Below are 144,179 nucleotides of genomic sequence, written 5' to 3'. Positions count from 1 at the left end.
TGGTTTGATGAAACTCTCCATGCTACTCTATCCTGTGCAAGCTTCTTCATCTCCCAGTACCTACTGCAACCTACATCCTTTTGAATCTGCTTAGTGTATTCAGCTCTTGGTCTCCCTCTACGATTTTTACCCTCTACGCTGCCATCCAATGCTAAATTTGTGATCCCTTGATGCCTCAAAACATGTCCTACCAACCGATCACTTCTTCTAGTCAAGTTGTGCCACAAACTTCTCTTCTCCCCACTCCTATTCGTACCTCCTCATTAGTTACGTGATCTATCCACCTTATCTTCAGCATTCTTCTGTAGCATCACATTTCGAAAGCTTCTATTCTCTTCTTGTTCAGACTAGTTATCGTCAATGTTTCACTTCCATACATGGCTACACTCCAAACAAATACTTTCAGAAACGACTTCCTGATACATAAATCTATATTCGATGTTAACAAATTTTTCTTCTTCAGAAACGCTTTACTTGCCATTGCCAGTCTACATTTTATATCCTCTCTATTTCGACCATCATCAGTTATTTTACTTCCTAAATAGCAAAACTCCTTTACTACTTTAAGTGTCTCATTTCTTAAACTAATTCCCTTAGCGTCACCAGATTTAATTTGACTGCATTACATTATCCTCGTTTTGCTTTTGTTAATGTTCATCTTATATCCTCCTTTCAAGACACTGTCCATTCCGTTCAACTGCTCTTCCAAGTCCTTTGCCGTCTCTGACAGAATTACAAAGTCATCGGCGAACCTCAAAGTTTTTACTTCTTCTCCATGAATTTTAATACCTACTCCGAATTTTTCTTTTGTTTCCTTTACTGCTTGATCAATATACAGGTTGAATAACATCAGGGAGAGGCTACAACCCTGTCTCACTCCTTTCCCAACCACTGCTTCCCTTTCATGCCCCTGGACAATTCCAGTATTGATCACAAAATAGAAACACGTTAAGACAGAACTTACTCCGTGCTACCTTTAGTACAGCTCCTCTGACATCACTGTCCTTGTGTCATTAGGGAGGGGGTGCCACCAACAGGCACCACATCTTTCCCTCCACCGTCTGGTCCCTGGGGAAGGATTCTCGTTTCACTTTCACTCATGTGCACACTTTCTGAGTTACTGCTGACACAGGTAGGCGCCGTGCTGTCAGGTGTGGGTACCGTTGTTGTTGGGGTGAGGAGGCTCCTCTGACAGGTGGCGAAGTGACCCTGGCACTCAGCTGGACCAATTCACTGAAGGCCTCTCAAAAGTGACATTGCATCAAGATATATAGATCAATCAATAGGTAAGTCAAACTTACTTTAATCCTTAGATTTACATTGTATATGAGCCACAGAAAATATAAGCCCCTATATATTATTAAAAATGAAGATGAAACTTTCTTTTCCTTGATACTTTTGAATAAAGACTTTATATCTCTATTATCTTTAATGTTTGAGAATATTGATAACGAAATTAAAACAGTGTTTAAGTATCTTGTGTTGCTATGTGATGTGGAGTGTAAGCTGCATGTTAGTTGTTAGACTCAATTACCATATTAGTGTCGGAGCCCTGTGCATAGACATGCAAACGAGATCAATACTATTTGCATTTTAGGTTAATATTCCCATTAATTATAGCATGTAATTAATCATGCTTCTTGGTCCATAACGACAATAACAACATCCACATCAGAAATGTGTTTCATGTAGATTAAATGCAAAGGCAGACACAAGTATAATAAAACTGATATGAAATTAAACAATGATACTCTAGTGATAGACCCACTCAGCAACATACAAAGTCGATGTGGAACTGGTTGCTCCTCCTTCTCATACAACCCAGCTCTCCCACTTACCCTTAAGTTTTCCTCTTCTATCATCTATCATATAGGCTCTAAATATAAATGCCAATGTCCTGACCGACTGACTGACTGACTTACGATCGCCCAGACAAAACCGCTACGGATAGAAACATGAAATTTGGCGAAGGTGTGGATTCAATTTTGTGTGCGTCATTTAAGAAGGGACTTTTCGAAATTCCATCCTTAACAGGCTGGAATACGAGATTAATAGTTTTTTAAAAGTCGCTGTTAAGGCAATTTTGATGCTAGATCTATGAAATTTGCTATTTGTTTTCTCAGTCAGAAATAAAGAAACACGTGTTTCAGCACTTTTCGAAATTTAACATTATGAGTGTGAAACAATGGGGCAAAACGTTTTTGGAAGTATGTCATAATTAAAGAACTACTAAATTATTTTTGAAGCTTCATCTATGAACACTTGTATTTGACTTCTCAGTTACAAATAAAGAATATTTGTTTCATTATTTTTGGAAATTGAGTCCCTAATGGGGTCTGAAAGATGTTGAGATTTTTATGAAAATATTTTATTGCGAAAGTATTTTAAAGCTAAATATATGAAAAATTAATTTGGATTCTCAGTAAGAAATAAATTAATATATGTTTCACTGTTTTTGAAAATTCAAGCCCTATGGGGGTGACGTGGGGAAGAAGGTTCTTAGGGAAACATTTCATCGTGCAATCATTTTTGAAGCTACATGTACGAAAATTTGTGTTTGGCTTCTCTGTTAGAAATAAAACATACGCATGCTGTTTTAGGAAATTCAACCCCTAAAGAGGTGAAATGGGGGTGTAAAGTTTTATGAAAATATTTAGTTGCAAAAGGCGTTTCAAAGCTAAATCTTTGGAAATTGGTGTTTGGTTTCTCTGTCAGAGATGAAAGAATTTGTGTTTCACTGTTTTTGGAAAATTAACCCATAAGGGGGTGAAATAATGTGTAACTGATTCTCTGACTCATCACCACTCAGCCCAAACCGCTAAGTACATAACTTGAAGTTTGAAGGGTGTGTGGAGCTTATAATGTAGACATAGTATAAGAAAAGATTGTCTGAAATTCCTCTTCAAAGGGGTGAAATAGGGGATGAAAGGCTTTTTGACAGTAGGTCCCTATTAAACGAATTTAGAAGCTACGACTACGATAACTGATATTTGGTTTCTCAGTCAGGAAATAAAAAGTACGTGTTTCAACATTTTTGGAAATTCAGCAACTAAGGAGTTAAATAGTGGGTGAAAAAAGTTTTGAAAATAACACATTCTGAAGCACAACTAAAGGATTTTTAACTCTACATCTGTGGCAAGGTGGTGGTTGACACCTCAATTAGAAATTTAAAAAAAATTATGTTTCAGTGTTTCTGGAAATTCAACCCCTAAGGAAGTGTAATAGGGGATGAAAATTTTAAAGAAAATATTTCCTTACATTAAAAAGAAGTTTTAAAGCTAAATTTATAAAAATTGGTATTTCACTCCTCGTTTAGATATAAAGGAATATTTGTTGGAAATCAAAGTTGCTATGGAAATATCTACACAAGTACGCAAAAGGCATTATGAGCAAAAAGTTTGGAGTTCAGGCACCGGAATAACTCTTTGGGCAGAAGAACATTTGGAAAAGACAATGCTTATATAATGTTAATTAGCGTGAAAAGCATTGAAAATGTAGCAATTTTTGAACAACATTAACATCTCTGCAGGCCATACAGTCAACGTGAGGGACGCAGTAGCCGCTAAGTGGTCCTAGTCTTATTCTGATTCCACAGTCTCTGTAACTTCAGAAATTTTCATTTCGTCAAGTAACAAGTTTCCCCAATGCAAAATTATCAGTCCCTGCAAAGAACGTTATTGGTAATCTGTTATGCATACTTGTTTTCCATGTACAGCAACTGGGGTGGGCTACTCATGATCGTTCAATGTCGTTTAGGTTCTTCATTTGAAACAACAACAAATTCGTCATTCGCCAACGACTGGCACCGTACGTGCTAATACCAATGACGACCTATGGGTGCAGAGAACTTCACGAGTCAGAGGGTGCCCTATCGCCTTGGCGATGGGCCCATATACAACCAATCGTCCACCGCTCAAAGCCGTGGACAATAAATACAACACAGCGAAAACAGACAGTAGAGGGCCCAAACGTAACATGGCGTGGCCAAACTCTCGAAATACAAAGAACCGAAACACTTTCGCTATTTCGGCTAGAAGATACTAACACAATAGTTGTAAGTATACTCACCAAATTGAGAAACAAAAATAAGCAGGATGTCCCCTCCAAAATAGACCAAGCAAAAATGAAACATAAAAAAATCTTTACACACATAATGAAAACGGTGTGACAAAGTTACAACAGGTAAAATCCTCATACCAAAAATATTTCATGAGGGATAAATCATACAATATAGAGTATTCTAGCTGAAAAAGAAGTATGTGAGTTAGGCAAAGCTAAACATATCAGACACATAGCACAATCTAAATTGATATGTATATATTCCAATAAGTTTATTGGGCTCCGTCCGATAGGTTGGGCGGGCCAATTCTGAATCGCGCTCCCGGCAGTGTACCACTGCTGTTGCTGTGATTTGGCCCTTTCTTTTCTATCGTGTGGTGAGGTCCAAGAACTTCTACTATTTCCACTTGATCGCTATCCGGTCCGCGTTCTCCATAATTTGAGTTTTACTGCCAGCGTTCGTTGTTATGCCTGTTCTTATTGTCATTTCCGAGACTGTTCCGGCTCTCATACTGCGCCACATTAAAGTGGCGCCAGTCGGTTCCACAGCCGCTGCCACCGTTATTACTTCCAATATTTTCACGTCTTTCAGAACTTCTGTTGTTTTGCGGTGGATACGCGTTGCTTGATTGCAATTCGTCTCGATTTTTAACTGTGGCACCTCGAAGGCGAAATCTAATTTTCTCAATATGCTTTTAAAAGCTTACGTATCGTTGCCACAATGCCAACCGAGACCTGTTGTTAACGACGTGGCAGTTTCATGAAGCAAAAATGGATAGTTTCCAGTGCATTACATTTTTCCCTAGAAACCGATTATTTTTTAATAAGAATTCAAATGGTTTCAAAGGGCTTCTGAAACCAGATGATTCTAAATCCTGACACAGCAGGATTTCCTGTTTGGTCCAGTCCTGCGTGTCTAATAGTTGCTCAAAAATACCTTCCTGAATTCTTTGTAGGCACGATAAGAAGATGCTATGCCAACTAAATTCAAGTTTATACCCTAGTGGCCAATCTGGAGGCAATGGCCAGTCAAATTGGGCGATGAAACTTTTGGAATGTAAAGAACTGTCAGAATCTTCATATTATGAAAGTTATGAACTTAAAGGAAGTGCTTGTGATAAAAGGATGACGTTGGTCCCCCTCCATACTCAAAATTCCGCACTTCTTCTCTTCTCTCCAGATCTGCGCTGCACCGTGTACTTGTCCTGCCTGTACTGCTAACTTCCCCTTCAATAGAAGACTCTGCACGACGCAGAGATGCAACAATTGTCTGTCACTTCTGCTTCAGTGCTTCAGCTAACGTGTTCTGCGTGTCGCACTTTAGCAGCAAGTAGAGCGTCGACCCTCGATACAGGTGATGCAATTTTTATCTTGTTCACTGAAGCCTCTGGCCCATGTCTGCGGTTACAGTGTACGTTGCCATAAACTCTTCATACAATAACGGCTACTTGATTGTGCATTCCCGTTACGTCATGGAGTATGTGCTTTTGTTGCACACTGATATCTTCCTGAACATCAGCTATCTGTTTCAAATCTGTTCTGTCCAGTTCCAAAGTTACTATTTTTCGCGAATTGTTCGCTATTTTGAGTTCGGTTTCCCTAGAGATGTGACGTCCCTGTTCTTCAGGACCTTCAGTATATATTCGGTACCTTTTTGCCATGCCGCTGTGCTTTGAGCGACTTTGACATATATCTACGCTACGGAAAGACGCTTTGGTGCCAGTATCGCATATAACATTGCCACACGAGCGTCTTTCTTCGCTTCTATGGCGATAGTTTTCGGTTCGGCCGTTACGCCTATCACTTCGTTCATATCTTCAGTCACCTTATTTATCATCTCTGGAATTGTCATTGTAAGTTTTTCCATTTCTTTCCTATCCATCTCCTTTTCCAATGCGTTTCCCATTCTTTTGTCGAGCCTCATATAAGCCGCAAAACATTTTTTAAAAACATGTCTTTTTGGGACTAAGGTCCCGTGTTGCGTTTAGGTGACGACCGTCGTTAATTACGCTCAGTAGAAACAGGAGGTGGTGAGACTGATCTATCTCCTACACGACGTGAAAATATTGTGTATGTACAAACGCGTTAACTTGCCTATGAAAAATGATACCGTCGTGAAAACTATTATCTACAGAACCGGCCTGCGGATTTCTGCGCGGAACTGTTTCACTGTGGATATTTCCACAAGTGCTGTGTCACTCCGGACAGAGATTAATCTCGTCCTGCAGTGTATCAAGTCTGCTTTCCCTCTGTGATTCCATCTTTTCCACAGGATTCTGGACGCACCTGCTCGTAGTTAACATAAAGAGAAAATCATAACCACTGATGTCTACCATGAATGCACACGCACACAAAATAATATCAGAACAGCCCTCCAAAATACATACCGCGCTGTAGGCAACGCAGTTGTGGCAATCACAGAGTGGTACAGAAACCAAAAACCACGTACTGGTAAAATAAGCTGGAATAAATCACAGTGTTGGTATATTTCCACCATCGATACATACTAATTATTCTAACTTTTGCTACAACAAAGTCCCTTGAAAACAAAGTCTGTCTATAATAAGAAAGGCTAGAAAAATGATTCATGACAATTCTCACATTACCAACACTGACTTTATCACCAAATTGGAATAAATTGTACACTGCTTGACTGTGGAACAGACAACACCAGTTCACAGTGCAAATAAGTGTCCATAACATAGAAGTTTAGGACACAATGCTTTCTGACAGCATCACAGACGAACCGACAGTTCGTGATCCTTGTTAAAGGTCGCCAGAAATTACAGAGGTCGGTCGTATTGTCAAATATTAGGTTACAGCAGCAGATAAATTAAACAAAGCCCTGCCACAAAGCGAACCAGTTAGCTGGCTCAAGATCGACATCTTCGATTGTTTCTGCATAGCAAGGTGCGATCTTGCCAACGGCTCCTCTGGTGGAAAGTGCAGTGCAGTGTCACAAATGACCTTGGTTGCTAGGCAAAAAGGAAAAAAGATCGAAAATGACTTCGAAGGGGATATTTTAGAATTAATACGCCAACCTAGTGTGTAACGAATTTACATTTCTTTTCCATAAAGGGGATATATCAGATAAAACACTGATTAAAAATAAGTAATAAACTAGATTGACAAAAATGTATATGAAGTTGGCAAGTCAGAGAAAAACGACTAGAAACGTCTAATCTTACCCACCAATAATTACAAACAGATAAAGCGAATAATAAATGTAACTACTATGACGCTAACGTAAACACCATCTGACACAAACGAGAGGCTGGAGTAAAACGACCAATCTGATGAAACGGAATCCTACAGAAAACCTGCAGCAAGTTAGTACTCCAGAGCTCCTATGTGCAAAAACGTCAACTTATCTCACCAAAAACTGTAGTCTGTTGCTGGCAGGCAACAGAAGCACAGCAGCGTCGGGTCACTGCGTGAGCGCCGGGAGATGAATCGGCACCAGTAGGCTCGGCTGCCACACAGCAAGAAGACACTCGGCGATTCGAACACGTGGAAGCCCTCACTAAGGCTGTCACCGCGTGAATTAAACTCCTGAGCACGACGGTCGCAGCTCGAATGTCCTGTTGGCGCAATACTTCTGTGTTGCCGGCAGGAGTGGCCGAGCGGTTCTAGGCGCTACAGTCTGGAACCTTGCGACCGCTACGGTCGCAGGTTCGAATGCTGCCTCGGGCATGCGTGTGTGCGATGTCCTTAGGTTAGCTGGGTTTAAGTCGTTCTAAGTTCTAGGGGACTGATGACCTCAAAAGTAAGTCCCATAGTGCTCAGAGCCACTTCTGTGTTCGCGCCAAAACCATAAAACTGTCCACTGCTCAAAGAGCGCGCTAAAGGCGACAGCAATGGCAAAATTTCTCCTCAAGACGCAAACACCTGCAAAACGTGCTGAGTGACGCTGACGTTAGTATGAGTCCATCCACTCGAAAATTACACTCCACGGAAACTAGCCCGAAACCTCACCCGATCAAGATGAAGTAAAAAGGTGGGTACTAGGCGTCTATACTCGGAGCCTCAGAGTCATGGGACGGTAAACAATGAAAGCCTCCAGCACCGTAGTTTCCCTAGCCACAGCAACAGCTGTTTAGCTGGTAAGTTCCAGGTAATGGCTTGCGACCAGAGCATCCGTTAGAAATCAGCCGGCCTCTACTGCGTTGGCTTGGCACCAGCCCTGACGAGTCCGTAGCTCGGCTGTTGTCCACAGTCTCCGAAGAGTCCAGAATTCTTCGAAAGCCGTCTGCACCTCCTCCCACTCCGGGTTTCACAACATGAACGCAGCCCGCAAACACCAACAGTGTGAGGGTCCGGCAACCGCCTCCCATCGTGGCTGGAAGCCACTTCTAGACATAGAATGAAGCCTCCAATGGCTGATCCATAGAATGTTTCCAAATATTGCTAACCTTGTGAGACCACTGTTGATTCAAATCACAGCAATGACCGATTGTCAGTAACTGTTACCAAGGTACATAAAGCTAAATGAGACAAAAGTAATATCGAACTCTCAATAAAGTTAATCAGATTGAAAGGAAGACTGTTAAATAATACGGAACCGTTTCAGACATGTGAAATAATATTCATTGGAAAAAAAACATTAACGTAAGACATCAAATATATTTATATGCAAACCCTAAAATATTGTATATCGTTCTGTGGTAAAACAAGTATCTTATAATTTCGTGCGTCCCTAAAAATCCTGCCCTCGTGGCACTAGCCCCATTCGACCCAACCACGGTATAACGAAGACAGATGAAATCTGACTTTGATCTCTAGCTAGCAAAATGAATTACACGGTTGTGCCACCATATAACAGAGAACAGCAGTCCCACTTTATCAGCAGCCGAATGTTTACGTGTGGCATTATCCACTGGTTGGCCACCGAGTGGCGTCATCTAAAGACCACTACCGGAAGCGACGCTCTGCCAGCGGTGGCCCTGTTGCACTTCTGCGCCACTGCTGGCTGTTGCCCGCCACTGAGCGCCACACAACTGCAGTGACGCTGGACGCCTGAATGCGCCCATTTAAACCAATGCTTTGCCAGGAAGCGCCACTCATGAGCGCTTCTCGCGTGTCAGTTGTTCCGTGTGAGATGGCCGTAGTCAACAGCTCACCGTGGAATAGTGATGGGATTGTACAATCTGCGTGTAGTCTTCGTCATATAAAAAGAAGTATTAGTACCAAAACGCAATGTCGGAGCGACAAATTTTAGTTCCTTCTACTCTAATTCAAGACGTCATATTGCAGAAGGAGTGGATGAGTGTGAATCTATTAAAATAAATGGTAGTGATTGCGATGGTGAATTGCTTATTCAATTGTCATTTAACCTCCGTCAGTCTTCAAACGAAAATTTATCATTTTCCCTCGATCCTTATGTCGTCATCCAAAACGAAGTGCTGAATGTGAGATTAAGGGCCAGCAAAAATGGGGGTGTAGATGTAATAGGTCGCATCTTGACTGTGGTCGTGGCAGAGCTTTTTGCAAATTATGTGGGATGCATTTAATAAATGATACCGTAGCTCCTCAAAAAATAGAGGAAATGTTCATTTCTGTAACTTTCAATGAATTTAGAAAAGCTACTGGAAGCAGGGGAAAGCTTGAAAAGCACGACAAGTCATAAAAGCATACAAGTGCGATTACACTTAGAAAAAAAGGAATGTAAAGGAATTAAATGCGCCAGTTCATACATAGATAATTAAAGAAAAAGAAAATGGAGAAAGTGTTAGATCACCAACAAGTGTCTTCTTTAATTCGAAGCTTTAAAACTTGTGTGTATAACAGCATATGAGGGGGTGCAATACTTAAAATTGCTCTCGACGTGCACATCCCACCGGACACCACTGCCGGGTGTTGGAGGTAAATGTTCTTCGGGGATGAAGAAGATTGGTGAGCGTCACACTCATTTCTTCTAGTTGATGACTGGTCTCTGGACATGTTGTGTAACGTACATGTACTCAAAGTGTCTTCACGTCTGTATCTGCCCCTACTGCGAACAAAATTACGTAACACACAGCACGTTTTTACAATATCTTCAGCAAATTGTACAGATTCGTTTGAGGGCCGATAAAAAATTATGCACTCCTCTATTTGCTCCAACGTCAATAAACAAAAGTCTGTGGTGGAACCTTCCTTAGTATGGAAGAAATCCTCCACACAACAACATGGAACCTCCAATTTGCAATATATCTTGAAAAGTGGGTTACATTGTAAAGTGAAGGTTTCACATAGGTAAACACATGTGCAGAGTCGTTGCATTGTAGTGATACTAGACAAACGTCATGAAACAATTTTCCGTGGTGCATTTTTTTTTTAATGGCAGACGAATGTAAAAGTGTTTCTAACCAAATGAACTGTCCTTCCTAGTTCATTATGTTACGCTGCCTTCGTCTTCTGATGTGAAGGAAGGATTTTATGTTTGGTTGAACTGAAGAATACTGTAGGTCATTTTATATACACAGCAATTGGTAGTGAACTAAACAAACGAAAACTTTAATAAGGCAAACTAGTAACATGATGTTTCGATGGTGCTGCTAATTTTAGTGGTTCTCTTACTGAGTCCCGCTCTCGGTTACCAGAGAAGAGGAAGCAGGAGTTGTCGTACCTTCACTGCAGAGCACATGTTTTGTGAATTGTTGCCATGAACTGTAGCAATAAATACCTTATAATAAAACGCATGTTACGTATTGTTAAAAATTTCATAAACTTTTTCATGCTCTTCCTAAACGAGAAAATTCAGTGGATGAACTTCAGTGTGCTGTAGAACAGTCTGTATTAAAAATACCCGAAGCTGTTGAGATCGACTGGCTGAGTACCTATCGCACAGTTAACGCTATCCGTGCGTGAACGACAGCGTATGGTACCAGTATCTTCCAGAAAGCCGTGCACAACAATTCGACTGTTCAGGGAGTCATATCTCGTATGGTGTCCCTCACAAATATAGGTCAAGTATTTTGGAAAACGCTTGACCTACCGACCATTCCTGTATATACAGGAAGAACGAACGTTTTATAGTTGTACTACAGAACAGTGCCAAATTTTAAACGTTACATACTACCTCTAGCCGAGGCAAATTCAGCAAATCGGTTGGATCCTTTGCATTAAGTGTGACGTAATGTGGGTTTCAGACGTCTTATGAAAGTACCATTCGTTAATGGATGGTTCCTGAGCAGGCCGCAACAGCAGTTTTAGCCTTTTTTGCACTTTGCTTCGCAATTACCTAAGTAACTAACCAGATCAAAAGGGCCAAAAATTTTTATCTTATATTCCTTTGTCATTTATCTAGGAATGTCACTTTCTGATTTTTAAAAACTTTTATCCGTTCTCAAGATATATCCGAATAGCCATAATTTTTGGGCATCTGAATTAACAGTTGTGTGGATGACCAGTTCTATAACTTCAATTCATGACAAACAGAGGAAATTTTTGCCATAAAGTCTTAAAATGAAGTTCTCGGAGAATTTTGAAACTTGTTTCGATTTCAATTCCTGTAAATGAAATGGTTCTGATTTACCGTATTTATGCATATAACATATGCACGTAATATTCAATCTGGGGTATAACTGCAGCATTAAGTGACAAGGGTTCTCGGGTCACGACAAAGATGCTGAAGTCAGTGAACTGTGTTCCTAGGCAGTATTTCTTCACGAATAAAGCTTTATGATGCGCCGTCTCTGTATAAACTGTCTTCACTGGAAACTATTCGATGGTGTGTCCTTGCGGCGTAAGCACCTTACAAAGAACTATTTTGTATTACTAAATTCTATATACTTGTAAATTAAAACCGTAATTTTGGTGTACTTCAGGTGTTGAGTACAATGTTATGCATTTTTATATAAAGTTGTGTAAAGTGAACTTGCGTTGGATGGGAGTCCTGCGCTCCCATTAAACTACAGGACGCATCTATTCTGTGGTGTGGCCATGATACACCGTACGTTTGTAGGATAGCTTTAAAACCTTTTGACTTTATTCCTGAAGTGGTGGTTTCAAATTTTTATTTTATTTTAACGCAGAACCCAGTTTTTTGTGTTTGGACGAAACGAACGGCGATTCCCATCTGCTTTTTGTTCAAAAATGGTTCAAATGGCTCTGAGCACTATGGGACTCAACTGCTGTGGTCATTAGTCCCCTAGAACTTAGAACTACTTAAACCTAACTAACCTAAAGACATCACTCACATCTATGCACGAGGCAGAATTCGAACCTGCGACCGTAGCAGTCGCACGGTTCCGGACTGCGCGCCTAGAACCGCGAGACCACCGCGGCCGGCTCTGCTTTTTGTGTTAATCTAGTATTACGTGTACTTATTTGTTGTTTATAAGTGTTAGCGTAAATAAATGTACAGAAATAAATTATCAAAATTGTACTTACTCATGGAATTGTTTTTATAAAAGCAGCACATTCTGCTATTGCAGGGAAAACAAGGGAATTAGAGGAAAAATTCTGCAGTCACAGCATAAACACACCGAATATGTTCCTCTGTAAAAGATTTAGGCACAAGATTGGGAGACCAGTTGTTCCGTCCTCATTTCGCCTTCCTCATCAAAACTTTTGGCATGTGAACATATTCGCGCTGTTTTGTGGTGAAAAATAGTACCAAACAAACTGAGATGGTGGCAGAGAGAGGAGATAGCGCCAGGGGAGAGATGGGGAGACAGTGACAGTCAGTGAGAGACAGTGCTGTAAAAGGGAATATCCACGCATTAAGGATTCCCTGTCTAGGGCCTGAAACCCCGAACAAACCCTCAACAAGAGCATGTGTGGAGAGGAGACATTGGTCGTTGAAGAGAAAGGCAGCCGACTGTAAGCGAGAAATAAAGACACAGCAGCAATGAGAGAGATAAAGAGTGGGACAAAGTCAATGACAACGAAGCAGAGAGTCAGTGAAAGTGACAGAGAAGCAGACAACTGCAAAGAAGAGCGAGAGCGTGTTGAAGACACTGATAGTCGGAGAAACAGACAGGACTAAGTGGCAGTGGGAGAAAAGAAAACGAGGAAGTGGGAGAAAGAGATACATAGACTGTGGCAAAGACAGGGAGATGCTGTCCATGATGGCTTAGCTACAAAGAGAGACTGGATAAAAGATTTTCGCATGGCAAAACTTTAAGGACTGAGGCAGCTCATTCCCCACTTTTCTGTCAGAGTCTTTTAAAGAGGAAGATATTCTCCTGTTTCGTGCTCTTTTCCGCTGGTATTCGTACACTCGAAGTCCATTATGATCCCATGTAAATCCGGCCGCTGTGGCCGAGCGGTTCTATGCGCTTCAGTTCGGAACCGCGCTGCTACTGCGGTCACAGGTTCGAATCCTGCCTCGGGCATGGATGTGTGCGATGTCCTGTGGTTAGTTAGGTTTAAGTAGTTCTAAGAATAGAGGACTGATGACCTCAGATGTTAAGTCCCATATTGTTTTTTTTTATCCCATGCAAACATGCACACAAGGACGGTGCAGATTTAGCAGGTTTGGCAGAAGGAATCTTATTAGAAATGATAACTTACAATTTGACTGTACATTTAGTAACTTTGGACGATACGTAAACGCCCACTCAAACTTGAGTACAGTTTGGGAAAAACAATCACTCAAAATTCCACAAATAGCTGTATTTAATTCTAGGCCTACGGAGCACTAATGAGTTTGTGAAGTGGCTCAATGAAAAGGCTGTGGAAGTGATAGAACTTAATGCAAAGTCTGAAAGTTTTTAAACACATCCTGTATTTAGAGATAATTGTTGCAAGGAACTGTGCTTGATATTCTGCGTTCTTTTAAGTCTCTTGCTCGTAATAAATCAGAAGATTGGTCTTCTGATGTAGTTTCTTCTATCATAAGTGCCAACACCGGCAATGAAGCACTGAGGACACTCAATGAACGTATGCTGTGCATTCCCATTTCCGCTACTATTGTAGAAAGGTCATTCATCTCAGTGTATAAGGTGATAGCAAAATTAAGAAATTGAATGAGTCAGGATATGCTTCAAGGTTGTGGGAAGGTGTCAACAGAAGGGACGAGGAACCCACATAAACTGTAATTAATGACATAGTCAACGGATACGCTGTAAAAAAAGCTGTTTGTTTTAAATGTAAATATTGCATACAACGATGTTGTTTTGTTGGTTCTCATAATTTTATTTTCTAAGACAAATAACAAAAGCTACACCTACTTCGAATTTATACAGGATTTTTTAATCAGAGATTAAGCGACGTTTTTGAACTTTAGTACAATTGCATTTTTTGAGTATGGTGCGACTAAAATTTAAGCCTATAATATTTTCGCCCTACCCTATCAAGCCTACTACCCCCTCCTCCCCCTCTCCTCCCCCTCCCGGAGGGAATCGGCTGTGTTCATCCCTGGCCGCCAGATACAGGTGTGTCAATTCAGCATTTCAGGAAATCCAGAACGTGAAATGTTTATTGACTAACAACAAGTGTAGACATTCCACGGAGGCATTACTCATGGAATCTCAGAACTGTTACGTTATTGACGCCCATAGGCGTCCACAAGAGGTGGTTATGTGCCCCTACTTGAAAACTAGGTAAAACCTATTTTATTCAATACAGAATTTTATCGAATTTCTGGCACAAATTTTCTGCGACTTTACAAAACTGCATATTTACCATTGCCGACCTTGACGCCAAAAACTGAAGCTTTATCAACAACTGTATTCGAGGCACGTTCGGAAAGTAAGTGTACTGTGACCATAACGGGCTGAGGTTTCTTGTTTCTTGAGAATTATCAACACTGAGTGGTAAGGGAGATTCCCTGAATAGAACGAGCATCGTATCGCAGCAACAAGGTAGTATGTAAACTCATGTTGTAGTGACCAGTTGTTTGAATGAGGTCGGTTAAGAAATCAGGCCAAGTACGAGCCACGTGGTTTGGTCCGCTTCGTTCATGCAGAAGTAACGACACCTACCAGAACTCTCTCATACAAGCCACTCACAGAAACAGTGGAACCCCGGAAACTGTGGGCAACATGGATTCAAAAACAGCTGACAGAGCATTACAAGAAAAACAGGGTGAATAGTTCTCACAAGTTTGTTGATCGACTGAGTTCTGTTGTGACTGGAGGTGAAATGTGGGTAGCTCATTACACTCCTGAGACGAAAATAATGCCTTCATAGTGGCACCACGCCAGTTCCACATCTGCCAAAATATTGAAAAGCACAGTTTCAACCAAACAAATCATGGCTTCAATATTTGCGGACTGGAAAGGCACGATTTTGGTTGAATTTCTGCCTCGGGGAGACCATCAACGCACAACCGCATTGTGAGACCCTAAAAGACTCAAACGTAGCGTACGATACAAACGACTGGTGGGGGGAGGGGGGGGGGGGAGGGATGCTGACGAGAGGAGTGTGCCTGCTGCACGACGACGTACGTCACCGCACACCCTCAGCCACCAAGGGGCTCTCGAACTAATTTGGTTCGGATGTTTGGTATCGTCCCCATATTCGCCTGTCTTGACGCCTTCATCTCTATGGAGGCACACATGAGTGGAATAAAATTTTCGCCTGATTAGCAGGTGCAGGAAGAGGTGCTGAAGCGCGGAAAGGAGGTGGCGGGAGAGTTCTTGAAGCAGGGCACGAAGAAATTTGTGTCACAGCTCACTCGCTACATGCGCTGAACGAGATGGCGAAAACAGTCAACAAGTGTATCAACAACAATCTACACTTCTATTGGCTTATATTGGATGTCATTTATGTTCATGGGAAATTTGCCCGATTCCACAATGCGGCTGCGGTTTCGCCGCTTTTCTGCAGTCACGATGGATGCGAACCTTTACAGAAGTGCCGATATAATGTGTCCAGTACTTCTCTGTTGCCTCCCCGTTCAGCCCTTTACCGTGCTGCAGAAACGAGCCGCTCCAACGGCCTGGCGCGTGGATCCTGTCCCCGGTTTCCAACATGTCGTAAACATGGTAGCAGTATACATGCCAGTCAGGAACCGATTACTGCACAGCGGAATCACAACAGTAATTTACCATTAGTCTGTGGGCAAGGACAACCCATTGAAGCTTGTTGATTCTACATCCAGATTTACACGTCAGAGGCACATATCTACAGTCGGGAGAAGGCAGTGAATGGACCCAGACAGATCTGCACAAAAAACAAGTACCATACCTGTGTTGGAAGAGGGGAAAAGGTTTTAAAGATCAGAAAAGAGTTATCCAAGATTGGGACTTTCTCGAAGTTAATGAGTGCATCGTAGCACCATTCCCAGTTACAGATACACGAATTTTGCATTGCATTTTGCATGGTAACACAATAATGTCAAAAGCCGGAGAGATGAGTCCTAAGCTGTTAACAGCTGAGTCAATATGAAGATGGTTTGGGAGGTTTCGCAAATTCATCTGGTCGTATATTGGCCTTAGGCTACATTTTACGTAACGAACTTTAAAATGTATCTTTCAACATGTATTTGTTCACTTAGGCTGCCTCCAAGTGGAGTCACTGAGAAATGCTTCCGCTGGCAAAGCATTCGTTTAAATGGAACGCGCAGCGCCAGCGCGCTTCTGTCGCGCCAAATGACGAACCACCGCTGCCTCTGGCGCAGAGGCGCCGTTGGGCGACCGGTGCCGGAACCCTGCTTCCAACAGCGGCCTTCACGTGACGCCACCAAGCGGCGCTGCTGACCTAGCAAGTAGCAGGGAACGCCGCATGTTAACTGATGGCTCGTGACGTATTGTCATTGCCTAATACGCTATCTGGTGAAACGATTGTGTGTGTCAAACAGTTGCCTACAGGTGAAAGTCAGTACAAAATATTTCATCTTTGAAAGTGAGAAACATCTATCGATATGCAGCATTGGATAGTGAGGGATATTCAGATAAAACTCAAAAACTGAAGTGTTCACCGGAAGTTGGAGGCTAATGTTCTTCAGAGAAGGAGAAGACTGCCGAGCATTAGATTTCTTCCCGTTTGAATTGGGTGTGTCGACATGTCTTCTAACACACAAGCACTTTAAATCTCTTGAGATTTTCATCTGTCTCAATCACGAACAAAACTCTGCAACACTGAACAAATTTTTATAATGTTTTCAGCAAATTCTGCAGATACGTTCGAAATCCGATCAACAATTCTGCACCCTTTAACAACAATGCTATATATAAATTCAACATACCTTCCAGCCGTACTTAGGCTGTATCTGAAAACTCTTTGGAAAGAAATTGGCAGTCCAAAGTGGCCGTGCGGTCCTAGGCGCTACAGCCCGGAGCCGAGTGACCGCTATGGTCGCAGGTTCGAATCTTGCCTCGGGCAAGGATGTGTGTGATGTCCTTAGCTTAGTTCCGTTTCATTAGTTCTAAGTTCTAGGCGACTGATGACCTCAGAAGTTAAGTCGCATAGTGCTCAGAGCCATTTGAACCATTTGAAAGAAATTGTTTCCGTGTTAACGCAGTAAGAAAAATGGCATACTATAAACTTAATCACCCGCAATTACAAGAGGAAACTTCACACATCTGCCTGCGTCGAGAAAATTTAGTTTCATTATTAGTTAACTTCTTATGAAGCAATGAACTCTCAAAGACAAATCAATCTGATAATCTTCTATTTGCTCTAACGTCACTGAACATAGGTCTGTAGTGGGAATTACACACGACTGGTAACAGCGTCGAGTAAATATTTTTCTTGTATTTGTAAATGGACCTCACGGTCAGCTGACTTTATGACACATTGTATTCCAGAATTCGAATCGAGAACAGCTGCCAACATGAGTAACGTACAAGCAAATATCCTCGTAGTAGTGAAACAACTTAAATCACTTAATAAAAGCAAGGCTTCTGGTCCAGACTGTACACCAATTAGTTTCCTTTCGGAGTATGCTGATACATTAGCTCCATACATAACAATCATATACAACTGTTCGCTCGACCACAGATCCGTACCTAAAGACTGGAAAGTGGCACAGGTCACACCAATATTCAAGAAAGGTAGTAGGAGTAATCCACTAATTACAGACCCATATCGTTAACGTCGATATGCAGCAGCATTTTAGAACATATATTGTGTTCCAACATTATAAATTACCCCGAAGAAAACGGTCTATTGACGCACAGTCAAAATGGGTTCAGAAAACATCGTTCCTGTGAAACACAGCTATCTCTTTATTCACATGAAGTGTTGAGTGCTATTGACAAGGGATGTCAGATCGATTCCGCATTTCTCGATTTCCGGAAGGCTTTTGACACTGCAGCACACAAGCGGCTCGTAGTGAAATTTCGTGCTTATGGAATATCGTCTCAGTTATGTGACTCGATTAGTGATTTCCCGTCAGAAAGATCACATTTCGTAGTAATTGATGGAAAGTGATCGAGTAAAACAGAAATGATATCTGGCGTTCTCCAAGGGAGTGTTATAGGCCCTTTGCTGTTCCTTATGTATATAAACGATTTTGGAAACAATCTGAGCTGCTTTCTTCGGTTGTTTACAGATAACGCTGTCGTTTATCGACCAACAAAGTCATCAGAAGATCAAAACAAACTGCAAAACGATTTAGAAAAAATATCTGAATGTTGCGAAAAGTGGCAGTTGACGGTAAATAACGAAAAATTTGAGGTCATCCACATGAGTGTTAAAACGAACTGGTTAATCTTTGGTTACACGATAAATCAGTCTAATCTAAAAGCTGTAAATTCAACTAAATACTTAGGTATTACAATTACGAAGAACTTAAATTGGAAGGAAAAAAACGGTTCAAATGGCTCTGAGCACTATGGGACTTAACATCTGTGGTCATCAGTCCCCTAGAACTTAGAACTACTTAAACCTAACTATCCTAAGGACATCACACACTTCCATGCCCGAGGCAGGATTGGAACCTGCGGTTCCGGACTGAGCGCCTTAACCGCGAGACCACTGCGTCCGGCTAAATTGGAAGGAACACAAAGAAAATGTTGTGGGGAAGGCTAATCAAAGACTGCGTTTTATTGGCTGGATACTTAGAAAATGTAACAGACCTACAAGGGGACTGCGTACACGACGATTGTCCGCCTTTTTTTAGAATACTGCTGCGCGGTGTGGGATCCTTACCTGATAGGACTGCAGGAGTACATGGAAAAAGTTCAAAGAAAGGCAGCACGTTTTGTATTTTCGCGAAATATGGGAGAGAGTGTCTCAGAAATGACACTGGATGTGGGCTGGACATCATTAAAAGAAAGGCGTTTTTCTTTGCCACGGAATCTTCTCACGAAATTCGTCACCAACTTCCTCCTCCGAATGCGAAAATATTTTGTTGACTCCGACCTACATAGGGAGGAACGATCACCACGATAAAATAAGAGAAATCAAGAGCTCCTGTGTAAAGATATAGGTGTTCATTTTAACCCGCACACTATACGAGATTGCAATAATGTACAGTTGTGAAGGTAGTTCGAAGAACCCTCTGGCAGGCAATTAAATGTGATTTGCAGAGTATTCATGTAGATGTAGATGTAGAGGTTTACCATTTGTAGCCGCCACACAGTTGGGTGAATTGGTTGCCTCTTTAGTAAAACTTTAACTGCACTTGCTTCAAGAAATAGTGACACAACGAGTTACTTTTAAATTACCTCTTTCTGATTTTCTCACTCGGTAAGAGGAGTAGAAGAGACGCATCCTGCTCACCAAACTCCATGACAGAACCGACATACGGCCGCGCGACTGCAGCGCCAGACGCTTCTGTTTCCAGTGGTGCCATATTAAGGATCGGAGCGCTTCTCGGTGGGTCCATGTGGAGGTGACCTTAGTTATGCCGGATGACATACAAGCAGAATGTAATTTCAGATCGTTGAGCAAGAAATACGGGATTCATATTTATAAAAAAAAGGTGTACTTTGCATTTACTATTGAAATATACTTAGCAACTAGGATTCAAAGTAATCTACATTAAAAATTCAAAGCGGATAAGTAATTATCTTCTGAGACAAAATAAGTTTTGTGTAGGCCTACGCCAGCCGGAGTGGCCGAGCGGTTCTAGGCGCTACACTCAGGAACCGCGCGACCGCTACGGTCTCAGGTTCGAATCCTGCCTCGGGCAGGTTGAAGCAGTTCTAAGTTCTAGGGGACTGATGACCTCAGAAGTTAAGACCCATAGTGCTAAGAGCCATTTGAACCTTTTTTTTTGTAGGCAACAATGCTATATATACATTTACTTCTTGGGGCCCGAAACTTTTCAACACTTTTCAATCAGTTGGATAAAAAATGACTTGAATTTTGCGTCCTCATGTAAAAATTTCCAAGGACGAACATGTCCACGGAAAAACTGTCATTAGTTACCTGTCCTCTAGCTCAGTTCCTGGATAAACTTTTGCATGAGGGAATGAAGGAGAGGAAGAGAGCCCTTTAAACATCCTTATCGGAGAAACATATACCGTAGGCAGTCATGACAGCCTGTTAAATTATCTGCCTTAAATTGTCTACAATTCCGAAATGAGCTACAGAACGATGTCAAGATGTAGTGGTGTCGCTTTGGCCAAGCTGGTAATATTTAGCAAACCAGTTAACTCCAGGCAATCATCGATATACTTCGCACGTAAAATTTTTAGTCCTATATCAGTTCTGATTTCGGCAGACTTAAACTGCCCTTGACTAATAAAACCTGGAAGTTTCAAGTGACGTAGATGTAACGTCGATCGGACATGCGGCGCTCCGGGTAGGAACGACAGGTAAAACGGCGAGGTTTTTAAAGTAACTATCGAACGGGAAAACTACAGGCACAGCAGTTTAATAATGTGTGATGCCACAACTAAACAGCAGGAAGACAGAAAACAACTGGTACACAGATAATGTGAAATTTTTCACAGAGCGTAAGAAGAAGTGGTTCTCGCCAAACTCACCCGCTTGGAAGGTTACGGCGTCCAGTGGGGCAGGTGTGCAGAGCTCGCTGCCGCGCCTGTCACGAGCCGTGGAAGCCTCACGGAGACTGCTGCCGGGCAACGGCCCCATTGTCGCAGTCTTTTGTGACAGGCGTGGGATTCGAAACAGATTCCTTTTGCTTTTCGCGTGAGTCCGCTCACACCATCATATTGACTGGTGTTGCTTTGTCTTCACTGATGAGTCTTTCTTTCAATTAAGCCTCGATGAACAGCGAAGACGGGTCTGGAGACGCGACACGGCCTGACAAGCTAGAATGAGGTCAGAGGTGGCATTTCTTTCCACGGCATGACCCCTTTGGTTGTCCTTCGCGGCATTCGTACAGCACTGCTTTACGCCGACGATATTCTACGCCTCGTTTTGTGGCCCTTCATGGCAAGTCCTCCTGGGATTTTATTTCATCAAGATAATGCCTACCTGCACATGGCGGGAGTTCCTACTGCTTGCCTTCGTGCTTCCCAACCTCTACCTTGGCAAGCAAGCCCTTCGAATTTCTCTTCAATTCAGAACATTTGGAGCATAATGGACAGGGCCCTCCAAGCAGTCTGGGATTTCGAGGATCTAACGCACTCAATGGCCAGAATCTGGCACGATATCCGTTAGGAGAACTTCCAACAACTCTTTCAATCAATGGCAAACCGAATAACAGGTTACACAGGGGCAAGAGGCGACCAATGCTATACTCATTTGCACAATTTGCAAAATCTTGTCTTGAATAAATCATCCAATTTCTTTTTTGATATTGTAGTCATCTAATTGTTCAAACATGTACATAACATCTACCGATTTTCCGATTTATGTTCCATTCGGATAATTCTTTTCGTGGTGTGTTTTTTCTCTTCTACTTCTTCTCCTTCGAGTGTATTTCTCCGTATTAGTGCTCTAATTTAGACATGTTTTTCTGTATTCATCCTTTGTGTTTAATGTGTAACACTGGAGGAAACGTTTATTTCGCCCATTAATGTCTAGAATATTACTAGTAACTGCTTGAAAATTACACTGTGACTGACCAGCAAATCCGAACTGAAAGAGCCTGGCGTCGAATAGAGACAGCAGTTGCTGCCCCGTTCTCATAGTCTTGGTAAGTTACTACACGGCCGCCTCAGCAGGTTTACAGTCTTCTGATTGGAAAAGGCCACAAAACACAGAGGTGAGAGTTCACTTCTTACTTGTCTTAACAGTGGCTTCTTCTTACCGTTTGAATGGAGATAAAAAAAAGTCAACTATAGGAGGCAGTTTTAGTGTCTTTTTTACGTTGGTCAGACAATGGTTCAAGAATCAAAATGCCTAGCGTCTGTAACTGCTGAAATTAGTTAAATGAAATTATATGAGATATAACATTCGCGTATTAATGGGAATATAACAATAATTTATAAATCTGAGTACATACTGCCGAAGAGGGACTTCGAAGTTCTTCAGCGCTACGAGCCCTGAGCGTCCTTATAGTGGCTCTGATCATTGCCAGATGTTTTCAGTGAGCGAGAGAACTCGAAAACGTGCTGATCGGCACTGCAGTCCAAGACCCTCTATATCGAAGTCAGGACAGTACAAGCAATATCTGCTTTTCATTATCCTGTTAGAGATTACTGCATGAAGACCTCGAACGTAGGGCACAGACACCAACCTTAATGCGTCATAAAAGCAACGCCTGCTGTCTGAATAACAAGTTATGTTAACTAGAAGTGATCGTGATGTATACCAGGTTGCATCCCATCCTATCACCCTAGATACTGATCCCACACGACGGTGACGAATACAGTTTAGCAATGTTCGTTCTTCTCGGAGACTCTACAAGGATTCTGCCCACCGTGATGGCGTACGCAAAATGATGACTCATCTGAAAAGACGAGGTGGTGCCTCTCCAGTATTCGGTGCTGTCTGTGGCGCACCTGTGTGGCGCTCCTTTCTCAGCTATTGCACCAAGCGAAGTCTACATCTACACCTACATTTATACTCCGAAAGCCACACAACGGTGTGTGGCGGAGTGCACTTTACGTGCCACTGTCATTACCTCCCTTTCCTGTTCCAGTCGCGCACGGTTCGCGGCGAGAACAACTGCCCAAAAGCCTCCGTGCGCGTTCGAATCTCTCTAATTTTACATTCGTGATCTCCTCGGGAGGTGTAAGTACGGGGAAGCAATATATTCGATACCTCATCCAGAAACGCACACTCTCGCAAACAGGACAGCAAGCTACACCGCAATGCAGAGCGCCTCTCTTGCAGAGTCTACCACATGAGTTTGCTAAACATCTCCGTAACGCTATCACGCTTACCAAATAACCCTGTGACCAAACGCGCTGCTCTTCTTTGGATCTTCTCTATCCCCTCTGTCAACCCGACCTGGTACGGATCCCACACTGATGAGCAATACTCAAGTATAGGTCGAACGAGTGTTTTGTAAGCCACCTCCTTTGTAGATGGACTACATTTTCTAAGGACTCTCCGAATGAATCTCAATCTGGCACCTGCCTTACCAACAATTAATTTTATATATTCATTCCACTTCAAATCGTTCCGCACGCATACTCCCAGATATTTTACAGAAATAACTGCTACCAGTATTTGTTCTGCTATCATATAATCAACCATAAAGGAACTTTCTTTTTATGTATTGGCAATACATTACATTTGTCCATGTTATGGGTCATTTGCCACTCCCTGCACCAAGTGCCTATCCATTGCAGATCTTCCTGCATTTCGCTGCAGTTTTCTAATGCTGCAACTTCTCTGTATACTATAGCATCATCCGCGAAAGGCACATGGAGCTTCCGACGCTATCTACTAGGTCATTTATATTTATTGTGAAAACCAATGGTTCCATAACACTCCCCTGTGGCACGCCAGAGGTTACTTTAACGTCTGTAGACGTCTCTTCATTAACAACAACATGCTGTGTTCTGTTTGCTAAAGACTCTTCAATCCAGCCACACAGCTGGTCTGATATTCCGTAGGCTCTTACTTTGTTTATCAGGCGACAGTGCGGAGCTGTATTGAACGCCTTCCGGAAGTCAAGGAAAATGGCATCTACGTGGGAGCCTGTATCTAATATTTTCTGGGTCTCATGAACAAATAAAGCGAGTTGGGTCTCACACGATCGCTGTCTCCGGAATCAATGTAGATTCCTACAGAGTAGATTCTGGGTTTCCAGAAATGACATGATACGAGAGCAAAAACATGTTCTAAAATTCTACAACAGATCGATGTCAGAGATATGGGTCTATAATTTTGCGCATCTGCTCAATGATCCTTCTTGAAGATTGGGACTACCTGTGCTCTTTTGCAACCATTTTGAACCTTTCGTTCATCTAGAGACTTGCGGTACACTGTTGTTAGAAGGCGGGCAAGCTCTTTTGCGTACTCTGTGTAGAATCGAATTACTCTCCGGTCAGGTGCAGTGTACTTTCCTCTGTTCAGTGATTGCAGTTGCTTTTCCATTCCTTGGACACTTATTTCGATGTCAGCCATTTGTTTCCGTTCGTGCGAGGATTTAGAGAAGGAACTGCGGCGCGGTCTTCCTCTGTGAAACAGCTTCAGAAAAAGGTGTTTAGTATTTCAGCTTTACGCGTGTCATCCTCTGTTTCAATGCCATCATCATCCCAGAGTGTTTGGATATGCTGTTTCGAGCCACTTACTGATTTAACTTGAGACTAGAACTTCCTAGGATTTTCTGTCAAGTCGGGACGACAGTGGTAGCCCTGCTGACAGGCCGTGACGCGCTAGACATCGTGTGCATACCTGTGTTGCTACAGTGAAACCCTTTTCCTGAATCAAGCTACTAGACATGGCTGTAGAATTCTGCATGACGGAGACAGCTCTGTCTGTCCTCTTGGGCACTAGTCGTGAACCCACAGATTTCATTTTCGCGTGATAGTCGTGGGATCCCCGCCAGCGTGAGCAGCAATACCGCAAAACGATGAACTGCAGTCGCGATGATCCACCATCTTCGAGCTGTTGAATTCCGTCAAGTGCTGGTAAACGTTTCTTCTTTCTACACTAGCATAAGCCAGTCTTCTCACAAACTACGGCGATTAATGATGATAAACACTCGGCATAATTTTTCTTTATGTAAGTAATGTATACCTTCCATGTCTGCCTGTGCTGAAATACTAATATTTGCGCTTCAATATGCGTAGCACACACCATGTTAGTTTGACGTATGTTGAATGCTGTCTTCAGGGGGTGCTATAATTTTTTAGTCCATCATTGAAATTGACACAGATAACTGTCACAGGCACAACGGCACTTTCCTTTCAGCAGCGTTTGACCTTTGCATTAATAGCGTATGTTCAAATGGTTCAAATGGCTCTGAGCGCTATGGGACTCAACATCTTAGGTCACAAGTCCCCTAGAACTTAGAACTACTTAAACCTAACTAACCTAAGGACATCACACACACCCATGCCCGAGGCAGGATTCGAACCTGCGACCGTAGCAGCATCGCGGTTCCGGACTGCAGCGGCAGAACCGCACGGCCATCATGGCCGGTAATAGCGTATGTATCTCAGACAGTAACTGTTGTATCTTGAAGTTTAATGCAGGCAGTGCGGTAACTGTTCGTTGTGTATTTGATATAGCCTTTCAATACATTTTACATTTTCGTATAATTTACAAGTTTACAGTAATATCCTTTAAGTGGAGTTAAAATAATTCTGTTGGTCGTATGATTTTTTTCTTCGTTTGTATCATTTAGAGGAGAAATGTGAACGTTCCGAAGGGATCCTTCAGTAAAAAAATTACTGGTTGTAATCAATTTTTTAAAATAATTATAAATATTATTTTTAGATAGTAAATCGAGTTTTTAGATAATTGTGTGCATGGTTTGGTACACTTTCTGTTCGCGGAAAAATATCAAGATATCGTAAGCAAATGTCTCCTATTTACTTGTGAATGAATCTTGGTGACTAAGCGACGTTGCATTTCTAATGAAATCTGTGTAGATTGGTTTTCCAACAGCGAAGATGTGATTCAAGCACCAGCTTGTAGTTAATCATTTATTTGGATGCGAAAGGCTGGATAAATGTTTGAATGAGTGCTCATAACAGGGAAATTGAGGTCTCAAGGCTGGATAAATCTTTTAATCAGTGCTCTCAACAGAGAAATTGAGGTCTCGAGCAGGCTTACCTTTGAAAGGAACCACTGCATTAAAAAGATTCATTCAATTTCCTCTAAAAACACCACAACCTAATCTTGCGTAACTGCTTTAGCTTGGTATGTGTACTCTTTATTTCGAATCCGGTGGTGTAAGTAATGTTTTACATCCGTTCATTAATAGTTTTAGGTATGAATCAGTGTGTGTCATTTAGCCGATACATAATTCGCAGCAACAAGTATCATCATCGAATATGTTACTACAAAAATCATATCCAGTTCCGATTCCACAAAACAAACACTCGTTAAGTCGACGTGTCACTTCTGCTTTAAGAGACGCTCGCTGTAGAGAACGCAGTAGAGCTATGGTTCGTGCACTTTGTCAGAGAAGCGGCACTTCCAGACAGTTTCCTTCTCCGTGCCACTCTGAATGCTCGGCGCAAGCTGTTCCTTGAACTACAAACGAAATCAGTGACGTACGCACTCAGCAGTTTTACGGCGTGCGGCGAGTGCCAGGCAGCCGGGCCGGTGATAAAAGTTCTACGAAACAATCGTTCTGCGTGTGCGAAGCTGAGGAGGTGCTCCTTTATGCGGTGCATTTATCACGTGTGAAACGACTTGACTCTAGGTTTGCCTTATCAGTGCAACTGCCACCTCTTTTCAGTATGGGTTAAGCCAGCGGTATTGCACAACCACCGCTTGAAAAGGAAAGAAATAACATCTTTCATAACTCTTTCGGTGTAAGTATTTTAATACGGCAGTAGATTCCTAGAAACTTCCTCTGGAAGTCGTTATTACTGTGTCAGTTGAGAGACGAGGTCACTTTCATGCAGCACTCTTAGATACCACACAGTTCATGGAGGATGAAATCGAATTCCGGACACCGTTCTTCGCTATTATGTTTACATGTCAGACCTGAATGTAATTGACTAACCCGATCAAATATAAGTTTCCGAGCGTCCATTATTTCACATGAATGGTGTCTGTATTCATTACAGATTTCGCTCTGCACGAAAAAGTGACGTGGTGGAAAATTCTGTAACATTTTTAATAAAAAAGAGAACGATTTCTTGATATCGTAATAAGAAGAGATATTTAAAGGCCTTTCCCACAACAGTTAATTAATTGGAACCCGTTTTATTAACTCTCCGAAGTTACGAACTTCGCGGAAAAAATGTGATGGAGATAGTTCTGATCCAATCTAGTGAAAACTTAGAATCGCTACAAAACTTACAAATGAGTAGAGACTCATTGCCTTTCTAGTGCACAGAAATAACGAAGGTTTTGCCACTAGCCATTGTGTGAGACCCTTTGCCAATAAAAATAGAGCTGATGTAGCAGCTTACAAACTAACCATCTACGCCGCATATTTGGTTGTTGCCAGTCAGTTGTAATTTTTCTTCGTAGCAAATATACCATTATTTATGTATCTTCTTCCGTCTAGTAAAGATGTGCTGTTCTTCAGTTAAATAAAAGAAGTGATTAGGCCTCTCATAAATCAATTACGGCCTCTTTCTCCCTCACTCCTTACGAAGTAACTTCGTTTCAGTCACCAACATTTTTAAATGCACCTGTGTTGCTAATGACTCAGGTGTTTAAGAAACAGTTATTCGTTCATACTAAAAAAAAACTTTTGGCTTAAAAGGAAATCCGGCAGCTAAAACCACATTTCTATAATCGGTATTGGAATGTTTACATGACCAGGCAGAATCGTTATACGAGAATCGGTTACAGGAATCATATTTGGGAATACGTAGTGATGGACAGTTCTGGAAACGGCCCGAATAACTACGAGAAACACACCGCATCAAGGATTTTTTTTTAAATTTTTATTACAGTACACATACTGCTGCTGTATCAGTGGGCGATTCACAGTTGATCTGAGCCGGCCGAAGTGACCGAGCGGTTCTAGGCGCTACAGTCTGGAACCGCGCGACCGCTTTGGTCGCAGGTTCGAATCATGCCTCGGGCATGAATGTGTGTGATGTCCTTAGGTTAGTTAGGTTTAAGTAGTTCTAAGTTCTAGGGGACTGATGACCTCAGAAGTTAATTCCCATAGTGCTCAGAGCCATTTGAACAGTTGATCTGATGATGACCTTACTCTATAGAAAAAATTATATTTTTGAGAATGTGACGGTTAAAAAATAAGTGTATTCTGTTGGACGTGCATTAGAAGGGTCACAGTATCGATGTAACAAAAAAAACTTGAAACTTGGAGGACTTGTTCGCCCTGAATAGTTTGTCGAACTTACCTTAGTCAGTAGCAGAAGCCTGTGTGGTGAGAACAAGCTCTGTCTTCCTTAAGCATAACATACAGTATGTACTTCGTACGCAGTAACCTGAAAGTAATAATGACCCAGCCGCAAAAGGTACGTGAGTGTGATAGGTCGAATCTGGAATAGCTTCACCACACACTTCCAAACAAACAAAAAAACAAACACTCTGGTAATTCAAACTGATATTAACTACGTAAATGTACCAAAATGTTACACGCGATGCTTTTTTGCTAAGTCAGTAAGATTAACGGTTCCCGTAGTCACTAGGTAAATTTTTCCGTTCATTACAAGTCATTCTGTATCTGTTTCAAGGATTTGTATCTACTATTGCGGTATCAGAGACTGAGGAGTCAAGATGAGGAAGTTACCACTGTGTTCACATTCATCATTATTTCCTCAAATCTGGCAGTTATGAGATTGCATTACAGACAGGGGTTTATCATGTTAAAAAAGGAAACAAATTCTCACAATGCGTAACAATGAATTTTTTATATTACCTTATAAATTTTCAGTTCCAGTATTGACCAGTGACGATGTTTGACAAAATGAAGAGATTGTACTAGTTGCCACAAATTTTACAGCCGAGACAACCTTCGGTCAATCATTAGCCAAGCTGGCTAAATTGGCTGCCTTTTCAGTGAACCTTAATTTAGTCTTCCTTCGCGAAATAGTGGCACCCAAGAATTGCTGTCATGTAACATCTTTTTGATTTTCTTCTTGAGTAAAGGACGTAAACGAGAGACATGCCGCCCAACAGACTCCATGACGGACCGAAACACTGAGGTACTGCAGCAGCGGGGGATTAAAGCGGCGACAAAGCAGCCGCTTCTCTTTCCAGTAGCGCCGCGTGAAGGCTCGATGTGCCGCTGAGAAGCGCTTCTCAGTGGTTCCTTGTGAAGGCGGCCTAAGGCATTCAATGAGCTCACGTGAGGGAACCAAGAAAACTGGTGGCACAGTTTCACCAAGGATTATGTCAAATCTCGAGGTACTAATACAAGTAACGCAAATGAAAGCATTACGAGAAAAGATATGAAATTATGAGATATCAGGTGTACAAACAACCCTCTTATTGTAAGATGGCAGCTGACGGAAAATGCAATACCTAGACTTCTACTCCTTGAGGATAAGCTTTGCCGGCCGTTGCGGCCGAGCGGTTCTAGGCGCTTCAGTCCGGAACCGCGCTGGTGCTAAGGTCGCAGGTTCGAATCCTGCCTCGGGCATGGATGTATACGATATCCTCAGGTTAGGTTTGATTCAAATTGCTCTGAGGACTATGGGACTTAACATCTGAAGTCATCAGTCCCCTAGAACCTAGAACTACTTAAACCTAACTAACCTAAGACATCACACACATCCATGCCCCAAGCAGGATTCGAACGTGCGACCGTAGCGGTCGCGCGGTTCCAGACTGAAGTGGCTAGTTATGCTCGGCCACATCGGCCGGCTTAATTAGGTTTAATTAGTTCTAAGTCTAGTGTACTGATGACCTCAGATGTTAAGTCACATAGTGCTCAGGGTCATTTGAACTTTCTGTTAAAATAAATAAAACAAAAACGCTGCCTCTCCAACATCAAAAGAAATTCTTCACCAGGGGTGTGACATGTCGTTTATTTCTCTGAGATACAGTCGGGATAATGAAAAATATGCTGCACTCTACCATCTTTAGCTGTACGTTTTTAGTGGACTCTGATTGTAGAAAAGAGGGAAGTCGGTTAGAAATGCATCTAGGCCTCGGATCTCTAATTTTTCTGCCTTAGGCGCGGTATATATTTCCTTATATCTTAAAATACTGTAATAGTTTGGATTGTCACCATATTAATTTTCTTCTCTTTCAGCATATGGTGGTTTTGTATTACTTAATGACTTAACAAACAGCTGATGTTGAGTATATAATTACTACAGATTTGCAGAAACTGAACATAGTTCCTTGAATCCTATGTAACGTAAATGTAGTAGGAAGTTCGTTAGGTTACAATTCTTTATTTTGTTATAGAGTCATGACTTGATAAAAGTTCGTGGGTTAGTAATGCCATCTGGCAGTTACCGATGACACTACGCCGTGGCAGAATAGTTAGTAATTTCAGTTGGAATAGCTGTGCACAGTGTATATAACAAGACGTGAACGATTCAGATGGTATAGGGTGGAACTCGATATAAAGGCGGTCGATTTTGTGCGGTATTAGTGTGTGCGTACATTCCTTTACTGCAAATTGGAAACTGACACTATTAGTGACAGTGGATGTTGTGTATATGAACCACAACTGTGACTCTGCCATACGGAAAAAAGTTAAAATGTGATGAAAAAGCAAAAATCGGTTCGTACACGGAAATGAGGCTCCCTAAACGTCAAATTACCAGCAAGATGAGCTATCGAAGTACAATGATTGATAGTTTCGTTAGATTTGACAGAACGGAAAATTTGGTGATAGTAGAAAATCATCTGAGGTATAGAACGAGCTACAATATCGCAAAGTTAGGGCCACAAAGCGTTATTCTTCTGAAATTGTCTCTGATTTACCGTTACCAGTAACTATCAGACGCGAATGGCAAACTTTGTGAGATGATAGACAACTTGCTTTCAAAAAACGACTCCAGAAAGCAACATTAACACCCAGACAGGAACGGGCTAGATTGGAGAAACATGTGTCGTCGACTTCAGAATGCGGTAAAGTGATCTTCTGTGGTAAGAAGAGGTTCGATTTAGATGGACAGGACGTATTTCAGTTATGCTGGGATAATATAAAGACAGGGCAGCAGGTAAGGACGAGGCGATATTTTGATGGTGCAAGTTTTATGATTTGGGCAGCCTTTTGTGCTACAGGTAAATCACGCATTCCTTCGCTGAACACTAAAATGAAACCTAACAATGATATGCAGGAAATAAAATCGGTTAGAGTGTATGAATACCTAGGTAACGAAAGTAGTATGTTTCTACAAGATGATGTATTTGCATATGATTCTCCTAGAACCAAAAGATGGTTAAAAAGATGAAGATATCGACGTTGCCCGGATTTGAACTCTGTGGAAAAACTTTGTAGAATACTCACAAGGCGTGCTTATCGCAATGGAACAAAAATTAAGGCTAAATGTGAGCTGAAAAGAGCGATAAGAGAGAAATGGGTGGTAATTTCACTGCAAGTACTACAAACTCTAAACAGGTCAGTGAAGAAGAGAATTTATGAAGTAATTAAATTGAACGGATGTTGGTCAAGTTATTAACAATGCAACAGCACACAAGGCAGTTTGTGTCTTCATTCCAATTTCGTTCTAGGAAATGCAAATGTTTTGTCGCTCGTGTTATGAAAGAAACTTTGTAGTCCAATCATGGACTGTTTACATATTATTTGCATCTATTACTGTCATAGAAAATTCGATACATGCATGCTATAAATATTGTATTATTACCTTCGTGGAACCTTGCCTTTACAGTGATTTTCTCTACTGTACTAAAACACAAGTTTGGCACACATGATCACTGGATACATATGATATATGAACAACGGAAATTATGTAAGCATGATGACCTTCCTCTTTGTGTAGTATTATAGCTTTATACCATTTACCAAGTATACTGTTGTATGTATTCATTTTTGTCACGATCTCTTATATTTTTCATCGTCTATATGACAACAATAGCGATGCAGCTCAACAGGGTGTGACGATGTATAGCGCCTTGTGGCTGACGCACTGAATTAAGTAACAATTTCTATTCGTATGTATCCTATTATGGAAATTTAAATGTCAACTGTATTTTGTTATTGTTCACCTCTTATTTGTAACTTACTGATTTTAGATCTGATGATGGCTCACCAGTGTGGTGAAACTACTTATCAATAATGAAATTTTTGTGATGTTTTATCCAAAAAATTTAATTCAGATGTTGCTTCAATTACTGCCTATAAATGGTTCTTGAAAGTAGTGGCTGTTCACGCAAGAGCGCAGAGGAGCCATTAACTGCCACAAAAGTTTTCGCGTTTGAAGTATTCTCGACCTCACAAAGAGTTTAAATTTAAATTCGCTACGGTATATTCATAATTTTTACTTATGGACCGTCTGACAGCAACTGAATAAAACACAATTTTAGTGCCACACGCGTTTCGCCTTTATTTTCTGCAAGGCATCATCAGTGGCCTGAAATATGTACATATGTTAGCTACTTTATTTACATTTTTGTCGTTGTGCCTATAGGTTATAAACAGTTCTGCTGGTTGGTATTTCCTATTAGGTTGTAATGTTTTGAACTGTACTTACAGGTTGCGTGGACAATTTCTTACATATTACGCTCTTGTTGCATTTTTGGTGTTGTTCTTCTTCTTATGAACGCCAATTTTCGGTTTTTTCCACATTCCACAGCAACATGCACTGAACGCTTGTTGTAATGCAATGTTTTGGTTTCTGTTGCCGAATGTCAAATGTTTTTGCCAAAGATCGAATGTTATTGCCAAACTTATGAGTCTAACTATTGAGGTATCTGTGGTCTGTTCGTGTATGCATTTGTGTGTGTGTGTGTGTGTGTGTGTGTGTGTGTGTGTGTGTGTGTGTGTGTGTGAGTGTTTTTTGGTGTGATATATCTTTTTTTGTGCTGTGTGTGTATGTGTGTATTTTGGTGTTATTATTTTTTTTACTGTGTGTGCGTGTGTGTGTGTGTGTGTGTGTGTGTGTGTGTGTGTGTGTGTGTCTCCCCAGATGGTGTGGGGAAGAGTATTTTTTATGTTATCATTTCCTTTATTAAGTGTAGTAGGGATCCTGTGCTGATGTGTGTTTGTTCATTTACCACATGTTTGTTTTCTGCTATGGCTTTCTGGATGTGGAAGTTTTCTTGCATTTGTATAAGATGTTTGTCATGGTTGTTTATTCTCATTATTTTCATTTCTTGTTCCATGTTTGTAGGATGATGTTTGTAGTGTTTTAAATGCTCTGCAAATGTGGAATAGTTTGTTTCATACTTCCAACAACTGATATGTTCTTTGTATCTCGTTTCAAAATTCCTGCATGTCATGCCTATGTATACTGCAACACAATTTTGACATTCAAGTTTACATATTCCTTATTGTTGGAATTTGTCCCTCTTGGTACCTGGCTGGCTTAGGTGTGGTTGAAGGGTTTGCCCAGGCTTATATGCTATTTTGAAGACATATCTCTTTAGGATGTGTGCAACTCTGTGTGATAGTTTATGTGTGTAGGTCATGGTGTACCATCTGGTTCTTTTCTGTGTGGTGTTGTCATTGTATGTGTTTGTTGAGTGTGTTTGTAAGTTTTCTGGTTGTGAGTTCTTTTGTATTGTGGAACTGTTGTGCTTGTTTTTTATTTGTGTTTTTATTTTTTGATTTAGCTTGTGTACCACGTGTGTGTCATACCCGTTGTTCATAGCTATTTGTATGATTGTACTCATTTTTTGTTCGTAGTTTCTCTTGCTGAGTGGGATTCTATTTAATCTATGTAACACGTGTCTTAGTACTGCAAGTTTCTGGCTGTGGGGGTGGTTGGATGTGGAATGTATTATTGTGTGTGTGGCTGCTGGTTTTCTAAAGATGTTAAATGTATGTTTACCATTTTCATTTTAATTGTAATGCCAAGAAAATTTATTTGATTTTCTTTTTCTTTTTCAAGTGTGAATTTTATATTCTGATGAACATTGTTTATTTCTGAATGGAGTTCATCTATTTTTTTCACTTGGCTCATCTACCAGACAAATAATGTCATCCATGTATCTGTACCAATATATGATTTTGAAACCTTCATTTGTGGTTATCTTATCAGATATCAGATTTTCTAGGTGACTGATGAAAATGTTTGCTAGTGTTCCTGATATTGGCGATCCCATGGGCAGTCCATCAGTTTGTAGATAATATTCTTTCTCATACTGAAAGTAGTTTTGTTCAGTTATCAGTAAGAGCATATCTGTTATTTCTTTTATTGTGTCTGTGGTGAGGTTGCTGTGGGATGAGAGATTTTGTTCTATGATTTCTATTGTTTCTGTGATAGGGATGGAGGTATGAAACAAACCACAAACCGTTACACATTTGCAGAACATTTAAGACACTACAACCATCATCCTACAAACATGGAACAAGAAATGAAAATAATGAGAATAAGCAACCATGACAAACATCTTATACAAATGCAAGAAAACTTCCACATCCAGAAAGCCATAGCAGAAAACAGACATGTGATAAATGAACAAACACACACCAGCACAGGCTCCCTGCTACACTTAATAAAGAAAATGATAACATAAAAAAAACTCTTCCCCACACTATCTGGAGACACACACATACACACCCACATACATAGTAAAAAAAATGAATAACACCAAAATACACACACACACACACACACACACACACACACAGCACCAAAAAATATATATCACACCAAAAATCACTCACACACACACACACACACACACACACACACACACACAAATGCATACACGAAAGACCACAGATACTTCAATAGTTACACTCATAAGTTTGGCAATAACATTCGACCTTTGGCTAAAACATTTGACAGTCGGCAACAGAAACCAAAACGTTGCATTACAACAAGCGTTCAGTGCATAGTAATGTGGAATATGGAAAAAAAGGCAAGTTGCCGTTCATAAGAAGAAGAAGAACACAAAATATGCAACAGGAGCGTAATATGCAAGGAATTGTCCACGCAACCTGTAAGTACAGTTCAAAACATTACAACCTAATACGAAATACCAACCACAAGGACTGTTTATAACCTATAGGCACAATGACATAAATGTAAATAAAATAGCTAACATATGTACATATTCCAGGCCACTGATGATGCCTTACAGAAAATAAAGGCGAAACGCGTATGGCACTAAAATTGTGTATTATTCAGTTGCTGTCAGACGGTCCATAAGTAAAAATTATCAATATACCGTAATATTATACGCAACTGAGGAAGACAGGACTATAAAAGTTAAATTCGCTAGTTCGTCTGCCCCTGTGACGGATAATTCAGTACGGTAGTTTATTTGAGTCAGCACACCGATTCCACAATCATTCGGAACCACATGTCACATAAATAGCAAGTTTCAACATTAATTAATATCAATAATATTCAGCAACCTAAATCTGTAACGTCACTGGTCCCTACAAGTAATAGGACTGTCGCATAGAGACAGTCAATTAAAAGATATCATTATCTGATTCGCAAAAATCGTTACATACTTCCTGTAATTGTCAGTTGCCTTACATTTTGTCGAATGATGGAGGTTGCACTTCGTGAACATGACGAATGCAGTGATCCTCCAGTCTGTATGGCCTATACATCTTTCTACACTGAAGAGCCAAAGAAACTGGTACGTCTGCCTTATATCGTGTAGGGCCCCGCGAACACTCAGAAGGGCCGCAACAGGACGTGGTATGGACTGAAATAATATCGGAAATAGTGTTGGAGGGAAAGGACACCATAAATCTGGCAGGGCTGTCCATAAATGTGTAAGAACAGCTCGTTGCAAGGCATCCCACATATGCTCAATAATGTTCATCTCTGGGACGTTCAGACTCAGAAGAGTGTTTCTGGAGCCACCCTGTAGCAATTCTGGACGTGTGATGTGTCGAATTGTCCTGCTGAAATTGCTCCGTCGGAATGCACAATGCACATGAATGGCTGCTGGTGATCAGACAGGGTACTTATGTACGTTTCATCTGTCACAGTCGTATCTAGACGTATCATGGATCCCATATCAATCGAACTGCACAAGCCCCACACCATTACAGACCCTCCACAGCTAGAACAGTCCCCTGCTTATATGCATGGTCCATGGATTCATGTTGTCTCCATACCCATATACGTCTATACAACAAATCGTTGAAGAAATTACTGTTACCATGGCTGAGAATTCTGGACCCGAAGTGCAGTCATCAAGCACTGCATGATCTGTGTCGCGAAAGATAAAGATTCCATTCGAAAAGTGGTGCGAACAATTGCGGAATGGGAGCCAGGCTGTCGTGGATGCAGATTGTCGTCATATTGCGCATAGCTTGTAACCCGAAACGTAAACGTAGTAGGCAGTTAACAAATTTTACCTCCCCACATGGAACTTAAAATGTGCTTCTTCCTATGGTGTATTCGTTATTTCTCTTCTGTATGTCCTTATAAATGTTTACACAAAGCTCCATCGTCCTACGATGACTCGTTTTTCTTGAGATCCTTCACAAGTAGCGAAGGTTCCATTACAACAACGATGCATTATACATGTTTTAGAAGCAATGTTAGATGAAATAAGTAATGTGGGATGTTTGTAAGGGAGAGTAATCGCATACATAATATTACTAACGACCTTCTGCATCTCCCTTTATAATACAGTGTTTTAAATCACTATATAAATTAAAATTTCTAACAAAATTACATACCGTACCCATAATTATTTTAAGAAAGGCACAGGAGCTTCATAAAGCTATTTTCTGGGAGAGACATGCCATATAACGGTACCAGTGATTAGAAACTGTATGTCATATAAGAATATTCGATGGAGACTGTGATCACGTAGGCTAAAAAGGACAATAAAGGTAGTCTACAGCGTACCACACTCACCACAAGGTAATGACAATTATCCCCAATTGCAATCTTAAATACTTTTAGTTTATAACTTTTTCCTACAGATTACTTTAAAATCAAACTCTAGCTTCCCGAGATAATTGGCAGAAGAACTATCCACAAATATTCGTGGACAACAGTCAACTACTAATAACACACTTTTCACTGAAGGTCGTTGGGAGCCTCCACACATACCTACAAAATGTTCGTGAGTTGCAGTAATAGGAATGGACCTTTCATGAGAGATGCCTGAACAATGCTTGTATGATGTCTCTAGAATTTATTATTTCATCTGTGCTATTTATAGTAAATTTGGGATACAAAATGTAATTAAAACAGCAGGTAATTTTGCAAACGAAACCTCTGTTAGACACAATGCTATCCAGGAACTATCTATGCCTTCAATGTGTGTTGGATGTCAAACCATCGAGATTTCTTAGTATCTGTGGCCAGAATATTTAATTTGGTATCTGACTGATGTACTTGTGCAAAATATTGAGAACTGTTTGCATCCGCATTCCAACCCACGATGCAGTACATAAAACATGAACACGAAATTGAAGACTGAGCCGCGATTACAGTAGCGCAAAACTGGACGCTATTGCAATCCATAACAAGGTAGTAGCATATTATGGAGTGACGTATCACTTAAAATTACAAGTTGTGAAGACAGCGAGCAATAGGATTCACAGTACTTGACGGAATCCACCAGTATACAGCAGCGATCTGATGCCCCAAGAAGAAATTATCTGCACTTATCGCCATAATTGGTTATCAGTTCATCTGGATGTATTTAATTCAAATCTCTATTGGCTATTAATCTGCTAAGACAAGCCTCGTGAAACGTGCTACGGGGGAATACAATAATTAATTTTTAACATTCAGAACATAGGGTCGATAAATAAAAAAACTTATAACAACAATATCTTCTTTTTTTTGTTCTATGTAGTGACAGTATATAATTAAGAAAAAGAGAGCAAGGTTTCGAAAACTGTAAACAAATAAAATATATATGTAATTAAATACCAGTGTAGTTGGCTAACCATCTGCGCCTCTGAAGGCCAAATACATACAAATTGGAAAGACAAAGTAGACTTGCTATATACACTATGCACAGCTATTCCAACTGAAATTACTAATTATTCTGCCACGGCTTAGTGTCATCGGTAACTGCCAGATGGCATTACTAACCCACGAACTTTTATCAAGTCATGACTCTATAACAAAATAAAGAATTGTAACCTAACGAACTTTCTACTACATTTACGTTACATAGGATTCAAGGAACTATGTACAGTTTCTGCAAATCTGTAGTAATTATATACTCAACATCAGCTGTTTGTTAAGTCATTAAGTAATACAAAACCACCATATGCTGAAAGAGAAGAAAATTAATATGGTGACAATCCAAACTATTACAGTATTTTAAGATATAAGGAAATATATACAGCGCCAAAGGCAGAAAAATCAGAAATCCGAGGCCTAGATGCATTTCTAACCGATTTCCCTCTTTTCTACGATCAGAGTCCTCTAAAAACTTACAGCTAAAGTTGGTAGAGTGCAGCATATTTTTCATTATCGTGTATTGACCTCCATTTCTATCCAACAGTGTGACTCACACGGACGTGCTAACGATTAACTGTTAGCAGGAGCCCCAGTACTTAACGGCAGTCACGAAGAATAGCGGTCGAGTTTACACTTGAACTGTGACGTATCACGTATTGTACGACAGCCAGTGAATATGCAGTAGTGTTTTGAGTGCTCTGCTGTGAATGTCGTAGCCAAGGGAACATTAAACCTTATCGTAGCGAGCTATTTAGTGAGCTTTTATTCCATCGCTGATGGTAGTGGTAAACGACACATTCTACATAGGCAAGCAGAAATAATTTTCAGGACGTATGCTTTCTTCGGTCACATAGCACGTGTAGCACCTTACCGCAACTGTCGCTTGGAACCGGCAACTCAGTTCCTCTGTGTGCCTCTGGGGGGCAGCCAGGACTTTGTCAAAGGGGGACGGGAGGTTCGATGTGTTAACGAGGAACCTGAAAAGTCTCAAGTTTCACATACATTCTGAAAACACATTGATCTTCTTTTTATTTTGCATACACAATTCGCTTTCGGAAGGCATTCACACAAATTGCATTAGGTCTATAAAATTTAAGGAAGAGAAGCTTTTATTTAAAAAGTATAGCACATATTCTCAACAATAAGATCCCAAATGAATAATTTAAATCTGTTTACTTGGCAATACGATAAATTCACTTTAAGAATCAAAATTCTCATATAATGTGTTGCCTCTGCTAGCGAAACACTGCTGTTTCATCGCAGAGCAGACGAATCTTAACGTTTGATTGAAAACTTATGAAATGAAATGGGTTCAAACCTCTCTCGCCGGTAGCTGTCCTTCTCGTTCAACGGTCTTGCATTTAAATTTACGGCCTATCTGAAACAAAAATCCCTCAGCACATCAAAGTATCCCAAGGTGCTATATTCTGCCTCAGATTTTATTAGAGTATCTTCCGTTTCATTAAAAGTCTTAAATTTCTTTAAGGGACCAAGAACTTCTTTTTAAATTACTATTTCAACAGTCACCTTGAAAAGACAGAAACCAAATTTAATGACGAACAAAACGTAATATAGAAATACCTTGAGCTACAGTTCTGGAATATTAACAGTAATTTGTACATTGATTGACATCTAATGTGTGCGATCTCATAAAAAAGAGTTTGTATTTATCCATGATAATATGAGGTACAGTCCATGACACTTATAAATATATGTACGATGCACAGCATACGTTGTCGTTCATATGACATTCACTTACAAATACGTTGGTGTTGTGGCAGTTGGATTCACTGTTCCAAGGACATTACGGATAAGAAATTTCATAATAGAATACCACTCTTCGAGTAAATCTTTAAGACAAAATATATCGCTGTTTTGTAAGTGAGCAATCTTTGTGCACATATCACAGTACAAAATGTCGATCGCTAGGCGCCTTCCAATATAAATATCGCTCGCCTACGCATACTGTGGACTTCTTACGCAAACCAGCATCAAAATAAAATACCATCTGCCCGATAAATAACTAGTTATCCCTAATTAAGATAATTACTGTTACAAAAACAATGAAATCATTTTTATATCGTTATTTCTACAATTTAAAAAAATTACAGTTTGAAGGTAATCGTACAACATTTCATTTATTATAGTATTAGACGATCGTAAATAGATTATGGTCGAAATGGGAGGATACGCAGGCCGCCGTAAGTTCGAACGAATTCAAACAGCCCACTGAAAAAAATATCTTCTAAACGACGAACAACAGAATTCACTGTTATCACATGTCATTTACACTCTCCATAAATCCCTTCTCACAGTGCCGTATAAGAAATTGTTATCATAAGTGAGTATGACTCCAGTGTCTTACTTAAATTCAAATACCACAATAACTATAGTCATTAACGAAATGATTGGCACGACAAACATGAAGCTGAAATACAATGCTACAAGTAATGGAAAACCATTTCTTATTCGAAATCTGTAAAACCGCCTGCGAAAAGTTGCAGGGCATAAGCCTCGATTCTGTCTCGAAGCACGTCGCTGACCGGCAGAAAGCGATCAAACGAATGAACTCTCCCAGCGCTTTGACGAAGACCAGGCCACCGTACCGCTGCTTATCCGGTAAGCAGCGTCCCAGAATGGCGTCGTGTGAAGGTCGGTATTGGAAACAATGTTCCGCCGACAGTAGTCCGTCACTGAGCACCAAAGAAGCGCTATGGCGCTGAACCTCTGAAGACGCCCGTTTAAGCCAATGCTTTGCCGACGGAAGTGTGACTGGAAATAGCTTATCAGTGGCTCCGTGTGAAGGCGGCCTTACGCTACTAGCTCTTGCATTACAGAAAGTCAGTGAACTCTCCTCCCTACATTTCTTCCAGAGCTGGATGCTGACAAAGGCTGGTTGTGTTTCACAATAAGGATTTGTTCTATTTATCTGTACCCTTGAACTGTGTTGGAAACGCGTGAGACTTTTTTTTTTTTTTTGCAGATACGTAAAGCAAAATGCTTTTTGTCAGCTACCTTAAATACGCTTCGACGACACAAGTCTAACTTCCTCTATCCATGTGAAGTAAATGGATTGTCTCATACTTTCAATTGGAGCTACCTCTGTTGTTTGCTACCATTTTTCCATTAGAGTACTTCACCTCTCAGTTACAATATTATTCAAATGTACAGAAAGTGAAACACGTTGATATTTAATAAGTAAAAATACCCAAACCATGCAGTCAATCTTCTATCAATTTTGTTAGAAATACTGAACAAATGAATAGTGAGTGAATGTTTCTTATGTAACCTGTAACAGACATGTCCTCATTCTTGTATATTTTCCATAGAATAATAATATTCCTACAGGTACCTACTATTTATCTGACACATACCAAAATATTACTGCAGAACACAATTTTTCGACTTTCAAATCAGGATGTTGCTGTGTTCTCATTTACTAATCTGACATGCCAAATACACACCAAATACACATCGATATCTGTGAATAATACAGTCAAGTGGTCTGTAGAAACAAATCATTAACCCGAAAGAGAACAACGTCTTTCTTTCAAGGAGGCACATTGATGTACTTTTCAACGAATTAACATTGGAATAGGAATTTCGATTTACGTTTTTAGGTTTTGCTGTAGACAGTTAGTTGAAATAGAAAAAAAAACATTGCCTTTATGCCCAGAAAGTTACGCTTATTGGTATTTTTTATGAAACAGCTGGTCTAGTATGTATATCAAGAGCTCTTGTGCCCAGTGTATTACGGTCTTCTAGAATCAGGAATGTAAGATGGAGTTACAGTAAGCGGAAATTCTAATAACACAGTAATGAAAAGAACGTTAATAGAACAACAAAATCAAATCATTTGGATCATAATGAAATACAGACACTAAGAATTTTGTAGAAATTGCTTCAAGTATGTTGATATTTTAACATTTCCATCAATACAAATATTAAGGAGCATTTTAACTGCACTGCGAGATCCTAAAGAACTGGAGGCCAATGAGACAGATCCTATTCATAAAGCCAGTCAGAAAAAAAGTGGTGTGCTTTCGACACATGTCGCCAAAGGGATGTCAATATTCTGGTATCAAATTGACAATAACCGCCAAGAAAATACAAAGTATCAACACTGATGCTTTCCATGGCCCTCTGAAAAATACATTTGATACAAAGGAATTCCGAACTGTGGCATAGTATACGAGTAAACAGTAAGCATCCCTGATGAATTCTTCTTGTGTTATCAGCCAAGTGGTGGCGTCGTCTTGTCGCAACGTTTCAATGAGTTTGGTACCCATCATCTTCTGGCGAAGACGATGGGTATGAAACTCATCGCAACTTTGCGACAAGACAACGCCACCACGGGGCTGATAACCCGAGAAGAATTCATCACTGGAACACGCCGAGAAAGACTGCACTGGCATAGTTAGCATGCTATGACCATCGAACCTTGTGCACCACTTTATGAGAAATTCGACTATTATTCTTGTATTACAACATTTATGTAAAACTAAGATTAATAATGTACGTTGCAGCTTTGTATTTTTAAACTGTTCGGTAGTTCTCTCATCATAGCTTACATTAACTACGTGAATATCATAATGTAAATCATTGTGTGTCGTAAACCTTTGTGTGACACAGATAAAATCATGAGCATACTTTGTAAGCTACTCCATAGCTTGCAGACAAAATCACTTGTCACACTTTGTGATTACAAAAATGTGTACAATGTAATTTATGGGACCAATAAACTCTCAATCACAGACAAACAAACATATCAGCGTCTTAACATCTTTATTGTTTTATATATTAAGTAACTGCCATTACTGCAGTTGGTTAATATGCCTCAACTTATAGTATTAGAGTTTAAAAATTATCATGTTATCATCTCTAGAAGTTACAATGAAAATATAAAATTCAGCTCTTTGAGAAGTCTTTTGTTCATTGTCCTTTAATGAAGTGTGTTCTTACACACATTATGCTCTTGTGTAGAAAAAACAGATTTTTCTGCCTACATCTGACCTGATTTAAAGTCACAGTGTATAATATCAGCTCTAACACAGGCATATTTATCTATACTTATGTGTTGTCATCCTTAGGGTAACGTTTTTTTTCTACTGCCACATGTCATTTATTATGTTACAGCTGCTTTACAAATGCTGCAATCGTTTTTGGTATGTGACTAAAACTGACTGACATTAGAACATTTAAATGATTTGTGAAGTAATATTGCTAAAGTATTGCAAAAAGAACATGTTTAAAATTATTTTTACAAGATTGTAGCCTCAGGATTACACATAAACCTCCTCAATGAACTTGCAGATAAATATTGTATCAAATGACTATTTTTGCTGTGGCCCTGTTACAAGGATTTATTTGTAATACCAAGTGCTGAGCTATATACCTCATAACATTTAAAGTTTGTAAGTGGCTGTGGCTTTGGCATTCACCGTGCTACATGAAGAATAAACAGTAATTCAGTAATTAAAGCAATAAACAAATATTACAGTGAAGGTGAGTCAGGGAGATTAAGTTTAGTTAGATCAATAAGGAGCCAAAATGCAAATTATATGGATAAGGATTTTAATAAAAGCAAAAATAATATACACTACAAATAGTAAAAAATAAGTAATAAGTAACAGTCATATAGAATAAATTAAATCTAAGAAATTGCAAAAATGGCATCTTGTCAATAAGCACCATAAAGTCCACATGTGTTTGTAGTTTCATGCAAACAACACTGTTTGTTTAGTAGCTTTGCCATAGAACAATATTGTCAATCATCTCGTCGACCCACCGTAAGTGATGTAATTTGGACTCGCAAGAGATCAGATATTTCTCAGAGAACTATAACGTATAAGGGAACACTGCTCCGACAATAAGAAAATTAAATGGAGGAAGGCACATCAAGAGTGATGCTTCAGTAACTCTGACGTTTCATTAGCACTCATTATCTGAACTGGTAACTCTACCTACGAATAGTCAAGAGATAGTGAATCAGTAAAGTTCTTATGTTTCTATTCTTACAGTTTTGGTACTAAGTACAGAACTGAATGGACCTGTATATGTACATGAAACACACATAGTCATACATGAAGAACATTCAGTGCAAGAAGGTGATTTAAAAGCCAGTTTTATACTTGATTTAGAATGTCTCAGGTGATACTATCAGGTTTGACAGGCTAAAATTTTAGTTAATGAAAAAAAAAAACACGGCACCGCATTCAGGCCCTGGTGGGCTATTAGACAACCGTCTCATTCTCGTTCGGTGGTGTCACTGGATGCCGTACGGAGGGGTGTGGAATCAACACACTGCTCTCCCCACCGCTGTCAGTTTTCTTGACCTCATAACTGCTGCTTCTGACGTAAGTAGCTCCTCAGCTGCCATCACGAGGTTTAGTTAGTCAAACCCAGACCCTCCACACAGCTGCCAGAAACGTTGACTGCTGAGCTATGGAGGTGGACAGCTGTAGCATAGCAAAACATACACATGAGTTTAACAGAAATTTAACCAACGGTGACTTTCTTTCACAACATACAAACACACAAATGCACAGACACACACAAACACACACACACACACACACACACACACACACACACACACACACACACACACACACACAGAGAGAGAGAGAGAGAGAGAGAGAGAGAGAGAGAGAGAGAGAGAGAGAGAGAGAGAGGAAGAGACAGGTAAAACCGCACTGCGTCTAAATGTAACATTCTGTACATTCAATAAGGTATAAGCTAAACAGACAAAAAAATTGGGCACCCGTAAAACCATCACTACAAACATCATTTAATACTGCATAATTTCGCCCCTGGACTTGATAATCTTCTATATTCTGTTAGGAAGCAAGTCCTCAAGGTTGCACAGTAATTTCACATCCAGGTTAAGCCACTCGCTTAGGATTTGAGAGCGCGTTTCCAGCAAATTGCGGGGGTGCTGAAGACATCGTTTTATGCACTGATCCAACACCGAGCGAGGTGGCGCAGTGGTTAGACACTGGACTCGCATTCGGGAGGACGATGGTCCAATTCCGTGTCCGGCCATCCTGATTTAGGTTTTCCGTGATTTCCCTAAATCACTCCAGGCAAATGCCGGGATGGTTCCTCTCAAAGGGCACAGCCGACTTCCTTTCCCATCCTTCCCTAATCCGATGAGACCGATGACCACACTGTCTGGTCTCCTTCCCCAAACCAACCAACCAACCACTGATCCAACATGTCCCGCAAACTTTCTATGGAGTTAAAATTAGGTGATTTTTCAGGTCAGTCGAAATGTGATAGGATGGCGGGGTGTTCAGAAAACCAATCATTTATTCTTCCAGCCCAATGGTCTTTGCTGTTGTCGTTTTTATGTTTCTGTGTGAGCAACTGCCCCTGCGAGGTGACAGACTCGAAATGTCCATCTATGCAAGTCCCGTCGCAGTTTTCTCACGGAAACATATGAGAATTGACCTCCATTCACTGCCTGTAGGAACACCTTTCGGATTTCGAAACGACTTTATTTACAAGCGACGAAACGCGTCTCTGGTCCCCTCTGTCAGGATCTTTCAGCGACCACAATTCTGACGTCGTATGTCGTGGCCACAGGCTACACCACCTTGAACAGTCTGCCACGATACATCGAGGAATCCAGCTATTTCACACACTGTATGGCTGTTGACATGGTCAAACACGATTGCCCCTTTTTGACAGTCATGTACTTACATTTATCAATGGCTCCGCACAATGTTCGCCTGAACCATAAATGTCTCACTAACTGCTAATGATTTATGCTCGCGTAGAGACAGTGCGAGAGTGGTTGAGCACGTGAGTCGATTGCTGGGCTAACCGTAAACATCTGAGGATTCTCCTTAGTGTGCGCACTCGGGTGGCTAATTTTTTTTGTCTGGTGGGCTTACATACCTTAAATGAGTTTCTATAATTTCGATCGATGACTGTAACAAGAGTTCATAATAAGGAATTGAATGAACTTAGTCTACAAACAACGTTTCTGAAATGAATGTTTCGAACGAATAATTTAGTTCCTGCAAGTACAGATATATTGACGCCGAAATTACTGCATTTACCTCCTGTATATCCCGCACCGCCACTCATTGTCTTGATCAGTCCTCAAGCTCGTCGCCAGCAGAGGACTCCTTCCCAGTTGAGTTGCTGCAGACCGTCCATTCGCCTGACGTCGGTCTGTTTGGAGACAGATTTGGAGAATCTTCCGATAGTATCCCTTCTAAATCCTCGTTGTTCCCTGATAAAGCTGTGGAGCTGTAGTGAGTGTCCTCGTCTGTTACGCCTTCCTCTGGAGGTGCACAAAGTGCAAAGTCCGGGAGCTCTCCCTCGTCGGAACCATCTTCTGCAGACTTTCTTACCAGAGAAAAGCCTCCTGTCCACTCGTCTGACCTGACGTTAACCCCAACGTGGGCCTCCCAGTCGCTGTCACTGCATGCCACGTCTTCGTCGCCAGTGTCGCTCTCCAGATGGAGCCCCTCGTCTTCGAGGTCGCCCACCGGGACGAACTCGTCTGCGCTGTCGCAGCCAGAGTCGCTGGCGCCGTTGAGGTCGCCCAGTAGCTGGTACTCCCCAGCCCTCCGTACCTCCCGGAGGTGGGCGGCCATCTCCAACACTCCTCGGCGCTCTCCCTCGTGCCCTACGCTGTGGCGCCGCGTCTGCTTACGGATCTGCTCACGTCTCCTCTCTTCCATTACGTTCTGTGAAAAGTAACATCATTAACAACCGACCACAAGAAGACTATCTACACTACTGGCCATTAAAATTGCTACACCAAGAAGAGATGCAGATGATAAACGGGTATTCATTGGACAAATATATTATACCAGAACTGACATGTGATTATATTTTCACACAATTTGTGTGCATTGATCCTGAGAAATCAGTACTCACAACAACCACCTCTGGCCGTAATAACGGCCTTGATACGTCTGGGCACTGAGTCAAACAGAGCTTGGATGGCGTGTACAGGTACAGCTGCCCATGCAGCTTCAACACGATACCACAGTTCATCAGGATAGTGACTGCCGTATTGTGACAAGCCAGTTGCTCGGCCACCATTCACCAGACGTTTACAGTTGGTGAGAGATCTGGAGAATGTGCTGGCCAGGGCAGCAGTCGAACATGTTCTGTATCCAGAAAGGCCTGTACAGGACCTGAAACATGCGGTTTTGCACTATCCTGCTGAAATGTAGTGTCTCGCAGGGATCGCATGATGGGTAGAGCCACGGGTCGTAACACATCTGAAATGTAACGTCCACTGTTCAAAGTGCCGTCAACGCGAACAAGAGGTGACCGAGACGTATAACCAATGACATCCCATAGCATTGCACCGGGTGATGCGCCAGTATGGCGATGACAAATACACGCTTCCAATGTGCGTTCACCGCGATGTCGCCAAAGTCAACAGAACCTGGATTCAACCGAAAAAATTCGGTTTTGCCATTCGTGCACCCAGGTTCGTCGTAGAGTACACCATCGCAGGCACTCCTGTCTGTGATGCGGCATCAAGGGTAACCGCAGCCAGGGGCTCCGAGCTGTTAGTCGATGATGCTGCAAACGTCGTCGAACTGTTCGTGCAGATAGTTGTTGTCTTCCCAACATCCCCATCTGTTGACTTAGGGATGAAGAAGTGGCTGCACGATCCGTTACAGCCATGCGGATAAGACGCCTGTCATCTCGATTGCTAGTGATAGGAGGCCGTTGGGATCAAGCACAGAGTTCCGTATTACCCTCCTGAACCCACCGATTCCATATTCTGCTAACAGTCATTGGATCTCGACCACCGCGAGCAACAATGTCGCGATACGATAAACCGCAATCGCGATAGGCTACAATCCGACCTTTATCAAAGTGGGAAACATGATGGCACCCATTTCTCCTCATTACACGGGGCATCACTCAACGTTTCACCAGACAACACCAGTCAAATGCTGTTTGTGTAAGACAAATCGGCTGGAAACTTTCCTCATGTCAGCACGTTGTAGGTGTCGTCACCGGCGCCGACCTTCTGTGAATGCTCTGGAAAGCTGATCATTTGCATGTCACAGCATCTTCTTACTGTCGGTTAAATTTCGCGTCTGTAGCACGTCATCTTCGTGGTGTAGCAATTTTAATGGCCAGTAGTGTACATACGTAGGGGTAAACATTAGTAGCATCTTAATGAAACTGCTATGATGTTTCAGTGGAATGCATCTGAAGTGGATATAGTAACAGGCAGTATTATACACAGCAAACTACAGAATACGAATTATAAGCAAAACTACACACGTAAAATGGGTGCTAAAGTCTAAACTACGTACACAACTCGACAGAGTGGGAATATAAATGAGAACGTATGAAGAACACTGAAAGACGTACAAAATATATACACCGATAGAAAAAAGGCGCGACGCCACTGAATAAATAATGTAAACGAATAAAAATCGGCAATAAATTTGTATAGGTAACATATTTAAGTGATCGCAGGTTAACGTAAGAGCGACACAAACCATTGCAAATGTGAAATGCTGATGTATTAATAACCGATGCAGCCGCTCAAATGTTGGATGGTAGCATGGAAACTTGGATAAATTATGTTTTACAGGTGCCGGTTGTAAGTTTATGGGATCATCAATTTCTATGCCTGTTTGCAGCTGACGCCGGAGTTGTCATCCGATTGTGTCCCGTAAGTGCTCGATTGGAGGCAGATCTCGTGACAGCACAGGCTCTGTTCGGCAAATTGGGCTACAACAGCAGTATGTGGGTGAGCGTTATCCTGCTAGAAAACACCGTCTGGAGTGGTGTTCATGAATGGCAGCACAACAGGTTGAATCGTCAGATTTAAATATAGATGTGCAGTCTGGGTGCGTGGGATAACTACGAGAGTGCTCCTGTTCTCATAACCAAACCCCAAACCTCACCTCACACAATGACTCCGGGTGTGGGTCCAGTGCGTCTAGCAAGCACACAGGTTAGGTGCGGGTCCTCACCTGGCCTCCTCCTAATCAGCACATTGCCATCACTGGCACCGAGGCAGAACCAGCTGTCGCCAGAGAACACGGCAGACTTCCATCCTGCACTCCAATATCTCTGGTGTGGGGTCAGTGGAATACACGCTACAGGTCGTCTGTTTCGCAGCTGTGCTTAAAGTAGCCAATTTTTGACAGTACTTTGCCTCGCCGTGGAACCAATTGCTGCTGCAGATGCGGTGCGCTGTGCTAAACCCTCACAATGAATGCGCTGGTCGTGCACCACCCTGCAGTCATTTAGTACAGTGGCTACATTTCTGCCAAATGTTTCTACAGTATCGAAGGAGGAACATCCATCTTTTCGTAGCCCTATTACACGATCTGGTTCAAACTCAGTGAAGTGCTGATGATGGCGTCTGTGTTGCCTTAAAGGTATTCTTGTTTAACATCAACTCACCACGCCCAATGTAAAAGACAACTGACGCTCACAACCGTTACAGCCGGCCGGTGTGGCCAAGCGGTTCTAGGCGAAACAGTCTGGAACCGCGCGACCGCTACAATCGCAGGTTCGAATCCTGCCTCGGGCACGGGTGTGTGTGATGTTCTTAGGTTAGTTGGGTTTAAGTAGTTCTAGGTTCTAGAGGACTGATGACCTTAGAAGTTAAGTCCCATAGTGCTCAGAGCCATTTAAACCATATTTGAACAACCGTTACAGCGTCTATTTAAACACTGAAGCAAACCGGTTTTGCGTCCTCATAGTGGCTCCACTAGCGCCGTTCTTTTACGACTGGCGTGAAATTTGAATAGACTTTCGTTTATGTTGAACAGCTCCTTCTTGGTGTTACGATTTTTTTTCCGTCAGTACATATGACTAATGAACGGACGAAAAACACTGACAGAAGTAGAAAACATGTAATGTAGACGTAATAACGGACTGGGACATATTGACTTCCCGCCAGAACCGTCGAGCTTACACCGAGTTCTTACTGAGAAAGACTACCGCGAGGATTTTATTGCATTGACACGCCGCAGAAATCTTCATAGACACAATTTACATGGGGAAATAGTGTGAAATTAAGCCGGTGTGCAATTAAATGAGACACAACAATCTCTAATCAATCTCTGTAAATTAGTATCGCACTCACATTTTTCTTGTACACATTTGAAGACATTCGAAGGTAGGTATCATGGACGATGAAATAACTGCACCAGCAGCCATCTTTTACATTTTTACTTTATTGAACTTCAGATCTATATGAAACTGTAGAAGTCTGAACGAAGAAAGTCAGATTTAAGCACTAAGCACTCCGTCTTCGGCCACAAGTGGCGCATCGGGGACCATTTGACTGCCGTGTCATTCTCAGCTGAGGATGCGAATAAGAGGGGCGTGTGGTCAGCACACCGCTTTCCCGATCATTATGATGCTTTTCTTTCACCGGAGCCGCTACTATTCGGTCAAGTAAAATTTGTAAATTTGTGGTAAGATGTTATGGAATAAACTGCTTAGGTCATCGGTCCCTAAGCTTAAACACTACTTAATCTAATTGAAGCTAACTTACGCTATGGACAACACACACCCATGCCCGTGGAATGACTCGGACCCCCGACTGGGGGAGCCGAGCAGACCTTTACAAAACACCTAAGACGGTGCGGCTACCCCGCGCGACTCGGTCAAGTAGCTCCTCAATTGGCATCACGAGGCTGAGTGCACCCCGAGAAATGGCAACAGAGGATGGCGGCCCGGGTGGTCACCCATCCAAGTGCCGACCACGCCCGACAACGCTTGCTTCCGTGATCTGAAGTGAACCAGTGCATGCACTGCGGGAACACCTTTGCCAAAGCTAGATATAGCTGCGAAATATTCCAATAAATTGTGAACTGCCAGCAGAAAAGCCGTTTCGTAGAGCGTAACAAGATGGCCACATAAGAATATTTTAAAACAAGAGGTAGGTAGGGCATCGATATTCATCAGGATGTTGATAAAGTACGTTGAAGGAAAGAGAAAATAACGAACAAACATTCCATTAATGTGTATGGGATCTCTGATGGTGATGAGAACATACAACATCTACATCTACATGACTACTCTGCAATTCACATTTAAGTGCTTGGCAGAGGGTTCATCGAACCACAATCATACTATATCTCTACTATTCCACTCCCGAACAGCGCGCGGGAAAAACGAACACCTAAACCTTTCTGTTCGAGCTCTGATTTCTCTTATTTTATTTTGATGATCATTCCTACCTATGTAGGTTGGGCTCAACAAAATACACTCCTGGAAATGGAAAAAAGAACACATGGACACCGGTGTGTCAGACCCACCATACTTGCTCCGGACACTGCGAGAGGGCTGTACAAGCAATGATCACAAGCACGGCACAGCGGACACACCAGGAACCGCGGTGTTGGCCGTCGAATGGCGCTAGCTGCGCAGCATTTGTGCACCGCCGCCGTCAGTGTCAGCCAGTTTGCCGTGGCATACGGAGCTCCATCGCAGTCTTTAACACTGGTAGCATGCCGCGACAGCGAGGACGTGAACCGTATGTGCAGTAGACGGACTTTGAGCGAGGGCGTATAGTGGGCATGCGGGAGGCCGGGTGGACGAACCGCGGAATTGCTCAACACGTGGGGCGTGAGGTCTCCACAGTACATCGATGTTGTCGTCAGTGGTCAGCGGAAGGTGCACGTGCCCGTCGACCTTGGACCGGACCGCAGCAACGCACGGATGCACGCCAAGACCGTATGATCCTACGCAATGCCGTAGGGGACCGCACCGCCACTTCCCAGCAAATTAGGGACACTGTTGCGCCTGCGGTATCGGCGAGGACCATTCTCAACCGTCTCCATGAAGCTGGGCTACGGTCCCGCACACCGTTAGGTCGTCTTCCGCTCACACCCCAACATCGTGCAGCCCGCCTCCAGTGGTGTCGCGACAGGCGTGAATGGAGGGACGAATGGAGACGTGTCGTCTTCAGCGATGTGAGTCGCTTCTGCTTTGGTGCCAATGATGGTCGTATGCGTGTTTGGCGCCGTGCAGGTGAGCGCCACAATCAGGACTGCATACGACCGAGGCACACAGGGCCAACACCCGGCATCATGGTGTGGGGAGCGATCTCCTACACTGGCCGTACACCTCTTGTGATCGTCGAGGGGACACTGAATAGAGCACGGTACATCCAAACCGCCATTGAACCCATCGTTCTACCATTCCTAGACCGGCAAGGGAACTTGCTGTTCCAACAGGACAATGCACTTCCGCATGTATCCCGTGCCACCCAACGTGCTCTTGAAGGTGTAAGTCAACTACCCTGGCCAGCAAGATCTCCGGATGTGTCCCCCATTGAGCATATTTGGGACTGGATGAAGCGTCGTCTCACGCGGTCTGCACTTCCAGAACGAACGCTGGTCCAACTGAGGTGCCAGGTGGAAATGGTATGGCAAGCCGTTCCACAGGACTACATCCAGCATCTCTACGATCGTCTCCATGGGAGAATAGCAGCCTGCATTGCTGCGAAAGGTGAATATACACTGTACTAGTGCCGACATTGTGCATGCTCTGTTGCCTGTGTCTATGTGCCTGTGGTTCTGTCAGTGTGATCATGTGATGTATCTGACCCCAGGAATGTGTCAATAAATTTTCCCCTTCCTGGGACAATGAATTCACGGTGTTCTTATTTCAATTTCCAGGAGTGTATTTTCGCATTCGGAAGAGAAAGTTGGTGACTGAAATTTCGTAAAAAGGTCTCGCCGAGACGAAAAACGTCTTTGCTGTAATGACTTCCATCCCAACTCGTGTATCATATCTGCCACACTCTCTCCCCTATTACGTGATAATACAAAAAGAGCTGCCATTTTTTGCACCCTTTCGATGTCCTCCGTCAATCCCACCTGGTAAAGATCCCACACCGCGCAGCAATATTCTAACAGAGGACGAACGAGTGTAGCGTAAGCTATCTCTTTAGTGGACTTGTTGCAGCTTCTAAGTGTCCTGCCAATGAAACGCTACCTTTGACTCGCCCTTCCCCACAATATTATCTATGTGGTCCTTCCAACTGAAGTTATTCGTAATTTTAACACCCAGGTACAGGTTGAATTGACAGCCTTGAGAATTGTACTATTTATCTAGTAATCGAATTCCAACGGATTTCTTTTGGAACTCATGTGGATCATCTCACATTTTTCGATATTTAGCGTCAACTGCCACCTGACACACCATACAGCAATCTTTTCTAAATCGCTTTGCAACTGATACTGGTCTTCGGATGACGTTACTAGACGGTAAATTACAGCATCATCTGCGAACAATCTAAGAGAACTGCTCAGATTGTCACCCAGGTCACTTATATAGATCAGGACGGTTCCCTGGGGAACACCTGATATCACTTCAGTTTTACTCGATGATTTGCCGTCTATTACTACGAACTGCGACCTTCCTGACAGGAATTCACGAATCCAGTCGCACAACTGAGACGATACCCCATAGGCCTGCAGCTTGATTAGAAGTCGCTTGTGAGGAACGGTGTCAAAAGCTTTCTGGAAATCTAGAAATACGGAATCAACTTGAGATCCCCTGTCGATAGCGGCCATTACTTCGTGCGAATAAAGAGCTAGCTGAGTTGCACAAGAGCGATGTTTTCTGAAGCCATGCTGATTACGTGTCAATAGATCGTTCCCTTCGAGGTGATTCATAATGTTTGAATACAGTATATGCTCCAAAACCCTACTGAAAACTGACGTCAATGATATAGGTCTGTAGTTAAATGGATTACTCCTACTACCCTTCTTAAACACTGGTGCGACCTGCGCAATTTTCCAATCTGTAGGTACAGATCTATCGGTGAGCGAGCGGTTGTATATGAGTGCTAAGTAGGGAGCTATAGTATGAGCGTAATCTGAAAGGAACCTAATCGGTATACAATCTGGACCTGAAGACTTGCCCGTATCAAGCGATTTGAGTTGCTTCGCAACCCCTAAGGTATCTCCTTCTAAGAAACTCATGCTAGCAGATGTCTGTGTTTCAAATTCTGGAATATTCCATTCGTCTTCCTTGGTGAAGGAATTTCGGAAAACTGCGTTCAATAACTCCGCTTTAGCGGCATAGTCGTCGATAACAGTATCAGCGGCACTGCGCACTGAGGGTATTGACTGCGTCTTGTCACTTGTGTACTTTACATACGACCAGAATTTCTTCGGATTTTCTACCAAATTTCGAGACAATGTTTCGTTGTGGAAGCTATTGAAGGCATCTCGCTTCGACGTCCGTGCCAAATTTCGCGCGTCTGTAAATTTTAACCCTTCTTTGGGATTTGGCGTTCTTCTGAACTTCGCATGCTTTTTCCGTTGCTTCTGCAACAGCGTTCGGACCTTTTTTTGTGTACCACGGGGGATCCGTTCCATCTCTTACCAATTTATGAGGTATGAATCTCTCAATTGCTGTTGCTACTATATCTTTGAATTTGAGCCACATCTCGTCTACATTTGCATAGTCAGTTCGGAAGGAATGGAAATTGTCTTTTAGGAAGGCTTCTAGTGACACTTTATCCGCTTTTTTAAATAAAATTATTTTGCGTTTGTTTCTGATGGATTTGGAAGAAACTGTATTGAACCTAGCTACAACGACCTTGTGATCACTAATCCCTGTATCAGTCATGATGCTCTCTATCAGCTCTGGATTGTTTGTGGCTAAGAGGTCAAGTGTGTTTTCGCAACCATTTACAATTCGCGTGGATTCGTGGACTAAATGCTCGAAATAATTTTCGGAGAAAGCATTTAGGACAATCTCGGAAGATGTTTTCTGCCTACCACCGGTTTTGAACAAGTATTTTTGCCAGCATACCGAGGGTAGGTTGAAGTCCGCACCAACTATGACCGTATGAGTGGGGTATTTATTTGTTACGAGACTCAAACTTTCTCTGAACTGTTCCGCAACTGTATAATCGGAGTCTGGGAGTCGGTAGAAGGAGCCAATTATTAACTTAATTCGGCTGTTAAGTATAACCTCCACCCATACCAATTCGCACGGAGTATCTACTTCGACTTCACTACAAGATAAACCACTACTGACAGACACAAGAACTCCACCACCAATTTTGCCTAATCTATCTTTCCTGAACACCATCTGAGACTTCGTAAAAATTTCTGCAGAACTTATTTCAGGCTTTAGCCAGCTTTCTGTGCCTATAACGATATCAACTTCTGTACTTTCTATTAGCGCTTGAAGCTCAGGGACTTTTCCAGCGCAACTACAACAATTTACAACTATAATTCCGACTGTTCCTTGATCCAAGCACGTCCTGTATTTGCCATGCACCCTTTGACATTGCAGCCCACCCCGTACTTTCCCGAGGCCTTCTAACCTAAAAAACCGCCCAGTCCACGCCACACAGCCTCCGCTACCCGTGTAGCCGCCAGCTGAGTGTAGTGAACTCCTGACCTATTCAGCGGAACCCGAAACCCTACCACCCTATGGCGCAAGTCAAGGAATCTGCAGCCAACACGGTCGCAAAACCGTCGGAGCCTCTGATTCAGACCCTCCACCCGGCTCCGCACCAAAGGTCCGCAGTCGGTTCTGTCGACGATGCTGCAGATGGTGAGCTCTGCCTTCATCTCGTAAGCAAGACCGGCAGCCTTCACCAAATCAGATTGCCGCTGGAATCCAGAGAGAATTCCCTCAGATCCAAAGCGACACACGTCATTAGTGCCGACATGTGCCACCACCTGCAGCTGGCTGCACCCTGTGCTCTTCATGGCATCTGGAAGGACCCTTTCCACATCAGGAATGACTCCTCCCGGAATGCACACGGAGTGCACACTGGATTTCTTCCCCTCCTTAGCCGTCGTATCCCTAAGGGGCTCCATTACGCGCCTAACATTGGAGCTCCCAACTACCAGTAAGCCCACCCTCTGCGATTGCCCGGACCTTGAAGGCTGAGAATGATTCTCTGAAACAGGGCAGGCAGCTGCATCTGGCTCAGCCAGAGACAGTGCCTCAAACCGATTTGTCAGACGCACCGGGGAGGCTTTCTGATCAGCCTCTGGGAACGCCTCTCGCTGCCTGCCACGCCTTGGAACAACCTCCCAATCAACCACAGGCGAGGGCTCAGCCCCACTGCGGGCAGCAACACATTACGTTAAAGTCGTGGAAGATTACAGAGCAAAACGATACACAGGAGACTACGACTTGGAGATCCACACTGGGTTATAAACAGACATTTAATCAGAAACTATCCATGACTACAGTTAACATTTTAGACGTAGTTCTGTTAGTAGTAATTTTCCTCTCAGCCCTCTGCTACCCCTGTCCGTCTTCCACTCCTTCTCATACGTATCCACAGTAGACAACTTCACATCATTTAATTTGTTTTCACAAACTAATAGGGTAATATTGCTCCACAACGTATTCTAGTGTATAAATTACATATTTATTAATAGCAGTAGCGTGTGACGAAAAGTTGAAATCACACCACAGCCAATAGCTATACAAATCAGGTGAAGCACATGACAGAATGCAATAACAATCTTCTAAATGGTTCAAATGGCTCTGAGCACTTTGGGACTTAACATCCGAGGTAAGCAGTCCCCTAGAACTTAGAACTACTTAAAGCTAACTAACCTAAGGACATCACACATATCCATTCCCGAGGCAGGATTCGAACCAGCTGCCATAGCTGTTGTGCGGTTTCAAACTGAAGCTCCTAGAGTCTCTTGGTCACACCGGCAGACCTAACAATCATTAACAGCTACTACGCTGAATAATTACATTTTATTTCGTCTGGTGTTTAAACATAACCACTGCGACGTTTTCGCTACTTTGTTAGATCCTAGGGTCCCAAACTAAAGTAAGCCATTATAGCACTATAGCACAGCCATTTGTGAGGCGTAAGTGCAAATGTGGAACTTCTTCAGCGATGCAGAAGACAAACATTTCGTGGTTAAATGAATAAGGTATTCATAATTAATGCTTTACGTACTTTTTAATCTCATCCAATTTTCAGCAAAATAAACGGTTATATCTTTCAGTTACTGTTAAGAGCTAAATTTAATAACATGTAATTCCCCAAAAACGTAGCTCATGACTGTCATTTAAATAGTGAGTTACTTGCCCCAAAGACAAAATTCACGTTAAACGTTATGATGAATTCCCTTTAAACATTACGATATGGATCGTGTCAACAGCACTAACATAGACCACTTGTATGCAATAAATGAAATACCGTATTTAAATGTTTACACTTTGCTCACTTACAGGGTTTTTTTATGACTGATTATCTGTAGTGAATAATTCTTGTATAGTATTGAAAGAGTTGTCACGGACAAACAACTTTAATTTACATTTGTTCTACGTGTCACGCATTTTATTTCCACGGATTGGAAGGAGTCTGAGCTCCGAAACAAGATGAACTGGAGCAGGAGACTAAAAACAATGTGACTGAACACATTGCATTATTATTATAAACATGCTGAGTGCACAATACTGATTGAAGGGGAAGAGTTCCAATTATAAAAAGAAGAACACATTGACTTTCCCCTAAGCAACGTACCTTAATAGACTACTGTTCGTTAATGGAATGAAGACTGATACAATAATAGTTAAAACACAGCTATACTTGTGAAATGCGGTCCGAAATTATACATATTGGAAACAGAAATCACCAACATACTGTGCTCTTTCGTAGCAAAAGACGTTTAGAAAAAATATTGCTTCTCAGCAAAAAAAATACTGTGCGATCAGAAGAACAGTGGCGTCAGCCAAGTTGTATAAGAGACAAGTAGCTCCTCCTTACCTTAACCAACTGTCACCTCACTGTGTCCTGAGCTACTGGAGACGTGCGACCTCCGCCGTGTCCACAACCAGACTGAGGCAAGTCTCGACGTGAGTGAAGGACGGAGACTGGGGTGGGGTACCGTCTCCCACTCTTCCCCTTATTCCCCTCCTATAACAACCTTTTTATCTTCGGATACTCAGCGTAGCTATCGAATTACCTCGTTTCTATGGTGCTTTATCATCGAAGCAGGAAAACAAACCTCGTAGTTTGAATACGAGAGCTACGATAACATTTGGTTCTCCTTTCATAAACTTCCGTTATGTTTCCGTGCGAATGGTTATGACCAGATTCGCGCAAGTGTTAGTACTTTTCAGTCATCCGCTCTGCCATTTCCTCATCGCTGCGCTATACGTCCCTGCTCTCTATTTGAAAACAGTTATTTCAGCACCTTTCTGCAGTCTGAAGCACGGCAGAATTGTTACCGTTAAGTCAGTCTAAATGTTTATATCGAACTTACATGTAGTATTACAGGCTACCAGCTTAATACAAAATCGTCACAGAAACTGACACAGCGATGTCAACTGCGGCATTTCGCAACATGCATGTAATTCTCTTCTGTACATGATTTGCACTCAGAGCTTTGGAACACAAAGTCTACTGTTTATATTATAGCAGTTAAAAGGAGGGCGTAATTCTTGTTTTATAACTGAAAAAAGTAATCGGCAGCAATATTCTTTTTAGAACAGAATTGCAGTTGACAACAAACTTTTACATCACCATTGTTTTCCAGTTACAGACTGCTAAAACCGCACATCAAACGTCATTCCAACACGGAAGAAACAGTCACATAAGGTAAAAAAAATTTTTTAAATCATTTACCATCTTCTCATCGCCCTGTTATTTTAGACTAAGTATACTAATGAACAGACTGTTGAATCCATGTTAACCCCAACATTCACTTCAGCTGAATTAGATAAGCTCCTTAATACTGATCTCGTGCTTGAACCTGACTTACCAGCACTGCATAACTTCTATCAATGTGCCAACACATCTTTCCTTGATTGGAATTCCGTACTTGGTTAATATCGAACTGTACGGGTCCACAGGTGACCTGCTCATGTTGAAGATGATGTGAGCACCTAAGGCGATTTTTGCAAAGGAAAGAGTTGGTTGAAAGATAATGAACTATGTGGAACACGTATGGGTGTGCCGACGTCGGCCTGTGAGACCATATGCCATTCATGACTCTCATAAGGATACTTTAATTTACATATCGGGAAAAAGGCCGACAAGGACGATGGGCCTATAGGAGACGATTCACGCCATTACTAGTTGGAGGGCGGGGCCAGAGAGAGCTTATGGTTGGAGGTGGAATGCTTCAGCGCTTGCCAACAGCCAACGATTGACATTTCTCTCACGCTCCCTATTGTACAGTCCAGAGACTTTTCCGGACGTTTAGAGTCGATGGTGAAGTCCCAGCATTAGTTTTGGCCTGTGCTCTGACAAAGAGACAGAGAGTTAAATGTTGTTGGTGTTGTCTTCAGTCCTGAGACTGGTTTGATGCAGCTCTCCATGCTGCTCTATCCTGTGCAAGCTTCTTCATCTCCCCGTACTTACTGCAACCTACATCCTTCTGAATTTGCTTAGTGTATTCATCTCTTGGTCTCCCTCTACAATTTTTACCCTCCACGCTGCCCTACAATGCTAAATTTGTGATCCCTTAATGCCTCAGAACATGTCCTACCAACCGGTCCCTTCTTCTTGCCAAGTTGTGCCACAAACTCCTGTTCTCCCCAATTCTATTCAATACCTCCTCATTAGTTATGTGATCTACCCATCAAATCTTCAGCATTATTCTGTAGCACCACACTTTGAAAGCTTCTATTCTCTTCGTGCCCAAACTATTTATCGTCCATGTTTTACTTCCATACATGGCTATACTCCATACAAATACTTTCGGAAACGACTTCCTCACACTTCATCATCCTCGGTGTTAACAAATTTCTCTTCTTCAGAAACGCTTTCCTTGCCATTGCCAGTCTGCATTTTATATCCTCTCTACTTCGGCCATCGTCAGTTATTTCGCTCCCCAAATAGCAAAATTCCTTTACTACTTTAAGTGTCTCATTTCCTAATCTAATTCCCTCAGCATCACCCGACTTAATTCGACTACATTCCATTATCCTCGTTTTGCTTTTGTGGATGTTCATCTTATATCCTTCTTTCAAGACACTGTCCATTCCGTTCAACAGCTCTTCCAAGTCCTTTGCTGTCTCTGACAGAATTACAATGTCATCGGGGTACCTCAACGTTTTTATTTCTTCTCCGTGGATTTTAATACCTACTCCGAACTTTTCTTTTGTTTCCTTTATTGCTTGCTCAATATACAGATTGAATAACGTCGGGGACAGGCTACATCCCTGTGTCACTCCCTTCCCAACCGCTGCTTCCCTTTCATGCCCCTGTAAAAAGGTCTCCAGTCATATTCGGACAGCTTTTGCGGTTATGAGTTCAGTGATATGGGGCACAGGACAGGAAATCAGTTAATTAAAAATTGGACTAATTTAATCCTTATGAACGATGGTTGGAACTTTAATAGTGAGAACTATTTATTTGCAGCTCTTGCAAGATCGACACGAGTTTAAAAGTTTTACTGACGTTCAAAGAAGTCACCAGCAATGTGTATAACCCGTTGTCAGCGATGTGGAAATCTTAGGATTTTATTACCAGTACCAGTTACGTTGACAGTCCGAGCGCCGCGGTCTATTTCCTGAAGAATTTGTAGTAGTTCTGAAGCGAATGCCTTGAAGTGTTTCCTTCAGTTTGCAAATCGAGTTGAACTCGGCAGGGCTTAAGTGAGGGGAATGCAGTAGGTGGTATAGCACTTAGCAGCCCCACCACTTAAACAAATCAGTAACAGCTTGCACTGTACGTGCTTGAATATTGTCCTGATAAATTATGTTCGGGTCCTGCAGAAAGTGTCATCACTTTTGTCTCTAAGCTGGTCGTAGGTTGTGTTCCAAAAATGAACAACATAGAGACAGAAGTGATAACACTTTCTGCAGGACCTGACCGTCGTTTTACAGGAGAATGCTCAAGAACGGACAGTGCTAGCTTTTACTGCTTTGTTTGACTGAGGGAGTTGCTAAGTGCTACACCACCTACTTCTGGCCCCTCACTTATATCCTGCCGAGTTCAACTCGATTTCCAAACTGAAGGAAACACTTCACTGTAATCGCTTCAGAACTGCTACAAATTCGTCTGGCTACAGACCTCGCCGCTCGAACTGTCAACACATCTGGCACTACTAAGAGTATCCTAAGACTTCCACATAGCTGGCAATGGGTTATACAGAATTCTGGGGACCACTTTGAAGGTCAGTAACACGTTGACACACGTATCTATTTTGTACGAGCTGTAAATAAACATTTCCCACTATTAAAGTTTCAACCCTGGTATATAATACATGTAGTTTTCTCCTGCCAACTGAAGCCGCCAATTGCTTGTCTAAGTTAACAAATATAAAACAGGGGGAAGGTAATGTTTTATGATGACCAATCATTTAATCCATAAAATACGTCATGACTTAAACCTGTAGAAGTTCCGGGATTGATAGTTGAAAATTCAATCCAAGGCAGTGGCGACGCATAATGAGGGATATTGACCTCACCCACAGCCAGAGAACTGGTACCATCCTAGACGACCAACCTGTGTGTTGGTCGGGCCGAACTGCCCTTCGGCAGAAAGCTGTAGCTACCATCTGCATTCCCACCTCAAGTTGCTTACTCTGTCGGAAGAAATACACTGCCTTGCAGCGTCTGAGTAAATAAAACTATTGAGAGACACTCTCTCAGATTCAGTTTGTTACAGTTCGTGGTAAGTATTACTTCGTGTCTAACAGCAGTGCAGGAGATGCGGCGTTTTTTGCGATACAAACGTTGTTTCAATCACTTTGGAAGACACCATGCACTCTAACGTTGACCCTTTGTTAAGTCATTTACTGTAGAACCCTCGTAGCAAATCCATCTTTGATTACGATGCAAATACGTTATTTGCAGACAAGAAATCTACATTATAGTTCCATCAGTGTTAGAGCAGTAACTTTTGTCACTCTGCCCCTGCCTGCGTACTCGCAATATGTGATCACTTATGCCTCATTACTTACGTTCGCGATTCCACATTCTGGAGATTCATCTCTGGTTTCCTGATCTATACTGTCTCCACTGTTGTCATTATTTCTTGTGTATTTCTATGCCTTTTCATGAATATTTGGCTTGACCCAGTGCAAGCCTGGGGACTACTATAACGTTCAAAATATGGACTAGGAAATCCACGCTTTTATTTGGGCAACTGCCTCACATTTCCGTATTGGGTCAAGAGTATAACTGATTTAACTACAGTTGTCTGACGGTTACTTATTTGTAGTCTGCCTCTGTTCACTTAATTAATTATTTTTTGACAGTGAAATTCGCTGCTGTAGAAGAAGTTGTCCAATGTCTACACTGCCCAGGGACCAGAAGCTTCACAGGTGAGATATCGTTATTCTGACTGTAGGGAAAACACTGGCGGACAGAACTCCTCGCTTCCTTAAATCTGTCAACAGACCACTGCAGCTACAGACTTGCACTGTGAAAAGATAGGTAAAAGATCCGTTGGTGCCCAACCCAAGATACAGCCCTGAACGTGAGTCACTTAATTTCAGAATGAGCCTCCCTGGTTCGTTTTCGATCATTGTCTGCAGCAACAAAATAGCCATGATAGAGCTTTTTTAAAGCCAAACTGGTGGTTTAGTGGAAAATGAAAGGAGAGAATGGACACTCAGTAAGGTACGGCTTCCCATTCCACCACTTACGAATAAACCAGGGCCTTTGCCAAGTCAGGCACCGTAGCATGTGGAAGGTCAACGCCCCTTGACGAGACGTTGTATCGCAATCCAGATGTTCATCCAGCTGAGGTCGTGCCTGGTGCTGACCTACCATCCTGTGCCAGCTCATGGACTGGCTGTGAGATGCACAATGCCACAGCCTCTCAGAATGCTGCTGTCTCTGATGCTGACGGCGAGCTGTCAACAATGACGAGTTGCGGTGCGCTGACGACATTAAACCAATGCACAGTAGTCGAAACCATCACCCACAGTTGAAGATCATCAAAATGCAAATATCACTTTGTAACTAGCTGTTGCTGCTAGCGAGATGCAAGGGTCGGGGACTAAGTTATCATACATCAACATCTTAATTACTCTATAAATGCAATACTATCAAAATATTTAGAAGATCAGAATGTTAGTTGATCAAAAACGTCAGAGGCACAAAAGTGGAAATTGGAGGCGCAAAATGTTGCCTTCTCAAAATATTTGGAAGAGCAGAATATCGATTTATCAAGATCGATGAGAAATGTGTTAAAGTGAGCCCTGAATTGAAAGCAAAGTGTGAGAAGCAAACAGAGGCAGTTCCTTTTCTATTGCCCTTCAGACCCACCGGTATGAAGCCTTTGGCCAATTTGATGTTGAGGGTCAAGCTTTTAAAATCTGGTGAGATTTATGACAGAGTTCTTTCAAAGAATAATGAGGCCTTGACAAACATTATCTATAACATGGATACACTGGCCGAGTTGATAGTAACTCTTGCTAGTCAAATTCATGGCCAGAAGCCCACACTTGAGGCAGGAGAAATGAACTCTTAATTTCTAGCCACACTGAGCTGTTGTATACTATCGAATCCAGAGATAACTCGTCTGAGGGAGAGTTAGAAGAATTAAGAGCAGGTTTAGATTCTAAAAACGCTGCAAGGCACGTAGAATTAGATAAGAAATCAACAAGTAAAATCAGCTGTGAGACTTTAAATGTGGCTGATGACCAGCAATGAAATCAAATCGGTGAGTCATCCGCTATCGGTAGAGCCATAGACAAGCTCCCTTGCCCGGGAAGTCAGATCGAGTGGCTCCTCCGAGGGCCAGGGCGGCTTGTCTGAAGTGGTGCCTCCACACTCACTTGCTGTGGAGGCCGCTGCCTCATGTGCGGAGCCGTTGCGATGTGTGACGATAGCGGCACCTTGAAACTTGGGTTTCCCTCATGTTATGGAGCCTCGACAGAAGGGGATACCATGGTTTCAGCAGGTACGTATACCCGAAATTCAGCCCATGACGATATATTAGGCTTTAGCATAATAGCTGAGTATCATTTTTGTCACCTGTCTATAACAATTGGTCCTTCTAACTAGGAATGGTTTAGAGAGATACGACGAAAAAAAAAAAAAAAAAAGAAAGACATGTTGCTTTAGTACAGAATTTCAGCAACTGGTTCGACACAATCTGCACTAGTCAGTAACAGCTCTTGAGTGTGTTTGATCAGAACCTAACGTAGGGAGCAAGTATATGGTGGCAGATTACAGCAGGGCACTTTTCTGACATTGCACAGTTGAGCTGAGAGTTCATCGTCCAGCACTAGGGCTGTGCGAGTCATCAAAGAGTCAGATGGCTTTTAAGGAAATACCCAGGATGCAGTCTGAGTAGTGGAATTGTCACTGAGTTTTTCTTGTGTGAGGCATCAGCAGTTCACAACCCGTAACTGAGAAAATCGTTCCTACGATATACCAGGAGCCGGCCACGGTGGCCGAGCGTTCTGGCTCTTCAATCCGGAAGCGCGCGACCGCTACGCTCGCAGGTTCGAATCCTGCCTTTGGCATGGATGTGTGTCATGTCCTTAAGTTAGTTAGGTTTAAGTAGTTCTAAGTTCTAGGGGAGTGATGACCTCAGATGTTAAGTCCCTTAGTGCTCAGAGCCATTTGAACCATTTGATATACCAGACTATGGTAGAATAGACACAGAGATAGCTGTTGACTGTTCTCATTATCAGTATACAACAGTCATTAGAAATACTCGTCACCTTTGACTGTTGGCTAGAGGAGGGAAATCCCCGAAATGGCTTTAGCGAAGGTCAAGGTCGTTCTCCTAACCACCCAGAAGCCTCAAATAGTCAGAGCCAAAACAGGTCACGACAGGCAAGTAATAAGTCAGGAGACAACCATAATAGTAATAATCGGTCAAGCAACCCAAACTATACGAGCGTCATATCAGTGCAATCTGTAAATTCACAAGGAACGAACGTATGTCTAATCACTGGAAGCATGCACCTTCATTAAACGTGCAGTAGAAAGCCAAACGTTGGCAATGGCTTTGATTAACAAAGTAAAACACATCTGAATTACTCCTACTGACAGTGGGTAGTCATCTGGGAAGGGAAATGAAGTGAAATCAGAAGTGTTTGGGACAGGGGTCTCCAAACTACGGCCCGCGGGCCGAAACCGGCCCTCGAGGTCCGGCAAACCGGCCTACGTTAGCTGGCCGGTCATCCCCGGTATACGGCCCGCCAAATACATGAGGTGGTACCTATACTGCCAACAATTGAGTTTCGAGGCCTATCGCGACGAATACACAGCGAGCTCTATCTTTACAAAGCAGAAGGTCATGGTTAAACTTGTGGTTATCCACAATAAACAGACGATTCTCCGTGCGATAGGGAAAAAAACTGTTAACAGACTAGTTTGGCGAAAACATTTTAAGTAAAAACTCCTTTGCATTCTATTCTATTCACAAGTCTGCTGCAAGTCTTTCAAAGGCGACTAGCCTTAGTAATCAATCATAATGGAAGATGCTTTTAAGCGAGGTTTCACTTTCTTTTGATTACTTTGAAAAAAATATACAGTCACCAATCAAAATTATGTAATTAAATAAAAATCGTAGTTCGTTTCAGTGCTAGCTATTCCCACAACCTTAGATTTTTGCGATTTCAACTTTCCTTTCGCCTTACATTACGGTGATCATGGAGTACTAGAGTGCTTTAATCCCACTACGTGGATCTTCGCCCTTATGACTTCGTGGAAGAGGCAATGTGGCCCACGGACTCAAAAGTTTGGAGACCCCTGGTTTAGGAGATCAACAATATCAGAAATTGAGTCTGCCTTGATGCAAAACACCTTGTTATTCGTTCATTTCTTTATTCTCCAAACGAAAGCATTAAAAAATTTCTTAGGGTTAATCGAATTCTAGAGACGCTTCGTAAGTGACTTTAATAAAGTGGCAAAACCACGACATGAATTGTTGAAAAAAGGTAGTAAGTATGAATGGGGAGCCAAACAAGAAGAGGTGCTCCAAGTGCTAAAACAGAAGCTTCTCATTCCTCTGTGTTACAGTATCCAGATCTTTCAAGAAAGGTTATAATCACCACTGATGCGAGACAAGACGCTGTTGGCTCAGTTCTTAGCCAAGGGGAAGTAGGTTAAGACCTTCCAGTAGCATATGCGTCCAGAACTTTGAACAAAGCAGAGTGGAAATTATAGCATAATTGAGAGAGAATTATTGGCCATAGTTTTGGACGTCAGGCAGTTCACACCACACGCTTTTGGTCATAAGATTATCATTTGCACAGATCATATACCACTGCAACCGGTTTGAAATATTGGCAGTTCGTCCTCGCCCTTAATGAAGTTCATATTGAAATTGCAAGGATATGATTATGAAACTGTATTCAAAAAAGACAAGAACAACTATACAGCGGATGCATTGTCGGGGATTATGGAAGTACGGTCAGCTAATACCAAAACAGGTACAAATTAAAGCGAGGAAATGGCAGTAGTCGAGGAACACGAACAACTGGAGATAAATGCCGAAGAAAAGCCGGAAATTTTGCAGTAATTCCATAACGCGCCCATGTGTGGTCATCAAGAGATCATAAGAATGTAAGGTCGAATTAGGGAATGCTGAATGTTGTCTGGTATTGAGGATTACATCATAAAGCGCGATAGTTGTCAAAAGTACAAAATAACACAAAATTAGACAAAAAAGGTCATTGCTTATAACACCGATAACACGAGGAGTTTTCGATTGGTGTGATATTGATATCGTCGGCCCACTGACGGAAACAGACAGAAATAATAGACAAATACTAACATTACTGGATACTCTAATAACGTTCTTTGTATTATAACCGATAAAAAAGTAGGATGCAGATACCATAGCTCGTGTACTGGCGGAAAGAATAATTCTAAGATTTCGGATACACACAGTAATACTAAGTGACAATTGTAGCAATCTTATGAGTGACACAATAAAGAGAATGTGCAGATGGTTAAGGTTTGCTAGGGTACAGATTTCTTGTTACCATGCCCAAAGGAACAGAACATCGGAAAGATTGCACCGAACTACAGCAGAATTCTTGAGAAACCATATCAACAGGACTGAGTTAATGTGGGACAAATGGTTTCCACTCGCCGTATTCGTGTACAATACCATGCCCAATAGAGCCACGAATTATACACCACAAGAGTTATTTTTCGATACAGCATGTGACATACTGGGTATATTGCAGAGAGATCTCACAGGTAATTATGTACTGTAATTAAAGGTAAAATGAGATAAAAGCACCAAAGTTCCAAGATAACAATAAACGGTGTAAGAGAAGTATTAGGAGTACTTTGACAGAGATCAGAACCCAAAAGATTTTAACCCTTTGTTTCCTGACATAAGAAAAAAATTTACTTTTTAACATTTTCTTTGCAGAATTTATGCTATTGTGGCCTCAAATGACGGTAGCATTTTTTGTAAAATTTTATTTTATTTTTCACAACTTTTTTCTCTCCTGGTACTCAGAAGTACGGTCAGACTCCATGGACAGAATCACAGCATGCGCAGAAAAATGCTCCAATTGTTATAACTTGTACTTTATTCCGCATAAATATTAAATATTTTTACATTAGAAAATTAATTAGTCGAAATATGAAATTTCTGTTTTTTTTTTTAATTTCGCATAAATTTATTGTAGAGGAACTTCGCAATACATAGTAACTTAGCTATACATTTTTGACAGTATATACATATCACATATTTAGTGATACCTCATGAAATTGTAGGAAACAGTTCATTTTCTCATTGCAGCACAAATACACTTTACATGTACTACATTGTGAATGTGGTCTCGACTGTATTTTATTTTTCGCACACATTTTGCATCGTCCTCTTTTACAACTGAACACTACAAAATAGTTTCCTCGGTTGCCAACACGTACATCCTACGGAACAGAAAAGTTATCCTTACTTCTCTTTGGGAGAGTTATTTCATCTTTACCAGAGTTTCTCTTTTTGAGATTTGGCACTTGCTGTTCATTCATTAGCTCTAGTGCCACAGCACGCCTGAATTCCAGTAGTGGCAGTGCCATATGTAGATCACTGAAAATGACGTAAGCATTGACAAAAGCAATATCTATTGCTCCCCAGAAGAGACGGTGCCACCATTTCCTTGATCGCTTGTCAAGACCATAAGTTGAACGTAATCTGTGTGCATGATCCACACCACCTATGTAGTTATTGTAATCACATACAGTAACTGGACATGGTATAATCATACTTTCTTGTCACTAGGCTCTGTTCAGTGCCATGGAAGTTTGACGCAAACTACACTACTTTATTTTCCTTCCAATGAAATACTGTTAGGTCTAAAGATGACTCTCTGTGATTTGATCTAGACATTTTTCTTTAGGTAAATTCCCTGGCAAACCTCTCCTGTTTGTTCTAATTGTTCCACAGGCAAATGTATTTACGGATTTCTGTGCGAGAAAAAGTGGACAGAACAACTAGTGAGAGGTAACGCATTGTTACTACAATAAAGTGTTCGCACAACCTGACGGTACTAATAAGTCCGCCTTATATTATCCAATTTATCTCATTCACTTCTAACGTAATGCTTCAAACTATTATAAAAAAACAAAGAAGGTAAGTATGTAGAATGGAAAACTCAACGGAAGTTTCAATAAATTGCGCACAAATTCAGGCAACACCATGGAAACAAACACATACAATCTTCTGTTTTCACAGCAGCGTGCGAAAAACAATTTCAAGCTCTGACTGCCAGAGAGGTCTATGTATTGCACAATAACATCTATAAAACAGTAGAGCAGAGTTACTGTTACATACCGACAGGCTCTCAGATCACGAAACTGCACCACGAGTCAAAACGTACTGGTACTTTTAAGTACCGTCAGGCAACAAAGGGTTAAAACTGGTGATCTGGTTTAACTGCACAATGGAAGATTTAGAATGGGCATTTATTCGATGTTACTTTACCTGGAAGAATATTTAACAGGAAATACTGCTTCCATAATCCTCTTTTAGTGATTTCAGACCAGAATTGTATCATCATGATTAGTTATTCCCCATAAACAATTTCACATCATCAGCATGTTACGCACCTACTATCATGAAACCATATTCTAAGCTCATAATGGCTTTTATAGAGAACTGTAGGTCTAAAAGATAGAGCTATCTGTTATTCTTGACCACTGATGTATACCGTTTGTGCTAAGATACAGATTTTCCAATGGTGGCACAGGAAGCAAAGAATGATAATTAGGAAGAAATGTTTTAGGTGAAGTAGCTGAAAAAGTAGAGTCCCGTGTAAAACACACACAGCCAATTTCAACGAGTGGAACGTGTTGCTGTATGTAACACAAGAACAGAAACCAAACTAACCGACAAGGAAAGAAAAAAGGGGCAGTTCAGAAATATGACTGCAGGCCATCTGACAGCAGAGTCTATGGGCAGATGACAGTGATGAGATGCTCATGAAACTAAATAAAGTGTGTTTCAGAGATTCATTAATTAACAGAAGACTAAATCTACTACATGAATGGGGATAGATAGTCGGGGAAAATTATATCATACACATGGGAACAAAATGTTTTTGTATTCAAAACTACCATCCAGTTTTATCATTGTCTATTTTTTACATGAATGTACATAAAATTTTGGAATACATTTTCAATTAAGTTTATGATCAAACTTTTCATTTATCGTTCACAAATATCCTATGATATTACATCCATTGTGGATGTGCTCTCTACAAAATACACATCAAATATTCAAATGTTACTCAAACTAGTCCTAAAATTGTTGAAGATGTTGGGAGTTACTGCATTCACTAGTGTTGGTGCCAGGTGAAAAAATTCACCTAATATCATTGCAAGGGGAGACATATAGAGGAAGCGTTTCAGAAACCCTTAACACTCGATTAAACGCACACAACACAGCTGTAAGTGAATTTGCTGTGTTGAAACGAAGAGCAGAAAGTGATTTTTTTGTCGAAGTAGTGCTCCTACGACTCTAGATACTTACTGGAATAAACGTGTAGTGTAAGCTGAAACTCACCTCAAGTTTCTACCTTCATTCATGGACTAGATACAGATTTGTAAAATCGGATGAATTTTTTTGAACCACCTTGTGTATTAAATGAAATAAACGTAAACTGTTCGTACCTGTTGCAGTAACTTGTTTCATAGAGTGAGGTAACAGTCTAAAATTGAACATTATATTGCAAACTAGCCACCAGTAATTCATGCACAAAAGTAACCCAAACAAAAATCAACAGCTGTGAGATTTATTGGTTTTGATCTCCGATTTATGTACAGAGTTTCCGCATACAAAATATATGGGTGATAATTGATCTGAAAGACGAAGAAGAAACATTAATAAATGAGAGAACCTCTTTCTTTGAATTAACATATTGAAGGTCCTCCCACACAGAAAGACAAAAGCAGTTATCAGCGAATTATAGGATGATGGACAGTAATGCCCGCATTTCCATCGAACTGTAGTACAACAGATTAAAAGAAAGTAAAGCAGATAAGGTTCGATCGCTATTACATTAGCAATATTAAGTTCAGGCAAGGTCAAATACGATGCAGTGCTTCCAATAATTGTCGAGAGACAAGACAGGCATTGCTGAGAATACAAATTCGTTGTTAAGTGAACATTACATCGTACTAAATAGTCCCTTGAAGCTTTATATCGCAGTGGCTTCACGTGTTTTTGTATGCGACAAGAGATAGTTTACTTCTATCTGGAGGTAACAGTGCTTCGTATGATACATGCTATTAGAGACTCGAGACAATTTGCCATCTTGTAGACATTAAGACCTTTTAACCAATAGAGAATGAGTGGGTATAGATTTAGATTCGCCGTTAGGCATTTGTTTGTGATCAGCCAGATATGCGGACTCGCACCAGCGACGTGTTGTGTGAAACGACAATCAGCTAAAGGTGGTGGAGAGCGTCTGGCATGGATCGTTGGTTCCTCCTGTGGCCTGCTGTGGATGATTGCAGTACTTCTTGTTGGAATAAACGGAACATACAACGTGATTAAAACAGTGCAGCAACCAGACTTCCCGCTCTTGATCTCTGTTACGACTGTACTTTCTTCTGTGCTCACATGTCTGGAGCCTGCTGCAATACTGACCACTTGTCTGTTCACTCGATACCGATATCTGCTAGAAGAAATAGATCTCCTGGATCTGGTAGACACATTACTTACCCGTTGCAAAAACTCTGATGGGATGCCTGAGTACATCAAAACTCGAAAGACAGCGACCTTGCTAATATGTCTCCTACCAGTTCTTGCAAGTGGGCCCATCGCGTGTATGATTGGTGGTGTTTTCAACTTCATTCCAGGGATGTGGAAGTTCCTTTCGCTGCAAGTATTTTCCATCTTTTGGCACGTCCAGTTCTTCAGCGCAGTGTTGGCAGTTCGCGACCGGCTGGGTGACGTGAACACGCAGTTGTTGAGGAGTGTACGCCCTCCAGTGGACAGCGAGGCGGACTTGGAAGCCGTGGTGACCCGTGCAGGACTTAAAGGGGCGCCTGTGGCGCTGGACGCTCAGCTGCGGCGGCTGCAGCGCGCCTGGCTGGCCCTGCACCGCAGCGCCCGCCTCTCTGGACAGCACTTTGGACTGGCGCTCCTCGTGAACGTCCTTGCCAGCTTCGTCTTGGCTGTAACACTGTTGTACCAAGCAATGTTGGTGCCAAGAAACATATTCTTGTCTCCCTCTGAAAAATGTTCCACCTTGTCGATTATTTCCTTGTGGATATTTGTCTTACTGAATCGGTTCCTTGTTACATGCTGGTTATGCTCCTCGACAGCAGATCGTGCTATCAGATCGGACCTCATAATGAACAGGATTAAAGTAATTTTGAGAACATGGGAGGCATTCGATGTTCTCTGCATGCCTATGGATAGACTCCATTTTTCTGCGTTTGGATTCTTCGATATCTCCTTGTCTCTCTTTGTGTCTTTCCTCAGTGCTGTAATGTGCTATTTCGTAATACTCCTGCAATTTTCACCATAAAACCACATATGCTGTATGCTCAGTATTAGGAACAAGATAAGTAGTTTTAAGAATATTAGTGATCCATAAATCCCCTAGTTGTTAATAGACTCACTGCAGAGCTAGATTTCAGAGCTGTATCAACTGAAACGATATTGTGTTCTAACACAACCTTAGGAAGCATTTTAAAAATATTTTGATACAATGAGGTCTCGTAATACAAACTGCTGAAAGAAGACTGAATATGATTACAGAAATCCAGAGTCTCGATATTAATTGCCATAGTCATGATTTGAATGTACATAGAGGTACTTCTATGTACCCCAGGGGCACAAAAGTCATAGGATACCTTGCAATATCGTGTCAGGCCTGTCTTCACCTGGTGTAGAGCAGAAATTTTGGCCTGGCATTGATTCAACATGTGGCTCGAAGAACCCAGCAGAAACACTGAGAAATGTTGCCTTAATGAACTTCCAAAATAACAAATGTGCAGCATTTTTTGCTCATACTGGTCTTTAAATTACGTCCCATAAATCTTCGACAGGAGACCAAATTACTCATTAGAACTGTCTACATAGTTCTTCAAACCAATCGTGAACAGTTGTGTCCCACTGACATTGCGGATTGTCATCGATAAAAATTCCATCGTCGTTCGGGGACGTTAAGTCAATGAATGGCTGCAGATGGACTCCAGGTAGCCAAACATAACCCAGTCCAGTCAATGATCGGTTCAGATGATCCAGAGGAGCCAGTCATGTCTATAGAAACACAGCCCACACCATTATGGAGTCACCATCAGCTTCCACAGTGCCTTGTTGACAACTTGGGTATATAGTTTCATGGGGTCTGTGTCACACCCAAACACTACAATCAGCTCTTACCAACTGCAATCAGGACTCATCTGACGGTGGTGAAATTTTCTGATCGTCTGGTGGCCCACCAATATGGTCAGGGGACATTGAGATGGGCTGCAGGCAATTTTTTTAGTCTGTTATCAAAGACACTGGAGTCTGTCGTCTTCTGGCATAGGCCATTCACGCCTAATATCACCAACAGTCGTAATGGAAAAGTTCATTGTATGTCCCACTTTCATTTCTGCACTTATTTGATACAGTGTTGATTTTCTGTTAACACTAACAACTCTACGCAAACAGTACTGCTCTTAGTCATTAAGGGAAGTCCGTTGGACACTGTGTAGCTCATTGTGAGAGGTAACGCCCGATATATGGTGTTTTCGGCATCTTCTTGTTATTGTGGGTCTTCGAGTGTTGAATGTACTTACGATTTCCGAAATTGAATGTCCCAATGCGTTTGGTTCCAATTAACATTATGCATTCAAATCTCTTGATTAATGTTGTATGACCATAATCACATTGTAAACCTTTCCTCATCATTCACTGGAGAACAACTGACAGCTCTACCAATGTACTGCCCTTTCATACCCTGCATACAACATACCAACAGTATCTGTATGTGCGAATATCGCTATCCTGTGACTTTTGTCACCTCCATGTAAAATCCGATATGTGAAGCGTGGTTATCAGGTTAGCTGCTGGTAATGGTTACTTGTTGGCAACCAGTATGTTATGCAGAATTCATCCCATAAGGGTGAAGCATCTAGTTCTATTGTTCGTGGTATTGTCAACTGTGTAACTTACAGTGCTAAGAGGATATGTTGGCTTCAGTGGGTATCTTCTTATTGCACACACTTTCTTACAAATTAATTATATATAATATAATATAATGAATGTGTAAAAACGTTGTGCAGTAAAACCATGCCAGTTTCGCTCAACACACCAGCTCACTACTTATATATCTAAATCCAAACCAACTTTCAGCACTTAAAAACATTACAGATAATTCCCAATACTATTTCCTTAAAATCCATAAAGAGATAATATTAATAAGACGAAATAATTATTTATTTGACAATAATAGACAATTTGATCTTAATATAATTAATATTATTTTAAAAATGTTTTGATTACTAATGATATTTCATGTTTTATTTATGAGGATTATAGGTGGGTAGCGATTTATCCACCTAGTATAATATTATCTTCTTCACAATAATAGAAATAAATTGAAAGAACGTTACTAAGATTTAAAAAAGTGAAAAATAGCCATCACATTCCCCTCTGCACAATTTGCCTGAGTTTCAGACATCCTGCCCATATATACACGGCACTACATGGGGACTAACTTCTGAATTAGCAGATGAATTGCACTTAATCTAGCCACTATTGAGTACATAGGCAAGGGTGTTGGTTCTTTTAGCCAAATGACAGCTCTCTCTACACATTATGCTATAATTATCTATGGTTACATCGACTTTCTTTGCTTAATGTATCTAGTAGAGTTTGGCTGGAGTAAATAATCTCGAATTTTATATATTTATATCATATTCTAGTGAAACAACTTGATTTGCATTAAGTAACTTTCAACAGTTTAATTTGGGTACAAATATATTATTTTCTTCTCATTGTTGAGTCTATACATATAACCAAATTAACACTGAAAAAGAACAATTTGTGTTCAAAATGAGGAATGTTCCTCTATTAATTTAAATACAACTTCCTTCAAAGTCATTTTTTGATTGATATGTGTGCCACTACACTTCAGACTCTATTAGAGACACCAAGATTAAAGGGCATGAAATTTGTGTGTCTTATAAATTCTTTATTTTTGCAGATATAAAATTGAGTTTGCAATCTTCGACAGGACATTCTTTCTGAAAAGCTACTACTGGCACTGTTTGACTATAATTTGTGTTGCATAATTATAGAAGCTATGGGTAAATTATTTTTTGTTAATTTCTCAGCCTAATATTAATAGATTTAAAAAATTCAAATGGATGCCACAATCTACGACTATCCAGAAAAAATATAATGAATAATATCGGTCTAGTAATTAAAAATTTCAGTATGTATTCTGTGTTGAGAATCTCATATCAATTTTTTCTGCCTGTACCGAGCAATATAGAGAAGCATGTTTTTAGAACCCACATATTTCAATGTTGTTTTTTGACTTGTAACAATATTTTTTCTATGTTTCATATTAATTATACATATGGGAAAATTTCTTGTGAAATAATGAGTATTTATATCAACATTTCCTTTGTGTTAAGCAGCTTGTTTAAAATGGAGAACAGTGTCACAAGATTTCAAATAATTTTCTGGTGTTTCTAAATTCTATGTTTTTAGAGGAAATATTTGGTTTCTTCCATTTTTCAAATATGGATTACACTACTTTACAACATCATATAGTGATGAATCAGCCAATGTTTTTTTTCGATTATTTTGAAACAAACCAAAAGTAGTAAAATATATACAAAATTTTATTGGTTTGTATCATTTTGTGAGATCTAGTTCAAAAATTTTCTTGCTAGTCAAATCAGCAAAGTCTTCAGTTTGTAGTTCGTAGAAAGATATTGAAATTTTAGGATTTTTCAATTTATTTTCATGTTTTTCAAACATATAACTCTGTTTATATTTAACAAATGATACACATATAACCATCGATTCTATTTCGATTAGAGTTCAACTCCACCATAATTATAGTAAGCCCATCTAAGAGGAGCATCCCCAGCACTGGAACTCATAGTAATGTTACAATAAAATCCCCTTCCGTAAAATTTCGTTACAGTCCCTAAAAGAACCACCAAGTGTATTCAGTGGATAATTTACTTCATTTTGCTTACTCTTTACTTGATCATTGATAAGGATATGTTCTTCCATACTTATTTTATCATTAAGAGATGAAGTTGAATACAACAGACTGATGATGAAGCGAAAGGATGCTCTATCCTATATGTCATACTATTTCTTTCCTTTAGGGATATAAAATCATATAGCTTTGTCACATAACGGTCAATTAATTACATTATCCATCATAAATTGGATAATCTGTACCATCAACTCCAATAATATTAAAGCCCTTCTACAACTGAACATATTATGATGCATCAATCCACCTCCTATATAGTTCTTATTATTTCTCATTCACTGGGAATGAGCAGAACTGACTAAACTCAATGTTGTTCATTAAACAAGGATAAATATTTATGATTTTATTTCTAAAACAACTCTCACACAAGCACCACTTAATTAAGTTAAGTTATCACATTCATCAGTTATATTTATTACTAATCCTGATATTATCAAAAATTGCAATTTATTTAGTACAATGTGGTTTATGAATTATTAGTCTACCAAACTGAGACTTAGACTCAAATGAAGTAATATTGTTACTTTCTGGATGGAAATGATTAGTATGTTTTATCAACATTCCATCAGGAAGATTAAAATTTATATTGAGTATTTTGAATGGAATAATTTTAGGAAAATTATTAGAACTGTTTTTATCACCGGGAATAATTTGGTTACTACATCCAAGCAATCTTCCAATAATGTTTTATACATCCATACACAGTTTAAATTTGCTCTCCATAATAATTCTATGTAAAATATCATCTGCTTTAATGTTTTTATTAAACGTTTTTGCATACACAAATTGTTCCAAGCTTTTCAAACTATTTTGGCTAACAGGAATTTGTATTACACATTTTTCACAGTTAACTTTTTTTTGGTGAAATATTTGTTGTTTGAAATGTTGCATGTAAAGCAACCAGTGGTACATTATTAAATCTGTCTTGCCCAGGTACAGGAAATCTGATTTTAAGAACGGATATCTGAATTAGGCGATTCACTTAACCTTAGTAATATGTTAATTAATTCATTGTAAAATATTATGAATCAAAACTAAGCATTCCAGAGAGAAAATCAAAAAAGAAAAACACTGAGATTTTATCAAATTCTAATCAATGTACAACAGTAGAAATAAGTGGTTGTGCAGAAACAACATTAATGATTCAGAATTATTTGTATTTCTATAACAGTTAATCTGGAGTAAGATAAATCACTTCTGTGTTTATTCAAAAAGCTTAAATCAACAGAAAACTCAAGAACTTATAAAAATTTAAAAAAGTTGAAGATAAAAATAGTGGAAAGATAACTAAATTTTTAAAAAGGATGATGATATTATTCTACCTTATTAATGCGAAGAAAATTCACTTATAGTATTCAATGATTTCATTCATCAAAAACAAGAATTAGCTACAGAGAGTTTTACTACAGGAAGGAAAAAGGAAAAGTTCGCTTTTATTTGCCTTAGATATACTAAAAAATACCAAAACAGTTATGAAAGAAAAATTAATTTTTTGTTTATTTTTAGACAAGCTGATACAAATTTATATCACATTTTTCACAAGTTTGTCGGTGGTAATTTAAGATTTGATGATTTTAAAGAAATATATGTAAATGTAGGAATGGTCATATTTATAGATTTTTACAATAGATATGACTAGGTAATCTGCTGAACGGAATTACAGATGTTATTTAAACAATTTTTGAATCTAATGTTATTTTATCCTTATTAAATGAGCACTTTAAAAGTTGATATTGCTTATCTTTTACACCATGATGATGGTATTTTAACCGAACATATAAATGATTTTCTCTGGGACACAAGATAAGATAATGAAAATTTCTGTTTCCTTCAAGAGCGAAGATGGTGCTAATCAAATACTTATTTCGTCCTTTTTTTATTTTTACAGCAGTTTATTGTCAGCTGTGAGCAAGTGTCAGGAAAGCTAAATCCCGGAATCAACACAGATAGTAAATAACAAAAAATTACAACAAAAACATGTTGGCGGCATCACAAATTCAGGCCCTGTAGCTACATAATCATAACAAAATTCTACAACTTCATGTTTTGGCAAACACCACCTACTAACGTCCAATAATCAACGTTCACTCGCCGCAATAATTCTGTAAGTGTATGATAATTCTGAACAAATCCCACAGTAATGGTTCAGGAAAGATCCTTGGAAAAGTCTGGGCACTACAAACGTTGCATGACCAAAACTAAGTTCCATTCAGAAATCTGTAGTGACTGTTAAACCAAATATCCTTCAAATGAGTCAACACTTCATTCAATGCAGATCATCAAACCAGCCTCCTATACAAATAAAACAGTCACTCAACTACCTTAGAGGGTGCCGAACAGGACAACTAGCCAGAAGAGAAGGACGAAATAGGATCTCGGTCTGGTTAATTAATCCCTACAGATCCATAACTATATCTACGTGGTTACTCTGCAATTCACAATAAAGTGCCTGGAAGCAGGTTCAATGAACCACCTGCAAGCACTCTCTATACTGTTCCACTCTCAAAAATTTTTCTGTGCGATCCCAAATTTCTTGTAATTTATCGTGATGATCATTTCTCCCCTTGTAGGTGGGTGCCAAGAACACTTAAATTTTTCTGTGCAAGCCCTAATTTTTCTTATTTTATCTTGATGACCATTTCTCCCCATTTAGGTGGGTGCCAACAGAATGTTTTCGCAATCGGAGGAGAAAACTGGTGATTGAAATTTTGTGAGAAGACCCTGCGCAATGATAAACGCCTGTTTTTTAATGACTGCAACTCCAATTCACGTATCATGTCTGTGGCACTATCTCACCCATTTCGCCATAATACAAAACGAGCTGCCCATCTTTGTACTTTTTCGATGTCATCTGTCAGTCCCACCTCATGTGGATCCCACGCCACACAGCAATACTCCAGAATAGGGCGGACAATTGTGGTGTAAGCAGCCTCTTTAATAAACCTATAGCACCTTCTAAGTGTTCTTCCAATGAACCGCAATGTTTGGTTTGCTCTACGCACAATTTTATCTATGTGATCGTTCCAGTTTAGGTTATTAGTAACTCTAATCCATAAGTATTTAGTTGAATTTACAGCTTTCAAATATGTGTGACTTATCACGTAATCGAAAGTTAGCGGATTTCTTTTAGTACTCATGTGAATATCTTCACACTTCAATTTTTCAGGGTTAATTGCTACTTTTAGCACTATACAGATATCTTCTCTAAATCATTTTACAATTCGTTTTCGTCATCTGATGACTTTAGAAGACGGTAAATGACAGAATCATCTGCAAACAATCTAAGACGGATACTCAGATTGTCTCCTATGTCATTAATACACATGAGGAATAATAGAGGGCCTATAACACTTCCTTGGGAAACGCTGGCTATTATTTCTGTTTTACTTGATAACTTTCCATCAATTACTAGGAACAGTGACATTTCTGACAGGAAATCACGAATCCAGTCGCACAACTCATTCGATATTCCACAGGCATGCAGTTTGGTTAGAAGACGCTTGTGAGGAACGGTGTCGAAGGTCTTCTGGAAATCTAAAAATATGTAATTAACTTGACATCCCCTGTCGATAGCACTCATTACTTCACGAGTATATCTAGCTACTTGTGTTTCCAAATAAAGATATTTTCTGAATCCGTGCTGGCTATGTGTCAATAAATCGTTTCCTTCAAGGTAGTTCATAATGTTCGAATTCAGTATATGTTCTGAAACCCTACTGCAAATCGACGTTAGTGATATGGGCCTGTAATTCAGCGAATTACTCCTACTTCCCATTTTGGGTATTGGTGTGACTTGAGCAATTTTCCAGTCTTCAGGTACGAATCTTTCTGTGAGAGAGCGCTTGTTTATAATTGCTAAGTATGGAGCTATTGTACCAGCACACTCAAAGAGGAATCTGACTGGTATGCAATCTGCACCGGAGGTCTCGGCTTCACTAAGTGATTTAAGCCACTTCGTTACACCGAGGAAATCTACTTCTATGTTTCTCATTTTGGCAGTTGTTCTTGATTGGAATTCAGGAATATTTACTTCGTCTTCTTTGGTAGTGGAGTGTCGGAAAACCATATTTAATGACTCTGCTTTAATGGCATTGCCATCAGTGGCTTCGCCGTTGTTATTACGCAGTGAAGGAATTGTGTACGTCTTGCCACTGGTGTGCTTTATATATGACCAGAATCTCTTTGGGTTTTCTGCCATATTTCGAGACAGACTTTCGTTGTGGAAATTATTAAAAAGCATCTCTCATTGAAGTAGGTGTTATATTTCGAACTTCTGCAAAACTCTGACACTCTTTGGGATTTTGCATTCTTTTATATTTGGGATGGTGATCTGACACATTTTGTGTATCATGGGGTTTCAGGACAATCAGTTAATGATTTATGTGGTATATATCATTCAATTTTAGTCAATAATATCTCTTAGAAATCGTTCCACAACTTCTCTACGCTTACATGTTCAGAACAGAAGGCGTGAAGACTTTCTCTTAAAGAGGCGTTAAGAGCATTTTATCAGCTTTTTAAAATGGATATACTCCGTGTATCTTTTTGATGGTTGAAGGTGTTAGGTATGCAGCCTAGCAGCAACCGTTGTCTTGTCGTCGCTAATCCCTGTATTCGTCACGATACTCACTATTTGTTCACGATTATTTGTTGCTAAGAGGTGAAGCATGCTTTCGCTACCATTTACGCTTGGAGTGGGCTCACGAACTAATTGTTCAAAATAATTTTCTGAGAATCATTCAGTAGAGTTTTGGATGATGCTTTATGCCTGCTGCCGGCGTTAAACATATAATTTTTCCAGAATATCGAGTGTAGATTGAAGTCACCACCGACCGTAATTGTATGAGTAGGATACCTGTTTGAAATGAGATTCACGTTTTCTTTGAACTGTTCAGCAACAATACCTTCTGAGTCGGGGTTCGGTAACTAGATCCAGTTAATAGTTTAGTCCTATTGTCAGGTATAACCTCTACCCATACTATTTCAGAGGGAACTATCTACTTCAATTTCACTAAAAGACAAATTAATTCAGACAGCAATAAATATTCCACAACCATCTGTACTTAATCTATCTTTCTGAACACTGTTACGGCGTTTGAAAAAATTTCGGCTGAACTTCTTTCTAGCTTTAGCCAACTTGTACCTATAACTATTTGAGCTTCACTGCTGTCTGTTAGGGCTTGGGCTCTCGTTCTTTCCCGATCGTTTCTACAACTACCTTTCTGTGTTTTACCTGCCCCCTTCGAGATGGACACTCTTTCTAGGATTCCCTGCGGTATTCTTTCCTTAAAAAACACCCAGTTCTTTCCACACAACCCCCACTACCCGTTCAGCTGCCTCCTGTGTGTAGTGGACTCTTAACCAATTACATGGAACCCAGAAACCCATCACCCAACGGCGCAAGTCAAGGAATCTACAGCCTACGCGGTCACAGAACCGCCTGAGCCTCTGATTCCTAAGGGTCCCCATTATGCACATAACGTTTGAGCTCCCTACTGCCAGCAAACACTCCCTCTGTGAATGCTCAGACATTGCGGGTCGAGAAGCTTCGTTTGGAACAGGGTTGACGACTGCATCCGGTTTAGAGGTGTTGTTAGCCAGATATAACGCCCTAAACCTGTTTGTTAAACGAATTGGGTATGCCCTATGGTGGGCTACTCGGGACGTCTTCCGCTGCCTGCCAGACTTTGGAATGTTCTGCTATTCGACCAAGAGTGAGGGCGCCGCCTTAGTGTTGACAGTAACTGGAGCGGTCACAGCAGTAGACCAATCGGGGGACATGTGGGACGTGCTCGACGTCCCTTGCATCTGTGCATCTGAACCCCGACAGTGATGCCCCTTGGCAGAAGCTGCAAGCTGTATGATGGAAGTCAATGCAGCCTGGAGCTGTGAGTGAAGGGTCGCCAACTCAACTCGCATCTGTACACAGCAATCACAGTTCCTATCCATTACTGTAATCGCTCCTGCTTGAAGCTCGTAAAAATATGTAACAAATGAATGGTGTACTTGCCTTATTAGCAGCAGGAACATGAGGTACTCTGTCTCTAATGGTCTGTCCAACACTAAAAGCTTTGTCAAAATATAGCTCTACAAGCACAATGCAGCGATAATCAAACATTTTATATACATCTAAACTCATTTCTATTATTCGACAATTTTAATCGGAATCTCCTCAAACGTATTTTGCCAGCATAAAAACTCGAGAAGTAATACTGTCCATAGTTGACTTTCCACACTTTGGAGCTAGTTCCCAACTTTATCTGGACACCCACATTTATATGGTCAGTACCTTTTCTGACCCTCGTGAGTACCCAAAACTCGACTGTAACCTTTCATAAGACCATGTTAAACATTTCTTAAACCATTAAAGCAAACAAATGCACAGCGCTACCAGCACTTTTGACTGATTATATGTTTTTAAGAATAGCCATCTTTTCATGTTCCAGTGTCCATCTGCCAAGTGCTGTAATACATCTAAACTCAAAATGCTGTTGGAGTTTAGGCAATCTGTAAGCGATTTTACAGTGGCGTCCATTCATTTTTACCTACAACATATATTTGAACAAAAATATGTAAGCAAGCATTGAAATTGACATATGAATAAAGATATGTTGTAATGACAGTGTACAGTCAGGTGCTGAATCAAAAATTTTGGGCGATTATATTACTGTGACACCAGGTACCATCAAATCTTTTGACCTGTGACAGATCATTCTCCTTCAGCCTAACATATTCCAAACCAGCTGGTAATTAAAATTTATTTAAACAGTATTTATTCCCATTCTACTTCAATTTAGACATTCAGTCCTTAGACACATTTTCTATATTGTAATTTTAAATATAAATCTAAAGTCAGTACCAACACATAAATAATAGTGTGAGGAGATAAGAATGCTTTTCTCTTTTTTAAAAAAGAAACGTTGTGCAGCATCAAATTCTGCACCGTTATTGATTGTTTCATTTTCATTACTCCACAAATTCTTGGAAGCACTCTTATGAAATTATCTTTCTACTGGGTCCAAGGATCACACGCAATTCTAACTACGAAAATAGAAGGATTAGCCCAAAGTCATTCCATTCTGCTGAGAGTTAGTTTAGCCTTCTGTAATATCCAGTGAGATTCCTGACAGTGACAAACTTTATCCTCCAACTACTAATCTTAGTCATTTATACTAAACATCATTTTCATTATATTACATGTCGCTATGACGCTTTAAATGGTAAACGGCGGGAAATTATGACTGCTACCCCTAGATCGAGAGGGAGAAAGAAAGGAAGAACTAGGAAAAGGAGAGCTCAGAGCTGGAAAGAAAAAGAAAATAGAACCCATGAGATTACATTCCTTCTCACCCGCACCCTAAAGAAAACCTCCACAGGTTGTACTGAGAGAAGAGATGGTCCTCAGATCCTACTGAACTGTGGACACCAGCTTCACAGCATTGGTACCGAAGAAGTAGTCCTGATCCCTCGCTATTACCAGATCCACTAAGGGCAGAATAACAAGCTAGAGTTCATCTTCCAGTTGTCATTCTCCACGTCACATGGCTATCCCATCAATTTAACTACTTAAAGGACAGATACTCAGTCCCTGCTTGCTGGAACAGGTTTTCAAACCGAAAAATTGCCAGATAAAGTGCATGCTAAATATTTCCCTTATCAGAGTTTGTGGAACTTTCTATTCACACAATTTATTTTACAATTTTAACGAACGTTCGCTATGTGCATGTGCTCTTTGTGCAGGCCAATGTTTTCAAGAAAGTTAAAACCATTATAATAGTTATAATACCACTTCCTTCGCTAATATATCCGCTTTCTTTTCCCTTCTGCTTTGTCGCTTCAGTAAATATACTCAACACATAATGAATCTCAGTAAAACTTAATCCTTCTGGTAGGCTACATACATTTATTTTCTGTGTTTTTTTGGTTATGTTAACAGAACTTCTGTCTAACTTCATGTTTCCGGTTTCCTTTTACTAACACTGCTATTCTTTTTCTTGTACTCCTAATGAGATAACAGTTTTCTCTGTTTTACTGTCCAAGGCATCATCTCAGTTAGAATTTTTGTGTCCGTATAATACTATTGTGATTAGCTCGTAAAAACTGGTAAAAAATTTTCGATCAAAAGTCGTAAAAACAAATGTGCTGCTTCATCTTGTGGAAAATAAAACACTTAATCCACAGTACGTAATGAGCAGTTGGCCACAAACAACAAATTCAATACGGTGACGTTAAGAGGTTCACTACAATAACTACTAGACACGTGTACTTATGAATGAAAGTATTTTTATTTCACCAGACAACTCATTACAGGATTTTGGCAACATTACCTTCGTGTGCTTCGAATGCTAAAACAGAAGTGAAACACTAGAGGATTAAGTCTCTGCTTCCGTGATTGCATCGTATTCGTCCCAAGGGACATAGCATCTCACTTGTTTCCGACAGGGTTCTGCAATATCCTATATATCTGCGGACACCGGGCAATCGAGTTTCAGTTAAAATGTCTCTCCTGAACGGGAATACGTGTAATGGATGTAAGGCTGCAGGTTGTAGACGCGTGGCTGACGATATATGAAAGTTTGGATCTGGCCGTGATTCGTTCTAGCATAGCCAAATGCTAAGGCGACCGCTCGAGATAAGCGGGGAATCCGGGTTCGAATTCCAGTCCGTCACAAATTTTGTTTTTTAGCATTCCGTTATACAGCTGATGGCTGTCCGTACTGGCAACTGCGAATATATTTCATGTATTTTATAGTGGCTGTAGTCTATGCAGTCATGTCCCTGCAGAGATGTATGCATGTGCAAAGGAACTTTGCATCGTGCTTCTGAAAGACACAGGCACTGCAATGTCGTACTCTTGGCATGACGTTGACTTTAAATATACTGGATGTGGCAAACTCTGGGAATATTTCACTTGGAATCCACAACTCTGTACGTGAATGGTGAATAGAAGCTCGGCTTGTGTCGGGTCTATACTATTGATTTAAAGTAAGGCTTATGATTTAATTACATTCGCACTTGCAGCCTTACGCCGTTTCAAAGCTGAGTGACGCATATACGGCACAAAGATCCAAGTATCTCTAGGGAGATGCGTGTGCATGCTTTAATTTCTGAAATGAAATCTATGACTTTCATCTAAGCGCCAAAACCAACACGTATAGTAACACCTATAATGTTTCTTCTGTTAACACTTAAGTAAGTTCGTCAAGTGTCTTCAGTTGTCCTGCAAAAATATGCTGAAAACCTTATATATATTAATGTTTTTATAACCTAAAAATACCTAGAGTATAATTAGGTAGAAGTATTATTGTTTATTGAGTCGTAATTGACGTCTTACAAACGCTTAGCACCACTACAAATGGTTTTCAAGTACTTCATACTGCGAGAGAATGTTCTTAATAACATCGTTGTGGACGGTTATAAGACGTGCGGAAAGGAGGTATTAACGTTGAGGGCAGACACATAAAGCCGCAGCCCATATACTAATCTAATGCCAGTGCTAGTCGACATACTATATTGCAGCATTAGGATTTTCATACGCCCACGATAATTGATGGTGGAGATTTTAGGTACTATTGTTTGTTCCAAAAATCCCTCAACTGTAAACAACACCAAACTGTGGTTCGATGATCTTAAGGAGAACTCATCCTGAAAAGTTCTACGAAGTTGAGTCACCGAGCCTCTCTCCACAGTTCAAGACATTACGGACACGAGAACTGCCACTGAAGTACGTTCTTCGTGATGCTGTGATATCTGTTACACGGTGTGACTCATTATTGTTTCTTACTGGAGAGACTGGTCATATGTACTAACAAACTATGGCCTACTTCGATCAACAATTTGTGGTGCTGCTGATCCTGTCCCGGGTATACGATGAGAAACAACAGTAGATGTATGATTACATAACAGTTCACTGCCTCTAGCCTCACGTAATTACTATTCACTTTGCCGTGTGTAAAAAATTCACCATTGCGTGCTTATTAAATGAACGTTCTGGCGCGATTATCTGAACACCTACCACAAATTCACGTGGGCTAGTAGAGTCTACTGCTATTGCTACCACCACTGCTACTGTAACTCCTGATGCGTGTGATACCTACTCATTATCTGTCGGTCTTCGTACAGCGAGATTAGTAGCGTAACGTCAGCGCTGCCACATTCGCCGAAAGCCGCGACACGGCGTAAGAAGGCTAAATCACGGGAAGACGTCATGCAGCTAACACAACTAACCGTCCAGTATAGATTTTGCTGTGTTCACTTATAGCTTTTCGTGATACTCTGTTCCAATCTACGTGGCTGTGATTTAAGTTTCTCTGTGGTATTTGATTTGAAGTATTACACATGACGACTGATCAACTACATCCTTTCAGGTGAACCTATTACGTTAAGTACTATATACTAACTCCATTTATTTCGTTTTTCTTGAACGTATTGTTCGTAAAGTTCCATTATCACTCGAAATTACATATTTTTAACGTATTTTCTCTTTGTTTCGAAGTGAGAGACATGCAACTGAGTGATTGTAAAAGTAGGATTATTTCGAAAATAAGCTTGTAAATGACGTCAAAGGTCAAGAATCAATTATTTTTCATTTTTATCCTCAATGTTCAGTTTTAAGAAATTCTACGGTTTTCCTATTTCAGATCTGAAATTATCATTGTCAAACTAACAGCAGTAGCGATAGAAAATTTCTCTAACACATGTCATAACCTTCTGTTACTCATTTCACACATTTTTCAGAATGTTTCTCTGGTTTAATGATATGAGATAAATTCAGATAATTAATATAACACAAGTGATATCAGTAAGCAGAGTTTTTTACTTAATTGTACTGATCGCGATGTTTTTCAATGGAATTACTATACTACAGCGATCTTCAGAATTTGAGACAAAAGTAAGTGAAAAAGGTATTTATATCTACTAAACAAGTGGGTAAAATACGAAGAGCAAGAAATTATGATGGTTCAAATGGCTATGAGCACTATGGGACTTAACATCTGACGACATCAGTCACCTAGACATGGAACTACTTAGACCTAACTAATCTAAGGACACCACACACATCCATGCCCGAGGCAGGATTCGAACCTGCGACTGTAGCGATCGCTCGGTTCCAGACTGTAGCACCTAGAACCGCAAGGCCACTCCGGCCGGCTAAGGATCATCAAAAAAGTCATTATCTATTAGGGTACTACTATCTTTATCCACCCATGTCGGTAAATTAATTACCGTGACCAAATTGTAGAACCCAAATAAAGTTTCTAGATAATTTTTACTATCAGAATCTTTCAGAAAATCGACATTGAAATCACTACAAACTATTAACTGCTTACTGTTGTGTGAAAGATAGCACAGTAAATAATCCAGATTCTTCTTAAATATTTCCCAGTGGAGATCTACACTCCTGGAAATGGAAAAAAGAACACATTGACACCGGTGTTTCAGACCCAACATACTTGCTCCGGACACTGCGAGAGGGCTGTACGAGCAATGATCACACGCACGGCACAGCGGACACACCAGGAACCGCGGTGTTGTCCGTCGAATGGCGCTAGCTGCGCAGCATTTGTGCACCGCCGCCGTCAGTGTCAGCCAGTTTGCCGTGGCATACGGAGCTCCATCGCAGTCTTTAACACTGGTATCATGCCGCGACAGCGTGGACGTGAACCGTATGTGCAGTTGACGGACTTTGAGCTAGGGCGTATAGTGGGCATGCGGGAGGCCGGGTGGAAGTACCGCCGAATTGCTCAACACGTGGGGCGTGAGGTCTCCACAGTACATCGATATTGTCGCCAGCGGTCGGCGGAAGGTGCACGTGCCCGTCGACCTGGGACCGGACGGCAGCGACGCACGGATGCACGCCAAGGCTGTAGGATCCTACGCAGTGCCGTAGGGGACCGCACCGCCACTTCCCAGCAAATTAGGGACACTGTTGCTCCTGGGGTATCGGCGAGGACCATTCGCAACCGTCTCCATGAAGCTGGGCTACGGTCCCGCACACCGTTAGGCCGTCTTCCGCTCACGCCCCAACATCGTGCAGCCCGCCTCCAGTGGTGTCGCGACAGGCGTGAATGGAGGGACGAATGGAGACGTGTCGTCTTCAGCGATGAGAGTCGCTTCTGCCTTGGTGCCAAGGATGGTCGTATGCGTGTTTGGCGCCGTGCAGGCGAGCGCCACAATCAGGACTGCATACGACCGAGGCACACAGGGCCAACACCCGGCATCATGGTGTGGGGAGCGATCTCCTACACTGGCCGTACACCTCTGGTGATCGTCGAGGGGACACTGAATAGTGCACGGTACATCCAAACCGTCATCGAACCCATCGTTCTACAATTCCTAGACCGGCAAGGGAACTTGCTGTTCCAACAGGACAATGCACGTCCGCATGTATCCCGTGCCACCCAACGTGCTCTAGAAGGTGTAAGTCAACTACCCTGGCCAGCAAGATCTCCGGATCTGTCCCCCATTGAGCATGTTTGGGACTGGATGAAGCGTCGTCTCACGCGGTCTGCACGTCCAGCACGAACGCTGGTCCAACTGAGGCGCCAGGTGGAAATGGCATGGCAAGCCGTTCCACATGACTACATCCAGCATCTCTACGATCGTCTCCATGGGAGAATAGCACCCTGCATTGCTGCGAAAGGTGGATATACACTGTACTAGTGCCCACATTGTGCATGCTCTGTTGCCTGTGTCTATGTGCCTGTGGTACTGTCAGTGTGATCATGTGATGTATCTGACCCTAGGAATGTGTCAATAAAGTTTCCCCTTCCTGGAACAATGAATTCACGGTGTTCTTATTTCAATTTCCAGGAGTGTATATACAGTTTCAGTATTAATACAGAAGTGCAGAGTTCTATGATGAGGACTGTGGAATGTGCTTGTCTCCACATTTTTAAACTTGTGTTCTGTCTTAATGTATGTAACAACTCCTCCATTCCCTATATTACTTCTGAATGAATAAGCTGCAGTAGTGTAATTCTTATATGTAACTTATGTAACCCTGCTGTTATATGGTTCTCAGATAGCCACATGTTATTTATCTGTTCACTGCTCTCTAAATTTTCCAAACAGTCAAGAAGTTCCTCTACATTACTACTGAGTCCTTTATTATTTTGGTGAAATAAGGTACCCTTATTTTTCTGCGCATTGTTAAGCTTTCTGTTGGGCTCCTCTGTTATTTTCACTTCTTTCAAAACAGGGTGAATGCATCCTGATTCTAACCTACTAAGGTGCCCCTCTGAGACCAGTAAACACATGGATCTTGCCATGTGTGGTGGTAGCCCCCAACACATTGTCCGCAAGAAGCTCAGCCAGCTACAACCTTTGACTCTCTTCTTTTAGTGTATGCCATGCCTAGTATGGCCCCATTTACCAATTGTAGTAAAAGGCACTGAACTCGTATTAGAATTCGTTCAGTCAGCAGTAGCCTGCTGAACTCAGTGTTCGCAAATCTCACAGAAGTACTTACACAGGATCTGCAGGATCTCCACAGAACTGAGATGTATGTGTGTGTGTGTATGTGTGTGTGTGTAGTTGCCACTCGTGTTTCATCCAGACCACCCCTAATGCAGTAACTACTATTCTTAGCCATACTGTCCCTGCTCCAGCAACTATAAGAATTGATCCTGCATGCCAAAACCTTTGCACTGATTACGTATGTCCTCTGTCAACCGACTAGCAATTGGCTTCACAAAAATTGTAATCTGATACCCCATCTCTAATTTGTGCTCAACCAACTGGCCTACAACCCTCTCATGCCTGCTATCTAGCAGCAAGCTTTTTTCTTCCTACTGTCTTTTGGTTTTGATCTAAAATAAATTTCTTTGTGGGAAGTTTGCTGCACCCTACTGTGGCCTACAACTAGAAGAGGCTCTTCCCACCTACTTGGGGTAACAAATCAAATTTATCGGACACTGTTAGCTGGAATGTACATGAAGTTGAAGAGCTGCCCTCCTTCCTCCCATTGCTTGTTAGCTTTACCCACTTCCCAAGACCTTTTCCCTTCTACCTACGTAGTCCAAATTTCGCTTGATCTAACTCAGCCTGAAAGACACAAATCTTTGCCTCCTGCTCAGTAGTTCTCTTGTCTATTTTGAAAAGCCTAAAGTTCCGTGTGAGAGCCTCATTTAGTTCCCCATTCAGTTCCCCACCACAGTCACCCCAGCGAAATTTTAGCCCACAGTCTACAAACACCACTCCCTTTTTGACTGTCCTGCGGCAAATCCATATTTATCACACTTTGCAACACAAATTAAAGGCTTAAAAATGGAATGAAATCACTTACCACATTTTACACTATACGAATTTTCGTTAGTTATGAGCAACAAAAATTAAGCTATAGCTTAGCGCTTCAGATGTGTAATATAACGTAAAAAGCTATTTATTTCCCCTTACAATAAGAACTTAGCACTCACTCGTCTGCAGAATCCATTCAATTCTCTTAATCACAATCATTCTGTGAGACAGTACGGAATAAAATTCATAGTCAGCAAATGCGAGATGTGGGTTACAACCACAAAGGAAGTAAGAGCATCTAGAGGAATGAAGACTGGAGGAGCACAATTGAAGAGGTGTGACAAAGGAAAATGACAGATATGAGAAAAAGATAAGTGCACGGGAAGACAGGCAGAAGTATTCCTATAAAGTGTTATGGACCTGATTTGGAACAAAGATGTCCCCCAAAAGAAGCAAAGAAATAATATGTAGAGGTTACTACTGACAAATGAATATGAAACACGGATGATGAGGAAAAGAGATGTAAGCAGATTACACACACGTGAAAAAGTTCCTTAAAAGTAGTGCAGGACTGAAAAGGACGGTAGCGGTTGAGCGGTTCCAGACTGTAGCGCCAAGAACCACTCGGCCACAACGGGTGGCCAGATTAGTACACATGTAATCTATGTTATACATTAATTTCCAAGACCGCAGTTCGGCGTCAATTTTTGAATGCATTAGATAGTTGTAAATTTTTTAAATAATACATTGTTTGGTGAGAGTGTTAATGCGCCTACTATAGTTTTGTATAAGCTGTAGTTAACAAAATAATTCCTTACTCGGCAAACTGCAGTGACTGTTCGTCTTATAAACTCGTCAGTCACTTTTAAATGGCAAGATGGTGTTGGAAAAAATAAGGCGACTTTGGTTGAAAAGTCACTATTTGAATACATCAGGTGTCTCACATTTGGTTCCGTAATTTTAACGAAATTGAATGCTTCTTTTTTTAACTACATTGACAGCAGTGCAGTATTTAAAAATAATTGTTTCTTATACACCCGACATTCGTGATTATACTATTCAGGCAGGAGACAAAAAACCAGGTATTCTGTCAGTAAATTTCGCTTTCATAGTTTTAATTTTTTGAGGATGATAGCAACCGACAATGGTACTCTGTGGACAATTCAATTTATACAGTTTTCTAAGTCATTCACACGCACACTATGCTCAAACAGACACTGGGCAACGTTAGTGAACACAGCTTTCGCATACAGTTTCCATCGAGTCAGCCTTTCTAACGCATTATACAATGCACTATCTCAGTGATAGAGGTTCATAATACTTGAACTATGTAAATATATGTAACTGTCTCCAGATATTAACTCAAGTGCTGCATCCCCATGCATTTCGTTGATGGACAGCTTCAAACCAAAGAGATGGATGTCTGGATAACACTCAGATGACATAGGCACACCGATATAGAGCATCACACAACATAACTCATCCCGAACAGTCTCTCTTTAAACTATTCTGTAGCAGCATGTTCAACGTTCTCAATTTTCATTGCTACATCACAGTCATTATCTGCTTGTATACCTATATTTACACATCTGGATTCACTGGCAGTTAAATGATATGCAGTGGCAAACAGAATTACAGCAGGACCACTTAGCTGAGGCTCGGAGTGGTGGCGGTATAGAAAACAGTTGTGAGTCCTGATCTAAAATATCAGGTAACCCACTACTTGTTGCTGCGTCTCTATGAACAGTGATGCAATGAATAGGTGTACGTGCTCAACTAGTGATGTTTCAGGGGGCTGTTGCACTGTTGAAAATAAGGAAAATTGCAAGGACTGTTGCACTGTTGAAAAGAAGGAATATCGCAATTTCATGAATATGCAACTTATTGTTTCCTTATTCTGTCTGGACGTGATGGCAGTAAATCTCTTTGGAAATAACAAGGTCCACTTCTCATAAATATCAGGTAGTCCATTCGTGTGCAGTAGCTAATGAGTGGCTGTGCAGTGAACAGGTGTATGCCCTGCTCCAACGTGAGGGCTACTGCCACATTAGAGGCTGTTGTGCTGATGAAAGAAAAAATTCCTAAGTTTTCGTTTAACTAGACACCACAATGAATAATGAGAGAGGTTATTGTATTAATACTTACATTCGAAAGTGACAGTCTTTGAAGTCTTTACATTCTGATTTATGAAGACAACTGATGATCTCTCGATGGTGTACAGAACACGAATGATGCACAGCTGCTCCTTGCAGAGTGGAGGGAAAGGCGAGGGTAGTTTTGTGTGGGAGGGGTTATGAACGAATGTACGACATTGAGCGAGGACGACATTGACCTACAGGGTGTCCAAAAAAGGACTCCCTGATTTCTAAATTAAATATCTCGAAAACAAAGATCGATAGAGGAATGCAGTAAAATGGTATGTTTATTGTGAAAGCCGTAAGACGTTTATACAGCAGTTTGAAATAATAGTTACAAAAGCTGCTAACAGATGGCACTGTAATCACCATACGTAATGCCTAGTATAAATAGAGATACGAAGCCCAGAGCGATCAGTTCCACTATTGAAACGTGAAAGGAGGTTAGCGTACCGAAGGAAGAGATTAAAACCATGTACTCCATTGAACAACGCATTTTTCTGGTGCTGGAGTACCACAGATTAGAAGAGAGACCTATGGCAACAATGCGAAGTTTTCAAGCACGATTCAATGTTCCAAAAGGACCCGATGCGGAAACCATTCGTAGGCTCTTCACAAAATTTCAACGAACAGGGAGCGTAACTGATGATCTAGTGGTGCATGTTGGCCGCAAGCTAACCGCAATTCCGCCTGAAAATATCGCCACAGTTTCTGGAATTATTCAGCGAAATCCAATGTCCTCCGTCCGAAGAACTGCATCTGAAACTGATTTGAAGCGTTCCAGCATGCAGAAAATACTGAGAAAGAGCCTACACATGTTTCCATTCAAAATTCAGACGCACCAGACCATACCCGTACGAGCTGTGCAACAAAGGGTTGCCTTTGCTAATCATATGCTCCCAATGATTGATAGTGAAGGATTTGATGTTGGCTGCATCTGGTTTACAGATGAAGCACACTTCCACCTGAATGGATACGTGAATAAGTAGAACTGGCAATTTGGGGTTACGAAAAGCCATATTGGTGTGAAGCGAAACCCCTGTATTCTTCTAAAGTTACTGAGTGGGCTGCAGTATGCAGCAGAGGCATTATTGGCCCTTTTCTTCATTCGAGAAACGGTCACTGGTGCACGTTACGTTGCAATTTTAGAACAATTTGTCGCCACACAGCAAGCGTTAGAGGATCGACCAGGTACTGAATGGTTTATGCAAGATGGAGCCCGACCACATCGGACCGAACAAGTGTTTCGCTTTCTTGAGGAATAATTCGGGAATTGATTCATTGTTTTGGAATATACCAAATTTACTAGTGCCGGCATGGATTTGCCTCCACATTCGCCGGATTTGACTCCCTGTGACTTTTTTTGTGGGGCACAGTGAAAGACATCGTCTACCCGGAGCATCCCGCCACGCTGGACGAGCTTGAATCGGCGATGTCTGTGGCATGTGAATCCATTTCGGTTGAGACATGTGATGGCGAATTTCACTCTTCATTTGCGCCACCTCTGTAGTGCCAATGGTGAACATTTTGAAAACATTGTGATGTGACTGTTTGCAAAGGTGGTTTTCATATGATTATTTCACTTATGTACGCTGATATGAGCTGTACAGCGTACAGCGCCATCTGTTAGCCGCTGTTGCAACTATTATTTCAAACTGCTGTATAAACTTCTTACAGCTTTCACAATAAACATACCGTTTACTGCAGTCCTGTATCGATCTTTGTTTTCGAGATATTGAATTTTGGAGTCAGGTAGCCCTTTCTGGACATCCTGTATGACCTTTGAGATATTCGCGCAATGCTCTCAGAGCAGAGGCCATTGGTCCTAGAGGATACTGATCCCATTCGTTGGAGGCCAGGAGAATATTGACCCTTTGAGGAGGTAACCTTGAGTCACAATCTTCGGTAGTAAAGCAGACTGGTGGCAGAGGAACATTGCTCCACTATCTGTCTTCCAGCGTATTTAATTCCTGTTACTGGCTTGAAGAATCATTCGACTGCAGTTTTCCCTAAGGATTTTCTTTCGCATCAGTGTACCTAAGAAACAATTCCGAGTAATCTAAGTAAGTCAGCTAAAATTAATTTGCTAAGTGATGGTAATGTTAAGAGAAACACTTTATGGCACCTCATTTAGTTTTGCAATCTGACAGGCCATACTATCCCGTTAATATTAAAACGAAAGCGGAAGGCAACATAAGTGGATGAACATCGATTTCACTTTCATGGAACCTACAGTAACTGACTCTGTAATACTGTAAGGCTACGGTTACCACTTTCTGAGAGAGAAGACAGGTAACTGTCAGAGCCGATTATGTTTAGTGTCTTTCGAACAGTATATACGGTTCAATAACTTACTTACTGCATACAATCATTCTTTTTATTGTTTTGTATCGGTGATTATTTCCTGTATGTCGACATGTAAACTGCAGCAGGAGAAAAGAGCGATGGATATGTTCTGTGCTTATGTAAATTATAACTGAAGTGATTAATAATCTGTAACGTGCATTACAAGCTCCTTTGATTAGTGTGTGCATTTCTTTTTTGTTGTAAAATGAATGGAAACACTTTCCGTGATACAATCTGTCCTCTCCTGCTTGTGAGTCAGATATTTGGCCTGGCTCCTGTGGCTGTTGTTGAAGAATCAAGTCTAGCACTAAGTTTCAAAAACCGTCTCCAAAATATTGCCTGTGTGGCTGCTACTTCCTTCTGGCTCACTGCCAACGTTGCAGCTGGTATATGGTACGGCTATTGTCAAGTTTTTGTTGATCCAGTACGTGATACACCACTGTTAATCTACTTAACATACGCACTTGCTTCTCTGTGTACTTTGTTGGATCCACTTGCAATACTAACCATTTGCCTCTTTACCAGTAAAAGATACCTGCGGGGGATAATTACTCTCTTGGAATTAGTGGACGTATTACTTTCTCTTTTCGACAGCTAATATAGACGAAAAAGCGTTGTCAAGACGAAACTAATGACGAAGCTGTTGTTGTACATCCTGGCAATGATGCTTTGTGGAGTAGCTACGTGCATCGTGGTCAACTTGTTCGAAGATCTACGTGCAGCAAACGTTTTCTTTTGTTTGAATTTCTTCACCAGCATCTGGCAAGTGCAGTTCTTTTGCATCGTACTGGCAGTGTGGGACCGCCTGGGTAGCGTGAACGTGCAGCTGCTGAGGAGTTTGCGCCCTCCAGTGGAGAGCGAGGCGGACGTGGAGGCTGTGCTGACGCGCGCTGGACTCGCGGGGGCACCGGTAGCTCTGGAGGCTCATGTGCGGCGGCTGCAGCGCGCCAGGCTGGCCCTGCACCGCAGCGCCCGCCTCTGCGGACAGCACTTCGGCGCCGCGCTGCTGCTGAACGTCGTTTGCAATTTTCTAGTAATAGTAAACAGTGAAATTACGTGAAAAGCAACCTGACATGGCAAAGAAATGCGTTGGACTGTTGAAGCCCTCTTTGTGGATGTTCTATGCTCTGGCTCGTTTGTTAATCATCTGCTGGGCATGCTCCAGCACGTCAGAACGAGCCTAGAGGTCAGAGCAGCTGATGTCTAAAGTTCAGGTTCTGCTGCGATCAGGAAAACCGTTGGAAGTACTCCAAGTTTCAATGGATAAACTAAAATTCCATGCATTCGGCTTTTTTTATCTGAACACTTCATTTTTCCTCTCGTTTCTTGGATCTGCTTTTGCCTATTTTGTGATAGTCATCGAACTTCCCAAATGAGACAAGAGCTTCAGGGTGCTAAAAAGGAACTAAGTGGTGGCAAACAAATCGCAATAAGTATTTTTAACGGAATAATCGACCAACGATAATAGATAGCAAATATACCCGTGATTAATTATATACTATACATCATTTATTTCAAACAGCTTCTAAAAGTGGTCTGTCCTTAAGTGTAGTATTTCTGTGTGATTATAAAGGATTTAATCAGAATAAGGGGTTGTGAGACATCAGTGGAGCTCAACTGATTGAAACTAGGGTTGTTAAACACCTGCAGGCTATGGAAGATTGTCATAAGCAAGTGTATACCACAGTAGTTCTCTAAATAGCTTTGGTCAGTTCAAATCACAGCCACGTTACTTGTACATTACATGTATTGCATACTTATCAAGTGTTACTTCACTTCCATTGCTTTGTTCATGTATGCTATAAGCGTCTTACCAGATTCCTGTAGAAATAGGAAGCGGTGAGCTGTCCAGAAACTGCGTGAGGATATAGAAAGCGCATCATAACCTACGGAACATTTTTGTTCCATATCGTTATACTGCTGTCTGTTAATTAAAAGCAAACAATATTGACAGTGAAACAGAAATTGCCAATGTTTAATTAAGGTTTTATTAGAAAACTGTTGATTTGTAACACAAGACACAGGGAAGTTGTAACAACCAAAAAGACAATACGAATTTATCACATTGAGCTAGAAAACGCAATTTCCTCGAAAAAAGTACAATAAAAAAACAAAAGGAAATGATATAAGACATCGTATTATAATCGTCGAGTTTATGTAAAACATGGTTCACTTGTTGCCAAATAACTTTCACACTTATCAACTATAACAAGAAACTGTTGCCTTTGATCATGATGAAGAAGGTACTGAATGCAAAATAACGACGATAATTATTAAGATTTTTGTGTTTGTTTTATGTAAATTGTATATCCATCAAAAGCAATTGCTTTGGTTACATAAAAGCGCAAAAAGCACGTGAGTAGATAATTTTTATCAATTATAAATGGAATTAGTATTTTGTAAGGATAAAAAGTACTGAGTGGACTAACATTGAGCAGGCTGCTGTGACCGAGCGGTCTAGGCGCTTCAGTCCGCAACCGCGCTGCTGCTATGGTAGCAGGTTCGAATCTTGACTTGGGAATGGATGTACGAGGTGTCCTTAGGTTAGTTAGGTTTATGTGGTTCTAAGTCTAGGGCCTGATGACCTCAGATGTGTCCGATAGTGCTTAGAGCCATTTCACTAACACTGAAAGATGTGTATTTCTAATTATGTGCAAAAGAAACAAACAAACAAACAAAAAACAAAAATAAGTCGTGGGCTCTCAGTCCCTCTGCAACACATTCATTTCTGTTTCTTTCCCTACCAACGCTACCAATACTAGCAGTAATCGTATCATTCACTGCGTCATTTTCTTACAGTACCAAGACTACTGAGCTGTAGTTTTGGTAGAACGCTACTCTATCTGAATCTAATAGCTTCATTTCAGTTAATTGCATATGCCTACAATTTTATCAACATACTTGTATACACGCATGTGGTCTAAGCTCTCGCGGTCTCTCGGCTTAAACCAAGAACCAGCTTCACTGGCAGTGATGGGCACGGTGGACAGCTGACAGCACTGATTCCTCACGGACAGCTTTTATTCGCTGCCTGTAGCCTCGCATGGAGTCAGCTGACGTGCAAATATACGAACTGAGTGCTACAATATGAATTCTCTTACATCCAAGTTTCATGTACTCTTACACCACCTTCTCCATTGAAAATGAGCAATCAGAGTGGATCATCTGAAGACAATAACTCTACCGTATTAATTTTAATATTGCGGCAAATGTGTGGCGCGCTCACACACCTGACTTGTTACACGTCATTCATAATAGGTGAAAAATAAACTACAAGGTCAAATCAAATAGAATATCACCTGTGGTAACCGTTAAAGGTTCAGGAGGCAACAAGGAATTTGACTACGTTAACTGAAAAAACAGAAAGTGATCAAACATAACAAATTAATTACGAGAGTTGTTGACAATATAATTTAAAGCTTAGAATAAGTAGTTCTTTGTATAGTTTATCTATTATCAGTCAGTACTGTCAGATGCATGGAATAAATTCAAATCCTCACTACGAATGCTCATAGGGGTGTACAGTTCGACTGTTCCACTAACACAGAAATTGAATGAACTCACTGTCTGCAATAAATTATTGTGAAATGCAGTATAAATGGGAGAAACGGAAAATTGCTTTCTGCCTATAAGGCACCTTGGTCCATTTCAGGTACGAGGAAAATGACACTCGACAATTCATCATTTTCTGCATTCAGTAGAAGGTTACTACCCTTTATATGTTTGGCAAATGGTGAATTATATCTGCAGCACATGAAAGTTAGGTCAGCTCCTCAGCTTAAAAAGTAAATGCCACCATCTGCACACCATTGCTGAATAGGTTGAGCTAAAGTTTACACTTTAGTGGGGCGGAGGCTATGAGCTTGAACACTAATAAAGAGATTCATCTTACAGTGGTATACTCTGTTGTTGTGAAATACTACATTTGATTGACAAACAAGTCTTTATTTCTTCTGTCATGCTCATATAGTTGTTTTTGAAAAAGATAAAAAATATCCTCTGTCTTGGGTCATTAAGGTGACAGTTCAAGTTAATTCATTTTCATCATGAAGCCATCAACATCACTTAGGTTCTAGTATTCCTGTGTATTCCCAGTTAACACCATAGTTATAGATGGTTTTAGTTTATTTAGCTGACAACAACGATAAATTTTATGTAGGATGAGTCAATACACTACTGAAATGATAACTTACCCAACTTTCAGTAGCATACCTGAAGCCATAAGTATCGTTTCGAGAGTGGCACCAACCATTAGTAATTCTAAACAATAGAGTATTTCGTTCTACATGTACATTCCGCATATTGATTTTTTTTTTGATTTTCTTATGGCTCATTGTAGTCCATTTGTAATTACTGTCGCAATGAACAATAAACTGCTTAACAACCACACCAATGAATACTGTGTTACTGGTAATCCTCTGTAGCATATTACATAATATTACTAAATGGTCAAAAGATTTTGTAGCATCAGAGTGTACATCTCTTCCTAGCTGCTCTAACTTGTCACGTACCTCAACAAAATTCCTGTAAGTTAATATACCAAATACACATCTAAAAAAACAATCCATCCGCATTTATGCCTATTGAGAATTTCGTAAATGAGGTTAAATAACTAAAATGATATCGATTTTCCTTTCATAGGCCGTAAATGATACTTGAACTTGCGTTTTAGTTGTAATCCTGTTATGATACTATGATATTTCTGGATCCCATACTGTATGATTGGTGTAAATTGGGTCACTACAATTCAGGAGTTAATTTACACTCTAAAATTTCTCACCTACCTCACTTGGATTATACTTCGAAATTAGTTTAAAATTACCAGTAGAAACTACAATACTTTTTTGTTGGATAAAAAGAACACCAGACTGACGTGGAATGATCTGACAGACAAACAAAGCTCAAAATAAAAACTAGTGATCAAAATATAACACGGGATCATTATCTATAAGCACAACACGACAGAGTCGAAAAAGTTCAATAAGTTTTGTAGAAGTAAAGAAAATGTTTAAGTTTAATTTAGTTTGTCAACTTATTTTTTACAGAATTGTTCAGTGAACACACTTGTTCAGTTTCCTGCAAGTGATTTACTCATGCTTAATATACAATTAATGATGACCTAGGTGTAGCAGATACCGTGTTCAAGTGTTGCTCACACTCACACTCTGCTTTTTCGGTAAGGATACTGGCTTGTCAGAATCGAACAGAGGATCTCGTTGTCGATAGCTCATTGGCTGGTCACCACATTGAGTTCTGCAGTGGTATCGGCTCCTTCTGATGACTGTCCAAGGGTCTATATTGCAGTTCGTCATCTCATGCAGTAGCTGGCCTGGTTAATTACATCCCCACGTGATTCATATGCACTAAGACCAAGCGAAATGGCAATTGAGCTGTTAATGCAATCAGGGAAACAATGTAGAGGGCTATATATGGTCCTTTCCAATATGATCTGAACTATGGACGTGAGATTTCATTAATACTGTGCTGCTGAAATAAACTTAGTCTCGAACACAATATTTTGGTGTAAATACTCCAAGTTAAGGCTGAGAGGCCTGCTAGAAGAACTGATGGTTTCCAGCACTTACATGCTTCCACACTTCATGTAGTTCACTGACTAAGTCTCTGATGTGTTCATTGCTGCTTACTCTTACTGATGTTGTGAAGTCAAATGCCGAGGTCATTCATATGCAGTAGGCGATTTCGTAAAATCTGAGCAGCAGTCTGAGCACGTATGGTAAGTATGCATCCGATGAATCGTGGTTATTGCCAACGTAGTGACTTTTCATTTTCGTTATGGTTCTTTCCACTAAATATGGTCTCTAATAATAGTAGAAGGTGACCAATATTTCCAAACCCAGTAGTTGACAAATACATTCGCCGTGATCTCAGCGCTTACTCTTGAAAATTGTGTACCTGCGGAAGTAACCCAAAGTTGACAAGACACAGTGAGTTCCGTCTTTTGTGTTTAGGAAAGTACCTACGATATTAGAACTCACTCGTATAAAATGTTCACTGATTTCCTAGAGTCCTCACAGAGACGCTTTGGTTCATTCATTTTCTTGTATGCATCACAAGTGTTCGCTTTCCCATTAGGCAGCCTACAGATTTTTACTACTCCTATGTTTCTCTGCTGCCGCTTTGTTCTGCCAAATGATTATCGAGACGTCCTTCTATTCTTCTAGCTTTTCAGGTACGAAAATATGGTTGCCTTTAACGGTGCTCTTGTAAAGTAGTCCATCAACAACATCGAATTTAGGACCGTGTAACCAGGATTTATATTCCAGGCCTGTCTCTTGGTCATTAATTAACTCCTCTTTAATTAACTCCTCTTCTCTGTCAGTTGCGACGCATACTCTGTCTTGCCTAATTAACCCATGCACGCTGATGTGTGGTTTTCTGGGTCAATGAACTACCATGAATTGGTACTCATTGAAACACAAGGCCCATCTAGCTAATCTGTTGTTTGGATCATTCAGGTTTATCAACCAATTCAGTTGGGCTTGATACATTGGTACCTCGAATACTCAGCCCACTAAGGCTTGTCGTTTGTAATTTAGGCCACTAAAAACACATAACTCATTTCTCTTGTCTGGTAATTTCATTTACTTGCATTCAGAAGGCCTGAGGCAAATGAAACTTTTTCCTCTTCTCTGTCGTTTTCTTGTGATAAGACTGTATGAACTGAAAAATTTCTACTGTGAGTAGCTAGGATAAAGGGTTTTGTTAAGTTTGGATAAGCCAACACGGGAGCCATAATCAAAGTTGTTTCTTGTGTCTCCTTTGCTTTTGAACATTCAGTAATCCAAGTAAAACCTACTCCTTAGTTGGCTACTTGAGACATTGGGCAAGAAATGTCGGCCTACTCTTGGATGAACCTACGGTAAAAACTTGGGTGGCCAATGGAGGCCTGCAGTTCTTTCTTATTCGTCAGTTGTGGGGAGTTCTTCACGGCTTCTAACAGTATTAAATTAGATTAAACTCTATCTGTAGTTATCCTATGTATTAAATATCCTACTTTAGGTACAACAAAATGACGTTTTAACATGGATAGGTGACGATCTGCATTCCACAGTCTCTCACCAGCAGCTCGTAGTATTTCAGCATCAAATTACATGTCTTGGCTGAAAATAACCTCATTAAGGTAAACCAGACATTGTGAGCACAGAACCCACCACTGTTGAAATGTTGCTTTTTCATTATGAGGACTAAAAGGAAGACAGTTACAGTTAGCCGAGATACGAAATAACACAGAATCTAATATATCTGTCTGAAATATTTTAGTGTCTCCGTGACCAAACTAGGATCACACATAGGGAAAACTGTTACAGTAAATAACCAAAAGAAATGCACAATGACACGAACAGAAGTTAAGCTTATATTCAAAGACAGCAATTACAATGATGTCATCGCAGTTTATGATGATCCCTTAGACAATACAAAAGGTGGAACATGTTCTTTATAGGGTGTGTAGTCACTATGGTCGGCAATGCATGATTTACAATATGCTGTCATGCTGGCTCAAAACTGGTAAGGAGTAATTGTGGTACGATGTTCCATTCCTCCAAGAGCACTGTTAACAGGATACATTACGAGTTCCTACTATTCGCCATATGAGGGAACGTAATTCTCACAGGAACATAATCCAACATGTTTGTTTTAGTGGTCCAACTGCTCAACTTTGCTCTGGTTCTGTATGGGACTTTGAGAGGTGCTTCCTGCACTGAGTAAATTTTTTTGGATGACAATGTACGACCGCCTCGAACTGCACATGTGGAGATCTCCTAGAATGAGATGAGATTTGCCAAATGGAATTGCCTGCTCATTCCACTCACTTAATTCTTATCGAGCAGTGTGAGATACGCGGGGAGAAGTATTACAAAACAAGCACCAACTACCATCCATTATTTGTAAACCGCGCTAGTGAAGGAACGGAACGCCTTTCTGCAAGAACTCCATACCAACCTTGTGACAAACATCGAGGTACGTTGCAGAGCATGCACTGTCATCTTAAGAACGATGCCCAATTAAGAAGCATGTCCAGCGATTTGTGATATCTAGGTTACTATCATAAATCATGTTGGCGTGAGTGTAATTATTGTCATTGAATAAAAGTATCATTTCTGTTCATTTCATGGCGTATTTCTCCTGTACTATACTGAAGAGGCTCTTTCTACCAATGGTCCAAGTGTAATAGACTTTATGTTTCTTGGAAGTGACACGTCATGCGAAAGTTACTTTCATCCTTAATTTTGACCCCTGTGTAATTTGCTTCACTGCGAATCTTTGAGAGGCGCTGAATCATAAACGAATAAACAATAAATAAAATAGCTTTCCTGGCCCTGTATAGCAGTGTTCTGGTACTACTGCTTTATCGTCCCAGCGGACTGGAATGCAGTGGTGGGTGAAAGAACAGGTGAAGATACAGTAGGAAAATTTGGATTAGGAACTAGAAATGAAAGAGGTGAAAGACTAACTAGTTTCTGTAAAGAAAATCCATTAGCAGTGGGTAACACATTATTTGAGCACAACAAAAGACGTTACACATACATATAAAATTTGAATATGGAAAGATATCAGCTGGACTACATCCTGATATAAGAAAGGTTTAGGAACTGTTTGAAGAATGCCAAAGCTTATCTAGGAATGGATATAAATTCAGACCACAACCTAATAGTGGGAGAAATACAAGTGAAGTTGAAAAAAGTCTGAATAGGTAAAGCAAAAGAAAGACAAAACATAGGAAGACTCAAAGAAGTAGCAAAGAAATCAGATTTGGAAAACATATTTATGGAAAAATGGAAAAGAGGTAGTGTTGATAAAACTGTTTATGACAAACGGATAAAAATGAGTGAAGGACTCATGGACACTGCCAAAAAAGTACTAGGAATTAGAGTACCCCAAGTACCAGGAAAGAATGGATAACAAACAGCCTGTTGGAAAAATTGGAAGAGCAGAGAAAGTGGAAAAATGTAGAAACTGAAGAAGGAAAAAAGAGGTACAGGAAACTCAATAATGAATTAAGAAGAGAAACTGAAGAAGCAAGTGAAAAATGGATGAAACAGAAATGCAAGCTAACAGAGGAAATAGAGAAAGAGGGAAAGTATGAAATGATGTATAGACTGGCTAGTAAGATAGTTTTGGAACGTAAAAGCAGGAGGAATAACATGGAAATAGAAAGAGCGGGTGGTACTCTAGCAGAAGAACCACAGGAGGTTTTGAACAGATGGCAAGAATACAGTGAATGTCTGTATAAGGGGGATGAAATACAAAACGAAATTAAGGTTGAAGAGGAGCAATATGTGCCGGAAGGTGGAAAGGGAATCACCACCTTGCAAGCAGAAGTAGAAAATGCGCTGAAGCCGATGAAAAATAGGAACGCATGTGGAATTGATGATTTGTCAGCAGAACTGGTAAAGGGTCTGGGAAACTAGGGCAGAAAAGAAATGGTCTATCTCTCTAACGAGATATATGACAAAGGGGAATGGCCTGAGGACTTCCTTGCACCAGTTATGATACCAATAGAGAAAAAGGGAAACACTAAGAAATGTGAAGAAAGTAGGATCACCAGTCTAATTTCTCATTCGGCTAAAGTTTAGCTGAGAGTGTTGTACAGAAGACTATATTGCAAGCTGGATAGAGTGGTCGCAGAGGAGCAGTTCGGATTTAGAAGAGGAAGAGGAAAAAGAGATGCTATTGGCCTGTTAGGAACTATAGGGGAAAGATATATAGAAATTGGTAGAGAAATCTTTGCTGTTTTTTATAGATTTAGAAAAGGTTTTTGACAGAGTTCGGTGGAATAAGCTGATGGATATAATGAAGAGTAAAGGAGTAGATTGGAAAGAGAGACGACTGATACAGAATCTATTTTCACATCAGAAAGTAAGGATATAGATTGGAAATGAAATGTCAGTAGGAAGCAGAATTGGATGGGGTGTTGGATAAGGCTGTTGCCTTTCCCCACTGGTGTTTAACACATACTTTGAAGAGATTATTGCGAAGGGCTTAGATGGGAAAAGAGGTATATGTATTTGTGGAAAGAGAATAGAATGTATAAGATTTGCTGATGACATGGTATTAGTGGCAGAAAGTGAGCGGACAGTGAATAACATGCCAAAAGATCTGAATGAAGCTTGTGTGGAATATGGTATGCAAATAAACACAGCAAAAACAAAGATTATGGTCATCACTACAAGACACACACTGTCCAGTATTAAAATAGATCATTTACCACTAACCAAGTAAGTACATTCAAATATCTTGGACGCACAATAACTGAAGACTTGAGAGGTCACCAGGAGGCATTCAACAGAAAGAGGAGACTATTATGTGGTAAATTAGATAGAGGTCTAAGGAAATGGTCTGTCAAATGTTTTGTCTGGAGTGTGGCACTTTATGTGGCAGAAATACGGACGCTGAGACGAGAGGACGAAGAAAGGTTAGAAGTATTTGAGATGTGGATGTGGAGGAGAATGAAGAGAATAAGCTGAATGAAATGGGTGAGTAATGAAAGAGTACTGGAAAGGGTTGATGAGAGAAGATGCCTGCTGAAAGTTGTAAGAGAAAGGAAAACGAACTGGCGGGGACATTCATTGAGAACGGAGTGCTTGCTAGAAGAAGTTCTGGAGGCATTGGTTTGTGGGATAAGACTGAGAGCAAGAAGGAGATAGGTGATAGACGACATAAAGGGAAGAGGAAATTATGCAGACCTGAAGAGGATTGCAGAGGACCGGACATTCTGGAGAACTACCATGCGAAAACCTGCCTTTTGGCAGAACACAGATGATGATAATGATGATGATGATGATGAGGTAGTACAATCTCATATCAACTTCATTATGATATCAATAATTGCACAAGGAACAGAAGACGAGGAATACAAAGTAATTTGACTAAATTTTGGGACAAACATCCAATAGTTAAGATGGATCACAAAACGTTCTTGCGTCGGGTTGTCAATTTACACTTTCGAATATTTATGACAGCAGTACTTCCTTGTAAGTGTTATGTCATAAGTACTTGTAAGGTATTTACCTTATGCATTTGATAGCCTGTAGGATGATAGTAAAAGGTCTGTACTTGTTAACAGCCTCACGTCTTTCAATATGACAGGCGAATCATGTCGTTTTTCTTTTCATTATTACTGTGTACGTATTTATTTGGTAGTCATTCTCTTCGTATAAAAGATGACTGATGTACTGAAGAGACTCAGTCTTCTTTTGACCATGTTTGGAGATCTGTCAAGTGGTTAAACATCCACGATTATTAAAGTAATGAAATACTGATGAAGTGAATATAAATATTAAGAAATCATCTGAGCTAATATGAAGAAATCACATGACTGTACCGGAAACTGACTCACTTTCCTTCTAAAATCCAACTAGTATCATGTTTACTGTATCCCCTTGGTCATTCCACTGCTAGTAACGTAATGTGTGATAAATTGTAGCACATCAATAGATTTTGAATAACATTAATTTTCGCTTTACTATTTACAGGCCCAAGAATTTCGTTTTATTAGTGTATTTACGTCAATGTGTGCTCATTATTACATTTTCCAAATGTGTTTTAGCACTGAACCGAATAAAATTCTACAAACTTCATTTATTCTACTTAATGTCAAATATTTAAGAGGTAATTCGTCTGCAATATTGGAGCTTACAACACACAGGCACCCAGAACGATGTTACTGAAACATCTTTTTCCAGTGTTATGAGCAGTAATGATAGGAAAGAACTTTATTCTCTTTGAGGACTATGATAATATCCTTGTACAAGTACCACATTAATACGTTAGACAATATGTGCTATATTTATTAGTGAAACTATCGATGTCTATTTGTTCTCCATTAATAAGGATACTAGCCGCCGAACGTGGCATTGCCTGGTTACTCATTTTGCTAATTTTCCGTTAGACACGAAAAAAAGTAGTATAAAGGGATACGCAAAATGTACAAATTTACAACGACAGTATCCAAATTAAGAGCCATGATCCCCAGCAGTTTTTGTGCACTGGAAGCAGCTGTTTCACGCATCTACAACTCGATTTAGTAAACATCTCTATGGCAAAGCCTTTTCATAGCTTTCTACAGAATGCTATCGATTTCGCCTACATCCGTTTGCCCTTCGCAGTTGAAAGGTGTTTAATACAGGTTTTTATCATATATCTCGGCTTTTTAGACGTCATATCTCCTGATCTGTGTTTCATAGAATGATATCACCTCTAGGTTCATGCTCTGGCAAATGTGAATACCGCCTAAAACGTGTTGTGAATGGAGTTAGTGGTACAGAATTAATGAATGTAAATATCATGCAAAATGCGGCAGCTCTCACGCCTCTCAGTTTTTTTGACTTCATACCTCCTGAAATATATGAAATATATTAGCCAAAACATTGTGACCGCCTGTTTAGTTGAATGTTGGTCCATTTTTCAAACGCAGAACAGCAGAGATTCTGCTTGTCAAGGGCTCTTCAGGTCCTTGATACGTTTCCAGAAGTATGTAGGAGCAGATGTTCACTCATTGCTAACTAAATTCCGGCAAGTTATGGGAAAGGCATTTGCTGGGTAAGACATCAACGTGAATTCACTATTATGCTCCTCAGACCAATGCAGCACGATTCTGGCCTTGTGTCACGTAGATGTCATCGCCATCAGAGAAGACTTCAAACTTGAATAGGTGCACGTTGTCCGCAATAATGTTGGCGTGCTTCACTGCTGTCATCATGTCTTCGAGTATTACCATAGGTTCCACAGAAGCCCAACCCAGTGTACCCAAAAGCGTAATTCAGCTCTCACCAGCTTGCCTTTGTGGTGTGGTGCAAGTTTCTAGGAGCAATTCGCCTAGGTGACGTCCTGTAAAGACTAGGTGTGGCAAGAAATGTGATTTATTCATCAGATATCACGTTTCTATTGATATACGGTGAAAACTCAGTGGTCCTGTTACCACTACAATCGTAACTGACGATGTCGTTGGGTCAACACAGGACCATGCAGGGAACGTATGATGTGGAGCGCTCTGTTCACCAATGGGCTTGTGCTCCAAAACAGTAGTATTTGCACCAACACTGTACTCTGACGTGAAATCCACCACAGATTGCTGCCTATCTTGGATTACACATTGGGCGGGCGATCTTTCGACCTCTACGTTTTGCGATGAGTCGTGGACGTCCAGTACCGTACGGCCTACACGTCATTCCGCCGGCCTTCGCCAGCACTATGACTTATTTCATTAGTTGCGTTTCTCCTCGTTCCAACATTTGTCAGTGACGTCCATTCTATCAGTAAATGAATTTGTTTTTTGACCTCATCTGCAGCACGTAACTATGTAAGTGAGTGCTACCAGTGGTATATTTCTGTTTAGGAATCCATATATAGGCTCGTTATTAACGGCTGGTGTTCCCGTTCAGAAACCTCGACAGTAATGCCACCAGACAGGCATCTGATAACAACCTTACACTATACGAAACTTAAAGTTTATGGCCTTCAACAAGCGTTTTATACAGTTCGTGATTTCATGAAAAAGGACGAGTTACATATGCACCCGAAGAACCCACACAAGAGAACAACCATGAAACCCAAATATATCAGGGAAAGTTCATCAGTGAGCCGATATGAAGATGACACTTTCGACATATACCCACATGGAAGAGCAAGCTGAATGACTTCCTTACACACCTTAGTTCAATACACATCAGATTTGCCATGGAAGTCGAAGTAGATGGACTGCTCCCCTTTCGGCATGTCCTAGTTAGAAGAAGAGGGACGCACTTTGGGTACAGCGTGTACCGCAAGAACACCCACACCGGCCTAAACATACATGCTTACAGCTGACACCACCTGGCTCAGAGGAATGGCATGCTCAAAACTTTTCTACGTAGCGCTTGCATTATCTCTGACAACGGAAGTATCAACGAAGAAACTGAACGTATTAGGGTGGTTTTCCAGATGAATGGTTACAAGGATTGGAAATTTCGGGGAGACGTAGGTCCTACACTCTTTTTCAATCAGCGGAACCAGAAAAGGAGTCTCAGGAGGACGCGTTTATTGCATTTATTCCTTTTTGTGGAGCGTTATCCGCCAAGATAGGGCGAATTCTTTGTAATCACAAAGAGAAGACGGGCTTCCACCCAACAGCCAAAACACAGGCATTACCTGGCAGTGTGAAAGAAGACCTTCACTACAGAAATACGGGTACTGTTAGGTACCTTGCCAGAGAGATAAGATCTGCTTAGGTCAGATGGTGCATACTGTTGAAGATCGTTGTCGAGAACATCAACGCTACACCATATTGTATAAGCCTAACAAGACGCCAGTCACAGAAATTGCCTGATGGCACTGCATGGGATGGACTATAACCACACCAAGGTTCTGACATTGACAGCCAAATTCCGGGACCGTGTCCGTGACTATTGAGATTCTAGTAAGGAAACCACTGATAAATCGTGGTAGATGGTATGTACTTCCCCGAGGCATGGGACCCCGCTATTTGAATGAAAAGGGAGAGGAACGAGATACTAGACAACGAACTGACTTCGGGGGCAGGTGGAGGAACAGCAGAGGTGCCGCCAGCGCTCACACCTGGGCGCGAACCTAGGACGTAACACTGGGCTTGCCGCAGAACTGGGGCTATGTATGGTGGGCACGGGAGGCCAGTGGTGCGGTGGATCAGAGGTAGAGGGGAAGGAGACAAGAGCGCGGCACAGCCCCCCCCTCCGCCCCCCACATCAGTCAGTTCATTAACGTACCTGATGATGGCAACGTGGTCGTTTGCCGAAATATTGTGCCCATGGGACACCAACTTCGTGGCCCTTTTAGAATGTCCTTCTCCTTGATTCCTAATGCATCAGTTGCTATGTACGTTATAATTTACTTAATACTATTTACTCCTCAATTATGTTGGTACTTCATGATTTCATTTCATATTTCTCATTTAGTGTCCACTGATAAAATATACTAATTTCTTTGTCTAAGTGCAGATTATAAATTCTTATGCCTGATAGTGCGTTTATGTGTCGCTTATTCTACTTTTTTTTTTAAAATAGTTCTATCAGTTCTTTCTTAATGGTGGTCTGATGAAACATCCAAGCTTGTGAAGACTTTTGGGTCCTCTATTCTCCTATTTATCTCGTAGCAACACAAATGATAGTTAAATGTTTGATACATGCAAAAGATTTTTGGCACAACTGGCATTATTACAGTTTATGAATAAAACATGAAGAGTACTGCTCCACAGAACGGATTAGGAAACGAGAGTTGTAAGTACTGAATGACTACCGTTGCATAAATTGCCATTTCTATAATAATCTGACGGGACAGCTAAGTGAATTGTCCTGCTGTTTATAGAGGTAGCCATGCACAGTTGGATCATCGTGTTTTAACTTCCCCCTATCCCCCCTTGAACCATGGACCTTGCCGTTGGTGGGGGGCGGGGGGTGGGGGGGGGTTGCGTGCCTCAGTGATAGAGATAGTCGTATCGTAGCTGTAACCACAATGGAAGGGTATCTAGGGTATCTGTTGAGAGGCCAGACAAACGTGTGGTTCTTGAAGAGGGCAGCAGCTTTTTCAGCAGGTACAGAGGCAACAGTCTGTACGATTGACTGATCTGACCTTGTAACATTAACGTAAACGGCCATGCTGTGCTGAACGGCTGAAAGCAGGGAGAAACTACAGCCATAATTACTCGCGAGGGCATGCAGCTTTAATGTATCGTTAAATAATGATGTCGTCCTCTTAGGTAAAATATTACAGAGGTAAAATAGTCCCCCATTCGGATCTCTGGGCAGGGAATGCTCAGGAGGACGTCGTTATCAGGAGAAAGAAATTGGCGTCCTACGGATCGAACTGTCGAATGTCAGATCCCTTAATCGGGCAGGTACGTTAAAAATTTAAAAACAGAAATGGATAGGTTAAAGACAGATATAGCGCGAATTTGTGAAGCTCGGTGTCAGGAATATATCGATAGGGGTAAAATTGATACTGCCTACAGGAAAATTAAAGGGACCTTTGGAGAAAAGAGAACCAGCTGCATGACTATCAAGCGCTTAGATGGAAATCCAGCTCTAACCGAAGAAGGGAAAGCAAAGAGGTGGAAGGAGTATATAGAGGGTCTATACAATAGCGATGTACTTGAGGACAGTGTTATGGAAATGTAAGAAGACGTAGATGAAGATGAAATGGGAGATATGACACTGTGTGAAGAGTTTGACAGAAAGGCCTTTGTCTAAACAAAACCCCGTGGGTAGACAACATTTTATTAGAACTACTGATAGCCTTGGGAGAGCCAGATCTGACGAAACTCTACCATCTGGTAGGCAAGATGAATGAGACAGGTGAAATACCCTCAGACTTTAAGAAGTACATAATAATTGCAGTCCCAAAGAAAGCAAGTGTTGACAGGTGTAAAAATTACGGAACTATCAGTTTAATAAGTCACGTCTACAAAATACTAACACGAATGCTTTACAGACGAATGGAAAAACTGGTAGAAGCCGACCTTGGAGAAGATCAGTTTAGATTCCGTAGAAATGTTGGAACACGTGAAGCAATACTGACCCTACGACTTACCTTAAAAGATAGATTAAGGAAAGGCAAACCTACGTTTCTAGCATTTGTTGACTTAGAGAAAGCTTTTGACAATGTTGACTGGATACTCTCTTTGAAGTTCTGAAGGTGGCAGAGGTCAAATAGAGGGAGCGAAAGGCATTTACAATTTGTGCAGAAAACAGATGGCAGTTACAATAGTCGAGGGACATGAAAGGGAAGCAGTGGTTGGGAAAGGAGTGAGACAGGGTTGTAGCATCTTCCCGATGCTATTCAATCTGTGTATTGGGCAAGCAACAAAGGAAACAAAAGAAAAAATTCGGAGTAGGAATTGAAATCCATGCAGAAGAAATAAAAATTCTGAGTTTTGCCAATGACACTGTAATTCTGCCGTAGACTGTGAAGGACCTGGAAGAGCAGTTGAACGGAATGGACAGTGTCTTGAAAGGAGGATATAAGTTGAACATCAACAGTAGCAAAACGAGGACAATGCAATGTCGTCGATTTACATCGGGTAATGCTGAGGGAATTAGGTTAGGAAATGAGACGTTTAAAGTACTAGATGAGTTTTGCTATTTGAGAAGCAAAATAACTGATGATGGTGGAAGTAGAGCGGATGTAAAATGTAGACTGGCAATGGCAAGGAATGCGTTTCTGAAGAAGAGAGATTTGTTGACATAGAGTATAGATTTCAGTGTAAGGAAGTCTTTTCTGAAAGTATTGGTGTGCAGTGTAGCCATTTATGGAAGTGGAACGTGGACAATAAATAGTTCAGACAAGATGAGAACAGGAGATTTCGAAATGTGGTGCTACAGAAGAATGCTGAAGATTAGATGGGTAGATCACATAACTAATGAGGAGGTACTGAATAAAATTGGGGAGAAAAGAAATTTGTGGTACAATTTTAGTAGAAGAAAGGAGCGGTTGGTAGGACATGTTCTGAGGAATCAAGGGATCACCAATTTAGTACAGGAAGGCAGCGTGGAGGGTAAACATCATAGATGGAGACCAAGAGCTGAATACACTAAGCAGATTCAGAAGGATGCAGGTTGCGATAGGTACTGGGATATGAAGAATCTTGCACATGATAGAGTAGCTTGGAGAGCTGCATCAAACCAGTCTCTGGACTGAAGACACAACAACAAGTTGTAACTGGAGTTTATCACACTATGTATGACAGTTTGGTGTTTCTAAAGTAAGGAGCCACTGAATATTAAAGTTTACGGAATGAATTTATCGAAATTATAGACGAGTTCCACAGTCGCATTCCTGTTATCAGACCAGAAGAGCTGATCTTACGAGCTGCTCACTGCTCAGCGTAACTCGCAATTTTCGTTAAATCCCACGTTAGACCAGTTCTAGAAAATTGGTAAGCACTGAAGAGAGTTCCATTATTTACGATACTACCGAACGTGGCGGAATCTCAGCCGAAACCGTGTATAATAGCTTCCGCTGCTACTATTCATACCAACCTACTCCACTTGTCCCATCTCCGTGGCTTCTGACGTCGCAAATCTGCACCAGAATGCGTATTACTTCCGCAATGCAAATTTTTTAAATAAATTTCTTCTCATCAAAGTTACAAGCAGAAATGCATGTGTTCTATCAAGGGAGAAAGGAACAAGATTGATTTGCAGATTCGAGATTAATTGATATATAAGATACACTGTCTCTAACGTTATTCATAATTGTAATAATATCTAGTATAATAAAAAATATGTAAATCATTAGATGAAAATGTAGGAGTAATGTCTCCATGATAGGATATTTGTCTTCTCTTTCAATTCGAACATTGAGGTTGGTTATATCGCTCAGTGTTCTCTCATAACATTCATATTCAGTTGTAAAATTATTACATATTGCAGCGTAAATTTGTTTATATTAGATCTTGCAGTTTCACTTCCAGAGCGCGCTCGCACCTCGCAAGTATAGCCGAGTGTGTTCAGCACAACCTGAGCTATTCTGGGCCGGCGTGTGAAAGAGACGGTTGTGTGCCAAGGACTGCACATGTGGGAAGCTGAGAGTACTGTATTTACAACAGAATCTATGTCTAAGTACTGCAGCTTATATGGGTGATTTTATAACTAGTGTTATTTTCGACTTTTTATTTTTCTACCAGAGCATTAGCTTTTATTGCTTGATTAAATAAGTACTTTAGATAGTGTTGGTCCGTCCGGCTAGCAGAGAGGACTAACGTGCTGCTTCCCGAGCGGGAAGGCGTGCCTGCCCAGGCACGAATCCGCCCCGCGGATTAGTGTCGAGGTCCGGTGTGCCGGCCAGCCTGTGCAGTGCTTTTAAGGCGGTTTTCCATCTGCCTCGGTGAATGCAGGCTGGTTCCCCTTATTCCGCCTGCAAACAGTGTCTCCACGTACACGTACACAATGATTACTCCACAACGCAAACATTGGGGTTACACTCGACTGGTAAGAGACGTTCCCGGGGGGTGGACTGCTGTGGCCTTTTGTGGGCTTGTAAACTACTGAGGGCTACAAGGGGCGTGACCTCTTCGTCGTTTCTAGGACCACAGTTTAAAACACGTACGCACGCGCGATATATAGTGCTAATATGATGAGCCGAACTAAACAAAATCTTTACGTCCAGGCCGGCTAATGTGGCCGAGCGGTTCTAGGCGCTTCAGTCTGGAACCGCGCGACCACTACGGTTGCAGGTTCGAATCCTGCCTCGGGCATGGATGTGTGTGATGTCCTTAGGTTAGCTAGGCTTAAGTAGTTCTAAGTTCTAGGGGACTGATGACCTCAGATGTTAAGTCCCATAGTGCTCAGAGCCATTTGAACCTTTACGTCCTGGCATTTAACATTAAGTTGTGATGTTTATAAATTTATACATATTTCGATTTTACAATATGTAATATATCTGGAACTATGGGTCATGATACAGTCAAACTTATGGAGCTACACAGATGAAATTCTCTTGAACGTGGACGATGGTGAAGCTTTGTCAATTTCATAACACCCAAGAATATTCACCACACATGTGTGAAACAAACCTTGAAAGAACTTAAGCGGTTTGCCTGTGGAGTGGATGTTATTGCTCTTGGGGTAACATTTCACAGAAGTCTTGTAAATTCCTCGATTAGACAAACAGGTCTTTGAGCTGCATGCTACACTGCACGGCTATCAGCTCAAGATTAAAGTAATGAACAGGCAAAAGCGAAAACAATCTAACATATAGAAATCTGTCTTCAATCTTACGACATCGGGGAATCTCTTTGGGCACTCATAATGAAATATTTCAGGTACTGAAACGTAGCCACTACTTTCTGGTCCACATACGCCTCACCAGGGTTACAGGAAACGTGCCATGTCATGAAATTGAAGTGGTTTTTTCCTGGAGGGTTACTTTTTGTTTGATAGCATCAGTCTTATCTGCCATATATACAAAATATTTCTCATCTTCCATTAAGACACATAACTAACTGAAATAATTGGTGAAGCCGGCTATTAAAGATTGTCTGCACTCCACTTACCTTTAACTCAGTATTTCCCTTAGTGGCTACTTTAAAGGCACATTTGCAGATTCTACATATACATCCATACTCCACAAGCCACCTAACGGTGTGTGTCAGAGGGTACTTTGAGTACCTCTATGGGTTCTCCATTCTACTCAAGTCTCGTATTGTTCATGGAAAGAAAGATTGTCGGTATCCTTCTGTGTGGGCTCTAATCTCTCTAATTTTATCGTCATGGTCTCTTCGCGAGATATACGTAGGAGGGAGCAATATACTGCTTGACTGCTCGGTGAGGATATGTTCTCGAAACTTCAACAAAAGCCCGTACCGAGCTACTGAGCGTCTCTCGTGCAGAGTCTTCCACTGGAGTTTATTTATCATGTCCATAACGCTTTTGCGATTACTAAATTATTCCTGTAACGAAGCGCGCTGCTCTCCGTTGGATCTTCTCTATCTCTTCTATCAACCCTTTCTGGTATGGATCCCACACTGGTCAGCAATATTCAAGCAGTGGGCGAACAAGTGTACTGTAACCTAATTCCTTTGTTTTCGGATTGCATTTCCTTAGGATTCTTCCAATGAATCTCAGTGTGGCACCTGCTTTACCGACGATCAACTTTATATGATCGTTCCATTTTAAATCACTCAGAATGCCTACTCCCAGACAATTTATGGAATTAACTGCTACCAATTGCTGACCTGCTATATTGTAGCTAAATGATAAAGTATTTTTCTTTCTATGTATTCGCAGCACATTACACTTGTCTACATTGAAATTCAATTGCCACTCCCTGCACCATGTGTCAATTCGTTGCAGATCGACCTGCATTTCAGTACAATTTTCCATTGTTTCAATTTCTCGATGTACTACAGCATCATCTGCAAAAAGCCTCAGTGAACTTCCGATGTTATCCACAAGGTCATTTATGTATATTGTGACCACGACACTCCTCTGCGGCACACCTCAAACCACTCTTATTTCGGAAGACTTCTCTCCATAGAGAATGGCATGCAGCGTCCTGTTAGTTAGGAACTCTTCAGTCCAATCACACAATTGGGCTGACAGTCTATATGCTCTTACTTTGTTGATTAAACAGTTGTGGGGAACAGTATCAAACTCCTTGCGGATGTCAGGAAACACGGCATCTACCTGAGAACCCATGTCAATGGCCCTCTGAGCCTCGTGGACGAATAGCGCGAGCTGAGTTTCACACTATCGTCTTTTTCTAAACCCGTGCTGATTCCTACAGAGAAGATTTCGAATCTCCATAAAAGTCATTATACTCGAACATAATAGGTGGATATACCTGCACATATAGCAAAAACGTAGGTATAAGAGCAGAATATAAATAAAGAATTACATAAGATATTAATTAGTGTAAGTGGTTAAAGAATTACGTAAGATGCTAATTAGTGTAAGCGGTTGTATCGATTCTGGCGTGCAACCGCTGAAACATTAGAATAATTGCGCAGTTCAGTTGTCTTGCCGAGAAGACGGTGCCGTTTTGTTCTGGAAGCCGTCCTGATTGAGCGCGTATCTGCCATCGCTGCAGATAATTATCTGGCACGCCGCCATATACTATGAGACGCAATCTCACTAGGCTTACTCATAGTAGAACACAGGAACAGAATTAATGCAAGTGTCAATGTGATTTAATTTAGTATAATATTTTGCGAATACAGTGATATTGTTTAATCTTGTGCTTCATTTATGTTGCAAACTATTGTTACAGTAATACGGAATCTTGGCTTGGCTAAAGGTTGAGTGTTACAAAGTATATCAAAGGTCCACTATTGTCAAGTGTGCAAAGTTTGTATCAACTGATCACATACTATTATAATTACTTATTATTATTTGTTTTTTCTCCGATATTCGCAAACTAGACAGAAAAAGCCATGGTAAATCAAACCTTCTTCAATTCAGCCAACCTTCACCGTCGTTCATCAGGAAACAAGTGCATCGTACTCTCTTTGTGGCCGGTGTTGTAATGACTCTCGAACAAGTTTTTTTGGATTTTATAACAGTGCGATGGCATATCAAGCACTTTGCATGGCACTTAAACCATCCGAAAAGCAACAATTCTCAGATGGCATTGAATAATGATGATACTCCACATGTTACTTTTTTTAGGCAAGAGCGTAAAAGCCATAGTATTTCCAATGTGGAATATAAATCTAATGTCACGAAAGTAGCATTGTTGTCAGCAAAGTGTTTGGTGTGTGACAATGCGACTGCTTCGGTCACCGCCTCCGGCTCCAGCCTCCATTTCCCCTCAGCATCACTCGCCGCTTCGGCCGGAGCGCTACGCAGCAGCGCAGCCAGACCACTTGGGCTAGCAGAGCGCTGATCGGCGAGGCCTAATAAGAGTACTTCTGCCTCGACTTTCTGATGGGCATCAGTATCTATCTTACCGCCCGCCCTGTTAGCCGTGCGGTATAAAGCACGGCTTTCTGGATTGAGAAGAGCGCCTGGTCCCCAGCACGAATCCGCCCGGCGGGCTTGTGTTGAGGTCTGTTGAGCCTGTGGATGGTTTTCAGGTGGTTTTCCATCTGGCCCTGCTAATGCTGGCTGGTTCCCCATATACCGCCTCAGCTACACTATGTCGGTGACTACTGTGCAAAGAAGTTCTCCACGTACGCGTATACCACCATTACTCTACCACGCAAACGTAGGGGTTACACTCGTCTGATGTAAGACGTTCCCTGGAGGGGGGGGGGGGGGGAGGGGGAGAGTCCACAGGGGTGCGAGCGGCACAATAACTCTGATAGAGCGGTTCACTGTGGGTGTGGGGTGGGGGAGGGGTGAAGTGGACTGCGGTAGTCGCCGTGGGGTTGCGGACCACTGCGGCTGGGGCGGGGACGGAGCCTCTCCGCCGTTTCTAGGCCCCCGGTTAACATGCAATACAATACAATTTATCTTCACATTACTTAATTATCAACCAATTACGTTACTTTGCGTTTCATGCAAGTAAGATACATGTTTTGCAGTTCTAAACAGATTTAAAGAACGTATCCATTTTCACTTCTTAGAACTAGCAAATGGAGCTGAATTCTGGCAAGCAAGGGTCACTGCAAGACGCTTTCGTTTTCCGCGTATTTTTTCGGGACTATGAATGTGTGGCCATCGAATAATGAAAAAAAGGTTCCAGTCAAAAATAGACAAAGAAGCGAAAACAGTAGGAACTTGAAACTTCCTGGCAAATTAAAACTGTGTGCCCGACCGAGACTCGAACTCGGGACCTTTGCCTTTCGCGGGCAGAAGTAAAGCTGTGAGTACCGGGCGTGAGTCGAGCTTCGGTAGCTCAGATGGTAGAGCACTTGCCCGCGAAAGGCAAAGGTCCCGACTTCGAGTCTCGGTCGGGCACACAGTTTTAATCTGCCAGGAAGTTTCATATCAGCGCACACTCCGCTGCAGAGTGAAAATCTCATTCTGGAAACATCCCCCAGGCTGTGGCTAAGCCATGTCTCCGCAATATCCTTTCTTTCAGGAGTGCTAGTTCTGCAAGTTTCGCAGGAGAACTTCTGTAAAGTTAGGAAGGTAGGAGACGGATACTGGCAGAAGTAAAGCTGTGAGTACCGGGCGTGAGTCGTGCTTCGGTAGCTCAGATGGTAGAGCACTTGCCCGCGAAATGCAAAGGTCCCGAGTTCGAGTCTCGGTCGGGCACACAGTTTTAATCTGCCAGGAAGTTTCATATCAGCGCATCGCTGCAGAGTGAAAATCTCATTCTAGTAGGAAACTTAAAGACCCACCTGTGGGATACACAAGGTCTCAATAGTGCAATGAACATTGGTTGAAGAGATTTTCTACAAGAATACGACACAGTAATCCTAAAAGAAAACTGGTAACACCCAGAATTTTAATGCATTCACCGTTAGGCACAACAAGGCGAAGGAAGGACTGTGGGAGGAATAGCTACCATAATAAAACCAGAACTAACACCAATTTGTACAACTAACAAACAGGAACATAGAATCCTTACAGAAACACAACAGAATACAATAATATCGCCAAAGTCCCAACCAAACAAAGCAGCTACTGATATTACACATGAAATAGGCCAGATGAACTACCAGAGCAGATGTGATAAACCACTAATCACTACCAGAGATTTAAACTATCCAAGTGATATACAAAACTACAACGAAAAAAGGTCAATGCAAAAGTTACACGGGGTAGGCTTTATATTATTAAATAGTCTCAATGAACCTACATATAATTTCTTCAACGGCAAAAACACAATAGACATTGCCTTCGTAAAGGGACTAATCTGCGTCGTTATAATTCGTCTCTGGACAGGAAAGCCCCACCACTTCTGAAATATGTTTCTCTGCCAATAAGCACCCAAAGAGAAAGAGAGGAAACTCAAGAAAGAAGACAAAAAAGCACCTTCAAGAATAAAGGGCTCCAGGAAAGTGAAAGTAAAATCAGACCATATAACATAAACTGAAACGCTAAGAGGCAAAACACAACTAGGGACACCAATACAAACGCTAGGCAAACTCTTTTTAATAAGTTGCCAAACCCATGAATAAAATAAGATCGAACCAGTCGTTCGGCACGGATTGCTACAGACAGAACATACTAGAAAGCATTCGCCAGCTAAGACTGGGCACAGAAAATCCTACACTACTCAAAATGTACGCCGAAAAGCGATGTATCGACAAGAAAAATTTAAAAGAAAAGAAGAGATCGGTAAGGAAAGAGTAGGAAAGAAACTAGTGGAATAAGACACATGAGGCCTATACGTTGCGCTACGCTGCCGTAAACAAGCCTAAACACACCACGTCGCTATGAACGACTGTAAGAAACACTTAGGCAGCCTATTTAACAGGAATTGACTAAAAGGCAAACCATACTGCTCGCACAGAGGCTGACCCCTCACCTGTGGTCAAGTGGGAGGTCGCCCCGGGGCGAGGTAGGAGGCGACAGACCTCCTAGGCGGCCGCACATAAGGCCTCCCCAGTTTGTCTGACAAACAAGTTCCCCATGCTGTCTGCGGCTGACACTGTGGCTGAGCCAGATGGGGTCGCTTGTCCTGTTTCAGGGGAAACGATTCAGCCTGCAAGATCCGGGCAATCGCAGAGGGTGGGATTATTGGTAGTTGGGAGCTCCAACGTTAAGTGCGTCATGAGGCCCCTTAGGAACTTGGCTGACAAGAAGGGTAAGGAAACCAATGTGCACTCCGTATACATACTGAGTGGAGTCATTCTGAATGTGGAAAGGCTCTTCCCGGATGCCATTAAGAGCACAGGGTGCAGCCAACTGCAGGTGGTTGCTCACGTCGGTACGAACTATGTGAGTCACTTTTGATCAGAAGAGATTCTCTGTGGTTTTGAATGGCTAACAGAAGTGGTAAAGGCTGCCAGTCTTGCTTGCAAGATGAAATCAAGCTGACCATTTGCAGCATAGTCGACAGGACCGATTGCTGACCTCTGGTATAGAGCCAAGTGGAGTGTCTGAATCAGAGGCTCAGACGGTTCTGCGACCGTGTAGGCTGCAGATTCCTTGACTTGTGCCAAAGGGTGGTTGGGTTTCAGGTTCGGCTGAATAGGTTACGTGTCCACTATACGCAGGAGGCAGCTACACGGGTAACAGAGGCTGGCGTGGACTGGGCGGTTTTTCAGGTTAGGGGGTCTCTGGAAAACACAAGATGGGCTTCAGTCACAAAGGGTGCAGGCTGAACACGGGAAGAACTGCAGATACAGTAACCATTAATATAATAGTTGTAAATTGTCGTAGCTTTGTTGGAAAAGTGCCAGAGCTCTAAGCGCTAATAGAAAGCAGTGATGCTCAAATCGCTATACGCACTGAGAATTGTCGAAAGCCGGATATAAGCCCAATCGAAATTTTTGCAAAAAACCGAACAATGTTCCGAAAGGATAGGCTAAAGACGGTTGGCGGTGGCGTGTTTGTTGCTGTCAGAAGTAGTTTAACTTGTCGCGAAATTGAATTGCGTACTTCCTGTGAGTTAGTATGGGCAGAGGTCATTGTTGGCAATCGGAATAAAATAATAATTGGATCCTTTTACCGACCTCCTATTTCAGATGATACAGCTGCTGAAAGGTTCAAAGAAAACTTGAGTTTGATTTCAAACACGTACCCGAATCATGAGATAATAGTGGGAGTTGACTTTAATTTACCCTCGATATGTTAGCCAAACTATATGTTTAATTCAGGAGGTACGCATAAAATATCATCCGAAACTGTGCTAAACGCCTTCTCTGAAAATAATTGTGAGCAGTTAGTTCATGAGCCCACGCGAATAGTAAATGGTTGTGAAAACACACTTAAACTCTTAGTAACAAATAATCCTGAGTTAATAATGAGCATCGAAACCGATTCATTGATTAGTGAACACAGGCTTGTCGTAGCGAGATTGAATATTGTAATCCCAAAATCGTCGAAAAATACGAGTAAAATATACCTATTCAAAAAAGCTGATAAAAATTAACTTGACGTCTTCCTGAGAGACAATCTCCACTCATTCCAAATTAATAATATAAGTGTAGACCAGATGTGGTTTAAATTCAAAGAAATTGTATCGGCAGCAATTGAGAGATTTATACAAAATAAATTAACAAACAGCGGAACTGATTCTCGTTGGTACACAAAACCGGTTAGAGCACTGATGCAGAAACACCGAAACAAAGATGACAAATTTAAACGGACGCAAAATCCCCAAGACTGGTGATATTTTACAGAAGCTCGAAATTGAGCACCGAATTCATTGCGAGATGCTTGTAACATTTTCCACAACGAAACTTCGTCTAGAAACCTGGCAAGAAATCCAAAGAGATTCTGGTCGTATGTTAGCGGCAGGAAACAATCAATGCCTTCTCTGCGCGATAGCAATGGAGATATTACCGACGACAGCGCTGCCAAAGCAGAGTTACTGAACACAGCCTTCCGAAATGCCTTCACAAAGGAAGACGAAGTAAATATTCCAGATTCAAAATTGAGAACAGCTGTCGACATGAGTAACGTTGAAGTAAGTATCCTCGGAGTAGTGAAGCAACTTAAATCACTTAATAAAAGCAAGTCTTCTGGCCCACACTGGATACCAATTAGATTCCTTTCGGAGTATGCTGATGCATTAGCTCCATACTTAGCAATCACATACAACCGTTCGCTCGACGAAAGATCGGTACCCAGACTGGAAAGCTGCACAGGTCACACCAGTATTCAAGAAACGCATTAGGAGTAATCCACTAAAATACAGGCCCATATCGTTAATGTCGATATGCAGCAGGATTTAAAAAAAAATATATTGTGTTCGAACATTATGAGTTACACCGTAGAAAGTGGGTCATGGGTTTAGAAAACATGGTTCTTGTGAAGCACAACTAGCTCTTTATTCGCATGAAGTGTTGTTGACAAGGGATATCAGATCGATTCCGTATTTGTGGATTTCCGGAAGTCTTTCGACACTGTACCACACAAGCGGCTTGTAGTGAAATTAAGTTCTTATGGAATATCATCTGAGTTATGTGACTGGATTTGCGAATTCCTCTCAGAGATGGCACAGTTCGTAGTAATTGACGGAATTTCATTGAGTAAGAGACAAATGATTTCTGGCGTTTCCCAAGGTAGTGTTACAGGCCCTTTACTGTTCCTTATCTATATAAACAATTTGGGAGACAATCTGAGCAGCCGTCTTCGGTTGTTTGCAGATGACGCTATCGTTTATTAAACGACTCATAAAGTCATCAGAAGAACAAAACGAACTGCAAAACGATTTATAAAAGATATCTTAATGGTGCGAAATGTGGCATTTGCCCCTAAATAACGAAAGGTGTGAGGTCATCCACATGAGTGCGAAAAGGAACTCGTTTAACTTCGGTTACACGATAATTCAGTCTAATCTACAAGCAGTAAATTCATCTAAATACCTAGCTATTACAATTACGAACAACTTACATGGGAAGGAACACAAATAAAATGATGTGGGGAAGACTAATCAAAGACTGCGTTTTATTGGCTGGACACTTAGAAAATGTAACAGACCTACAAGGGGAATGGCTACATTATGCTTGTCCGTCCTCTTTTCGAATACTGATGCGTGGTGTGGGATCCTCAGCGGATAGGACTGCCGGAGTACATCGAAAAAAGTTCAAAGAAAGGCAGCACGTTTTGTATTATGGTGAAATATGGGACAGGGTGTCACTGAAGTGATGCAGGATAAGGGCTGGACATCATTAAAGGAAAGGTGTTTTTCTTTGCGACGTAATCTTCTCACGAAATTCCAATCACCAGCTTTCTCCTCCGAATGCGAAAATATTTTATTGATACAGACCTACATAGGGAAGAACGATCACCACGATAAAATAAGGGAAATCAGATTGGCATAATAGAGCATTGTGAAGGTGGTTCGATGTGACCCTCTGGCAGGCACTCAAATGTGATTTGCAGATGTACATGTAGATGTAAATGACTACCAACAGGATGTGGCGATAACAATTTAGTTCTGATATCATTGTTTTCATGTCATTGTTCGGTAGTGACTTGAAAATCTACTAATCTAGTGTCTGGCGTTTTGTTTCCAAACTGTATTTGAAAGGAAACTTTTCGTAACCAACCTTTGTATGTGTACATAAAAGGCACCGTTCTGATTGACTCAGTCACTAACACCCACCCCATAAGGCTAATGACATAAACTCTAAATTTAGAGAGAACGTTGTACTCATACTGTAGGTGTAGTTTAAGAAGCGATTTAGGAAATAACACCCCAAAGGGGATGAAAGTTCGTTTGAAAAAGTCGTTATTAAGGAAAATTTTTAGCTAGGCCTACGAAAATTAACATTTGTTTACTGGGTCAGAAATAAAGAAATACATATTTCAGCATTTTAGGAAATTTAGCTCGTGTTCAGGTGAAATAGTGAGTGTAAGTTGTTTTGAAAAGAAATCATTATTAAGGAATTCCAAATAAAAAATTTGTATTTAACTGTTTTTAGAAATTCCACCCTTAAGTGGGTGGAATAGGGAATGAGGTATTTCCCGAAATATTTCATTATGGAAGAATTTCTAAAGCTAAATCTATGAAAAATTTTATTTGGATTTTCGCTTACAAATAAAAATATGTTTTACTGTTTTCGCAAATGCAACCCATATTGTGGTAAAATAGGGGATAAAAGTTTCGTGGAAATATTTCACTATGCAAGCATCTTTAAAGCTATATTGATTAAATTTTTGTTTTTGGTTTCTCTAAAATAAAGAAAAAATTCCATCTATTATTGGTCATTCAGTCCCTAATGGGGTGAAATACGAGTTGAAATATAAGGTCCTATGAAAATATTTGATTGTGAAAGCATGTTTAAAACTAAATCTATGAAATCTGGTTGGTTCAAATGGCTCTGAGTACTTAGGGACACAACTGCTGTGGTCATTAGTCCCCTAGAACTTAGAACTACTTAAACCTAACTAACCTAAGGACATCACACACATCAATGCCCGAGGCAGAATTCGAACCTGCGGCCGTAACAGTCGCACGGTTCTGGACTGCGCACCTAGAACCGCGAGACCACCGCTGCCGGCGTAATCTGTTATTTGGCTTGTCGGTTAGAAATGAAAAAAAAGTTCATGTTTCACTCTTTTTGGAATTTCGATCGCAAAAGGGGAGGAACAGGGTAAGACTGATTCACTTCCTTATCATCGTCCACCCCAAGGCCAGAAATTTGAAATTTTGACAGACGATACTGGGGATGAACGGATTTTTGAGAATAATTCATTGTTAAGGCAATCTTGCAGGTAGAATTATGAAAACTAACATTTGGTTTCTGAGTCAGTAATTGAAAAACATATGTTTCACCGTTCCCGAAAATTGAGTCACTAAGGAGGTCAAACAGTGGGTGAAAGCTTTTTGAAAATAAACTACAAACAAAGCATTTTTAAAGCTACATCTGTGAAAACTGGAATTTGACTTCTCATTTGGGAAAAAGGATAAACATGTTTTAGTGCTTTTTTTAAAAAATTCCATACCCTAAGAGAATGAAATACGGTACGAAATCTTTATGAGATTATTTAATTAGGAAACCATTTTCAAAGCTAAATCTATAAAAATTGGTATTTGGCTTCTATGGTTGAAGTAAAGAAATATTTATTTCACTGTTTCTGGAAATTCAACTCATGAATGAAAATTTTTAAGAATATATTTAGTCATGTTAAAATTTTTTAAGGCTAATTTATGAAAATATATTGGTATTTCGAGCTTATGGACGCTCAATGGCGAGATATCATGGTAAACTAGTGCTTTACTTCTCGGTTAGATACAAAGAGTATTTCTAGAAAAATATCGCCATCAGAATGCAAAGGGCATGATTAACACAAACCTTGGACTGTAGCTGCCAGAATCTCTTTTAGGCCAGAGTTACACTCGGAAACAATTGTGTTTCAATGGGCTTAATTTGGGTGATACATTTAGAAGTTGTCACAACTTATGAACAATATAGTAATTCAATTTAAAAAGTCTGTGGAGAATATAAATTCCCTGCGAGCAAAGCAGCTGTCACTGACCTAATAGTGACATTTATTGAAAACAGTGGGGTGTATACCTGTTCGAATTTTCCAGACATTTCACTTGCAATGTGTCTGAATCCGAAACAACTCTTATATGCAGACAGTTCGTCCAAATACTGGATAAAAATGTTTGGAAAACACTAGAAAAATGATCTTATTACACAATTTAATCTAGATCTACAACTGACAGAGTTAAGTGAAAAAGACCCTCAGGTAGAACGAGGGGCAGGAAATGTGTAACACACTTTAACGAAGGCCAAGAAGCCCAGTAATGTACAAAGTATTAGGAAGAAGAAAGTGCTGCTACTAGGCAGTAGCCATGGTGTGTAGGCCCTTAGTTCCAGGAAAGCTTAGAGGCAGCGTACCAGGCCACCAGTATCTTCAAGCAATATGCAGGGCCAAGACACGTGATAGACGACCTAGGTCTTCATGTAAGGACTTACAACAGAAGACCATATAGTGATAGTGGGTGCGGCGGGAAACAGTTTAGACAGGGACGGGGCATATGAAATAGGTGGTGACCTTGACAAGATAGGTTCCCTGACTCATGGCACCAACGTAAACTTAGTTGAGCTGATCTCGCGTCATGATGAGCCACAACTTGATGGAGCAGTGAGGTGAATCAATGTGTGGTTAGGAATGGCTCTGAGGACAGCCAGCTTTGCTCATGTTCCTCTGGTGCCCCGTCAGGATTATCAACAGATGGAGTTTCACTAAGCATGGCCTACACCTAAACAGGACTAGGAAGGGCAGATTGGTACAGCTGATTCATGAAAGTATAGGGGGTGGATCTCGGGCCACACATGGTCCAATACCTGTATCCGCAGGTACGAAAATTAGGTCGTTTTTAGGATAAATTCAGACAACAGGTTCCCATGCCTAAAGGGTATCTCCATATAAGCGGCGGCCCTAGCTCCTAGCAGCCAGTTGTCGACTCACCCCGAAAGATGTTCTCTGTAGTTGAGAATGAAACGTTAGGGACAAGAAGTTCTACAGATCGACCATGGCAATTTAGCGCGGAAGTGTTTACTGATGGAGTCCTAGATCTTTTACAGCTACTTTACATTTTTCCCTATTCATATTTGTGACTACATGGCCAGTTACTGATGAAGTAGTTGTGGTAACCCTTGTTGCACTATTGACCAATAGGGACATAGCAGAACTTTGAACGATGTTTATGAAGGTGTTGCTGGATTCATTTATCATGTTAGTTTTGATGTTAATGACCCCACACAGAATTATGTTGACCTTTGTACTTGAGACTTTATCAAGAACTTGTGTTAACTTATCGAAAAAATTGTCCACACTGCCACTGGGAGATCTATATGCACACAACATGATATATTTTCTTGGTGCTATCAAGCCCTGCTACTTCAATAGCTGATATTTCAAAGTGTTTCTTGGACTATCAGACCATCTCTGTCAAGTAACAACACTAAAGTCAGGCATCGAATCATTCTCTAAAGTACAAGTCTACAAACGACATCTATCAGAAATCAAAATAAAAGAGTTTTCAGAAGAACTAGAAAAAGAAAGCTGTGATGAGGTGTATAAGGAAACAAATGTGAATAGGAAATCCTTTAAATTCTCTGCATTGTTTAAATTGAATGATGAAAAGGCATTTCACAAAAGTATGCACATCTGTATCAACATTTCATAAAAACAGATGAATAACAGCAGGTATTACGAAGGCCTCCCAAACACTTAAACACCGCAGTTCCATGAAAAAGATTTGCAATGATCCAAAATTCATACATTTCTATCACAGATGCAAAAAGACCCATAGGAAGGTGCTGATTGCCGCAAAAGAGTCATTTAATCACAAAATAATATATAATGCAGAGAATATAAGGAAAGCAGTCTGGGATGTTATAAAAAAAGGAAACGTGGAGGGGCAAAGAAACGCAGAATAACATACTGCTAAGGGAGTGGGATAAAGTAATAAATGATTTACAACACTTAGCAAACTATGTTAACGAGCATTTTTCAGTTATTGCAGAGAAGTTACAGCAAAAATACCCCCAAACAAAAATAATACCTGTAAATAATGTTGCACTAAATACAATGATAAAACTTCCTACCACAGAGAATGAAGTTAGTAAAACAATTAAAAAACTAAAAAATAAAAAGTCGGTAAGCTTAGATGAAGTACCAATGCGTGTACTGAAACAATGAATAGGGGTTATACAAAGCCCCTTAACAAATATAATAAGTGAACCCTTCACACCAGGGACACTTCCAGAGCAGTTAAAACAGGCAATAGTTGTACCTTTGCTTAAGCCATTTCCCTGCAGTCAGCATTCTCAAAAATGATAGAAGCAATTATGAAAGACAGATTAATGAATTACATGAATAAATACAATTTTTTAAGCGAATCACAGTTTGGTTTCCAAAGTGGCAAATATATGGAGTCAGCCATTATAGAATTCACATAAGTTTTACTTGATGCCGTTGATAAAGATGAGTGTGTTGGAGGCATATTTCTGGATCTTTCTAAGGCGTTTGATGCAGTCGACCACAAGAGTCTATTAAATACACTCCTGGAAATGGAAAAAAGAACACATTGACACCGGTGTGTCAGACCCACCATACTTGCTCCGGACACTGCGAGAGGGCTGTACAAGCAATGATCACACGCACGGCACAGCGGACACACCAGGAACCACGGTGTTGGCCGTCGCAGCATTTGTGCACCGCCGCCGTCAGTGTCAGCCAGTTTGCCGTGGCATATGGACCTCCATCGCAGTCTTTAACACTGGTAGCATGCCGCGACAGCGTGGACGTGAACCGTATGTGCAGTTGAAGGACTTTGAGCGAGGGCGTATAGTGGGCATGCAGGAGGCCGGGTGGACGTACCGCCGAATTGCTCAACACGTGGGGCGTGAGGTCTCCACAGTACATCGATGTTGTCGCCAGTGGTCGGCGGAAGGTGCCCGTGCCCGTCGACCTGGGACCGGACCGCAGCGACGCACGGATGCACGCCAAGACCGTAGGATCCTACGCAGTGCCGTAGGGGACCGCACCGCCACTTCCCAGCAAATTAGGGACACTGTTGCTCCTGTGGTATCGGCGAGGACCATCCGCAACCGTCTCCATGAAGCTGGGCTACGGTCCCGCACACCGCTAGGCCGTCTTCCGATCACGCTCCAACATCGTGCAGCCCGCCTCCAGTGGTGTCGCGACAGGCGTGAATGGAGGGACGAATGGAGACGTGTCGTCTTCAGCGATGAGAGTCGCTTCTGCCTTGGTGCCAATGATGGTCGTATGCGTGTTTGGCGCCGTGCAGGTGAGCGCCACAATCAGGACTGCATATGACCGAGGCACACAGGGCCAACACCCGGCATCATGGTGTGGGGAGCGATCTCCTACACCGGCCGTACAAGTCTGGTGATCGTCGAGGGGACACTGAATAGTGCACGGTACATCCAAACCATCATCGAACCCATCGTTCTACCATTCCTAGACCGGCAAGGGAACTTGCTATTTCAACAGGACAATGCACGTCCGCATGTATCCCGTGGCACCCAACGTGCTCTAGAAGGTGTAAGTCAACTACCCTGGCCAGCAAGATCTCCGGATGTGTCCCCCATTGAGCATGTTTGGGACTGGATGAAGCGTCGTCTCACGCGGTCTGCACGTCCAGCACGAACGCTGGTCCAACTGAGGCGCCAGGTGGAAATGGCATGGCAAGCCGTTCCACAGGACTACATCCAGCTTCTCTACGATCGTCTCCATGGGAGAATAGCAGCCTGCATTGCTGCGAAAGGTGGATATACACTGTACTAGTGCCGACATTGTGCATGCTCGGTTGCCTGTGTCTATGTGCCAATGGTTTTGTCAGTGTGATCATGTGATGTATCTGACCCCAGGAATGTGTCAATAAAGTTTCCTCCTCCTGGGACAAAGAATTCACGGTGTTCTTATTTCAATTTCCAGGAGTGTAATATGCAAATCTCTCCTGGACATTCAATGATGTGTAATGTTTTGAAGTTACCAATGCTTAGTAGAAGGCTTGGACTATCGGACAATGATGTGGAAATTATGTTATTACTATAAATAAATTTCCAATGAGGCAGTAGTCATTAGAAAAAATCGTTTGGATTCAAATTGGGAGTGTGGCCCATGAGGTCATGAAGGAGACCTTTATCTCCAGAGCTAAGAATGTCCTTGCTCCCGCCACCAACACATAGAGGGATAAGGAATTGCAGGCATACTATGTAATTGGCATTGAGGACTAGGGTTTTGACCCTGGACGCATACTACAACTGATATTGAACTGGTGGAGACACAACACTCTACCTCATTTTCTCACTTGACTATTTTGTTTAGTTCACTCACTAGTTTCATCTCAACAAATACTTGCTCTGGTATGCTAGACAGAAGCTTATTCTGACTTTCATTACATTGGAGTCAGATTTTCAGAGAAGAGGCGTACTATAAATCCGGTCACATTACCAGTTATGGCATTGACGGTCAGCGAAATTGAGTAACACATACCTGAGGTTGATGCAACGACTTGCCACTCATTTACACATTGGTTAGCAATGTGATGAATGCAGCCACTTGCAATGACTCGATGCAAATTTCATGTCAGTTAACCACTCCCATTCTCTCTTTACGTTGTTGTCTACTGAGTGCATTTAAAACTTGAACGATTTTTTTTATTTCTTATGCAAGCATGGTAGTTTTAATTTGTCTTCTTTAATATTCTATGAGCTAGAGAAAATACTTATTCTGTCTTTTTGATTATTTTTGTCTTCTCAGAGTTTTCTACGAGTAAGACTATTATTTTCACTAATAATCCGGTATTGTGGACTAGCGGCTCTCAAAAATGGAAAGGCTGCTGCAGTTTTGCTACGTACTGAAGAATATATTTAATTTCATAAAATTTCTACTGACTATTTCTTATATGTAAATGTTCCATTTGTTACAGTATATTCATATTGCAGAAACAGCTGCAGTGTGACAAGAAGCCCGACACTGCCACGGCCATGCTCACAGTAGAAACCCTCTGGAGTTAATATGTTACTTACCTGTGAGAAGAGAAGGCCGCGACAGTTGGGAGAAAACTACAATCCAAATTCTTAGGCCTTTCATGAACGTATTTTATTAACCTATGTAGACATTTCATGCTACTTTCTTCATGGCTACATTTTCGCCACTTAGTACTTGGTTTCTTAACTAATAGATCAGCATCTGCCCTTGCTGAATCATCAGGTCTACACTTGTTGTCAGGTAGTATCATTCTTACGAGAAGTGTTATATTTGCGTAGATATCACAGTGTGTATGGAATTTTATTTTGTCATTTGCTTACGTTGAATTTGTGGGTATTATTTATATTTTTGGTTATTTATTCTATCGAATTTCGTTTTGTAGTATCATGAAGCTTTATTATTCTGTTTGTTTTATGCAATGTAATTACAAGCACAAATTGTGATGTCTCATGCAATGTCCAGTGTACTGTATAGTACGGAGTTCCAAGAACTGCTTGATTAACACACAGTTTTATGTTTCCTATTTAATTAGGTAAAATATTAATTCAAATCAATTACACATTTCGAGTTGATTATGGCAACTCATTGGTACCAGATAGTGTTTATGCAACTACTCCACTGGCATTGTTCAGGATTACAACACAGGCACACATGTAGTCGAGGAAGGAAATAAGTTCTATTCAGTAGAGTCATAGTTCACAATATTCACTATTTCATTCATTTCTATTCAGAAACGTTACTTATGGGAAATCATTTGCCTAGGATGTAAGGTTTTAGGAACTCTGATTTTCGTAGTCATATGAGCCATACGGAGGTAACGCAAGCAGCAAAGGAAACAAAAGAAAAATTCGGAGTTGGAATTAAAATCCATGGGGAATAAATAAAAACTTTGAAGTTCGTCAATGACATTGTAATTCTATTGGAGACAGCAAAGGACCTGGAAGAGCAGCTGAACGGTATGGACTGAGTCTTGAAAGAAGGATATAAGATGAACATCAACAAAGGAAAACAAGGACAATAGAATGTAGTCGAATTAAATCGGGTGATGCTGTGGGAATTACATTAGGAAATGAGACACTTGAAGTAGTAAAGGAGTTTTGCTATTTGGGGAGCAAAATAACTGATGATGGTGGAAGTAGAGATGATATAGAATGTAGACTGTCAATGGCAAGGAATGAGTTTCAGAAGAAGAGAATTTTGTTAACATCGAGTATAGATTTAAGTGTCAGGAAGGGGTTTCTGAAAGTATTTGTATGGAGTGTAGCTATGTATGGAAGTGAAACATGTACAATAAATAGTTTAGGTAGGAAGAGAATAGAACCTTTCGAAATGTGGTGCTACAGAAGAATGCTGAAGATTAGATGGGTAGATCACATAACTAATAAGCAGGTATTGAATAGAATTGGAGAGAAGAGAGATTTGTGGCACAACTTGGACTAGAAGAAGGGATCGGTTGGTAGGGCGTATTCTGAGGCATCAAGGGATCACCGATTTAGTATTGGAGGGCACCATGGAGGGTAAAAATCGTAGAGGGAGACCAAGAGATGAATACACTAAACAGATCCAGAAGACTGTAGGTTGCAGTAGGTACTGGGAGATGAAGAAGCTTGCACAGGATAGAGTAGCATTGAGAGCTGCATCAAACCATTCTCTTGACTGAAGACCACCACAACAACATAAAGGTAACGTTTCAATAGTAAAGTTACAGCAACAGCCAAACAGTCTGCTTTGTTGGCTAATTGCAGTCTAAGAATTTACGTAGTTTTCTGTGTGTACTATCACTCGTATTTCCTTGGTTTGTGCTACTTTGGAAAAATTCTTTGCGTTCTTTTCTTGATGTTTGGAGAACAGCAATTGTACGAACTAAAACATACTGCAGATTTTGCCTGTTTGTATTTGACATAATCAAGAATTTTATTAGTTTCTCTTTACCTGGTCATTTATTCCTTTTGTGGGCAGTGTATAGTTCAAAGCTTTTGTGTTGGATTTCACTCATGTTACGAATTGATATCGTGGCAGCCGAAACTCAAGCCACGTCACCCTCTGTCGGCACTTCAGTTGAGACTGATAAAGCCATTATTGTAAAACTGGCGATAGGGATAATTAGGAAACAGGAATAGTATTATAAGACACTGAAAGAGACGATAAAAAGTCATATAAAGAAGTTATTAAGTCACTAGATGAGTATAGTGTATCACAGGAAGTGTATAACAAACCACTGAAAGAGACGAGTAGGCGACTAAGTAAACATAATACGTCACAGGAAGCATTTGCTAGCTCAGTTTAAGAATGGGGTTCATGATAAGTTTCAGCAAATAAGGGATCGTAATGAGATCAGATCTCGTTAGTACGAAACAAAACAGCGTAAACAGAATAAAGAGCATCCGAAAATAGATAAAAAGTTAAATGACATGATTATCAATATTGAAGGAAATGAACATCGGAACAAAAAAAAATTGTTAGCTGATACAAAGAGCGTAACGCCGATTGACAAGACCTCACAAATAAAAAAAACAGAATAAGCAACCCGACGTTACTATTCGCGAAACAGGTGAACAAAATGAAGCATTCAAATTACAATGGCAACAGAGAGAGAACAACTTGTTGGAAAGGTGACGAACTTACTGTGAATGTGATAAATATATACAGTGTGGTCCACTGATAGTGACCGGAACAAATATCTCAGAAAATAAGCATCAAACGAAAAAAACTACAAAGAATGAAATTTGTCTAGCTTGAAGGGGGAAATCAGATAGCGCTATGGTTGGCTCACTAGATGGCAGTGACATTGGTGAAACGGATTTAGCGACGAAGCGTCACTCACTAACAGTGGTAACTTAAACCGACATAATAGGCACTATTGGGCAACGGAAATTCCACGATGGCTGCAACAAGTGGAACATCAGCGACCTTGGAAGGTTAATGTATGGCGCGGCATTATGGGAGGAAGGATAATTGGCCCCCATTTTATCGATTGCAATCTAAATGGTGCAGTGTATGCTGATTTCCTACGTAATGTTCTACCGATGTTACCACGAGTTGTTTCACTGCGTGACAGAATGGCGACGTACTTCCAACATGATGGATGTCCGGCACAAAGCTGGCGTGCGGTTGAAGCAGTATTGAATACCATATATCATGAGAGGTGGATTGATCGTCGAAGCACCATACCATGGCCCGCACGTTCACCGGATCTGACGTCCCCGGATTTCTTTCTGTGGGGAAACTTGAAGGATATTTGCAGCCGTGATCTACCGACAACGCCTGAGAACATGCGTCGGTGCATTGTCAATACATGTGCGAACATTACGGAAGGTGTACTACTCGCTGTTGAGAGGAATGTCGCTGCACGTATTGCCAAATACACTGAGGTTGACGGACATCATTTTGAGCATTTACTGCATTAATGGAGTGTTTACAGGTAATCACCCTGTGACAGCATGCTTTCTCAGAAATGATAAGTTCACAAAGGTATATTTATAACATTGGAACAACCGAAATAAAATGTTCAAACGTACCTACGTTCTGTATTTTAATTTAAAAAACCTACCTGTTACCAACCGTTCGTCCGAAATTTTGAGCCATACGTTTGTGACTATTACAGCGCCATCTATCAGAAACCGAAAAAAGTGGTCCCACTAAAACATTCATATTTCTTTATGTACTACACGAATACGTATTAAAAATGGGGGTTCCTATTTAAAAAGTTGATATACATTTGAACTATGGCAGCGCCATTTAGCGGGCCAGCCATAGCGCCATCTGGTTTCCCCCTTCAAGCTAGACAAGTTTCATTCTTTGTAGTTTTCTCGTTTAGTGCTTATTTCGTGAGATATTTGGCCTGGTAACGATAAATGGACCACCCCGTATACCAATAAAGACAGGCCTCACTTTTTATAAACTGAAGAATGCCAACCTTCGAAACTAATGTATTTACTGATGGATAAAAGAAAATCAACCAGCAACAGAAAGGATCAGCTCACACCTATCGAAAGAAAATTTACTCGAGGTAACAATGCTAATGATTTTGTCATTACCTTGTACACAGTTTAAATGAAAACAGAAACTTGTGGTGCATATGCGAATATTCTCGGAAATATAATATCTCTTGCACGAAAATAATTGAGGACAAAGAGCATTCGAATACACAGATGAATGCGGATTTAATTAAAGTGTGAGAACATTAAAAGGTTTCCTTTCCGAAATCTTCGCAAAAAAAACTTAACATGATCTGCTGAATAGTCGATGAACATTTTTCTTTTTTGTATATTTACACAATTTTGTATTCAGTTGCCTAATACTTTTTTTGTTATAGATGCATCTTCCTGTAATTTTCATGGGCTAATTTCAGCCACACATACTGCACTATAATGTAGACTATGGTGTTCCCTAGATAGTACTTTCCTATGTATTGAAATGTGTTTTTGTATTAAAAAAGGGATGTGTAGCTCCAAAGGAACTTGAAGTGAAAGACGTATTTTAAGAAATACTATTACAAAAGGGATGTGTAGCTCCACACAAACTTGAATTGAAAGTCGTATATAAGAAATACTACACGGGGATAAATAATTGAAGTAATTGATGAAAATGATTTTAAAGCAGTCAGAAGTAAGAGAAACAGTAACGAAGAAGATAGAAGAGCTACCCATCTTTTTATCTTGCAACATAAGAAATACAACATACTTTTCTATTTAGAAAGCAATTTTTTTGTGCCATGATTCATTTTAACTTTTAATGATATAAAATGACCTGATGTAAAGCTATTTGCCTGTGATAACATTCTTTTCAGCCTTTTGGGACCACCAATATTAAATGAAAAGTTCGACATGAAGTTCTAAGCCTGGAGAAGGATCAGATGGTAGGAAGTTAACTTTTATTCTACTAGTGTTCATGAAAAATTAATATTTGGTGGATAGTATGGACTTACGTTTTATATCTGTTTGTGACGTTGATAGTTTTGAAGGCGTCGAATAAAATCTGTATGTATTGATGGTATGTATTTAGGTTTTCTAGGTGCTTGTGAAGTGGTTCTAAAGAAGCAAGAAAAATTATAGCGAGAGTAACGGGAATATTCCAAAATTGATATCAGGATCAGGTTAGGTAAAGTTGAGTTTGAGTTACAGTTTTGTCAGACAGTCTCAGTCTTACAGAGCAGTGTTGCATTCGTGTCTGTACCACTTAATGTCTAGAATTTTATATAGCCAGTAACCTATGTAGAATTACAGGGCACTTTTAAGAAACGTTTTTGATTATTTATTTTTGCAAAATTCGCTTTTGTAATTTCATGAAGGATTCCTGCTGTGCTATTTTTTGTATGTTCAAAATGTGAACCACATACTGTGACGTCATATATTGTAGCTATCTAATTGTACTGCGTAATATCGAATTTAACAGGACAGCTTATTTAACACTCCATTTTACGTTTTCTAATTAATTTGGTAATATATTAATTCAGTTATAGTCATAAAGTTTGAGATAGCTTTGGGTACTCATTTTTGTCGAACAGCGTCTCTTCAATTACAAGACTTGCATCGTTCAGATTGAAACACAGACACACGCAAAGTTAAACACAGGAAACCAGTTCAGTCCAGTAGAATCATAGTTCATGAAATCCACATTATTATTTATGTTAATATACAGGCTATTACAACTATTCAGACAGAGAAAGCCTGTTGCGCAGGGCGTTCTATATGGTAAATTCTGGGAAACCACGTTTTCACCTCTATCTCGGCTCCTATGTGAGCTATGAGTCTATAAACATAACAGAGCTTATACTCTTGGAACTGGCTGTTTGTGTACCAAATTACGTTGAAATGGATTCAAGTTCTTGCGAGGAGACCCTTCAATGTACAGGATGAAAAAGGTATAAATGCAGATGTTTTCGTTTTTGACTGAATACGGTGTACTAAACAACATTACATAGATATTTACGTCATTTTTATACTAATAACTATAACTATTACAATCACATGTTTTTGGGTTGGGTAGAAAATCCAAGTACATGGGGCAAGAGCAAGCCAGTAATGCTTATTTCCATCTGCGCAGCAGGTCAGGTGTTGAATTGTGGGCACATGGATGTAAAATGGTTAGTTTACAGTGACAGGGATAGTCCACTTATTGGTGAAGTTATAACCGCACTCAACATATCAGTTAGTAAATTAATTGATTTGTTTGCAGGAGCACTGTTCGACACAGAGAAAAAAACAACCAACACAAAGAAGTGTGTACATTTTCAGGTACGACATGTATCTGTATCTCCTCCTATAGCTTTTATACTTGTTGTCTGCAAAATGTTTTCCATGCAATTTCTCATCACATTGGTTACGTCTACTTTTCATTCATGTTTATGCTAAGGTGATTGTACTTTACCTCTCAGAGATGAAATGGATATCTTTTTACTAATATGTGTGCATGTATTTGTATATACTATCATTTGTTCCTCCCCCAGTTTCTTTCTGTAAATTATCGCTAATGTTAATAATAATTCGCTTGTGGCGAACAATAGAAATAAATTCTTTTTTTTAGATATTTAAATACTGTCTAGTTATCAGTTATAATATGGTAATGAAATAATATTAATTATGTAAATTAATGCCATGGCCCAGTTAGGCACTATTTAATCTGCATAAAATGTTGTCAAGATTGAGAGGATTTTCTTGTTGGAACAAGAGAATATGAGTTACCGTGTAGGGAGCAGGACACACCCAAAGTATTGCAGACGCAATATGTGGAACATTTAAATTATTAGTGAGACACTTTGTTTTGATTGGACTTCAAATAATTTCGGAAGTGGTTCCACAGAGACACATGAGGTTGCACATGGCTAAGTTAAGATGTTAACCTGGTGTGGATGCTGCGTAATGGCAACCTTACATCTCATATTATTTTGGATATGGAGGTTACTGCTGTGTTAAAGACGAAGGTGAATCCGTTACGCTCGTGAATTTGAACTTTGTGGGAGGTAAAAGTTTAATAAGAGAGAACTGAACTGGATGTTAACTGGATACCGAACTGTATTGAACTGTGATTTGTTCTTGAGGACTGCATCAAGGAGAGACTAAGATCTTAAGCGATCGACTGAAGTGTAAATATACAGAAGGTGACCATTACGCATTTGACGCGTTGTGTGAGTGAAAAAGAAAAACTGTGCTTGCTCTGATATACTGAAGTTAGAATGGGCGTGTACTGTTGATTAGATTAACAGTGTTTTGCACTCCATCGATATCAAATTACCGTGTTGGTAGCCATCCGTAACACTCGAGAGTCTCAGCATTTCACAGACTGTCGATAGGTGGGATCCAAGCGCAAAACCCCACCACGTTGAATTTTAATATCCTGTGTACTATTAGAAAATCAAGATCGTACATTTTAGCTTGGAGTAGCAGCTGTTGAATATATTTTCGGCAGCATCAGCGACGCTGCTGTATCCCAGGGTATGTCTTCTACGACAACTGTCTCGACCAGGACGAAACTTAGTAGTAATAAGAAATTGCGATGCCGCATTTAGAAATTCCGTACGTCAACATTTATTTATGAGAATGAGCTGTACATTTACTAAAGTAAAGTCTAGTAAAAGAGTGACCAGGTTATTGTTTTAGAGGAAGAATTCATTCGTAACCAAACAGCAAAAAATAACTTTTCTACAGTAGAATGTTATATGAAGTAAACAGTCATCATGCGTTTAAGATTTTCGTGTCTTATTTGAATAACTTACTCAGTAGTTTGAGCCAGAACGTGTGTGTTTTGTGTGTGACAGTTAAGCTTGCCTCTAACACGTAAGATATGAATCTAACATTTTGGAAGCAAATCTGTTTAGTGAGGTACAACGACAATTTTGCCAGACGAGAAGTACTGTTCTTCGAGATTCATTTCTTTGTAACATAAGGATAGTTGGATCAGATTTCACTTACACTGTCAAAGAAATAAATATAGGACGAGATGTATAGCAAATATAGAACAAGACGTATAGCAACAAAATAAAACCAATAGGAACAAAACAGCAGAGATGTAGGACAAAGTACTGTAACTGAAGTGTTAGTATCTGCCTTACTATCACTCAAAGAGCTGTTTCAGCGTATTTACAATCAAAAATTATATATGTTTTTCACATAAGCCCACACAGATTAAAATTTTGCGTAGGTACTGTTCGACAGCTTTGATAAAGGTTACAGCGTCATGCAGTACACAACCGTACTTAATATCATTTTGAAAATTGATATCGGTCACCATATTATACTCCTTTGTCTATAAAAGACTGTGCATTCTATAACTGGAATAATTCATCAACATCTTGAAGTGCTTTACTTTTCTTTAATTTGTGATAAAACTAATCAGGTTCTTCAGTCGCCCAAGGTAAACTATAAACACTAGTGCTTTTCATGATTGCTTTTAACGCAATCTATACAGGAGAATGTGAGCGTCTTGGCTGGTTGTTGTAATTGTTGAAATTAACGTTAAATACGGCTTTTAATGCCAGGTGGTGGACGAAATCGTTCGTCAAAATAAAAATTAGTGCACCTGTGTACTGAGTTATTCAGTTCCTAACGAAGAGTAAAATTGTTCAAAATGAATTCACGGCACCACAGTTACATCTTCTGCTTTGGCATGTGAAACTCACACAGGTAAACGTACCTAAAGTACTGTGTATCGGTTAAGAGTGTCAGCGTACATATTTAAGGCGGCAACTTTTCATTTCACAAAAATAAGTTGACCCTACAAACAGTGCCTTGTCATTCTAATATATGGATGCCATTCAGATTTCAAGATTTGTGCTTTCTACACGTGGAAAATAATCGTTTCCAGATTATCATCAAGCGACTGGAGAACAATATTTTCTGTAATATAGACTTATGCTGAGGAGATCTGTTTAATTACAATAAAGTAGGCTATGGCAGCAGTTACGACTGATCCAAAGAAGTGTAGGTCAATGAGGAAAAAGCCACACACAGAGAAACGCAGCTTTTCCATTGGGACCTCGAAGACGTCAGTCGCAGTCCACGTTCGCAACAACAGCCGCACTCTTGCCAGTGCATGAACCGTCTTGACAGCTTGTTGTTCTGCAGAAGAACACGCCCAAGATGCTACTAGTAGGTGGCCTGTTACAAGTAGCAGGAAGAAAGCCAACTGCAGCTGTAAATTCAGTCTTACTTCTGATGGAAGGGGCGATGCTCCTACCACGGTGATGACGTACATCAGGCACACTATGACGACGGTGTCATAGAGGACGGCCAGCAGCAATGCGGGGCCAAAGTGCAGCGAGCAGAGGCGTCCCGTTCGATGCAGGACCATCCTGGCCTGCTGCAACGTACGCAGGACGTTCTCCGCTGACGCTGCAAGGGTTGGCGGCGCTGGTCGAGTGACCACCTCATCCAGGTCGTCCACGGAAGCGACCGGCGGCTGGACACTCCTCAGCATCAGCGCTCTGACCACTCCCAGACGGCTGCGCACCGTGAGTACTACTCCGAGGAACTGCGTGTGCCACAGCAGGGAGTAGCCTCCCAGGAAGAAGTAGATCATAGCTGACGTGTGCCCCAGAATTCCGGCCGAAGCGCCAGCTGCTGGCAGTGCTACGAAAAGTACAACTGTTCCCAATAAAAGCAGTGCCACAACCCGCGTTCTCTTGTAAACTTTTCCCATGTATTCACCATCAACGTGAGCCAGCAAAGAGTCCACACGTTCCAGATTTTGGGCGATCTCGGTCAGATACTGATTCCCAGTGAGTATAGAGCTGAATAGCATTATAGCAGGTTCCAGCCAAGTAAGCCACGTGATTGCAATGTGTAAGTGATAGGTCGCTGGCACATTATAATTTTTCGATGGCATGCACTTCTCATTATCAATACATTGCATACCAAGTATCACGACAGCAGCTAGCCAAGAAGTCGCTACAAGGATGTTGATAACTTTTCTGAGTTTGGTTTTGGGAGAGAGTTCGGCGGATATAGTGCTGTAACACGTTACTGGAGCCAGACCACATATTTGGTACGCTACATACAATGGTCTGATAGCGTGTCGAAAACGGTGTCCTGTTTTTGTGATGTTGCTAATAACCATGTCTTCCAGAAGAACTGTTGCAAGATGGCTGATAAGAAACAAAAAGTTTAGCCAAGTGGCGTCGCAGAAAATCACTACCTCGACATTACCAAGCAGCTTTGTTTCAGCAGTTAAAGACTGTGGCGGTTGAAGTTAATAAAACTTCCCAGGAGTTTCTTCTCGTGGAAGAGCGGAGCACAGTCGTCAAGAACAGAAACTATTCAGTATAATTTTGCAGGGTAAAGTCTACCATCCTGATGCTTGCATCAACGATGTCGCACTCTGCTAGCAACACTGTGTGGCGCTTCAATATGTTTCTCCTGACAGCGATCGAAAGACATTCGCGTCACTTAAAGATATTAAATATCAGTCAGCAGGGAATGTGCTTTTCACATCTACTTGCTACTGCATACTGTTTCCTTATTATGAGAAAACGACTCTAATATCTCTTCGCAGCATTTGTCAGTATTCTCGATAAAACACTGATAGACATCTTGCAGTTGCTGTTTGCTATGTGCGAGTTTTTAACGTTTCATAATACTATTTGTGGTAAAAGTAGTAGTAACGCCTTCTTATTTAAGAATTTGCTATTGACCCAGTTTTAGTAGAAGCAATGGGTTGCTAAGAGTTTTTGGAACCAAGGAGAATTTTTATCTTTCTTTCTTCGACATGTTGTTAGAAATTCAGGCGATCGATGAAGTGTGGAGCGAATGTATAGGATACTAAGAAACGGAGATGGTGTGTTTGCAGCAGAAGACAAGAAACTCGAATTCAACAAGACAGAAATGAAAAGCTCAACCTACGTAGTTAGGGCAAGACTCAGAATAAACGGTTGGTATAAACTTGTAAATTGATATTTCTAAAGGCAGCCAGACTCACCTCAAGACGTAACTTAAAATTTTAGGAAAAATCCCAGTTCACCCTGCACTGTACAGCCTGCAACCTCAAAATTTTCGTAGATGACGCAGTTGTCTATAGTAAAGTAATGCCTGAAATACCTCTACAAACATTCAGTAACTTATTAAAAAGATTTCAAAGTGGTGCGAGGATTAGCATCTTGCTTTCAGTGTTCAGACATAAAAAACAGAGCACTTAGCGAAACGAAAAAACCTAGTACCCTGTGGATGCAATATCAACGCGTTACCAACTGGAATCAGTTAAGTCAAATACCTGGCCGTAACAAATGTAGGGACATGAAATGGAACGATTACAAAGTATGAGTCGTAGGTGAAGCAGCAGGTGACAGACAGTGGTTCACTGGCAGGATATCCGCCCCCTACCCCCCTCCGCTCGAGAAGAGTGGAGTGATGTACCTTCGCTCATGGCATATACGATTTCAGACACCACGTGTCCAATCAGTTCATAGGCCTGCATAGCTCCATAGATAGCTCTGGTGAGCCACCGAAGAAACAGTATTATTTAAGAGACCACACACTAGAGCTCAACCAATTCTGTAATCTGTATATTGTTCCACATACTGTGTTCATTGCTATGTTCGATCCATTCTTTACTGTATTTTATGTTGCCTGTATGAGGTACTATGTTTCATAAATCACGTTTGTTATTGCTATAATTTTGTTGAATAAGATTAAGATGGGTATCCCACAGTGATCAACTAGATCATTTTGAAGTGCAAATTCCAAAAATGAAAAGAAAAGTGATACCACATTTACTTTACTGTGAAGAGCTTTCCACTGAATGAAGGTTGTGATATGTATCAAAAGTCTGTGGAAGAATTTTGATGCTTAACTCAAAGAAAATTTTCTATTTAGTTTATTTACACAAAGTTATACCATGCTGTATGCCTATTATAGTGGAAGATGAACAGCAATGAACTACTGATATTTGAGAAGTGGGAAGTAGAACAAGTATCAAATATGTATTTAGACTTGTTGTTGGGACAAAAAACTTAGTAGACGAAGATGGTTGTCAGATCAAAAAGAATATGAATACAGTGGGATGTTGAAAAAAATCAGTTGCTATTTAGTGTGTTTCTGGTTCAAGTATGTGATATGTTTCCATGAGTGAGATATGTAAAGTATATGTAAAGCATTATCCTACTCTGAGCGATGAAATGAAGTTTAACGTGCTATGGTGATGATATGAAGTTATAAAGAAATATTTTTGTGGGGTATGTGAGGTAGAGTGAAGTGATTTATAGTGTTTATATGAGGTATTAGGAAAAAGTTTGTGATGTATTCTATTATAATAATAAGGAATATGATGATGGTTGCTTGAGTACATGTTATGGACTTGATGATTCTTTGTTTTCTAATTTATATTGTTCTTGTTTGTGATAGTTTCCTGTATATGATTTTGAGAAATGATTAAGCTGAGTTAATGCTGTTTACTGAAGTAAAGTTTTGATCTATGATTACTGAAATGCTTGCTGTAGGTCTGGCACATCTATGGAATGTAAATTTTGTTCGAAAATATTATACTTATGACATAGTAATGAGAGGAATAACTGGAATGAAACAGGTGAAATAATGATTATAACGATGTAACTTACTATAAAGAATGAACTCCAAAGGATAAACCTTAGTAACTAAGTACAAAACTGAAATTTTATGAAAATGAGGAACTGTTTACCACAGGGAAAATACTAGTAACAATAGTTACAAAATAATTAATATGAACACCACAAGCCTGGCACTTACATATTGTAGAGCACTGTGAGATTATTCTAGATTTCAGTTTGGTGTACAAATATTTTTATGGTACATCCAATTGGTATAGGTTAAAGACTGAAATTAGTTATGTCAAATTTGAGATATGAAAGAGCAATTAATTTCCTAAAAATCTTGGGAGAAATCTGTGAAACAGGTGTATAAAAAGTGAACTGAACGTAAGTGGAGGTAAGTAAATTGGTGCTCAGGTCACATTTTTTTACTCTACTTCAAAGAACTTCCTGATTTACTGGACAGAACTGAGAATGGTAAAAACTGAAGAAGGTGATGACATATTTCATTGCAATGAGAAGCAGAAGGTTATATATTACTCATTTTTCCTCTGTTTTTCATGTGTACTCCTTTAGCCTGTAATACCCATTTATGAAGTATATAATTAACCCACTACTCAGCAAACCCCAATGTAGAATGTCACAACATACGTTCAGTATGTGGTATTCCTTAGTATACTTTTTTCCTATTATTTCTGTGTATCCTGCAGTGTGCTGAAAATAACTGTACATTGGGGGAAACTGAGGGTGGGGGTAACGCTGCCTGTGGCTGGTAAAATTTGTAAATATTGCACTAAAATGAAGATTATTGATTATTTCATTTAAAAATAAATATGACTTTTGTCCTCTAATTAAAGGAAAACCTTTTAGCTTATTAAAATAGGTTATTATAGTATTCTGTGTAAGAAATGAATGCTCATGTTATATAAAGGAGGTCTGAGAAAGTTTCATCATTTACATACACTTTCTTTAAATAATATCAAGAATCAACACCTATTTACATTCTCTCACTGTCAGGACCAAACAATGGGAAGGTCACACTGGAATATCATCAATTATGGAAATGAAGAATTGCTATTAACTGTAAACATGCCACTCTGAGTTGGAGAGAGGCACAACAGAATAATGACTGTCACATTCTAAACTTTCAGCGAAAATCTGACTTCCCATCAGAGTGGCCAGAGAGAGTGGTCCTTTGTATGTGAGGTGCTTGCTTGTGTGAATGTGGGTGTGTCTCTTTGTTCCCAAATGAAGGCTTTGGCCAAAACCTTATCATGTGTCTTCTTTATAATGACCAGCAATCTATTCTATTCATAATCGTTATTTCTGCCATGAACAATTTTTCCTTTTACTATGTGATATCGATCTACTGTACTAATTCTGAGGTAGATATTATTTTGAGAAACATATATCTGATACTGGTGGAAAGATGAAACTGGGAAAATGACCATGTTGAAGACAATTTAAGTACTAACACAAGTGTTGAACACAAATAAGGGTCACAAAGGAATTGAGGTAAAGAAAAGCATTACTGTGGATAACAAGTGAACTAAAGATGATGAGTATCTAAAGAATACTATTATACTTGCTACTAAAAGTTCCTGAAACAGTTCTTACTTGTGTCAGTGTGGATTTGCGGTCAAAGACTGAACAGCAATTTTGAACAAAGAAACTCATATTAAGTTTTATAACATTCTGCATGTGATTTATATTAACTTAGGTGATTGTAAGGGAACAGTAATCCTTTGAAAAGAATCTGAAGAAACAAAAAATTTCTTTAGTATAATGTCATGCAATTATGTAATGCAGGGTGAAACAAAATCAATCAATTGATTTAAAAAATCATAACCATTATGTTATTTGAGATATGTGTAAGTGAACAATATATTGTTGGAAAGAGCAAATGCGTGAGATTTATATGGGTCCAGCTATGTAGCAGAGTTGTGTGACCTCTTTAGTTCTAATAGAAA

Source organism: Schistocerca gregaria, chromosome 1, assembly GCF_023897955.1.
Source record: "Schistocerca gregaria isolate iqSchGreg1 chromosome 1, iqSchGreg1.2, whole genome shotgun sequence".
Taxonomy (NCBI): Eukaryota; Metazoa; Arthropoda; class Insecta; order Orthoptera; family Acrididae; genus Schistocerca; species Schistocerca gregaria.
Note: the sequence above shows the minus strand (reverse complement) of the source record.